Source organism: Podarcis filfolensis (genome assembly GCF_964270895.1).
Source record: "Podarcis filfolensis genome assembly, chromosome: 11".
Classification (NCBI taxonomy): Eukaryota; Metazoa; Chordata; class Lepidosauria; order Squamata; family Lacertidae; genus Podarcis; species Podarcis filfolensis.
In genome coordinates, this window is record NC_139613.1 from 36,231,150 (window position 1) to 36,375,328 (window position 144,179).

At 41.5% G+C, this 144,179-nt stretch overlaps 3 protein-coding genes and 2 long non-coding RNA genes across 10 annotated transcripts in view; 3 read left to right on the plus strand and 2 right to left on the minus strand.

Annotated features, from left to right (window-relative positions):
* RHOBTB3 (Rho related BTB domain containing 3) overlaps positions 1-9,639 on the plus strand; it is a 35,391-nt gene extending 25,752 nt beyond the window's left edge. For 5 of the 6 annotated variants that reach the window (XM_083576889.1, XM_083576887.1, XM_083576886.1 and 2 more), the window contains 3 exons: positions 2,750-2,916; positions 4,274-4,370; positions 6,323-9,639. In XM_083576889.1, coding sequence (XP_083433015.1) covers positions 2,750-2,916; positions 4,274-4,370; positions 6,323-6,438 — 380 coding nt within the window. In that variant the 3' untranslated portion in view covers positions 6,439-9,639. Of the gene's footprint in view, positions 1-2,749; positions 2,917-4,273; positions 4,371-6,322 lie in introns of those variants that run through there. The other variant, XR_014539792.1, reaches the window with a different exon arrangement.
* Positions 9,640-12,887: 3,248 nt separating this feature from the next.
* GLRX (glutaredoxin) lies at positions 12,888-20,534 on the minus strand. Its single transcript, XM_083577194.1, has 3 exons — positions 20,251-20,534; positions 15,541-15,653; positions 12,888-13,165 (listed from the first exon to the last, which is right to left on the minus strand). The coding sequence occupies exons 1-2, from the start codon at positions 20,455-20,457 to the stop codon at positions 15,543-15,545; spliced, it is 318 nt and encodes a 105-aa protein (XP_083433320.1). The 5' UTR covers positions 20,458-20,534; the 3' UTR covers positions 12,888-13,165; positions 15,541-15,542.
* Positions 20,535-46,070: 25,536 nt separating this feature from the next.
* Positions 46,071-81,736, minus strand: ELL2 (elongation factor for RNA polymerase II 2). Its single transcript, XM_083576854.1, has 12 exons — positions 81,205-81,736; positions 73,314-73,361; positions 69,359-69,480; positions 67,690-67,853; positions 63,930-64,189; positions 61,149-61,273; positions 60,925-61,018; positions 58,589-59,162; positions 56,111-56,177; positions 52,132-52,303; positions 49,688-49,732; positions 46,071-47,534 (listed from the first exon to the last, which is right to left on the minus strand). The coding sequence occupies exons 1-12, from the start codon at positions 81,334-81,336 to the stop codon at positions 47,418-47,420; spliced, it is 1,920 nt and encodes a 639-aa protein (XP_083432980.1). The 5' UTR covers positions 81,337-81,736; the 3' UTR covers positions 46,071-47,417.
* A 28-nt stretch (positions 81,737-81,764) lies between these two features.
* Positions 81,765-96,212, plus strand: LOC310745091. Its single transcript, XR_014539924.1, has 3 exons — positions 81,765-81,997; positions 85,243-85,330; positions 94,763-96,212. It is a non-coding gene; the product is annotated as an uncharacterized lncRNA (long non-coding RNA).
* On the plus strand, positions 82,011-84,389 carry LOC310745169. Its single transcript, XR_014540008.1, has 2 exons — positions 82,011-82,425; positions 84,197-84,389. It is a non-coding gene; the product is annotated as an uncharacterized lncRNA (long non-coding RNA).
* Positions 96,213-144,179: the final 47,967 nt, after the last annotated feature.

Genomic DNA, 144,179 nt, shown 5'->3' on the forward strand with positions numbered 1-144,179 from the left:
TTAAGCTTTTTTTGTATATTCATATACTTCTGGTGCTCTGGTTGCTCCATTGGTGAAGGAAGAGGGAACAGAAGTAGATACCATCATATCATTTTTCTTCTACAGCTGAGCAAGGCTGCAATCCTGTGCAGACTTCACTGGAAGTACCGTATTTTTCCGTGTATAAGACGCCCCCATGTATGAGATGCCCCCTATTTTGGGGGGCTCCAGATTAAGAAAACATTCCTCAGCACTATCTGTATAAGACGAACCCCAATTGTAAACCTGATTTTTTGGTTAGAAGAACCTAGTCTTATACACAGAAAAATACAGTAAATTCCATTTAACACAATGGAACTTACTTCCAAGTATACTTGCATATACTCTGCACAGCTGTAATCCTAAGTATAGTTGTTACGAACTAAGTGGACTTGCTGCTGAGTACATTTTGCATAGCGTTGTAGCTTTTGAATTTTCTGGTTCTTAACCTTGGATTTTTTTATATTGGGTGAAAATATTTCTGGGCATTCCTGGATTACATTTTAAAGGCTCAGTTCAGGCCAGCTTCAATATGAGTGACTCCTAGTGTTACTCGGTCACTGCTCTTTTGTTGGAAGCTACAGGCAAAATCGTAATTGACTTTTCACACTCCCAGGAGTATGATGGTTTTTCTATTATCACTCCATGTTTTGTCCACAACAGTGTGGCATAGTTGTTGTATATGGGGGACAGTTGAACCTTAGCATACATTTACTTTGTGGTGGGCACCTTTTTATGATCTTTCCTTTTTTTATCAGTATTTCAATTATTGGTAAAGTGTTTTTCTAGCCCAAGAGAGAGAAGGGTTTAACATCATTATCACCAAAATGTTATAATGTTAATCTATTATGGTGCTGTAATACTATAATACAATAATGTTAAATATGTTTTTAAGCTTTCTCCTCGTTTTAGCGACATGGTTAATGGTGGTGTGACCAGAAAGGGGTAGGGATTGTTTAAATCGTAAAAAAACACCATAGACTTATAGTACCGTGCCTCCCTTTCATTTTAAAAAACAGTCAGAAAAGTGTTCTAGTGATAATTAAGAGGTTGATTTTTTAAAAAGAAATGGGCCGTAAAATGGCACTCATTGCAAATTTTATAATAAATGCCTGCTGAGCTGTGATAGGTCCTCTTTCTTAGTATGTCACTGTCCACATTAAAAAAAAAAAAAACTTTAAAGAAGGCGGAATGGTAATGCAAAAGGCGTTTATTTTCACCTGGAGAGATTGTGCTGCTCTTCTGTTCCTCTGGAAAAAAAAAGACTTTCTGCGGTCTGAGAAAAGACAAAAGAACCACAGAGAAATATAAGATAGCAATAATTGAATGATGTCATCATGTTGGATGACTTGTAAAAAGTGAATGAGTGTAAAATCTGTACCCCCAATACAAATAGACAACCAAGTACACCGTTCAGAATTTTTTTGGCTCAGAGCTAATGAAAACAAATAAGAATAAAAGGCTGAAAATAAAAAACCTACAACATAGAATATAGATAGCTACACTTCAAAATCTCCACATTTCTCAAACCACTAATATCCATGCGTCTCACTGTGAGAGGAATACCCAACCCGCAAATTTCTATCCAGCATTGTGCAAGTAGAAATTTGTGGGTTGATAATTTATATCCAATCAATATGTGACATGCCAGGGAATTTCCTCTACCCACACTGCCCCATTCCCAGCTGACTCATTCCTCGCTTCAGATCTCATTAAATAGTTGTTTACCAGACACACCCAGCTGTGTACTCGGTCTCCCTGACCCCATTGTAAACAGACTGCAGACTAACAAAATACTTCCCTTTTTGTGTCAGAATCAACACTGAAATTGAGTTTCTACTAACTTCTATAAATTAACTTTTATTAATAATAATAATGGTTAACATACGTTCTCATAAAAAAACAACCACCCTCAAAAGAAATGTTTCAGGTTGGTTTCCTGTTAAATAGGGCATGTTAATGTGAATATTTTATGGTATGACCTTGAAAACTACTGGGTGTTGATTTGATAACTATATTGTAGATTGCAGTGGCAATCCCTAAAATTATATTCCCCCAAAGGGAAAAGAAACAGCACTTTAAAAGAAAGAAATCACATCTCTCTCTTTTTATTCATTTCACCCTCTTTTCTTTAGTTTCTTTCTGCCATTTGAGGAAGCAGGCACTAAAATATTCTGAAACTACAGCTATGCTGCTGTCTCTGTGTGTCATGGGGTTTCCCAGTTGGCAGCTACAGGAAAAGAAAGGACCTTGTTGTACTCTTTGGGGTGGCCCTTTCTACAGCCAGCAACAGGAACTCCTTGATTATGCAGGACTCTGCAGCATGGGTCATACCTTGCACTTAGTAAAATGTGTCTCCCAAGAGACATATTCACTATCCAGTTAAATACAAATAGTAGGATTTAAGTTTATTTAGTTCTATAGACGCCAGTGAGATTAAATCATACTTCATCTAAAGTAGATTGTGGACAAATCTCCCTTAGAACCACCCTTTATCTCAAGAAGGATGCTTTGTGATTGGTAAATGGAAGGGGACTCTTCTGATAGCTCTTGGCATAGCCATTTTGGACTCATAGCTAGTAAACTAGTTGATTATATGTAGAGGAAGAGCGGCTTAAAAATGACCACTGACCTATTTGAATTAGGGAGCATAGAAGAGCACCAGTAACAGACATGTAAGGGTTGCGTTCAAGTGGTCAGTAATCTAACTCGGGTTTGATATTCTTACCAGCCAGCATTCTGCAAGCTATGTCGCTCTTGATTTGTGCTGAGATGTACCAGGTATCAAGGCTCCAGCACATCTGTGAGCTGTATATCATCACACAGCTCCAGAGTATGCCTAGTAGGGAATTGGCATCAACAAGCCTGAGTGTTGTCAGCTTGCTTCGGAAAGCAAAGGTAAGTGCTAAGCATCAAATACATGCACATTTCCTTCAATCAATGCTTGAGTAAGGAAAAGGTTTCTCTCTGGCATTTTTTTTCTCTTGCCAGCGAAAGCTGCGGTGTTCCAAAGTATCATTTTTTATTTCATGGTTGCCATCTGGCAGTAAACAACAATAACAGCAACAAATTGCCAGGGCTGCTCCTGTCCCTTTAGCAATGGCTTGAAGAAATTAGCAGATTAGTCTTTTTCCAGAATTGAGCTAAGCATAGCATCTGTTAAATGGTCAGCTACAACAGTGAAGGAGGGACGCGGGTGGCACTGTGGGTTAAACCACAGAGCCTAGGACTTGCCGATCAGAAGGTCGGCGGTTCGAATCCCTGCGACGGGGTGAGCTCCCGTTGCTCGGTCCCTGCTCCTGCCAACCTAGCAGTTCGAAAGCACGTCAAAGTGCAAGTAGATAAATAGGTACCGCTCCGGCGGGAAGGTAAATGGTGTTTCCGTGTGCTGCTCTGGTTCGCCAGAAGCGGCTTAGTCATGCTGGCCACATGATTCGGAAGCTGTACGCCGGCTCCCTTGGCCAATAAAGCGAGATGAGCGCCGCAACCCCAGAGTTGGCCACGACTTGACCTAATGGTCAGGGGTCCCTTTACCTTTACCTTACAACAGTGAAAGAGCTATCAGGAAATGATACCCGCCTCAAATATGTGACCGGACGATCACTCCCGTTATGCTGGACCATTGGCCATGCTGACTGGGGCCAGTGGAAGTTAGAATGCACAACATCAGGAGCACCACAGGTCCACCATTCTTGTCATAAAGTGACCTATCGAAAGCCTCCACCCACTTCTAACCTGGCCTATGATGTTCTCTTCACAAGTCTATGAGAATTGTTACCGTTTCTTCTACCTCAGAATTATCGAATGACTTGGTTTATTCTAAATCCTCTTGGTTTATTTGTTTTTCTTCTTGTTGTTAGGATAGGTTGTAATTTCTGTAAAGTGCAGGAAGAATGTATATATAGGTTGTGGCCAGTGTTAGTTGTACTCATAGTAGACCCATTATTACAATTAGTAGAGACAACTAACTTGGGTCCATTAACGGCAAAGTGTTTACTTTGAGTAGGACATAGTTGGATACAGCGCATTGTAACAGGCACAATGAAGCATATGCATGTGTGCGTATAAAAGGCGGACACTGGAGTACTAAGCAGTTTCTATTAGCGTCACATAGACGGGGTAACTGAGTGTTCCAGTCACAGCAGAGAGATGACATTTCTAGATAAACGTCTACCCATTTTAGTTAATGCTTTTGCCAAAATGTGTTTTTCTATAATATTCGAGTACCTCTGTATTTTATTTCGATTTCTTGCAGTTTCACAACTCTGATTGCCTTTCAAACTGGCTGCTTCATTTTATTGCTTCTAACTACTTAATCTTCAGTCAAAAACCTGAATTTGAAGACCTTTCGGGTAATTTACCAGTTTGCTTCCTAACCACCAAGAAGTTGATGTTTGGACTAATGCTAGGGTGGATTGGAGCAACTCAGTCATGCTTAGAGTAGTCACATTGATCTCAGTAGGTGTACTCTAAGCATGATGAGGTCTGGATCCAGCTCATTATCAACATGAGTGCACACTGTCACTGATGTTATTTTAGCAGTGATAGGATGATATCTTGCCCACCAACCTTTAAATCACCTAGAATCTGCCCTTCCAACTTTACTATGGAATTGATGGAGCTTTGTTAGACAAACAGGTAGTTTCATGAATGCATCAGGGGGACAACATATCTGTAATTGTTGATATGCCACACTGTGGACATTCATGACATAAAATTATGAAGAGGAATTATGACGACTTAATTCAAGAAATTTACAGATGTAAAGAAAAATAGAGCTTGGTGCATAACTTGTTCATACAAACCTACCCCCCACTCACTTGTTACTTTATCAAGGGTACTACTGTAAACATTTGTGGTTCCAGCTTCATTTTACTCAAATAAGCATCCCAAGATGAGGGAAATAGAATGCTGAAAGTAGCATTTGTGAGAGGAGAAAGCTGAGAGTCGTGAAAATTTCCCTTCCAGCAAGGATCCAATGAAGGGGGAAAAAACCTTCAAGGAATTAGTACAGCAGGGAAAGCCTGGAACAGCCTCCAAGAACTTTGAGTCTGGAGGAAAATCAATCTATGCACTTTATTATCAGGTGCCAAGTTTTGCATCCAGAGGAGAAGGAAGGAAGCCCAGGTCTAGATGGAAGATAGAAACCAAATTTGGAAGAGGCCTGTGTTGTCCACTATCTGCTTCCACACCCAAGCAAAGCAAATTACAATAGCTAGCTTTCTAAATGCTTTAAAATCCAGTTCCTTATATTACTTTATTTTTCATGAGAAACAAAATTATCTGGAACACCTATGACATTCTTATGTGAAACCCAAAAGTTCTGTAAGTCAGTATCTCATACCAGGAATAGCTGTATATGTAAAGACTTCCACAGCATATGGAACCCAGATTACACAGGGTTCCAGTTTGTGTGCAAGCCTTTGCGCTTATAGTAGTACCTGTGAAGACTGCATCCCTGCAGATGCTTTAGCATGGTATGTGCAGTCATCAATGGGCAGGATTAGTGCACATGATATTGAGAGCAGGGCTAGTTGGCGCAACCCCATTCATGTGCTTGGAGATCACATAAGTAAAACTTCTGAGTAGGGATTTGGTGGTCCAGGCACTGTAAAATATGATCCTTTGGGTTCTAAAAGTTGTACAGAGTAGCACCGTTTGAATGTACATCCATTTTCTCTGCAGCCTTAAAAAGAGCCAGATTATATTGGTATGTCATAACTAGTATTGTATCTAGAGAAATTAAGAAGGGCACTTTGAAGAATAACATGTAGTCATGGCTAAAACATTTTACCAATGGGTAAAAGAAAGCTTCCCTCCATAAGAGAGCTTTGGAAGCAAAAGCTAGGACAGCTTTATGGATTCCCTTGTCCTCTTTTTCTGCCGTGCCCTCAGAAGATCCTGGGCAGGATCTATCAACTTTTAGCAAGGATCTGTGACCCCACTGATTGGCAGTGCCCCCTTCCCCTCAAAATTTATCATTTCCCTGTATTTCAGTTTATCTTCTATAGCAACAAAATATATTGATAATTCATTTCTACGAAGTCCATTAAACATGGTGTTAGATTAAAATATGTCACATATCGTTTTCAAATCCGTAGTATGTTAGAATCTTTTTACCCTGTCTGTTTCCAACCCAAGTTGAGTGCAGAATGTATGAAACTGCAATTCAGATCTGGTACAAGGTAGAACTTTACAGATTTCTAGCTTAGAGAGAAAAAGCTTATGAAGTTGTTTAGAAATACCAAGCTGGACAGAGCAATCTTTTAACCTGATAAATACATTTCCCTTTTTCTCATTTTAGTGGAAGAACGCAATTTTGTCGAGATGCATAGATGGCCTTCTAGTATGTACCTGAAACAGCTTGCAGAGTACAGGAACTACATTCATTCTCGAAAATGCCATTGCGTAGTAATGTAAACTGAAAGCTGATCCATCTTTAGTTATGAAGAGAAGAAAGTCAATTGCTTCAGGAATCGTACAATTTCACAAGTTTGAAAGCAAATGCTGAGCTTACATGCTGTGAAACGATGATCTAATATTGCACTTGCTAATGAATAACTACTGTATTTTTTTAAAAGCATGTGAAACAAAATTTAGAAAAGCATAAGCATTTAACCAGGATGTTTCCCAATTCTGCTGCTGGGTCTAATTTCCTTGTATAGAGACATCAATTCATGTCATATTATTTCAGGTTTTTAGTGGAGTTTAGACTTATTTAGAGCCTGGAAATCTTGTCAGCCCATGATTGGGATTTTAAGAGTCTGAAGGAGATTCCAAATTCATTAAATGTTTGTAGGTTCTCTTTGTCTGGAAACTGTAGAACCTATTTTGTTTGCTAGTTACTCTGTTAAGGATTTCTGTAATTTATTTTTGGGCCTTTTAAGAATTTTGTAAAAACATAGAGTTTTATGTTTCTGCACTGGTAATTAGAAAAATGTACTTCCTGTTAGCATCATTAAATTCCTATGTTATGGTATAAAATACATCACTATCTTTCTAGAAAATAATCATTTATGTTTTCCCCTCACTGAATGGTCTAATATATCTAAAATAGTGCCATTTATTTGCTGGTCGTTATCCTGCAATGCAAAAGAAATGATCAAATAATAAGCATTATTCCACATTGTTTCTGGTGTGTGGAGAAAAACCAAAACATTGTCACAACCATGTAACGCTACTGCGTTTTTGCCAGCTCTTCCTGAGTAGATGACAAATTAAGTCCACATGAATTTCTCCAGGAAAATTCTCCCTAAAGGGGGCATGTGACAGAAACACTTTTCAAAAGTACATTGCATTCGTAGCTTAGCCAAGGGCATGAAAATGCAAGGGTTGGAAATCTGCAAGGCAAAGCTTGTGGAGCAAGGTGACACTCAGCAGCCAGGTGTTAGTCTTTGAAAACCATGACCAGGGCTTGTTGCTTATACTTTGATGTCCCAGAGGCTGCAAGGGAGAAGAAAAGAGCCAGCTGGACAGATCGGCTTTGGCCACTTTGGAGCTAGACATTGCAGATTCCAGGGGATCCAGGCATGCTGTTGCGCTCAGACTGCCACCCCAGTCTCCCAGTCACCAAAGTTTAATTCGCAAGCCTTGGCTTTTCTTTTTTACACATCTCCAGGCGTTTGATGCCCCAGCAAGATTCTCCTGTCCTTTGTCAGAGAGGCCCTGCATGTAGCCACCCTGCATCCAGTCTGCATGCCTGGACTGGCCAGGATCCAGAGGGCTGCATGCCCTATTGGAAAGCAGGAGCTGCCTCCCACTGGTTTTCAGTGGCATGTCCCTGCTGAGACTATTGTCTGCTTTTGTGTGCATATGAGGCTATATATATTTATATGTGCCTGTATTTCCTCACCTATCCTCAACACCTGTGTGCACATCTAGAGACTACCACATTGTACCTTCCACATCCGCAAACATGTTGTAGGTGTAGGATCCTGTTGATGTCACCAGAGATGAGATTTACACCAAGCATTCCTCCCTTACAGCCCACATGCATTTCAGTGGCCCTTGTAAATAGTGTTTTCTATTAGGTTTTTAACCTTTTTTAAAAAATTGAAGCATTTGTGGATCTCTTACTAGAAACTAATCTCCAGCAGTGTGGTTTTTATGGAGACCAATTAAAATACACACACACACACACTTGCTGCATTTTGCAATACATTTTCCACAGGGCAAGCATGACAGTTTCCCTTCTAAATGAAATGTCTAATGATTTGCTAAGTATGCAAGCACACGAAATAGGCTGTAATTCCTTACTTGCACTCTGTACTTGCATGCATTAGATACAACATTGCATCCTAAAAACAAGCACAGCAGCTCAAATGGATTCATTGTTGTGCTAAGGCGATAGTTTTGTCATTTTGGCTTGCCAGACAGAATGGTACCCCCTTCCTTTCCCTGTGTGCTGCTCCAGGGTTCTCACAAGTAAATTTTGAGGGCATGGAGTGGGAGGGAGGAGAAGAGGAAAAGCTCCATTGTGCAAGGCTTTTGTGTAGGATTTCCGCTAATGTGACTCAGTCATTGAATTCAGCCCGGGCTTGAACATGTTTAAAATTAAGATTTATTGTAAACAATTTCTTCAATTGAAAGAGGATAGCCACACATAGGAGTTTGCTATAGATGTGCATTCTGCAATCCAAAAATTTATATATGTAAGTCCCTATTATGGCCTGCTATGGTGCAGCACTGTATACAGCAGTAATTGGATAGAACTGTGTGAGGAAAAAAGCAGAGCACTAGTATTACTGCAATATGGCAAGTATAGCAATTTAAGAAGCTTCCTGGAACTGAGGGGAACTATTTAGGGTTTTTTGGGCTTTTTAGGATTAGAAACCACATACGGTGCACCTGTTTGTGTTCCCCGATGCTCATGCAGATGGTGTATGGCCCTAGCTGGATTAGGAAGAATTCATAGTTGAATCAGTTTAGAATTAGTATGAACATGTATGAATTAGTTTAGCTTGAAAATTAGCAAGCCATGCTTTGGTTTTAATATATAAATAAATCGAGAAACTCCTGGGTAGCTTGATCTGCTGAATGAACCACAAAAAGGCAGAAAAGCTTCCAGATTCCCTTACAGGCACATGCATTGTACCATAATCCCTGCTCAGATAGTCAAATCCTGCCCTCCCATCTGCAAACACATGATAGCAACTTGTAACTTTCCTAAAGTTTCCTACAGTGGTTTCATGGGGCAATTGATGTAAGTCTATTTTAGAAGACAACTAGTAGATTTCACATTTCTAATTATACAATTATTAATTAATAAGCAGGTATTGTAAGTAGCACTCAAGAGAGTTCACACTGAAGGGATTACTTCGATGTCTATTTTTATTTAAATAATAATAATTTCTGATAACAGACTGTTATAATTTCTTAAAGTGAAATTATGAACATGGGCTAATGTCAAGCCAGCATGGAGATGTATAGAGAGCCAACCTTAAGATACAAGAATCTTTGTTGTAGTCTTGTCACATGGATGAGAGTGTTTGTAGCTCAAAGAAACACTTATTTTATTATGGCATGTGTTGGATATGTAATAATAATTTCACAGGTTAGCTGGTGCTTAAAATTTACAAGATTTTAAATTTAATATTTAACTCAATAAAATGTTTCTACTAAGTGTTCATCTCATGTGCTTATTTATCCATTAAATAGCTATAGTTCAAACTATACTCAGTGTGTATTTGATCATCTTTAGAAATGAAAAAAAAATCAGTTTCATGCTAGATGAAGTCTAACATATTCCACAGTAAATTTGTATTATATCGATACTTCATTGTACCGCATACTAGGAGTGTGCACTGGATTAAAACAAAACTTCCAAGACAATCCACTCACCTCAGAAGGATAAAGGTCTTAACCAAAGCAAAATGGATAGCCTCACCTGACCCAGATGTGTCATATAAATTACTTGCCAGCCGTACTTGCTCTGGTAACTTCCAGATTGGATTACTGCAATGTGCTTTACATGGGGCTGCCCTTGAAGGCAATTCAGAAACTTCCAGGGTCCAAAATGCAGCAGCCTGATGACTATCTGGGATTCCATTTAGAATTCATATAATCCTTATTTTAAAATGACCGCACTGGTCGCCAGTTTGTTTCTGGGCCTAATTCAACACACTCACATTGGTGTTTAAAGTCATAAATGACCCAAATATCTGAAAGACCGCCTCCATTCCTACAGATCCTCTTGAGTGTTAAGATTGGCAGTTTCACCAACCTCAGAAGTAGAGACAATGCCAATGCAGGAAAGGGCCTTCTCAGTGGCAGCCCCTAAATTGCAGAACTTGCTCCCTGCAGAGGTGCACTGAACACCATAATTATTCAGTTTTCACTGTGCTAAAGACATACCTATACCTTTGACAGTTTAAAGTATTTTTGTGGGACCAATCATGTATACTTGCTGCATCGAGAATTGTTTTACTTCCCATTTTTTTATAATTTACAAACTGTTTCATGGTTTTCAACTGTTTCAAATGTTGTAACCTGCCTTGGGACCTTATGGTTTGTAGGTAGGTTTTTTCTGTGATTTTCATCACAAGAATGACTTGCAACATAACACAGCAATCAGCCTTCAAAGTCCTGCTTTAGTTCTCCAGATGGAAATGGCCCGAGATGAAACGAAACAGCCTTATTCATACTAAAGGTATACAACCATTATGTTATGTGCCAACATATAAGAGCTTCAATTATGTTAAAACACATATAATTGTACCTGAAGACAGCAACTTAAAAAAAAAAAAACTGCAATTGCACAACTTAGCAGCGTTCGCAGAATAATGGCCTCTCCCTTTGACAACAAAGCACAAACTTCAATGGCATTCATGGGTGGAAAAATTAAGTCACTTTGCATTTTGTACGGCTGACAAGAAAACAGATTGCCACCAAGGTGTGTCAGACTTTCATCAGAGGCACCTGATATTTGCTAGTGCTTTCCAATAACTTAATAATGCATGACTCAAAGGTATACGTGCGTAAGAGGCCAGTGCTTCTGTGAGCTCCCAGTGTAGGCTTATATTTGGGAAAGCATGTGTAGAGTAGTCCAGAGCTAGACTTTGGTGGCAGTGTATGCTCCTCAGGATCCATGCACATGCCCCAAGGGATGGATCCTGTGTCTTCCCACTCAGTTTGTCAGTTACAGCAATAGCATCAAGAAGGCATCTCGGGTGAAGGGCTGTGGAATGTTCTAGGCTCAATCTGTGGCATCTCTGGGTAGGTTGATGAACGGTTGGCTAAGACACAGTGACTGGCCCAAGCTCAGTCTGTGAGCTCAGTGGGGACTGGAATCCAAGTCTCCCCTGTACCGATTTGTACTCTCAAATTACCATAGCAGAAATAAAGGTAAGATAAATGCCCCCTGGACGGTTAAGTACAGTCAAAGGTGACTATGGGGTGTGGCTTCATCTCGCTTCAGGCCGAGGGAACCAGCGTTTGTCCACAGACAGCTTTCCGGGACATGTGGCCAGCATGACCAAACTGCTTCTGGCAGAATGGGACACTGTCAGAAACCAGAGCACACAGAAACACTGTTTACCTTCCCGCCACAGCTGTACCTATTTATCTACTTGTGCTGGCTTGCTTTCAAACTGCTAGGTTGGAAGAAGCTGGGACAGAGCAGCAGGAGCTCACCCCATCACATGGATTTGAACCACCAACCTTCTGATCGGCAATCCCAAGAGGTTCAGTGATTTAGACCACAGTGCCACCTGTTCTGTAGGAAAATTAGCTGTGTAGGGAATTAGTGGCATATCAGTTTGTTGTTTTCAAATACAGGGAAATATTCTGACATCGAACTCATCACCTTGCTAGACAGTGCTACCCCTGTACAACGCATAGGAGGCAACAAGTTGACTGATCACAGCCCTTAAAAGCACAGGATTTAAGTTCCTTCTCTGCTGTTGCATTCCTGGGTGGCATGGAGTTAAGTGACTGCATCCTCTAAATTCCACCAGCGTATTGTATACAGAGACGAAACTTTCCCCCCAGAAAGTAATTGTGAAGGTCAAGAGAACAGCTGCTAAGTGCTTTGCCATTAAGTACTACTAAATCTAAACATTAACTTTTGTGGGCAGGCATTGTACAGATCCCCTGCCCAGAGGCCTAACAATCTAGGGCTCACTAGAAGGAAGAATGGAGAGTCGTAAAAATTGAAGTATGCTGACTGATGCCCCACAATGCCCAAATGCACAGGAGACGAGTCCCAAAAGGGTGCTTTAGGATGCAGCTGTAGCAAATAAGAATGGTCCTAATTTTGAGGCAGGGATTGATGACTGAGAGGGAGATACCCTGCCTTGTACCCTTTTATGATGGACGACCCAATAATGTATGAGGATGGGCAGATACAAAGGGCTCTTTTATTCTCAGCCTGAAGAAGGACCAGCTAACTTTGAGAAGTGATTGAAGGAGGGCAGGATGCAGATAAATGGAACCAAATTTCTACAAGGTGAAAAAAGCCAGGTGTCAGTGTATGGACTCACCCATGTTGGAAGGAAGTGAACAAAGCCAATGATATTGGTTGTATGAGAAGGAGAAGTACGGCCTACAACAAAATGCTGCAGTATATTCTCAGAATATACTCAGAACCCCAGACATTGCATTCCCTTTCCTGCTGGTTTTTCATTCCTACTCTCCACAAATTAACTTGAATTCTGTGCCTCATGCAGCATGCTCAAACCTCCCTGGAGTCTTTTCTGTGGCTCCCTTTAAGAGTCCCCCCCCCCATCTGCATACTTTGCAGTTATCTCAAGACCACTGATGCCTCCCCTATGTGCATGGATAGTGCTATCTGGGCTAGGCAAGGACCAGCTCTTGGATAATGAAGATTGCTACCAGTGTATATATGCATATAAATTATATCATAAAACTCCTTCTTAGTACAAGCATTTTATTCCACTGCATCAGGTTCTGACCGTCCCCATGTAAACTAGCAGAGATGGTGCATACTAAAACGTGCCAGAAGTTACAGCCACGTGCTCAGCAAAACCAGACAGTGACCAAAGCCTTCGGCCATCATTACTCTACATTGAAACACATCATAAGCAACATAGTAGATGCACGATAAAGCAAGAGGCAGGCAGCTGCGATTTCATTTCCAGAAGATAGTGCAGTAGCATGAGGTAGTGCTGTCCTCCAGTCCATTGCTGCTCTGAAAATTAAAAAAAAGGGACACATTATGAACACTGGAAGGTTTCCATGAAATGACATTTGGCAGCTATGAAGATCTTGAGCAGTACTTTGGGCGAAAGCTTGGTTTCAAAAAAGAAACCCATCACCACTGAGACGATTATACTGGAAATGCAATACAGTGGTACCTCGGTTTTTGAACGTCTCCATTGATGAACATTTCGGTTTTTGAACGCTGTAAACCCAGAAGTAAATGCCTGAGTTTTCGAACACACCTCAGAAGTCGAACATGCCATGCAGCTTCCGCTGAGTGCAAGATCCTGGGGCCAAGCTATTGGCTATTTAGTTTTTGGTTTTTGAATGTTTCGGAACTCGAACGGTCTTCTGGAACGGATTACGTTCAAAAACCGAGGTACCACTATAGTTGAAAAAAGAATATTAAGTGACCAATAACTGCCCTGGACTGTGCAAACCTATCCAAACTATGTTTTCTGCACTCTCTCTGTTGGTGCAAAAGTGTACCGAGATGGTTGCACACCATTATAAGGCTCTCACTTCTTTGCACAGTAGGAACAGTTAGCAATTTTAGTAGTTGCACTTCCTATTGCCTCCTCCAGTGAGTGATGCCCCTCTGTTAAAAGCAGAGGCTTAAAGGTTACAACCACACCATGCACTTAAAGCACATTGCTTCCAGCAAAGTATCCTGGGAAATGTAGTTTGTTAACGGTACTGGGGAACTGTATCTCTGTGAAGGGTAAACTACAAGGCCCAGGAATCTTTGGGAAAAGCTGTTGCTTTAATTATATGGCGTGGATGTAAGTGCAACTTGAACTGAAGCAATGACTACAGTTGGCAAGGACTGGCACTTATTCTGCGGCACAGGGTTAGCATAAACTACCTCTAGCTGACTTGGAGGGTGAAGTCACTGCTCTGTGGGAATGAGAAAGGTTAACAGGCTCTGCAGAACATATTGAAAAGCTCCTTTCTCCAGCTGTTGCTTCCAGCGTTCCAAGCCAGGCTCCCAGACAGAAGGACATAGAGAATGCTTCCAAGGGTAACTGACCTGTGAAGCAGCTGTTCATTTCCAGAGATCAGGCATTTGCAAACCCCTGCATGTTTCCAACCCTATTATTTCAAGTGTCTAGGCCTTCGGAAGAGCTGTGTGCTTGGCCTAGAAAAAGTATCTCCCCCCCCCCCGCCTCTGGTATGCTCTTTTCAACTAATACAATTCAGGAAATCAACCGCCCTACAATATCTAGCTGCAAGCAAGATGCTGGCAAGCCTCGTTTCTCTTCATCTGATGCAGCATGAGATGCCAACATACGTTCTTGCCATTTTAAAGTTGCCTCCTCATTCCTGCAGCAAGATTCCTCTGTACATTTTAAAAATACTTTTGGAGCAAGCTTTTCTCAAAATAAACCTCTGTGCAGATCAGGAATCCTTTATGCTGTTTGTGGGAGCAGCCAGTCACATGTTTCTGCTTTGTATGCAAGGAATTGCACTGGCAACTACTTGAGCTATGCTCATCTTCCCCAACCTGGTGCCCTCCTGATGTTTTTTTGTTTGTGGGTTGTTGTTTTTTTTACTACAACTCCAGCCAGCATGGCCAACAACAACATTACTTTTATTGGAGTCAAACAACATGCTATGCAAAGCATGCAGCTACGAATTTTTATTAACATGAAGCATGAGGGAATCGTAATGGGTACCACAATGCATGGGGAAATGAAGTTTAAACCTTCCTTCCACCACCAGGATCATGACCAGAGTCCCTTCCTGTCACAGCCACTTGCTTTATTAAAAAGCACCCAGCTACGGCTAATGGTTATATGCGGATGCAATTGCAGCAAGGGAGGGAAGGTTGAAACCTCCTCTCCCTATGTGCTACCTGATACAATTCCACCCACCCCACTGTTAGAAACTCAGATATATATATAAGCTAGGCACCAAATGGCTCCTTAAACCAGGGTTACAGTCGCCAAAACAGAATGTCTAGTCGCCATTTGGGGGCCAGACAGCTCAGAAGGCTGTCTTTTTCAATAGAACGTTTTGGTTCCTTAAATTCGTTCTGATGGTACAGATAAAATACCATGGATAGAATTATAAAGGATATGTTGTTGTTAGTGTGTGAAAACAGGCAAGATCCAAGGACCTCCAGGCAGGCTCCTCCAGATCTTGGAGATGTCAGGTGTTATCCTGGTTGTCTTCGTTTGGTCACAAGTGGCCAATAGCTGGTGAATTTTGAACTCTGCCACAGACCACTTAGTATTAAGCAAAACGAAACACTAGATGTACTGCTCTTACGTATTGAATGTAACACATAGTTTGGCTCACAGGGCTGCATCTGCATTTCTTCCTCATTCTCAAGTTGGCTGGATAGCATATCCAAACACTTACCTTCACAAGGCTCCAATCTTCTGCAAAATGGATTTAAGTTCTCCACTCCTATATAGAGTGTCCAGGTCTGTAAAACCACCTATACACTTTTCTCCAATAAAGACACGAGGGACCTAGAAGAAGTGGTTAAAGTTGTTAGTTAGGATTACTCGGCAAAGAAAAACGGATTTTAGGAGCATAGTCTCCTAGGGAGGCAGGAGCTTAAAACAGAGCTATAAGAATGACAGCAAAAGATAAACGGTAAGAGAGAGAGAGGTGGCAGCTTGACTGCTAAGTTAGAGGAATAAGGGTAGTGCAGGGCTGGAGAACTGGATCTGGCCAGCAGACCTGATCCTTATCTCCCCTACATTTATGGGTGAAATTTGACAGTTGGGTGTGGCCAGACACCTGCCAATCACCCGATGTCACAATGACATTTGGTGATGGGGTGCTTTGAAGTACCGACAATAGTACCGGCTTACATAGAATCCTGTGTGGGGCTTTGAAGTGCCAGGTAGCTGATAGTCAGAGTTCAAGGTCCAGAAAAAGGCTCTTTGAAAGTCCTGGCTGGCTACAGAGTTCCTCATGGAGCTCTGATCCCAGAGACCTTGAAGTGCAAGGTCTGAGAGGCTGACAGGCACTTACTTGAAGTTCTGCTTTTCTCCTGCGTTCCCTATGGAGAACTCCGTAAGGCAGTCGTTGTCAGCTGGTTTGCTCTCACTCTCAGTCAGCTGACTCACAGTGACAACATGCCTCCCTTGCCAATGCATAATCAGGAGTGCGTTTTAAGGTTCCCAACTGGGCATTGGCAGCCACACCCCCACCTGCCCCTCACCTGACACTGTATGTGATGTCAGGTGCATGCAGCTAGCGGTGAAGCAACCTGATCCAGTACCCGGAGCGGCGCTTGTTCCAGGGGGTGCGGTGCGCATCCTGGGGGGTGCATTTTGTCATCCTTCCTTTGGAATGGTACCCGGTGCGCGCCCCCGCCCCCCTCTCAGAACGCCCCTGCATGCAGCAAGTTGGTGTGGGGAGAAGAAAAAATATACAGCCTCCCAGGGTTAATTGAGACCCATGCCAGGCCTAATTAAGCCTGTGGATCAGAGCTTCCTCACTCCTGGAGTGAACAGGATTTCCAGGTACAAATCTGAAGACTCTTTCCCCTCACTTAAGGTGCCGGAAGTTCCCAAGACGGTATACAGTGATGGCACCTCTTCCAATAATTCCTTCCATCTGCTTCTCTTCCGTGTTGTGAACCATGGGATAGAGTGGCAAGCAAATGGAACAGAACAGCAGGGCCAAAATCCCACAAGGTCACATCTGTATCTTGCAGGCCATAAAGACACGTTCTTGCCGTGTGTGATGCTGTAAATTTCAGGGCAAGCAATACTAGAGGCAGCTCATCTCTTCAGGATGCAGAAAAGACTGTTGTAACAAGAACTATTGCAGCTGAATCTCAGGTAACAGGAAATTTGCACATGACAAATTTCCATCAGGAGCAGGTGTGATTTACCTTCCCATGCACTATGGCAAAGGTCACTGTGCCATAGGCCTTGGACTTCATTGCCTAGATTTGCATAACTTGCTTTTGCCAAGGAGGAAGTGCCTTCTTAGCACTAAGGATTCTTGTTGCAGCTTGCAGTAACTCTCAGAAGGCCCCTATCCAGAACTCCAGAACATTTGAAGACCAGTGACATGTGCCTGCCGTCATTTTTGGCCTGAAGCTAATGTATCAGGAGGTTTTACTCAACATCTCTTATCTGTTGCTCACCAGCACAGTACAAAGCTCCTCACATGAAGCCCTGTTTTGCGGCATTAAGCTGTGGATTTTAATCGGAGGTGCTGTTCTCAGTGCAATAATATTAAGTTTAATTAGATATAGGTCCCCACAATACAACAGGCACAGTCCCTCGTTCCTTCTGAAGTTCTGTGGTGCAAATCCCATTGAGGTGAATGGGATGGGCAACCACCCAACCATACTTCTATACAGGTTCTGTTCATTTCAGTGGGACTTGCAAACAGGGAATTCCCAGGGGATTTGGCTTCTACTGGCTCTCCAAGAAGAAACCTCTGAAATCAGAAGAAAGGTCCTTCAGGATTATTCTGCCATAGTGGCCCACCTATGGGAAGTCCCATAGAGGTAATATATACCCCATCCTGAATGATAGCCACCAAAAGCTCTATCGATAAATTTATCTAATCCCCTTTTAAAGCAATTCAAGTTGGTAGCCAATTCCAGTTACGTATGCACTATGTGAAGCAGTGCACCCAGTTGTCTGTCCTGAATCTTCCAACATTCATCTCCACTGGATGACCCCAGAGAGAAGGAGATAAACTTTTTTTCTAAGCTAAAAGCCCCCCAAAGCTTGTAACCTTTCCTCATGGTGATGTTGCTCTACATTTGGGTTCCTCTTTCTTTGAACCTTTCTCCATTTCTACAGCATCTCCCCCCTTTTTTTGACGAGGCAACCAAGACTGTATACAGTATACCCTGTTGCCCCACAGATTTGTATAGAGTTATTATGACATGCAGTTAAGTGCAGCTGTTCCTTTGTTTTACATCCAGCTCGGAAAGGGGAAACAGAAGTGCTGCCCATTAACTTTATGCATTATAGGCAGCCATTCAAGAGACAAGGGCAGGGCCAGCAGAAATGTTGGCAACCCACCAATGGACTGTGCCAATTATCATCATGGTTGAGACACCATGCGCCTCATTTACAACTGGGGTGGCTCCAAGAAGCTGTTGGGAGTCTAAATTCCCATCAGGTCTAGCCAGCCCAGCTGATGGTCAGGGATGATGGGAGATGGACTCCAGTAACAAAAGGAGAGCCGCTGAGGTAGAAATTCTGAAAACCTGTGGTCAGAGAAGTCAGCTTCATATACGCAAGGGTATGGCCTGTGCACAAAACTCACAGACTCTTCGCCCTGCAGTGCATAACTAAATGGAAATCTGACTAATTGAGAATTCCAAAAGGGATTTACCTCCCTTGCCAAACACCCTGCCCTGTTAAGAAATCTGAATTCCCTAAAGCGTCCCTGCTCCAGGCATGTTGCTCATCTTGAAAAGTTTGAAGGAAGCCGCTGCGTTAAGTTTCACAAAGGGAAGAAGTGGCACAGGAAGGCAGACCTTATGGCTTCTCTATTACAACATGAGAATGAGCTTGTTACGTCTTAACTTACATTATAGTTGCCGCATGTTCTTTTGGAAACAGTAAAAGGTTTTACAGGAGTGATCTATCAGGCTGCTAGTCCGGTCCACCCCTGGAGGGACTGGTTTTAAGTACAGTACTTAAAATACTGAAATATTTCCATTTCTGTGTACACTAGTTACAATATATTTCAAAAGAGTCACACCTTACTAGCTATGTTTCAAAAGACTTGCATCTTTCTAGGTACAACGTTTCAAAAGACCCGCTTCTTAGTAGTTATGTTTCAAAAGACTTACATTGTGTCTTACAAAAATCTTTCTCACCTATAGAAGAATTCTGGAAACTGTTCCAGAAGATGTGCATTGGTGCTATGAGTGTCAAGAATGATTTATCTTACCCATCACATCTCATGTGACACTTGCTCTCATCACCACCACCATCATTTATATATACTGCTTGATTGTAAGAAAACAAAGCAGTTTACATGTGCCTACATGTCTTCTTCTTTTTTTTTAAGGGCTGCTTGGACTCTGTTAAATCCCACAATGGAAAAAAGTAGAGCAGGATGGTGTGTTAGCTTGCTAACCCCACCATAGCCTAAATGAGCATGACTTTGAACCCTTCTGCACTACACATTTAAAGTGGTTTGAAACCTCTATTGAACAGCGATGGCTTCTCCCCAAGAATCCTGGAAACCATAGTTTTTTAAGGCTGTTGATAATTTTTGGGAGACACCTGTTCTCATAGAGTTAGCAGTTTCTAGAGTACCCGGGGAAGAGGGATTGGTTGTTAAATTACAGAGTTGCAGCTCTGTGAGGGGAACAGGGGTTTCCCTAACAACTCTCAGCACCTCCCTCTGTAGCTCACCCCCTAACTTCAGGTGAGCTACAAGCAAAAAAATACCTCACAAGGACATATGAAGGGCAACGGGGTCCTGAGCTGCCCTGGAAGAACGGAGATCTTTGCAAAGCTGGGTAGCAGAAGTGGCCCTTAAGTTATCAGGGCCACCTCAGCTACACAGCTTTGTTTCTATCCTATCCTCACCCCCAGATGGAGCTTAAGGCAGAGCACACAATTCCCCCCCCCCCACCCCACTGTATTCACACAACAACCCTGTGAGGTAGGTAGCAAACACAAAACGCCCTATGGACCAGACCAAAAGTCTCTACAGTCCAGTATCCTGCTTCTCACAGAAAGTGACTCAGGTGGGGATGGATGGGCGTTAACGCAAGATTCCAGCAATCCTCTCGTCATTACATCGCAGCAGCGCTGAGCGCAAAGGTATCCAAAGACAGACGCTCGTTTCCGCACAAAGTAGCCCCAGAGATCCATTGAGAGCTCAGAACCTTTGCTCAGAACTTTGCTGTAGGCGCTCAAGGCGGGGTCATTTCCTGAGCCATGCGTAAAAAGACTTCCAGTTGGAGAGCTTTTTCCAGTTGATGTCATGGGGGGTGGGAGAGCCACTTCCTACGGTAGGGTGGAGGAATCTAAAGAGAAATGCACGGCTAGAAAGCAGGAAAAAAAACCATTGCTTTCCTTCTCCCTCGCGCGCAAGAATTAGGATCATTGAAAGGAAACTCACTGTTCTGGCCCCCGTTATCTCCAAAAGATAGTCCTGGATAGCAGACATGTCGCTTCGGGTGGTGAGATCCACATACTCGAAGTGCCCAGGCTTGAGATGAAGTCCTTCCAGGAGCTTGACAGCGTCGTGGCAGTAAGGACAGCTCGACTTGCCGAACACAACCACCTTATCAGCTTTCAGCTTGCTGTTGACGAATTGCTGAGCCATTCTGGGACCTTCGCCACAAGCAGCCTCGCGCAACTGGAAGATTGCAGCAGCTCCCGCCGCGCTGTGCGCTCTTTTATGAGTTGCAGCCGTCGCTCCTCCTTTAAGGGACAACACCCTGTAGGAGGAGCCCTCGCCCTCGCTTATCGGCGGCTTTCTTCTTTCTTTTTTTTTAAAAAAAATGTCAGAAAGGACTATGAACAGTTGCCCAGTGGAAGCGTTATAGTCTGTATTCCCTACACAAGCCGTGTGGTAAATAATTTGCTGGCGCGCCCTTAGTCCATTTTGGACGGAAGTTGCTTGCTTCATAGCATTTGCATGGCCTTTATTTGTTTTGGATAGAAGAGTCTTCCTTGCAGCAGTCAAACTTGCTTCCTGAGGTGCAACTCCTACAGAACTGCGTGAGACCAACTTCCAAGTAAATATGCACAGTTTTCTGTGGGATTGAAAGGCAGGCTAGAAAGCCCTCTAATGGACTCGGAAGGGAGACTAAGGGTCATCTAGTCCAACCCCCTGCAATGCAGGGGGAATCGAACCTGCAACCTTGGCATTATCAGCACTGTGGTCTAACCAACCAAATTAAAAGTTTGGTCTGCAACAGAAAGTCATGCCTCTTCTTCCCTGGTGACGTTGGCATTGTATTTACTGGCTCTGCTGGGCTTGTTCATGTGACAAAATAGCCACAGAGCTAGAAGCAACAGGTGCCTTGATACAATGCACTTTCCAAGACTGAAATCCTAAACTAGAGTGGCCAGATGCAAAAGAAGACTGGGCTCCTGTGTAGAAAATAAGAAGAAGAATAATTCATCACACAGTGTGTTTATATACTTATCTTTGGCCCAAAGGTTCCCATAGTGAACATGTTATTACAACAAAATATACAGTAAAGTAAATGCCATAAGCCAAGCTAAGCAGGAAGCCTCATTGAACACAGTGGAATTTACTTTGGAGTAAACATATACGGGACTGCACTCCTCAGATCCTGGAAATGGAAGGGGAGGCACCCACATTGGCCGCCAGATTTATGTATTTATCACATTTTCATGTGTGTGTTTTTCTCATCAGGTATAACTGGATGCACACAACCTCTTATACTATGCATGGAGGAACAAAAGAATAGATCAGAAGTCTCATTGAGAGCTAGCAGCTTCAGATTTTCACCTGCTTTAGGATTTCCCTCATCAGATTGAGCTGGGTGCACACATCTGGTTTTGCCCAGATTGCAAGGGCTTCTCCTGTTATATCCTCCCATGATCATAGGAAGTAGGTTATTCTGAGAATACTTACAGATCAAAAAGGGTGCAACTTCTAACACAGAGATTGGATTTTCTCTCTCTAAAAACATGGCAGGAAGGAAGGAAGGAGTCTGAAGAAACAGAGGAAATAACTTCTCTTAATATTATAATAAAAATACATAAAAAATTGAGTTAACCTGCAACAGATTTTAAATGAAAAGGATTGCATCCATTTTTAGTTTTCCTCAGAGCAGACCCACTGAAATTAAAAGATCTAAGTTGATTATCTTCATTAATTTCAGTGGGTTTACTCTGAGTAAACACACCATTGGAGACAACCCAAAGACAATGACATTTTCACAGTGCATTTCACACAGGTGACCTGAGGAACTCCTTGCCTCCGGAAGGAGTAGCATGCTTGAACTGAAAACTATTATAGAAATCTATCAACATGATTATAAGATTATCAGTTAGGTAAGCTGCCCATTACGTTAACGTACCAAACTGGATAGCAGGAAAAGGATTGTCCCATTTAGGACACAACCTCTGATCTCTGTATTGCAGTACAGGATATTGGGATGAATGAATGATGCATTGTTCTGACTCCCTGATTGACTAAGACTCCTCACATATGACAACTGCAGCTCTTGTGAGACTATTGCAAAACCCTTTTTGAAATGCAGTGTCATGAAACTTGGCATATTGTCAACATATAGCAACAGTGTCATCTCCACAGCCATGCTAGGAAAGCTGTGTCGCATCTGTATGTTGCTGCTAAACAAGCCACAAAGTCAGCGAATAACTCTGGACTGTCATTGCCTGTCATACTTGCAGTCCCATGTTTGTCATGTACTACTTCTTTCTTCTTTGGCGATCACTCATAGCCGAGTAAGATTGTCTTCCATAAACACGGTTTTAATAATGAATCCGTAAGTGACTGTGGAGGTCAATTCTGGATCCACATGTCCTTCCACAGTGGGGACATAGGTTTTCCGGGCTGTGGAGATGGCACATCGCTATCAGCTGGGGCCACGTGGCTTCCCTGAGCCAGTCAATGCTCTCAGTTTAACCTAACTCACTTGTCGTGAGGATAATAATAATAATAATAATAATAATAATAATAATAATAATAATTTATTTATTATTTATCCCTCAGTTATCTGGCTGGGCCTCCCCAGCCACTCTGGGCGGCTTCCAACAGAACACTAAAATACAATAACCTATTAAACATTAAAAGCTTCCCTAAACAGGGCTGCCTTCAGATGTCTAATAAAAGTTTGGTAGTTATTTTTCTCTTTGACATCTGGCGGGAGGGCGTTCCACAGGGCGGGTGCCACTACCGAGAAGGCCCTCTGCCTGGTTCCCTGTAACCTGGCTTCTCGCAGCGAGGGAACTGCCAGAAGGCCCTCGGCGCTGGACCTCAGTGTCCGGGCAGAACGATGGAGGTGGAGACGCTCCTTCAGGTATACTGGACCAAAGCCGTTTAGGGCTTCAAAGGTCAGCACCAACACTTTGAATTGTGCTCAGAAACGTACTGGGAGTCAGTGTAGGATAAATTAGGGATCACAGAAGCCTAGAACTGTGGAACTGGAAGGGACCACGAGGGTCATCTAGTCCAACCCCCTGCGATGCAGGAATTCTTTGCCCAATGTGGGGCTCAAACCCACAACCCTGAGATTAGGAATCTCATGCCCTACCAACTGAGCTACCTTCCTCCCCACAATCAGCTTGATCAAAATGGGATACAAGCATGTGTACTGACAAAGTGATATCAGGGTGCATACTTTAACCCAAATTTATAGGCTTTGGCCACCATCTGAAGGCCACTCTGAGTCTCTCCACATGTTGCAGGCATTATGTTTGAAGCTGTTCCACGTGTGGATTAGGCACTTCTCATCAGCAGAAATCTTTTAAGAAGAGGACACTGGAACGCCTCTCATATCTACGTGCAAAATCTAGAGGATGAGTGGTGAAGCTTCTTGGGTCAGTGAGGGAGCACACGGGGAATTCTGAGGAGTTGCAGACTGTGCCAGTCAGAAAATGCTGCCTTGAGGGCCTGTAGGAGGTGACAAGCCCGGGCAAACAGGAACTGAGCAGGAAAAGCAAATAATCTCTCACCCATTGTGGATTTTTGAGCTGATATTGACTTGGACCTTTCACAGGAGGTACTAGCAAGCACACTTGCACATTGGCAACCCATTATCTAGTCTTTTGGGAGCACTGCAGTGCTGAGTTTTCTTACTGCCCTGAAACTAAATGCCAAGAATATTCATCTATGACGTTTTCAGTTCTTCCAAAGCAAAGTGCCTTACAGTGGTACCTCGGTTGACATATGCTTCAGGTTACATACGCTTCAGGTTACAGGCTCTGCTAACCCAGAAATAGTACCTCGGGTTAAGAACTTTGCTTCAGGATGAGAACAGAAATCGTGCTCTGGCGGCGTGGCGGCAGCAGGAGGCCCCATTAGCTAAAGTGGTGCTTCAGGTTAAGAACAGTTTCAGGTTAAGAACGGACCTCTGGAACGAATTAGGTGCTTAACCCGAGGTACCACTGTACTCTGAATCAAGAAAAAGACTTACTTTCTTACTGATATTGATTTACCCTGTGACTTTAAATTGATGCGTAGTTTGACCAGCCTATTTGGAAAACCCTGAAATTTCTTACCATATGGAGATTGTTTTTGTTTTGTTTTTGTTATTGAATTTTTAAAAATATCATTGCCTGGAGTGAGTTTTTATTAAAGCACTCAGGAATCCTGAGCTATCATTTTGGATTGACTTGTCTAACTTTGCATTAATTTAAAAAAAATGTTATTAAGAAGGATAACAAATACAATAATATGCTCTGGCATAGAAATCACAAGGATTACATTGGCTGTGTTATTGCCTATTCAGCCTTTCAAGCCTGCAGACTCAACCCTCAGGAGGGATTAAGCTGATTGCAACCAATTTTTTAAATTGTGTCATGGCACAAACCTATGGATGCCAAGTTGCATTTTGACTGTGATCTATTCATCATCTGCAATATTTAGCACCCATGTGCCTTATATAGAAAACACATCTAGGAGACTAGAGATGTGCTCTTGATTTAGGTCCTCTTAAACCCCATGGGTCTCCTTGAATAGGTACTGTTCCTGCTGCTGAAATGAACAGAGAAGTCTACAAAAAGCACACACAAACAAACAAACAGAAAACAGATTCCAGGGTGCTGTGCAGTGTCCCGGAATCACACAAGGGTTTGTTTATTTTAATCAATTACAATTTTATGCCGCCCTTCTTCCAAGGAGCTCAGGGTGGCATTAATTGTTCTCCTCCTTCCTCATCACACCTCTGTTATATGCTGAATGGAGAGATTGTTACTAGCCAAACATCATCTGGTCAGATTGAGAGCTCAGCAGGTATTCAAACCATCTCAATCCTACTCTGACCCTCTAACTGCTACTCCATACTGCCTCTCAGTTTGCTAAGGAAGTAGTATTAATATTTGTGGTGGGTGGCGTTACTGTTCTGTACCCGCCAACATTTAGCCAATGAAAATAGGTAAAATAATAATAATAATAATAATAATAATAATAATAATAATAATATACCCCGCCCATCTGACTGGGTTGCCCCAGCCACTCTGGGCGGCTTCCAACATATGTTTGGAATAGAATATTGAACATTTAAAACACTTCCCTATACAGGCTTACTTCAGAAGTCTTCCAAAAGTTGAGTAGTTACGTAATTATTTCCTTGGCTTGGTGGTAGCATAACTCCATACCCTCCGACATTTTTCTGATGAAAATAGGGACTCCCTAAGGAAAAGCAGTGACATTCTGAGATCATTTCAAAAACCAGGATGGCTTCTGTAAATCCTGGATTGTCCTTGGAAAATAAGGGACACTTGGAGAGTCTTCTGTTTCAAATGCTGAATATTATTTCTATTTGGCTATAGTTATATATCTGCACACTAATTCATTCAAAACTTTATCGATCTTGCTGCTTTGCTCTTTCAGATTCTGCCGTCATTTTGTCTGTTTCGCCATTTTAATGTGCTTTCGTAGTTTCTCTCTTTCCAGCGTTTTAATTATTTCTTTCTGTCTTGCAAGCAGCATTTGAAGTGTTTGTAACCGTAAGGCAGGATGCGAGCAATTTAAAGGAAGTAAAGGAATGAACCCAGCTTGCACTTCCTTTCTGAGAGTAGAAATGCACATTTCTAGCTGTTACGGGAAGTTCCTCCAAGGCAGCTTAAAGTGTGTGAAGAGGAAATGGAACTCCCACAGCCCAGCATTCTGCCCCGTACAGGAACTCAGAGTCCTTTGCTGGGCTGAGGGCCATTTCAGAATAAGCGGTAAATGTCACGTTCTCAGTTTGGATTGCTACATCTTTGAAAGTCCTGTTTTCAGACTTGTAACCAGAGTCCCTTTCTCTAGATGGGTGCCAGCTTCATAAGTGACGTGAGAGTATTGTTATAGGTTGTTTTTGGTTGTTTTTTTGGGGGGGACCTCTAAACACTAGAAATTAAGAAATGGTAGGATTTTGATTATTTGGGATTTGAAGGGAATATACAATCTGCAGAGGAATTCCTGGGCTAGCCTATGCACAGACCCTGGAATCCCGTGCATGGCTTGGCAGGGATTCGGGTGACCTGTAATAGTATATTCTACTTGGGGACAAGGCATGCAAATGTTCAAACATGCTTCAAACTATGTGCATGCCAAGTTACTGCTTTCTATCTACTGTGGAAGTAGCTTACCGTACTTATTTTGGGTATAACATGACGTTTTTGTGTGACAGAGATCAGGATGTGACCATGGGTACCCAGACCTGTGCACACCATGCAGCATGCATGGCTGTGGCACCAAAATCTGTGTCACCTGAAATAACTTGAACTCTAAATAATTTGGGTGTGCACTTTGGGTCCTGCATTTTTTTGGGGGGGGGGAGGCATACAAATGTTCAATTTTCAGATTTTTTTCATGTTGTGGCATCTTAAACTATATGTATCCCACGTTTCAGATTCTAGCACATCAGAAAATAACTTCATTATTTTGATATCTCTGGGAGTAAGGGAAATGAAAAAGAAAACACGAGCATACTGGTGCACCCAGAGTGCCATAATGTACCTAATTTCAACAGAGCTGACCTTTTAAAAAGTGGTTTTTTGATTGCTTGTTTTATTATAAGATTATCATAGATAAACTATTTCATCCCTAGGTTTATTCATTGTGGTTGAGGAGACGGTGAAGGCATTTCAAGTTCATGTAACAACCATAATAAAACATATTCCTGAGGTGTTGCTATTAAAGATGACTTGGGCAGGCATGAATATCAACAGTCTGCTCCTTCCTACATCCTGCCATGTCGCCTTGCTTCATTTTGGAGGGATGAATATGGAACTGGAGCATGAGGTGTGGATAATTTCAGCAAGCACGGAGACTAGATTAAGATGCCGGTCTATCAATTGTGCAATTTTAGCTCGCTGTGGTTTCCATTACTAAAGAACCATGGGGAATTACAGCAGCTATAAATAACTCTGGGCTGTGAGTCAAAAGTAGGTGTATACAGCTGTCTTGTTGCTATAACAACTGCTTGTGACTGGGGAAGGGGAAAAAATGTAAGATATACATCCTGAGAACAGAAATAGGGTTGGTTTGTTTTTCAGGGAAATGAAGATAATGAAATACATGTTTAAGCTGTGGTACTAAGTTGGTGATGGTGACATTCTGAGACATTTCTCCTGAAAGACCTACATTGGCTCCTACATTGGAAATTGTAGACGCTATCCCATTTAACTTTGGTCACTGACTGTCTCATCTCAGAAGCCAATTCAAGGAGGCATTCCCAAAACTTACTTCTGCACTTGCTGGTTTGGGTCATTTAAGTTTAAGAGTCTTCTTCTTCTTCTTCTTCTTCTTCTTCTTCTTCTTCTTCTTCTTCTTCTTCTTCTTCTTCTTCTGTGATCACTCGTAGCCTAGTAAGATTGTCTTCCATAAACACAGTTTTAAAAGTGAGTTTGTAAGTGACTGTGGAGGCCAATTCTGGATCCACACGTCCTTCCACAGTGGGGACATTGGTTTCCGGGCGGGAGTTCATCATGGTGAGGGTTTGCCAAGCCTGCCTTCCTCTTAGCACATTTCTCCTTTGCGTCCTGAGTTTGAGTGTCTTCAAAGCCCATGACACCTTTGGTAAAGGCTGTTCTCCAATTGGAGCACTTGCAGGCCAGTGTTCCCAGTTGTCAATGTTTATACTACATTTTTAAAGTGGGGCCTTGCATTTTTCACTTGCTGGAATGGGGGCATTCAAGTTTAAGAGCAGTTTAGTGTTGACATAAGGTGTCAAGAGGAGAGGAGCAGGTGGCAGCAGGGGCGGAGGAAGGGGGCGGTGGGGGCGGCCCCCTGGTGTCTTCTCTGAGGGGGGTGACATTTGGCGCGCAGCTCACCCGCGACTCCAAAGACTACCCCGAGCTGCGCTGCTTTGTCCCCTTTCCCTCTTTGTTTTTACAGCTGGGGGAGGCTTGGGAGTTGCAGGTGGGCGGTGCACCAAACAGGGCTTTGCAGAGCCAGGCAGAGGCCCGGGCCAGGTAGATAATGTGGCCCCCCCTTTTTTTACCCTGGGGATAACTGAAGTCTTATAAATAAGTAAGTATATAAATAATTTTCACAAAAGTTATGCTGACAAATAATTTTATTTCAAGGCTTGAACCGTATCTGCATATAAGGACAAAATGAAGAATATAGATATACAATAGTGCTTTCAAAAAATAAACACCTGGCATCCATTCTGTGCTTCTCTGAGGAGCCAATCCAAGGTAGCAGCAGAGGGACCCTCTCCCCTCAGGGCCTGACTGGGATGGTGGCAGCAGCCACCATGGTGGCAGCAGCTGTTACTTGCAGCCGAAGAAGGATGTCAGGAGCAGGGCAGCAATAAATCACACAGCGTCAATGAAGTTAACTCTTTATTCAAGGAAACTGGGTCGGCTCAGGAAGTCAGGCCTAATGAGCACAGCAACTCGTCTGGGTAAATCTTGCCCCTATGGGGCAGTTGTGTGGACTGAAGGTCCCCGACTTCCCACAGTTGTCTAAGTCTCCTCCTCCCGCTGGCTTTACGAGTTTGTTCGAAGAAGTATTTTCTCATGGTGTTATATATTCAAAGGTGCCTACAGTATGCAGATTATCCACTAGGTGGCAGCATTGTATTGTTGCACCACATTTCCATTTTATTAAACAGCAGAAAGAATCGCTGCTTGCAATCAGCTTTGAGAATTGCTTTGTTCCCGAAGGACTATTGATATCTCACTTGTGATATGCATAAATTCTACCTCCCTGAGATTTGCAGTCCCGGAGAGTAGAACTGTTGGCCATCATGGGTCAGTGAATCATTGATCAATGGTCAGTGACTCTGGTCCAACTCTAATTGAACTTTGTATGAGCAACGAATGGCTCACCCATATCCTTCAAATTCAGCACATGCAGAAGCTGCCTTCTTCATCTATTGGCCTCATCTGCTCAATCTGTCTATGCAGGCAGGAGAAGTCTCTAACTCCCCAAGGGTTTGAGGCGCATTGGCTACCCTCACCTGATTTAGCTGGTCAGCCAAAGCTATTCCAGGGTTTAACTGCTGTTGCATATTGACAGCTTCTAGGAGCCATAGGTGAGAGTTGTGTTGATCCAAAAGGCAAGCTGGTCTGGAAGCCCTGCTTGCAGCATATTGATGATCAAGATGATCCCTGCCTAATTGATAGCAGCTGTAGTGCTGAGCTCGTATGTGTTTCACAAGCTTTCCCTCCCCCCCCCATTTCGTTTCATTTCATTTCACTTTTAATTCGTATACCACCTTTCTATATTACTATACACAAGGTGCTTTGCAAGCTGAAGAAACAACAAATATCATACACTTTATAGCAATCTGATGCAACACAGAAATGTCACAATGAAAACATAGCTTTAAAATAAACAACTTATATTGAATAAAGTAATATCCATTAGCATATAATAGTACGCAATAAAATTAATAATAATTAAACAGAAATTTATTCTTAAAGATCGCAACAAATAATTTCTAAACTATAACCAATAAAAAATAACAGCAAGTCATAGTGCATAAAATAACACAATATAAAACTGAGAAGCAAAGACACACAATTAAGAAAACTTTTTATTTTTATTTTTAATATCCCTGAACTCCTCTTCTCTCTCCCCAGCTGCTTCTGCTGTTCTGGGAAAGGCTCCCAGGGCTGGAGAGGGTGGGGCAAAGCAGGTGGGAAAAGCCATTGCCTGATGGCCAGCAGAAAGTCTCTCTCACCTCACAGTTTGATGTATCCACAGGCCCCAGGCCAAGCTAGAGGAGGAGGTAATGGTTAAGACCAGCTCCCGGTGTTCCCATGTGATGTGACCTGCCTGGGCCTATAAAGATTGTGTGTCTCTTTACTTGGGTATGGACAAGGCATCTCCTCGATGTGGAGTCCGTCCCACGTGAATGCTGTGAGGAGGGGCAAGGAGGAAGGCATTGGACCTTTGCTGTAAGTTTGTACCCTCCTTTGATAAATTGTTCTACCTGATCACTCTGGAAGTTTGGGCATCTTTCTTTGAAATTCCTGCGTATCTGAACTCCTAAGTGTCTTATTCTGGCTCTGCAGGGCGTTTCAAGGGTGGGGGACTAAAGGTGGACAAGCTACCCCAGAAGGAGCATGACGTTCCCCCCTCCAGCCAGAGGTGCTACCTCTCCCCTGACACCCCATATGAACTCATAAAGGAAGGGAACTACCGTAAATCCTTCTTCCCTAGATGAGAATATGTTCACATACACATTCAGTGTTTATGTTCCCTTTGTGTGCAAGGGATAAGGGCCATGAGGCAGGAAGGGGCAACATGTGAAGATGGGCGCTCTTAGTGGCACACATCTGACCGCAGCGTGCACATGGTTTCTCCCTTTGTACATGTATTGCCCTGTGTGAATCTCTGGTGCCAATTTTAGTGGAACAACTCGCACCATTACTTTGACTGGCACATCCTCCCTGACGTCCATTACGTATGCTTTGCTTTTTTTTTTTTTTTTTTACTTTTGCCCTGTGCTTGTGGAAGTGTGGAGGTTTCTTTTGGCTGAAAGTCCCCACCGAACCAGTCATCAATAGTGGGGTGCTGATGACTGGTGGAGAGGTTGTCAGACAGCGCCACCTTCTGGACTGGAGGGTAGAGAAGGTTAGTGAGGCAGGGCCCATATTGACCAACCTCTACAGTGGTACCTCTGGTTATGTACTTAATTTGTTCTGGAGGTCTGTTCTTAACCTGAAACTGTTCTTAACCTTAAGCACCACTTTAGCTAATGGGGCCTCCCGCTGCTGCCGTGCCGCCACTGTATGATTTCTGTTCTCATCCTGAAGCAAAGTTCTTAACCTGAGGTACTATTTCTGGGCTAGCGGAGTCTGTAACCTGAAGCGTATGTAACCCGAGGTACCACTGTACTAGCATTTATTTTTTTTGGTCACTAAGTCTTTTGTTACCAAAACTTTTAACAATGTGACATCACCTGAGCATGGAAGCCATCTCTCCTAAATTAAATAAGCAACTCACAAACACATTCAAAGTCAGGAGGGGATGTCGATAGATATAACCCCATTTCCATTAAACCCCACTGAGGATTTGATACCAACAAGGGCTTGTGCAGATGTGTGTGTAACAGCTTTTCTCTCTCAAAACTTAGGAATACAATTAATGCAGCATGTAATGTGCTAAACAAGTGTTGCTAATTTGCACGACGGTTCCTGGCAATGTGGGTATTGAATCTGAATAGTCTGGAAAACACATATAACCCTATTCCCGTGAGCAGGCACAGCTGTGTAGATGCGCATTAAATTGGCATTTTTACATTGCATCTGGGTTCTCCTCCTGGGAACACGGTCTCTCCTATAGAAGAAAGCGTTAGGTGTGGTATTTCTAAATATGCAAATAAGATGGAAGTCTGAACAAGCATAACCTGGAGATGAGAAATCATCCCATAAATGGAGGAATCTTGTGACAAATTGTTTCTGCATCTGTTTGGAAGTGGCTTAAGCAGATACGAAGAGGCAAAGAGGAAAAGCAGTGCAAACACTGATCTAAATGTAGAATGTATGCTCCTAAGGCTGGGAACCTTTGTGTATTTCTATAAAGCACAGGGTGTAAAGTGACTTTTTCCAACCAGGTGCCTTCCAGCTGTTTGGGACTACAATTCTTATTAGCCCAGCCAGCATGACCAGTAGTCAGGGATGATGGGAGTTTTAGTTTGGGGAAGGCTGGTGTAAATCAGAAGCACTATGTATAATTCCCACTTCTAGCACATTATAAAACCAATAACAGACCCTCCAAGTGTCCCTATTTTCCAGAGACAGCTCTGGATTTACAGAAGCCACCCCGGTTTCTGATTTGATCCTGGAATGTCCCACTTTTCCTTAGGCAGAGCCATAGCTGCAGCAGGGCTAGCTGGGTTTTTTGCCCCAGGTGAAGCCTCCAGAGGGGTACCATTGAGGTTCCCAGCCTGTGTGTGTGTGTGGGGGGGGGCAAACTGGGTCTTAGGCCTGTGAGAAATAAAGCTTAGTTTCACCCATGCCTTAGGATGCCCCTATTTTCACCAGAGTTTTGCACCAAAGCTACAAGAGTTTTGCACCAAAGCTCTGTCATGTCAGTGACGTGTAAGTGGATGTGTCAAAAGACCGGTATTTTTATCTGTGTAATGGCTAGCAGGCTTTAAGATTAGGATATGAAAGTGATGGAGCCACAATATTTAACCTGCATTATGTGGGCAGTTTTTTGTTTTTTTAATAGCAGCCCAAAAAAGATCCTTCTCTGCTCCTCAAATATATAAGTGTAGTTTATTATCAGCCCATTACTGCAGAATAGGACCTATGCCATGGGTAGGCAAACTAAGGCCCGGGGGCTGGATCTGGCCCAATTGCCTTCTCAATCCAGCCCACGGATGGTCCGGGAATCACCGTGTTTTTACATGAGTGGAATGTGTCCTTTTATTTAAAATGCATCTCTGGGTTATTTGTGGGGCATAGAAATTAATTCATTATTTTTTTTCCAAGGTCTGAGGGACAGTGGACCGGCCCCCTGCTGAAAAAGTTTGCTGACCCCTGACTTATGCATTTGAGTGCATTACTGCTCACAACAACACCTTCCATTCCTGGCTCTGTTGTGCAATTTTGGCTGGTTTCTGAGACTTCTGGTTCAGCAGCTGAGTCAGAATGCTCTCGCTTGGCTACAATGACCAACTGCATAGTTTACTCCAACAGCAGGTGTGGTGCTGGCTAGAAATGAATCAGGGAAATGTAAATGACAATTTATTTGATTTTTCTCTTCACCAAAGTAGGAGCTAATTAGGGCCAGGCAGACAGAAATAATAAAGAATTATTATTTTAAAATATTAGCCTTGTTGCTGCTGTGCATCCAATTTAGATAGCAGACTGTTGGCAGCAGACCAAAGACTTTTCAAAGAAGGCTTGCCACACACCTTTGGCACGGTATAAATCCTTACAATTTGCTTTGCTGAACAGATCGAGCTCAGAACTTGCTTCTTAATTGCTCCAGTGCTTAGTTAAATAGCTAGTGCTGCATTGGCCATCTTCCAGAAAAGACAGGAGATACTTCCTGAGTCTGGGAGCTGGAGAGATGGCCTGTGCTTGATGGGGCTGCATACCTGTTGAAAGACCAGGGGCATTGTTTGGAGGTACTTGTTCATCCAGACCTGTCCATGGGGCCTCCATAGCTAGGAGCAAGTGCTTGGTAGTTCCAGCTATGGCTGCTTCACTATCTGTGGGCATTCCTGCACGAAGCTAGCCATAGTAATCCATGTTCTGGCAACCTCCAGTTTGGAATAGTGTACAGTGGTACCTCGGGTTACATGCGCTTCAGGTTACAGACTACGCCAACCCAGAAATATTACCTCGGGTTAAGAACTTTGCTTCAGGATGAGAACAGAAATCGTGCTCCGGCGGCGCAACAGCAACAGGAGGCCCCATTAGCTAAAGTGGTGCTTCAGGTTAAGAACAGTTTCAGGTTAAGAATGGACCTCCAGAACAAATTAAGTACTTAACCTGAGGTACCACTGTAATGCACTCTCAGTGGGGCTGCTCTTGAAGACAGGTTGGGGGAAGGAGGACTGCTAGAGGAAGCTACAGTTGTATCTTGGATTCCAAACGCCTTGGTACTCAGACGTTTTGACTCCCAAACAATGCAAACCCGGAATGAGTGTTCCGGTTTGCGAATGTTCTTTGGAACCCGAACGTCCGACGGGGCTTCCGCAGGTACCGATTGGCTGCAGGAGCTTTGGTTTCTGAACATTTTGGAAGTTGAATGGACTTCCGGAACGGATTCCGTTTGACTTCCGAGGTACGACTGTATTTGGATTCCAGAACTGGATCTCTTAATTTAGGGTTACCATATTTCTAGAAGTGAAATTCAGGACACAAAAGTTTAGGCAATCAGCCTCTAAATCCCAAACATTTCACCCAGATGCTCTCTCTAGCAAATTTCTAGTATCCACAAGGCAGGACAGGCTTCAAACAACTATCACTGCATCACACAACTTCCTGTCCCAGTTTGATAGATAGTTTTCTGTCCCTCCTAATTCCTTGTTCACAATCTGTGTCTTGCTTCCTGTCTCTTTATCATCTGCTGAGTCATCTTACCTGCCCTCAAATTCTCAAGGAATAAGAATTTGGATAATGATGTAAAGTGGTTATTTTGGTTGGTGTGTGAGTGGGGAGATTCGGGTTCAAACTTCCACTCTATCGCACAGGCTCTTGAGGAGATTTGGGGCCCAGTCCCTGTCTCAGTCTCAGCCTAACTTACCTGAAATGGGGTGGGGGGGGTAAGGGGAGAACCATACTGTCCTTCTTCAGAGAAAAGGTGGGACAAAAGCAATAATGTTACAATAATTTTATTAGTTTTATGCTGCCCATCTGACTGGGCTGCCCCAGCTACTCTGGGCAGCTTCCAGCAAAATATAAAAACACAATAAAACATCAAACATTAAAAACTTCACTATACAGGGCTGTCATCAGATATCTTCCAAAAGTCAGATAGTTGTTTATCTGTTTGACATCTGACGGGAGGGCATTCCACAGAGAGAGCGCCAAGCGCCACTACTGGGAAGGCCTTCTGCCTGGTTCCCTGTAACTTCTCACACTGAGGGAACCACCAGAAGTTCCTCGGAGCTGGACCTTTAAAACACATTTAATAAAAGTTATGATATCCAGCTGAATACCAAAGCATATAATGAGTTATTAATTCTGAGAGGAGAATCTCAATTTCTTTGGCACACAATTCACCTAATAAAGTCTGTCACTTGTGCAATGAGGCTCTCCTCACTCTCTGCCCCCCTGCTCCCCTACACACCCTCCAAAATTGGCTTGAGTGGTTGAGGAAACCCCCCAGAACTGCACACAGAGAAAGGAAAGAGCAGATAATTCCATCTAGCAAGCTGAAATGCTTACACTGATGGAACAATTAACTAAGTGCGATGTTAATTGCCCTGCTGGGCACCCTCCCAGCTTGTTTATATTTAAAAACACTGGCCATATAGGTTTGACACAGCCATTCCAGGTTATCATCTCTTCCAATTGCCAGGGATTGATTACAGCAGCATATAATAGCAAGCACTGAAAGATAAACTTTCGTCTACTCCTGGATTTTTAAGAAGCAACACCTCCCCACTCGAACGATAATAATAAACAGAGTTATGTTCCATTTTCGTCGGCTGAACTTTTGCTTTTCACTGTGCTTGCTTTCGAAAGTTGGCATTTTTGTCAAAGGAATTATTCAGGCTGACGCAATAGGATGCCCTCAGGGTCCGAGCCATTTCAAGAGGACAGAGGCACTTGCGAAACCATGGGGAACCCCTGACGCAGATCCACAGGGTGACGAGAATTTCATTCCAAGTTACTTTGGGGGGCAGTTTCTCATTAACTCCTTTGGAAATGGAGATCCTTCAACAGGTCCTTCAAATTCATATTTAAATGTTCCGATGCTGGTGAGGGGTGGGGGACAATAGAGTTTTGTTCACAACCTACATATTCATTTTCTGCCTCTCCTGAGACCAATTTATGGGAAAACTTTGTCAGTTTCCTTGATTGACTTATTGTTAAAAATCCCTTCAAATCTTCCTTCCTGTGAAATTTGGTAGCCACTCTTGATCACAGTAGCCTGGGCTGGAGGCAGAGGTAGAGAAAGAATGAAAGCTGATGATGTTTCACTGCTTGAAGTAGAAATTAAACCTTCCTGTCTCCTTCAGATCCATCCAACATTTTGTTCCATCGATACACCTTGGTTCATAGGAAGTTGACGCTATAAAAAGGAATTATAATTGCCTGGCCCAGGAAGATTCAGAGTTTCGGCTGAATGCAATCTGGCTTGCTAATTACAAACAGGCTATATACCTTCACCCACCCATTCAGTGAAATTTCCTGACCTACTACTATAGTGCTAAATAGCTAGATGAGGCTGGGTTTTTAATAAGCCCTTTTGCTCAAGGGTTTGTCATCAGCTTCCTTTGCATCGGTTGTGATTCTTTGTTTTTAATGAGCTGGCGGCTCAACCTCGAGTGACTCCTCCCTAGGAGGTGACGGGCAGCAAAGACAGTCAGACATGAAGTAGTGCTTACTGAGGAAGGAACCACCGCCCACAGTCCATTTAGTCATATGGCCTATGAGTGCTGTTCTCCTGGATTTCAAAGAATTTCAGGTTTCCTCTACGCATTTACAACTGCACATAACAGCTCAGAATGCACACTCAACTTGCGAATGGGTATCTTTTCTGTGGAGAGTTGCTCACAAGAACCTCACCTGTGATCTGTACTACAAGCAGCATTTAGATGTGACAGGGAGACACGCAGTGTCATCTGCAAGCATATCTTTGGTATATGGAAGACCAGACCGTCAACGTTGGGCATCTTTAACCTGGAAAAAGGCAACTGAAAGGAGATATGATTGCCATCTTCCAATATCTCATGGAAGAGGGAACAAGCTTGTTTTCTCCTGCTCTGGAGGTTAGGACTTGAACCAATGGTTTCAAGTTACATGAAGGGGGATCCTGTCAGAAAAAACTGACAGTATTTTACTAGCCTCTACACTGAAGAAACTCCATTGACCATATTAATGTGTAAGCTATATAAGAAATGCCTTGTTTTCTTGGGCTCAGAATCACTTTAGGAGACCTTCCTCTCAAATTCTTATAAATGCTCACCTGCTAATAATGATATTTAAATGTCTCTTGAGATAAACACCTGCATCTTCTGGTACTTCCTATCAGTTGCATCACGGCCAAGCTTGCTTGACAACTGGGCTTCAAAGTGAGTGCAGGAAGCGATGATGGCTATGAGCCATGCTTCCTCCTACTTGAAGAGAAACAGGGCTGGATAATAAGACCTAAGATCAAGGCCCTGACTAATTGCGGTAATTGAAAGGCCTTGTGATTCTGTCCTGCCCCACTTCTCCTTGGGGGAAGCTACCATTCTGTCCTTTATTCCTATACTATGATTTGTTCAGAGGCGCAGGAAAACAGGAGAAATTACAGGCGGCACCCGCAACAAAATCTTGCAGTGCAGAGTACACCTAACAGCCAGCCATGCCCTCTTTCAGGAAACTCCATTCCATTTCTCCTTCCTCTAGTTTTCTGTCTTTCTGCCCCCAACAGTCAGTATAACATGCCCATGGCATGTGCTTAGTCCTCAATAGATTGTTTTTCATTTACAGCCCTTATATTCCACCCCCTAAATATTTTTCTTTTTTGTACTTCTTCAAATGTCAGGGATCCTCCTAGCCTGCTAATAACTCCCCGTTCTATGTGGATGGTGGGTTGTTGTTTTTTTCCTACTTACAGGATCCACAGGTTCACTATAAATTAGTTATTGCTTAATTAAAAGTCTAAAATACTGAACATCAAGCTTGTTGAATATCCCCTGTCCCCAATGTATCTCATCTTCATTGGGCATAGAGCAAACGAAAACAAGCTTGCAATTATAAAAGAAAAAGGGGACGAATGCCAAGTATTGGAATAAGGTTGAGTAAACTACCTGCTACAATTTACCAAAGGATTATTAGGGCTGATTCAAAGAGAAGCTCAGAAGCAGGAACTAATATCAGTAGATCTGTACTTTGCCAGTTGGCTGGTGTTGATAAGAAGCCAGAAACCAGCAGAATAACCCACAACTGGTTGACCTGCTAATCCCGTGGCCATCACAGGCTTGGGTGTTATGGTCAGGCTACAACAAAGTCAGCATAACATACACACCCGGCAGAAACAGAAGCTGTCAGCTTTTTCCTGGGCGCTCAGGTGGCTACAGTTGCTTGGTGGGGCTTTTATCAGCTTCAGCTGATATGCCAGATGTGACCATTATTACCTGGAGAAAGCAAATTTGGCTTCAGTCATCCATGCTTCAATTACTTCCAGGACTGGATTACTGTAATTTAAGGGTGGGGAACCTTAGGCCTAGGAACTAAATGAGGCACTTCAGGCCCCTCTGTTTGGCCTTTGGGGTTGTCCCCTGCCATACATGCCTCACTAGCCTTGCATTGTACCCTTACTCCAATGTTTGGAACGTGTCCTTTATTGTAATATACAGTCACTGACTCTCACTTGTGTACAAGTTCCCAGTATTAGTTTCTGGCTGCAGCAGAAGCCCAGCTGAGACAGCAGGACCCACTCCATTAGCTCAGCGAAGAATCTAGCTGCCTTTTGGGTCCTCTTCTCCCTGCACTGTATTCACTCAAGATGATCATACTAACCACTATGTTGTTCCCGAGTTTGCTTGTTTTCCTTTCCCCTCCTCCACCCCTTTTCCTTTTGTGTTATCTCTTTTAGGTTACAGATGGGCAGGCCCCAGACTTGCAGGATTTAATTTGTTACTTACCAGAACTGTGAGGTCCACCAGCCTGAGCCAGGTCCAAATAGTAGCTTAGCAAGGGCAGGCATACACCAAGAGGGTACAACAGAGTGCTTCTGAGCATATGCTCAGCTCACAGATTTGTGATTCATACTAGAAGTAAGGTCACGTATTGTTTCAGATGAAATGCACTCTAACCTACAGTAATTTGGGGCAGGGGAAAATGCTTTTTAGTTGTTGCAGTTGTTGGGTAATTAGGAATCACATGACCTTAGCTAATTTACTGCCAGTCACCCAGAGATCTACCGGTATATTCTGATCTTGCCACCTGTGTTTTAGAGATTGCACATTTGCAATAATATATTGTTCTTCTTTTTTTAAACAGTGTGTTGCTTAGTAAATTTAGATGCCTTATAAATAATGGCGATGATTGCAGGAAGCCACTTGCCATCATGAAGGCACAAGATTTATAAAGTGGGATTGCTGTGTTTACCTTTCTTTCGGCCTAACCTGCCCGCACAAAAGGTCATTTTTACATTAAGAGTTTCTGCCTCTCAAATCTATTACGGGCAATCACTGGAGCTTTGAAATGCAAATAGGTGAAGTTCAGAAAGCTGTCTAAGTTTGCTTTTGACCTCTAGTCAACAAACCACACTCTACCTCTTGGAAGAGCCGCTGACCTATTTTATACTGTCGCACCTTTGTGAAAGGTTTTGGCAGCTGTTCCAGGAAAACACTGAGTAATGGAATAAAACCTTGGTTTCAGAGAAAACTTTCCATGAAAATAAGTTTTCTGTAGCAGAGAACGCCTCTGATCACAGGGGGGACAGTCAGCGCTCGGCCTTAATGTAAAAAGTGGCGAATGATTATTTGAAAAGTAGGGCAGGAATCTACACATTGCATGTGTGGTGTGCATGTAATTCTGGCAGTGTTGCACCTCAAGCATAATGCATTATGTCCCCCACTCCTCTGATATAGGACACTGAATGTCATGCTCTAGGAAAAGAGAACAGATATATTAAAAAAAATTAATGGACATGCTAGTTCCAATCAGGCATAAATAAAGAACTTCTGAGTTGCATGGCTAAAAGCAAATGTAAGACCTGAGTACATTCTGTTGTAAATAAAAACACGCAGGAGAGAGGAAGAGGACCCAGGACAAAGGTGTGCAAACCCTTATATAGACTTTTGAACTGCCCACCCTGTAGCTCAGGACCACCCCTCCATACATCATACATACATCATAGAAGGGGTGTAGCCCAAGAGCACCCCCCAAATACACCATACGTACATCAGAGAAGGGGCAGATTACAACAGAAATTTGAGTTGTTTTTATCCTGTCTGCCAGGTTACCTGCCTGGATTACCCGGGCTTCCTGGCCACTCTTTTGTTATGATTAACTACTCAATTCCTGAATCCAGGTCACAGGCTTGCCCTATTCAAATATTAAATGTGCCCTTGAGGATTTGTGAGCAAAGAGACAATGCGGAGGCTCCCCATTTCCTTTGACCTTGCAGAGAAATATTTGAGGTCAATTTGGAAGAGACAAATGGTTTCAGGACTTTTTCTGTGGGGTTTTAGACATGTGGTTTATACATTTATGAATATTTATTATATATTATATATAAAAGATCTTAAAATTCTTATAACAATACAGTTTGAAAGCCCTAAAAAAAAAATCTCTTCCCAAAACAATGAGATACAGTGGTACCTCGGGTTAAGTACTTAATTTGTTCTGGAGGTCCGTTCTTAACCTGAAACTGTTCTTAATCTGAAGCACCACATTAGCTAATGGGGCCTCCTGCTGCTGCTGCGCTGCCGGAGCACAATTTCTGTTCTCATCCTGAAGCAAAGTTCTTAACCTGAAGCACTATTTCTGGGTTAGTGGAGTCTGTAACCTGAAGCATATGTAACCTGAAGCGTATGTAACCCGAGGTACCACTGTACTTTAGCTGAGATTCCTGCATTCTACAATTCTGTGTAAGGCTGAACAATGGGCCTGATCCAGGTGAAACTCTTTCCTCCATTAGCACTACCAAATAACTTATTCCCAGGGCTGCCGGATGTGCTTACACAGCCCCCATTCACTTCAATTGCGCCCACCCACAATATTAGCCATGCTCTAGCTGGCGCGATGTGGGATAGCAGTCAAAGGAAAGGAAAGGGGACCTTTTACAGAGGAAGGAAACATTTAAGTATCAGTAGGCATAATAAACCACCCGATTTTGCAACTGACAGTTTAAAGCCTTTCCACTCGCGGTATTTGTTTGTAGCTGAGCATTGCCCAAGTCTAACTGGAATAGTAACTAATTTTGCAATGTTCATTGCTCAAATACCTATCGAAATGCTCTAGAAATGGTTTTTTTTTGTGGGGAGTGGGTGGGGCCGGAGGAGAAGAGACTCTGGCAGTGCCAGTAAGCTTTGGAGAGGGATGCCAACAGGATTTCCTAGGCATAGCACCTCCCTGGCCCTCAATCTGTTGGCAAGAACTGCTGCTAATGTACATATATTAACCTACCTCACAGGGCTATTGTGATTATTATTATTTGATTTCTTGCCCACCCTTCACCTTAAGGTTTCAGAGCATGTTACAGCCGTATAAAACCTGATATTAAAGCAGTTTTTTTAAAAAAGCACATTAGTTAGAGGAATAGGTTGGATCCTATTGTAAAGTTGAAAGCGGAAGAAGGGGGTGGGTAATTTACACAACCTTGAGCTCCTTCGTGGAAAAGCAAAATGCAAATATATGTCATTCACACTGGCCCCCTTGCTTTACCGCAACATTTCGAAGTCCTTCAAGGAAAAAAAGAAAAAGAAAAGGGCCGACTCTGATAAGGAAAAATAAGTGCACGTGCGCACACACACACACACACACACACAAATTTAAGTGTGTGCGGTTTCACTGCTTGGGTGTCTGAACTGCCGACTCCCAGCCTAGCTTCCCTCTCAGGGCTGTTGTGAAGGGGGAAGAGGAAGACAATGTATGCAGCCTGGAGCTCCTGGGAGTAAAATCAAGATACAAATCTGCAACCACGAGCACAAGTCACAGCTCTCAGCAAAACACGTACACAAAACTTTTATGAGAAATTAAAAAGGATCATTGAGTAAAGGCATTGCCTATAGGAATTTTAGCTTGGTGCAGCCCTAACGTGTTTGCTGATTCCTTTTGCATTTTCTATTTTGTTTATGGTTGCTGCATATTCATAAATAACAGCCCAGTGATGACAAACCAATCAACACCAGGGGTGTTGCAATAGCATCTTTTTTTTCTAAGTAGGAAGGAAGCTTTATTTATTTCAAGTGAGTTACTTCTGAGTAACATATACCCAAGTCAGCCAAGTTGCCTTTTATTCTGTAAAGGCAGTGCTCTTGGGGAGTGAATTAAATTATTTGAACGTAGAGGAAAGTGCTTTAACATTTCCCAGGACCCACCTCTGTCTAGCTTCCGGCTAGTGGCAGCCACCACTCTCGCTGGGATGGGGGGAGGCATCCCAAGACCCTGGTGGGAGTGGTCAGCGTTTTTTGCTTTGATTGTTTCGCAACAATGATTAAGTGTCCTTAGCAATGGTGCTGCAGTCTTAGAGCTGCCTCCACATTTGGTGTGCTAACTTTTTTCAGAAATGTCTGATTGACTCAAAAAAAATTAGGAGTCTGAGGTCTCTGCTGCCTAAGTACATGTGAAACCCCTGTACTCCTGTCACTGGTCCTGTTCAGGGATGAAGTAGAATCATAGAATCGTAAAGTTGGATGGGACCCCAAGGGTCATCTAGTCCAACCCCCTGCAATGCAGGAATCTCAGCTAAAGCAGATGAAAGTGTTCCAATATTCACCTCTCAGTGCTTGCGCCATGGTTATTAGCAGCCTAAGAAACAAATGATGCCAAGTTCACTGCAGACAAGAACACTACAGGCACTCTTGTGAAACCACCGCAGCCTGGATAAATTGCAGAAAAACAAACATTAAGACTTGCATTTGCTCAAGGTTATTAGGGGGAAAGCTAGAGTTTGGAAACATGCATGCTCTTGGTGGGCCAGAGTTGTTTTATCTGGCCCTGACACAAGCAAGCCGTTTCATTATACTCTTCCAGTTGCTGCTGGAGGAAATGTTTTTTTGTTTCATTTTCAAAGCAACACATTTAAACATAAAGGAAATGTGCAGGTTGTATTCATGTGTTGTTTTTTTACCTAGGCAATTGCAGCCTTTCTTAAATAATAGGCAGTCCTGTTTAGGGAAGTTTTTAATATTTAATGCTGTATTGTTTTTAACACTTGATTGGAAGCTGCCCAGAGTGGCTGAGGAAACTCAGCCAGCTGGGTGGAGTATAAATAATAAATTATTATTATTATTATTATTATTTATTTTATTATTATTTTATTTATACTCCCCCTTCCCGGTTCAGAAAACCGGGCTTAGGGCAGCTAACAACAAATTTAAAACACTTAATTGATGCAACAATAAAAAAGCATAAAATACAGTATAAATGTTCCAGTAGTCTTTCACATTTACAGTGCAAGACGAAGATGTTTAGGTCTATTGAAAGCACATTGCTCCCCACCCCACTGAATATTGGGAAGTGTAGTTTGCCAAGACTGCTGGGAATTGTGGCTCTGGGAGGGGTAAATTAGAACTCCCAGGATTCTTTGCTGGGAATGCCCTGTGCCTTTAATGTATGTTTCCCACAAACATCTGGTTGGAAACAGGATGCTGGACTAGATGGTCTGCTTAGCCAAGAGGGTGGAGAAAGGATGAGAACAATGCTTGTTTGTATGGACTATTAGCCATGAGGACTCGTTAAAATTCGTTCAGGCCTCGTTCTAAAGGAAGGATCTCCAGATGTACAAGGCCCTGCCATGCTGACATTTGGCCAAGATGCTAGCTCAGCACATATTAAGTTAAAAGGTGCCACATTCTGGATAATCATCTTCCCAGCAGGACCGATGGGAGACCTTAAATGCTGCAGGAAGCAGTCTTAAGCCAGCCAGTACATACTGTGTCTATTTGCAGCATGTTCTGTTCTGTTCTGTGCAGAGATCTTCGGAGGTCATGTCCAAAGGTTTTTTGTTTTGGTCTGTCTCTCGATTTAATTCAACTGGACATAGATCTATGATACAAATCTGCCTTTTGTTCTTACCTTGGTTTATTATATTAAACCCTTCCACAGAACCCATAGTCTCTGAAGTCCCTGTTTTCAACGTTAACAGATCTGATTGAAAAATGTTTGTAATGTTTCCATTACAAAATAAAAAGACGCCTGGTTGGTTTTTTGTAAACTTAAGAGTAAAGCAGTTTCATAGGCAAGACACTTGAAAATATCCAGTTATTGCCCTATAACTCATATTTCTAATGTTTGATTAGTAGTGTTAGTGAGAGAAACTGCACAAACCATCTAGTTCAGGCATAGGCAAACTTGGCCCTCCAGATGTTTTGGGACTACAACTCCCATCATCCCTGACCACTGGTCCTGTTAGCTAGGGATGAAGGGAGTTGTAGTCCCAAAACATCTGGAGGGCTGAGTTTGCCTATGCCTGATTTAGTTAAAGGAACTGACGAGTTCACCATAGATTGTCAGGAAGAAAGTTTTAATTGTCGACAGACATACTTGTATGCTAAATACTATTTTGGACATGCCTTTTTTATTTTTTACTGTAACTCATTTAGTAATAGAAACAGCCCTCACCTACAGTTCCTGTTGCTCCTGTCTTAGGTCATATGCATACCATACCTTGAAAGCACACTGCTTCCCCAAAATAATCCTGGGAACTATAGTTTACCCTACACAGAACTAAAATTCCCAACACCCTTAACAAATCAAGAGAGCACAGGATTCTTTGGGGGAAACCATGTGCTTTCAGTGTATACAGTGTGGATGTGACCCTGTTGAATGTGATTCTTACCTGCATCCCTGATCTACTGGGAGGTCATAAGGACATTATGTGCTGTTTCAGAGGAGTATGTATTTAAAATTTTAGCAACAGAATAACACTATTGATGTTATCTCATTGGCTGCCATTTTGGTTCCTGGCCACAGCTTTGTAACACTATTATTAATTTGGCACTGTCAATATATGTGATCCCTAACATAACAATTTATAATACTCTGTTTCCAGAGCAGTCACCATGTTAATCTTCTGAAGCAAAAACAGCACTTAAATGATAACAAAATCATATGCATTTGAAGTCTAAAGTTCACTTTGTCCAGCTGCGGGAAATGAATTTTGTTTGCAGAAATACTATGTTAAGGAGAATATGGATTGAGAGGTTAGTGTGTGGAACAACTGGACATTTCCCAGGCCTCATGGAGAATGTGCACATAATCCGCCCACAAAGAAGGAATTGTGCACATTTCCCAGACAATGTATGTAGTCTCCAACTGGCCTTGGTAAATACACATATATTGACTGAATTTTGTCCATTCTCAGGTCATTATGCATTATGTCCAACAGGCTTTGAGAAATCCTGTCAACGTATACACAAGGAGGATGGAAAGAGGGGAAATATAAGGTTCAACGGCAATGAAATGTGAAAAGTACATTCAATTAACACTTAAATGTATATTAAATATAATGCACTGGGCCAGATGGTGTATCTTGTCTAAGGCCATGCTGTGGGTTCATGGGTGCACTGAAATTTGAACTTAGAACTTTTTGTTCATAAATCACTTAGCTATACTGCTACAGCAATTCTCAAATTACAGTTCATTTAAAGTAGTTGTCAGCTTTCAAGGCATGTAATGATGGAACCTTAGAGAAAAAATAGAGAGAAATAATCACTCTTCAGCTACTTGTAAACAAACTTGTAAAATCATGAAGTGCATGCAACTTCACGGGTGGATTTATTTTGCATTATGATGTATTACAAATGCAGCATTAGTGCTTTACAATCTCTCTGCCGATTAGCTGTATCACCACTTTGAGCTAAGTAACCATCATTCTGGTTTTACAACAGGGAGGAAATGAGATGGAGGAAGTGATTTGCCCAAGGCCATGGCTGAGTTAGGTTACAAACCAAAGCTTCTCTGCCACTCAGGCTGATGTCCATGCACTTGCAGCAGATTGAGATTTCCCACTCAAGTCTCGTGAGTAACAAAACTACATATGACAACTGGTCAAAAAGAAAAAAAGTTAACACCAGTATGTAGCAGAGAAAAATGCCAAGTTTGATATTACTGTTGGGTCCTCTATGCAAATAACATTTAACATAAAAAAGAATGTTGCCAAATGCAATTCAGAAATTTCTGCATCAGTCTACTAAGCCTTGAAAGCCAATACACCAAAAAAGTACTTCTGAGGAAGAGGTTTGACTGTAGTAAGTCATAATATGTTAAAATGACTACACTAAAAAGCTGTGAAAATTTATGCTTTGAGGCTAAAATAATGGGCTGTGAAGAGGTACATGGTTTCTTGTGAAAAATGTTCCAGATATTATATTTTTTTGTCTTTAAAATCTGAGTCCAGAATTTCAGAGTTATATGTGTATAACGCTTACAGTATTTGTATGAAATGTACCATGTTCTGCTGTACAGCAACACACAACAACTGAGTTGATGCTGGAGACAAGTTTATTAAAGATACTACCAAAATTTTGGCAAACATTCCAAAAAATAAAATAAAATCAGACTTGTAAACATAATGCTTCCCTTTTCAATTGGCAGCACTTTTGAAAGAAATATATTAAGACAAAAGAAAAGACAAGTATAAGTCAATTTTGTGACCAAATAACTTATGTTCCCACATGATAAAGTGACGGTTTAACTTAAATTAAACCAATTAACTGCATGAAATGAAAGTTTGTGCTGTTTGATGATCACAGTATTTTATAGTTAAATACATCTTTGTTATATTCCTGACACACAGGAAGAAAAATCTTTAAATATACATTTCATGTAGGCAATAGCTTCATTGCATATTCTCTTCAAAAATACTTTTTATAGCAGTATATAAATAGGTCACCTACATGTTAATTTTATAATTTTGTCCCAAAACTATAGAATTTTTTTTTTGTAAAGTATCAATTTTTCCTGGATAAGAAAGCTGACAAATTGTTGAAATTGTTGAAATGGAAATATTTGTCTTCCAGAACAGATGCAGCAGTTTTATTGGAAAAAAACCCCTGCATTAACACTTGTCAGTTGTCAACCTGAACATTTGGCCTATATAGCAGATTTACCCCCCAACTGTGTATGCACACAACCCCCCTCCTCTCTCTCTCTCTCCCATGCACACACGCAGACACACACACACACTATTTCAGACACAGTAGTGCTTCCCATTTTAATGTACTGGGAAGCAGTGTTTATGGAGAAATGGATTAAGTACAATTCAGATACATAAGCAAACAATGTAAGGCAATCATTGCAGTGGGGGTTGAAATCACAGAAATAAGTTACTCTTGTTGATAGGTGTGTGCATGTGGGCATTCACACATACACACCTCTGAACCCTCCAGAAACAATGTTTATTTTATTGTGCAAATTTTTAAACTTTCTACCATTTAAGGCAAATCGTTTTTGCATTAACAAGAAAAAGTCAGGAAGAAAACAGGCTTGTAATTCATCCAAAAGCATCTGCTTCTGCTACAATTTATATATATATATTTTAAAAATGTGCACAACCTCAGAACTACAGAGACTGGATCCCCAGTACCCAATGGTAAAATGATTTCCATGGATAAACGAGTAAATGTTAAGGATAAAAAGGGACTGGGGGAAAAAGCAGCTTCAACTATGCAGGGAAGCAACATCCTCACCATCAAGAAAAACAGCAACTCGGCCTGCTAATGCTGAAACTCCCGCATTAGAGATTTCACTTTGTTTTTAAACCTTAGAGCAAGTCATATGGAATTTTAAATAAATAATCTTTAGTTTATTCACATCTTCTGGTCCAGAGCCCTAGTGCCATGACTCTGCGTGCCGTTGGTCATATTCACCTATAAGTCTCTTAATGTGAGCCAGCTTGTTGTGGAGATATTCACATCTGTACTTTTCTTCATGGTAGTTAGGACTAGACTGCAACAGAAACAAAAGTAAAATTCTAACTATATACAGAGTATATATTTAGCATATTTATATCTCATCGTCCTGACACTGACAGTATATAAGACACAAAACATTGTTTATATGTTTGCATTTCACTACTTTTTAAATCACAGATAAAACAAAACCTAATCTGTCCCACCCCCCACAAACATCTCCTGAAACCCTACCAATTCAGAAAGAATAGGAACCACCGCAAAGTTGGGCTCTTAAACCCATCTCAGATACACAGTTCACGAGGACACCATGGTCGTTGGCACTGATGCCAAGAGGTCCTGCACAATAATCAGGGACATGCTTCCCTGTCTAGGATCAGTCAGGGATGTTTCAGTCACAAAATTGGAATAGAAAACAGGCTGAAGATTCAGACAATCAAATTCCATAGAGGAAACTTTTGATTTCAGGGGTTTTTTTTGTTAGCCTTTTTTTGTCCTTTGTATGTTATACAACCCATGCCCAGGCATTTTCCATAATTAATCAGATAGTTAACAAAACTTACGCAATTATACAGTGTAATTCACTGTATTCTGTTCTCTGCCTATCAAGGAACTTGTGTGTTTTGCTTAAGACTGGTGACAGATCTGGCAGCGACCACATGTTTTAAAAAATGAGGGTACTTCCTTCTCAGAGAATCCATGGTGTAACCTGAGACAACTCTTGACATACACAGTATTCAAAAGGCATACCTAACTAATGCTACATTGGAACAAGCAATGTTCAAATACTACGTGGCCTTGCGGTTACAGTGGAGGTTGGCTGCATATCGTACTGCAGTAGAAAGGACAGGTGCCATTTTGTTTCAAAACGGGACCAGCTGAGATATTTGTGATGCGCTGTATGTGGCCCCAGGATGTGATTCAGGAGACACAGTGCATATAAAGTGTCTGACATGTCCACAAATACAGCCATGGGTTCCCAGAACTAATTTGATCACTGTGGTAACTGAAAAAAATGGTTACCGCACAAAAGAGAATTGGGCACAGCTATTGCTTTTGGACCCATGGCTGAACCAGATCATGTACTACTTCCTCCACATTGCTGGGTCCTTGAGTCACTCTCACAGTTTTAACATGGGTTTAACACACATGAATTGACCCAGAATTTTTAGGAACTCTGTAAAATTCTGGAAGCAGGAGGTACAATGCAGGGAATACTAGGTACTTCTAAATCCTACTGTGCAGGGGAAGCCCAATGTACACAGTTACATGAGATAAGATGAAGCCTCTTGCACTTTAGTGGGATTCAGACATTAATGTATCTGGATTGCTCATGTGAAAAACACTTGTTGGGGGGTTTATACCACCCTCATCTGCCTCTCTCCACCTCCGGCAATGGGACCAGCTGATGTCCTTCTCAGTTCAAGTCTCTCTGGCAGAAGGCTCCTCCCCAATCCTCAACAGATGGTTCTTCCAAGGCCCGAGTGACTGTCACTTCCCTTTCCAGCTCTGCTCTGCTTCCTAGGTTATGTGCCCAGGCTCAGAAAGTGATGCAGCCACATAAGGCATACAGATGCTCAGTACCATATTTGCAATTACTCCTTCAGTTTTAAGCAGCAAATGAGGGAGAGCACATAAGAAGAGGCATATGGTCAATTAGAGCCTCGTTTCTAAGTCACATTTCTAAAATTCTCATTGTTTTAAGAGCACTATTTATAATTCTGAATATCTGGGATCAATACCAAGCCTTGGCTGTCACTATGGCTAGAGGATTCAGTTGGAGAGTGGAATGCTATAGAAGGCAGGACTAAAATGTGTATCACTCATATGAAGATTCACAATTCACATTGATCATAGAAGCCAAAACAAAACACTTGCCACAAAATTATTAAAAACAGACAAATAGAAGCATTTGTCCAGACTGAAAAGCAAGCCCAATGCAATGAGAATCCAAGAGGCAATGATCCAATATGGTTTCAGTATTTAAATACACGTCACCTAAATATGTGTTTTGATCCATTTCAGTGTAAAATTAGAAGTGCTAGAATTCTATACAGTGAAGCCAATATGAGTACAGGAATTAGGTCTTTTTGATGTTAACTCTGAGCTCTAATTAATCCTATTCAACTGGCATGGCATACAGTTTTATACATACACCATACACAACAATTAAATAAAGGTTATACAAACCTGTTTGATCTTTCGATATTCTTGTAAAACTTCATCATGAAGGATCTACAAGTTTAAGGATAAATTTATGGTTACTAAGTACAGCTAGCAATTAACAATTACCTTAAGATTAACTGAAGACACTGTACCGTAAGAACATCCATCTTACACATTCCTGGATCACACATTCATTTTACCAAAAACTCCCACTCTCCCCTCAAGAATTGGGATGGTGTGAATTTGGTATTACAGTTTGAAAACCCATTTGGTAGAGCCCCTCATTTCTGCCTTCTCTGAGGAAAAATAATTGCTCACTTAATAGAGAAGAACAGTCAGTAACAAAGAGTCAATGAGCCAGTTCAGAGAATTATATCTCAGCTTACTAGGCTGAAATATGAATAAGAATTTAAACCAACTTCAAACTGTTGCTTAATGTCTTGGCTTGTTCTGGAGCTGGTATCCCTGGAATACTGAAGCTACAGTATCCCAGTTTGGATGAAACAGGAAACTATGATTTGTGGGAGAGCCTTGTTGTTTTGATGGATGTCATTGGAGGCTAGAGCTTAAACACGCCACCCCCCCCCAAGGGGACTATGAACTTAAAGCAATGTTGAGATACAACTTATGTTTAAGAGGAAGAACATGGGCCAAAAGTCACTGTGGAGGTGAGAGAAATTTTGCAACGTATGTGTGAAGCGGTGCAGGGTCTCTGGAGATGCTTCTGATGGGAGCGGGAGGTGGTCACCACTTGTCAGCTATACTTGGAGAAAAATACCCTGCCTTCAGACTGAGAAAGAAAGTGGCAATTTCCTGGAACTTGTTGATCTAGCTGACCAACTGAAAGGAGAAGACTATATAGAACTTCCTACTATGGGATGGAAGGGACAGGAACTGAGCAGAGGAAGACTGGAGTTATCCTTGAGATTTCAGCTGTCCACCCCAATCACAATGGAACAACAATACAGTGGTACCTCGGTTTACGAACTTAATCCGTTCTGGAAGTCCGTTCTTAAACCTAAACCATTTTTAAACCGAGGCGCGCTTTCCCTAATGAGGCCTCCCGCCACCGGTGCCCTTCCACTGTTTGGATTCCGTTTTTAGACCAAGGTAGAATTTGCAAACCGGGACACTACTTCTGGTTTTGCGGAGTTCGTAAACTGAATCGTTCGTAAACAGGACTGTTCTTAAACCGAGGTACCACTGTATTGTGACCAGCCAGCAACAAATGCAGTTTAATACATCAATGGCAGACACACAAGACCAATGAATGTCAACAACTGGATTTATCAGATCACATCTGGACTGAAGAGAAAAGAAATATTGCTCCTCACTTGATGTTATATGAAAAGTTAAATAATATAATACAATGAATAGAAATCATTAAGAGTGCAGCTGTTGACTAAGTGATAATTTTGTAAAATGGAATGTAACCAGTGGTAAATAGGAGTATGAAACAAAGTATTAGTAGATGATAAAGACGCATCAAGAATGGCATGTGGGAAGCCACTTAAAACAAAATTGTATTAATTTGGAAATAATTAGTAGAATTTTCATAATCAAGCTAAAATTTGGAAAACCAATAAAATTGACAAAAAAAGAAACAGGAAGCTATGGCTAATTAGGGGCTTTCTGGTTGGTTGGTTTACACTGCATGCATACAGCTCCTTTGCTCTTCCATTTGCAGTGTGAGCAAATGTTCATCTCAGTTTATTAAACCAAGATATGCTGAATGTGAATGCTGAATGTGGGCATTGCCTTTTAGCATCAGAGAGCTTTCCGACTAGACACTTTAGGAAGTCTCCTCTCCTGCTGTTCTCTTTGTGCTAAGCAACACTCCAGGGGTTAGAGGCTAGGACAAAAGAACCAAGTTTATACAAATATATTGTTGATCCTACCACAACATGAGCGTCATCCTGCTCTTGCACAACCCTTTGCCATCACTAATCATTGGTTTTAAGACTCAGCAGCAAATACTGCTTCTCATTTATCTTAAAGTAACCTGAAGGCACAAGACTGATGAACCTATATCCCTAATCACTATATTGGTTTGAACCAGAGAATGGGAGTAAACACTGAGGATCAGTTCATGATGGATATGTAAATAATTCTCCTAAAATAATTCAATACTAGTTTAAGCCTTGCCAAGGAAAGTAAAGATCCATCACTTCCCAAAATAAAAAATGTGACGGGGTTTACAAAATAGAACCAGCCCCTGCCAAGTCTCCAGGACAGGAATGATCACAATTGTGGAACATTTCCCAAAAGTTCTTCTCTATAAGGCCTCCATGGAGGGATTTGGCACATGCAAGGTACAGTCAAAAGTTCTTATAGAACTTAACATTATGGCCATACCATGGGGAACAGATGTAACGTACGTCCAACAATACTAATCCAAATCATGAGGCATACTTGGATGAAGGTTAAAGCTACATTAACATCAGAGGAAGGTGGAAAGCAAGTTTTACCTGATATTCTTTTGATCCTGGAGAAACCAGCTTACGCTGTGCATCTAGTTTCATAAACCTTCTAGTAACACTCTCCATCCTTGCATGCAAGGTTCTATATTCATCATATTCTGCGTTGAAGTCATCCTTGTAACTTTGTCGTTGTTCATAAGAGATAATAGCTATGTATTTTCTTTTTTTAAAAAAAAGAAGAAATAAAATAAACAAGATTTAAAATTCATGGTATTGTAATTTTTTAAAAGGGTACCATAATTCACTTCCCCTTAAAAACTTATTAAGAGGTATAAATTACTTAATTCCCCTTTCACTGTCATGGTGATCTAACCACCTTTTAACTAGTCAGAATTTAGTTTCTGCAATCTCCAGGTTACCGGTTATTTTGTTCAAAAAAATGTTCACAATGACATGCATTTTTTACATAGGAACCAAGAACATTAAAATCAAACACTGCTGGTTTTTAAAATTCTTCTGTGAATCTGATTATAGTTTATATTTCCTACAATTAATACAACTGAAGGACCTTTTAAATATCAGGCAAAATCTCATGACTTGGGTGGACTAAAGAAGTTAATAAAAAGCCCAGGTGGCTAAGACTTAAGAAATAGTTACAGTATTGTATCAATTACGATTGTGTAGGAGGAAAGATAAACAGCTTCCACCTCACTGAAGATGTTTTAGTGGAATTACATTTTATGCAATCAACCTAATTGCTGCTTATTGCTACATATCTCCAAGCCTCCCTCTCTGCTGGGTTAGGGGAATTAGAAGGAACAATATTATAGATTGTCTCCTTTCTGTTCTTGCATTGTCCTACGTTATACCCTTCACTTTATCATTATTCACCTTTTCATTGCTCTTACCATGCAACAGCCCTCTTTGATTCCCTAAACTGGCTTCCTGTTTGCTCCTAGATCATGCACAAGATTCTTATCCGTACCTTCGCAACCCTCCATGGCCTTTGCCTTTCCATATTCAGTTCTTGTATCTTGACACAACCCTAACTGTAGCTATTACTCATCCAGCTCCACCCTCCTCAACTATCTGAAGGTCTTCTCCTACCTGAAATAACTTGACTCTTTGCTGCCCCTTCTACCCAAAACTGTCTCCCTGAACACCTCCATGTTGTTTACTCTCTTCAAGTACTTCCTCAAAACCCGCTTTTGCCATGTTATGAAGCCTCTGGGACAACCCCCAGTCCCGATAGCCGATTGTAACTAAACCCAAGTACATCTATGAGAAATAATGGTACATTCTACTTCCATTTACTGCTGCCTCCATCACTCTCCACTTCCTCTATTTCCCTTGTGCCTATTTTTAGACTGCAGGTGCTTAAAGACCCGTTTTCTCTCTTTTTGTAAAACACCATGTACATAGGCAGCACTGTAGATTAAAAAAAACATTATTCCACTGGCCTTGGAACCCTTTATCTGTTTTCTGCATGACTGCTAACAAACAGTGCCTTTGGGAGAGAAATTGCTAGCCACACTGTCAAGTGAGTTTCTACAGGAATACAAGACACCATCGTCTCAGATTTTTCTGCACAAAAGGAATGTGTGCTGCCCAAGTAGAACAAAACGGGGCTCTGTGCCAGTTACAGCTGATACGCGATAGACATGTGCAGGCAGTGTGATTCCAGGGACAAGGGTCATGTGAACATGATTGGTGTCATTGCACTCTCACCGCCCTGTTGTACAGTAGCACTACTGGGCAAGGTTGTGTCAGCATTTCGATTCACAACATTCAAAAGCACACACTGCTCTTTCTCTCTCTTTTTTTTACACCAAGGGTTATTAGGTTTACTGCATGTATTTAAATCCCCAGTATGGATGGCTTTAAAAAAAAAAAATCTTGTTAGAGAACGAGAAGTAAATCTCTTTCCAACACAGAGGGGTGTTGGAAAAGCATTTCAAGTAACTCATAAAAATGTGCATTTCATTTTCTTTGTCTCAATAAACAATTACAAACAGGACATACTGAAAATCAGCAACCAGATGTTTGAAAATAGTTACTTTTCAGCAGGATTTCTACAATAGCATTAACTAGTTAATTATTAGTGAATAGCTAAATCTGTGCCTGCTGCAAACTGGACATCTACCAAGAGGAGATGTTATGTCTGAACGGTGCAAAGTTCTAGTTGTAGAAATGTTTACACCCCAAGCAGGCTGCAGTCCCACACCACTGGCACTGCTGAGAGGCCAGCTCCACCAGATGTTTCAGCTTCCTCAACTATCACCTGACAGCAGCTTTCCATCAGGTTGCAGGAAAGATTAAGACTTAAGCAGAAGAGCAACTTTTGGCTCCTCCTCTCCTCGAACCATTTCTGTCTCAGCTGGTCATTAGAAAAACTTAACTGAGAACTAATGCCCGACTTTCCCCCCCTTTCCTTCATCCTAATCTCTTTTTCTTTTGTGTCTCTTTTTAAGCCTGAGGGCAGAGACTGTCTTATCACTGGTCTTTGTGAGGCACTCTGGGAGCCTTTTCAGATGAACAGCTGGGTGGGAATGCTTTAAAATAAATAAGTGGGCTTAGCTGATTGGACAATATTTTTGTTTTTACATCCCCCACCACTATCTCATCTAAGAAGCACACACACTCCACATGATCTATTTCAAATTTTAGAAAAATGATTTTGAAGCACAGACATATTCTGGGGAAGAGGAGCAGAGAAAAATCAAAACAATAGTATTTTTTACATGAAGTTTTGCTGTTTTTATTATAAACAGTCATAACCCAGTCTGCATTGCAATGGCTTTTTCAAAACAGGTGTAGCCTGCTAGGCCACAGGAATATTCATGCAGCCATACATTCATGTTGTTTTGATGCCCATTTGTTTCCTTGACTGCAATGGCTTTTGTGTGCCATTATTCTTTTTCACTCCCTTTTGCTTTCGATGCCATTTATCAAGGGTGACCCACGCGATTTTGTTTGCATCTGCGCCACAAAATTGCAAGGCATACCAGTGAGCAGTTGTCAACAAAATCACATGGATTGCCACGGCCAAATTAAACGGCAAAAAAGGAAAGGAGAAAAAATTGTGTTTATAATCAGCCGCTGCCAAGGGAACAAAATGGATGCAGAACATAACAAAAAACAAAAAACAAAAACCCAAAACAAATAAATTCAGGTTGCTGAGAATCATTTGACTCCAAACGTCTGGGAACAATTTGAATTCAGCCAGCTATCTCATCTAAGAGAGTTACTCTTTTAACAGATTACACTTTCTGGAAGGATGAATGGGCAGATCTCAGTACCAAGAATCAAGATGGCAGACAAGCTAGCCAAAGAACACAGGTACTTTTGACTATTTTATTCTTATGAAAAGGCCAGAGGTGAGGTAAACATGAACTTTATTCACACGCACTCCTCGAGATGGCATATCAACTAAGAGACTTTTCTCTTCAGCGTGGGAATCGGAGGGAAAGTCAAGGCAGAGCTGCAATAACGCAAGTCTACTTGAAATAGACTTGAAATGGGTGGTGCTGTGGTCTAAACTACAGAGCCTAGGGCTTGCCGATCAGAAGGTTGGCGGTTCGAACCCCCGTGACGGGGTGAGCTCTCTTTGCTCGGTCCCTGCTCCTGCCAACCTAGCATTTTGAAAGCATGTCAAAGTGCAAGTAGATAAATAGGTACCGCTCCAGCGGGAAGGTAAACAGCATTTCCGTGCGCTGCTCTGGTTCGCCAGAAGCAGCTTAGTCATGCTGGCCACAAGACCCAGAAGCTGTCTGCGGACAAGACGCCTGTTCCCTTGGCCAGTAAAGTGAGATGAGCGCCACAACCCTAGAGTCATCTGCGACTGGACTTAACGGTCAGGGGTCCCTTTACCTTACTTGAAATCTTACACAGAGCAACATTTCCAGGCAGCTTTCCCCTCTTTACTTAGTAGCTTTCTTAGTTACTAAGTGCTTTTTCACTTTGAGGGAGCACTGCATAAATTGCTTCCTGCCACTCTATCCCCTTTCGCCAGTATTATCCTACTTACACAAAGTAGTCCGGTAGTTCACTTGTTGACAAAGGATCTGTGGTGGAAGCGCAAGTCTCTTCAACACCTATAAAGAAATACAAGTTTACACACTTTGATAAGAGATTGTTCCCAAACCAAACTGGATTTGACTTTCAAGTGCCTACACAGAGGGTTCCTTTCTAGGCATTAGCTTTAAGAGACAATTAAGAGAAAGCCACCCTATTGAATATTTATAATAGTAGTTGCATGACAAATTCTCAATCAGCCAATGGCAGGAACTTAAAATGCAAAAGGAACTTTGGTCTGCGTACAATAAAAGCAGTCCAGTCTTAACCTAAGGTCAGCCTTCTATTATTTCAAGACAAGTTGTGGCATCTGCACAGCAATTCAAGAATTTCTGTGGCAGATGTCGGTGGACAAAAGGAGATGGGAGTTTTACATCAACATCCAGCTTTCACTAGGGCACAATAAACAACAATGGAGTGGAATGCCAAAGTGCTTTTCTTTCTGCTAATTCTTCCCCTTCACACAAAGTTATGAATATGCAAAGATAATCAAATAATTTACTATAAAAGAAGATGACAAGCAATTACTGGGTTGAATCTATCTGTCATCAGAATGGCAGGGTTAAAAATAATTGCTTGGATGTAAAGAATTTATTGTATGAACAGAAGGCACTTGCACTTACATGTGAGGCAATATATATATAGATTTCTTACAATGATGCCAAACACAATCAAATATAGTGGTAGATTAATGTATTTCATATCAATATATAATCCAAGTTAACACATTAGAAAAGGAAAAACTTATTTTGTATTCCTAAAAATATAATTTTAAAATGTGTGTTTCTTAAGCTGGACTTAGTCTGATAAAGAAGACCAAGAATCTGTGATAGTACCCTGTGCGACCAAGCAACTAAACAAAGACAATTCAAATTGTCCCAGGCCCTGACTAGGACAACCAAGTCATGAGCCTCAGTGAATTGGAAATCTATTGTATCTAGTCAGCAATAATATTTAAACAGGAATTTGTTCAAATATGTAGTCAACTTTTTATTTAACTTCACAAAATAGTTTTAATAGTTCACAACTAAATTTGGCTCTACAAAGTGTGTCATAGGTCCTTTAGAAAAAGTTACAAATCACAGTGCCATTGCTGATATTCAATAACTTTTTAAAAAAATAGCAGCTACATTTCCTCCCTGTCTGGATTTTTCTAACCACAGCATCTTCGTATCCTTTCTAAAATAGGGAAGGCAACAGATGGGTTAGGTGGTCAACTTTCAGGATAACAACTCAAGTTCCCTGAGCGGCTGTCAATACAACTATTAGGGGAAGCCTGGAACTCTGTATCTAAATACTGTGTCTTGAGACCATGTCAAATCTAACAGTTGAGAAATTAAAAGAATGGTATGAATAATTATTTCTAGCTATTTACTAATGGAATGCCTATGCACTTTAATAATGTGCACCAATGACTTAATCATGCTACAGCCATCAATCATGTTTGTATTTTTCGCTATCTGAAAAGTTATGAGGTGTGGTTCTTGAATTGGGCCACAAGTGTGGTAACAGTAGTCAATATAACAAACTTGTGCCTTTTGGCTGTTTATGCATAGCTCCAGCCTATATCATATGGGGAGTGGGGGCTTGTCACCTTGACTCTCTGCTCTTGAGACACTTAGAAGTACAAAGCAAACCCTAGCCCTACTCTTCAGTTGCAAGCATGCTGGGGCTTACCTCTAAGTATTGTGATTTCAATAACACCCCACTAGACCTTCTCAAAGTTCAACTCCGAGGTGAGACAGTGTCCTGGTGACTGTAAGTTTGCGACTGGTAATCAAGGCCAGCCCAAATTTGTAGACTGCTGCATACTGGGTTCATTACTGTCAATGATTTAAATATTATTCCTTTCCCACCCACTAGACTCTCAAATAAATCAATACAAAGGAAATCTGTGGGGCAGGTTAGAATAAATGATGGTCAGAGTACATTCCCACAGCTTTTTGCAGCTGTTACTTCTCTCCAACACTGAAACTGTGTATGCAAGCTAATAAAGAGAAAAACAACCTTACAAGAACAGGCGTACGAATATATACTTCAGCTGATTAGAGAAATTGTTCGGAGGCAAGATATATACACCGTATAAGGCTTTCATTCATGTGGCTCTGAATATGCATTGGTCGTTGGCAACAGATTTCAAGTTCAGACAAAAGGAAAGAGACAGGGAATTTCCATGTACTACATTTGCATGGGTTTAACTGCTTGTGGGCTGGCCCCATCCTGCACTAATTACAGGAATGCCTGCATCCTGGAGACAAGGGAGGGGTTGGCATGGGAGGTAACCACTTCATTCAACTATCCCTTGTCTACCTGTATGCAGGTATTTTGTATGCAGGTATTACCATGGGCAAATAACTCCCATGCTTCAGTGCTAATGTAATTATAGGGCATAGGTGCCTTGGTCGTCCAAAGTGAAAAGCAATGACAATACCTTCAATCAATTTCAGGCTGGAGTTCTTCAGTTTGACAATTTCCTTCTTTTCACAGTCTCTCTCCTTCTCTGCAGCATTCCCAGTGTTGTGGTCTTTGATTTGGTCCTTCTCCTTATGCTTCTTTGACTTCTTCTTGGATTTTTTGTGCAACGCTGAGTGTTTCTCATCCGTAGACTTTGGGCACACTGACAGATCTTCAGCAGGTGCTGGGATTTCCAGCGGAGTCCTAGAAGTATATTTCTGATGCTGGTCCCCATAAATGCTGCCATTCTGACTCAAAGTGTCAACAGGCAGGTCTTGAGTCCCCCGGCCTTCAGGAGTGCTGGGGGAATTGGAGTTAGAATTCACAGTCCGAGGAGGATTTGAAACAGGAAGGCAAGTTGGAGGAAGTGGCAGAGCAGCTGGTGTTGCAGCAACTGCAGGGGGAGGGGGCGGCTGAGAAGCTTCAGCATTCTTTTCACCAGAAGCAGTCAAGTGACCATTTAGTGTTGGTTGAACTCTATTGGTAAGATGAGATATCCTTGGTTTTTTGCTCATTAAAGGATCAATAAAATCAGAATCCAAAAGCCGTTTCTGCAATAAATTGAGGCGCACAAACAGCACTGTTATTTTTGCAGTTATTAAGAAATGACAATTAGAAATAGTTATATAGCAAATATAGAAGATAAAGGAACACTATTTCAAGCTTTAGAAGTAGAGCAGAAGAGAGCTCCTGCAATGGATTTTATTTATGGTGCCATGGGAATTCTCTATTGGACATGGATAAGCTCTTAAGAAAACCAAATAATTCACACTGTGATAATTTAGATATTAAAGGAACAGTGTTTGTACTTAACATGTCGATTGGTGCTAAATTAGTTTTCTGAAACCACTAAACACACTTTCCTTGTCCTAATTTCTTGTGTCCACATGAAGCCATGGCCCAAAATATTTTGTTGCCTGAAGCAAAGCATCAAATCGTGACTCCCCACCATGACAGAACCAACACTTCAAAAAAGTTTTGCTACACTCTTCAGACATTAATTTCTGCATTCATCAATCCCTTTCACCCATGCTATCTGAAATGGTCAGCTTCAGCTTGCTGCAGGATAGGACCAGACTTTTTCACATGGGAGAAAAAAATAATTCCAATATTGTCTGAAGTCACTCTCACCCAATAGTGGAGATTTTTTTTAAAAAAAACACTCCACAGAGTGAATCGCATGCACACACCCAAGCTAGATGCTACTTTACCAAATCAGCACTTTCCCGGGGAAACAACAAGCCACATTTTGAAACTGAAAAGCTTAAAATGCGCTTTGGTGGCATGGGGCTGCCAAACTGGAAAGACAACTAATGCCAGGTGTATGTGTGCTCAAGTAGTCAAGTGGGTTGTGTCATATCTGTAAGGACACGGACTGTTTCAGTACAGTGCAGGAAATCTTACCAGAAGTGATCAGCACCGATCTACACAACAGATTTAAATTAGATGTGAGTCAGAGAGACTGCACAGAAGAGACAGAAACCAGCAGACCCAAAAGCAAGCACAAAAAGTCATTCTTCCTCCTTAAGGCAGATTAGAACTGCTCCTGATTCTTTTTCTCTTATTAGGAATTTTAAGCCACTCTATAAGTGCAATATTTTCAACTTGGGAATACTGTTGTAATTCCCTCTCCAAAACAGGTGTTACCATAATATAGATATCTATAGAAATACTCAGAGAAAGAGAAGCTGCCTTATATCAAACTGGAACACTCAACCTTCTAGTTCAGTGTCGTCTATAGTGGCTAGTAGCAGCCAGAGGCGTAGTGTGGTGGGTGCCATGGCCCCGGGTGCAATTTTGAAAGGGCACAAACAGGCGACCCATAGCAGGCTCCTTCGTCAGACCCTGGCTCCGCGCTACACGAAGCTATGCCTTGGCTGCAACACTTGTGCCTGTTGCAGTTCCACCCCCTGGTTCAGGCCTGACCCGGGGGGAAGGAGAGCAGGCAAGTGGGTGGAAGAGCTGCTGCCCACCCTCCACGGCACACCTTGCGCCTAGCAGCAGTAGCTCCACTGCCGAGTCACGTCTGACCCGGAGGCGGAGAGCAGTAGAAGAGTGGGCAGGAGCTTCCCCGCCCCTCTCCAATCCTGAACTCTGTGCCCGCCCCAGGCAGCACGGGCATACGCTCCAACACTGGTAGCAGCTCTTTCGAACTTCAGGCAAGAATATGCCAGGACCTTTTTGCATGCCAAGTGAGTGTGCTCTACATGGCTCTTTCCCACTAGAGAACTGAAGCTTCCAAACATACACTAGCATTTGTCATGTGTTGCCTTATTGGATGAATCAGGGTATAAAGAGTGACAAATAAAATACCTGAGAAGGAGAAGCAGATGCAGCATCTTTTTGAGAACCCAGAGGAGATTCCAAGTGACTGGTGCTGGTGACATTCTGAGATGAATTGAGTTTTCTGTAAAGATCACCCACATTCCAGGTTACAAGGAATATCAAGTTAACGATGCTCTAGCAGTTATTATTTGCAGGAAGCAAATAGCTTTTGTTTTCAAGTCAACATATTACAAAGAAGGGATTGAACTTACCGGGAGAGTATTAATTCCAGCGACTGTTTATCTATTTCATTGTACCCAGGCCAGTCTTTCTGAACTTCCTTATAAACATAGTCTTTCAGTGTATAAGAGTTGTCCTTTGGATTCAAATTGGCTACCTACAGATAAAGAGATAAAAATACAAACAGTATCAGCAAGTTGACAGAACCTGGTGTTCAACACAGCAAACCATGAAGGCAGGTCTTCTCCACAGTGGTGCCTACTCTATAGAATGCCTTCCCCCAACTCCAATGTTTGGGAGGCACAGACTGTTGGGTTTGTCCACTGCTTCCTAAAATCCCACTTAATCAGACTTTCCCTGACTGGTAGCACTACACCATTCCTAGTTTTATTCCTGTGATTGGGCTTCTCAATATTATTTACTTTTGTAAATCACTTTGCAAGTGTAAATCACCATGCCAGTGGTATAGAAATATTATTAAAGAAATAAGCTATAGATAAAATTTGGGTAAGACCCTGCAAGACTGATGTAAAAGCCACAACAGCTACATATAGATTTATTCCAAGGCTTTAAAGAGAATATAAATACCATGTTAAAAATAGTTTTGCTTACTCAGTATATGTGTTTGCACACAGACTCATAGAAATGTTTTAAATACAAAACATATAACACATACATACACATGATTAAATATGGTTAAACAGACATATGATCTGATATGATGACTGAATACATCCAGACTCCATCCTAAGCACAAATTTGGTTCAAATTATCACATACCTAGGTCACACAGTATGTGTGAATGTATATATTCTGAAAAAGAGGTGGCCAACATTGCATTTTCCCTTCATATGTATTAACCTGAACAATTCAACATATTAGTCTAATCCTGCATTTCTCTACACCTGAACATTACCTAATTATCCTCCAAAATTGCTTTGGTTACTGGAAAATAGCTGGTGTTCTTTCTTATATTTATCCCACTTGTTTTTTAAGATATATATTTATTTCCCTCCTTATTCTTCCTAGATAACGAAAAGCCAAATTTTTAGCTAACCCTAACTCATCTCTCAATGGCCTAAGATATCTCCTTTCTTCCCTAAATCACTGCACCATCCATCAGAACATTCCAGATTTGTAAAAACCTATGTAAACCATGGAATCTTTTCACTTTCTAGAGTCAGTGGTGGAGCATATGCCCGTGCTGTGGGCGCGTTCCCAAGGGGCACGGGTGTGTGTTCCCAAGGGGTGTGGAGGGTGCCCTTCCAGGCGCAGGATAGTCGCGCACCCACCCACCGATCCCACTTCCTTCATTTCCCCTTCCCGCTCGCCTGCCTCCTTCCTGTCCTCTCCCCTGCCTGCCTGCCTCCTCCAGCCGGGAGCATGGGGCAACAGCGCACTGCCCGCCCATGACTCCTGCGCCTACCGTCAGCCATCAGGGGAAGGGGGGAGCTGCTGCGCCATGCTCCTGGCTGGAGAAGGCAAGCAGGCAGGGGATAGGATGGGAAGGAGACAGGTGTGTGGGAAGAGAAGAGGCGCAGCAGCTTCCCCGCTTCCCCGATGTCTTGCGGTAGGTGTGGGAGTCCAAGTTGTGGGTGGGTGGAGCACCGAATGTCACCCCTGCTCAGGGATGACACCCAGAGCAGTGCACCCCCCCACCTCCGCCAGTGTCTAGAGTGATTTGAGTAAGTACTTAAAAGATAACCAAATATGAAATTATTCAACTATTTTATGCGATCACTTTTAAACACCAATCAAGTATAGCTGTCTATCCCAGATACCTAAATGATGGCTATATTCCAAAGAAAAGATCTGCATGTGCAGGAATGAATTGCACATGAAGCTGGAACTTTGCTTATTGTTCTTGGCGCAGCAGTTTCTGAAGAAGCAAACTGCTGTTTAGCTTAAAAACCAGGTTGCCTCTCTGGCAGTGAGAGTAGGAATACAGCAGTGCTGCATCAGTAGGAGTTAACTTCAGATATTCTACTCAGTTAAGACTTATATACTTCTCAGCTACCTTGTAGTTTCTGAAGAGAAGAGTCTACATTTTTACACACATGGAATTACTTCATCATCCCACTTTGAAGGCTTGCATTTAGCAAAAGAGTTCTCTTCTGCCCACTCTTTTTCTAAATTCTTTTGGAAGTAGCTTAGTCTTATTTTCTATTTCTTTATTCTTGTCAATTTAAAGACCCCGTTATAATCACTTCCTAGTAAGATTTCTCCTTCAGCTAATAAAATTAATTTAGCTGGGGGGGGGAGCATTATAGAAGTTCTCATTGATTCAAGTTTAAAGAGTAACAATTCTTCCTCTTTAAAATATCAGGAGAAAAATTTCTTGAGGAGTTGTTTTCTCAATTCTTAAAATGAGAATTTTAGAAAAAATTGCTCTTTTTAACTGGGTTGTTTAAATCCATTGGCTTGGAAGCAAAGATGCCTTCCTTCACTTTTTCATTCAAGTGCTGTTTCTGACCAAGCATAAATGTGCTTGGTCATGAAAAATGTGACTCCAGATTCAAAGTAGTCCTCCCATTTGAGCAAGCTAATGCACAAGCTTTATCTCAAGAGTTTTTACACAAACCACACTGTGGAACATGTTACAAGAGTCTTTAGGTTTAGACCCAAACTTGCAGTTTTTTATATAGATGGATGTTGGCAAAAATGGAGGCATTTTCAAGATATGCAAAAGAAAAACAAAAAAACAAAAACTAATTTGGCATAACACCACTAGTTTAAGCATGGCAATATATGTACCGTAACCACTGAAAACAAAAACATGAGAAAGGATAGGAGAGTAAAACAAATAATCTCACCTGTTGAAGAATAATTGCAAGGGAATTCCTGTCTTTTTGACTAACACCATCTTTGAGTAAGCGAGCAAGAAGCTCTGGTTTTTTATAGGTTTTCAGTGCCAATAAGTGAATCACTCTATCCCTATATGGCCGCTGAGAAATACTGTTGTTTGTATGCGTCTTGCGTATTGTACTTGCTGGGTTGATGGGAGTGGACCTTTTCCTCTCAGGCACTGCATCTGGAATACTTTGTGGCGCTTTCCGAATTTGTACTCTTTTACCTATATGCAAGATAAACAACCGTTTTCATTTCTCTCCACCTTAGACACAAACGAGTTACCCAAAATTTACTTCCAAACTGACTGCTGGAGAAAACAGGTTCATTGACTCAAGTTTTTATGACATGCTAGGGATTTATTTATTTTTTTAAAAGGATTTTCAACCGTTTTAGAGATTTGTTCCTTCTTTGTGCCTACAGCCTATATTAATATCAGTAACAATGGATATAATTTCATTACCTTGTAATTTAAGACTCAAGTAAATCCCTGCAGTATATTTCCAACGGGCAAGTTTGGTCAATGTTAAGGCTATGTAATTTGTGTGAAGGGGTGATAATCAACCCATCTCTTTTTATTCTGTAAAATTTAACTGTGGCATCCTGCTAGTGCAACAGACTAGGTGAGTCCAACTATGTGCTAGTTGATGAAATGGAACCATTCTCTTTTTTGTGATGGTATTATTTTCTTCTAGTATTAAATTTTCTGCTGGTGTGTGTCTGTATCCTCTGCTCTCAACTGTTCTTTAAAATGAAACTAAGTCCAAGGATCACTGACTGGTACCCCTGCTATTGTGCTTTACAAATTCTATATAGGGCAAAATGGATTCAAAATTTAGTAGAAGAGACAATCTAATTTTACTAGCAGTTTCTTGGCAGCTATAAATAAAATAATTGATCTTTTGACACCTGATAGATACTACTTAAAGACTTTCTACTGCTTCATTTTACACTAGGAGATGCTAATAAGCTATTTCTAGGAAATCAGAGTTTCCCAAGTCAGTGAAACACCCAAATTCAAAGCTATGCATGGCTGAACTCACCAGGTTGCTTTGAACAGGTTTATTGTGGGATATGGTTTATTTATATACAGTTTTTAGTCCAAAGGCCCCCAAAGTGGTGAACTATATTTATATTACTACAAAAGACGGCTATGATATTGCTCACTCTAACCTATGCCACACAGTTACGACAGAGCACTAAAGATGATAAGCAAATATGTTTCTCGTTAATATTGCAGAATCCAATATGCCTAGTTTTTTCCACAGCCAGTCAAAATAGTTGCTATGAAGTTTCTCTGAAGAACCCACAACTAGCATGTTTTGGTTCTGGAGCTTTGCTGTATCTTTCCAGGAAAAGAGCTTTGCATCACCACAAGCATTCAAAATTATTTGGCAAGAGCTGTGTCTTTTAAAAAAGTTCTGCAGTGCTTCATCTCTTCTGTAAATCTTGCTAACTGTGTGGAAGGAGGAGTTCTAATGAAAACCACCTGAACTCATTCCACATACACACAGATCCCAGATTTGAACAAGGGATGACGTGGTTTCAACAACAGCTACTAATGCTTCGGAACATGGCTATTTAAGAGTTCTTTGGTGTCATGAGTTAGATGACTGGCTGAGAAAGCGGATGAAAATGTTTTGTAGAGCTGGATTATACTAGGAAACTCACTGCTTTGGAGGCCAACTAAAGGTAAAAGACAGAAAACTAGATGGTTTTATTACTGCTATACTAAAACCTTTGTTAGTTTTTTAAAAAAATCTAACACACTTTAACCAAACACAGGTAAAACCTATGTTATTTAAAGAAACTATTATCTTATTTCAGCCATCCTTTGATAACACTTCAGTAAGTGTTCTCTCATAAATCAGGTTGTTATTTTCTTGTTTTAGAAATAGCTTCCTCCCAGTTAACATAATAGCTTCCCAGTTATTATAAAATATATTGGCAACGTGACTAGCATTTTACTATTGCAAAAAAGACCCAAATGCTTCTCTAATTCTAATCTACTGCAAACAACAAATACACCAGAACCAAAACATTCTTTGGAAGTTAAATGTTTACTGCTAATAGTGAATACAGATTAAATGATCTGTTTACATCATGACACAGCTTGCTTGAGAATTACTATTCCTCTAGGTTTCACTTGGCAAAAATATGTTTGCATGAACAAGTCTGGAGTTTTGGCATCCTTTGCCGATCTGTGAAGTGAGAATCATAGCCATCTACCTTACAGATTGCCAAAGAAAAAAATAAAAGAAGAATAATGTGACTAGAAATTAAGAGAGCTGCAAAAAAATTATTTGGCTAATTTTATAAAATTTAGCTTTTCTTCCAAAAGACGTTTAATGATTTGCCAAGTGGACAGCGCATTACAAAGAATGCCATTCCGAGCATGTACAACCCAAGTTTCTAAAGTCAATAAAGTAAAAGATAACTTGAAGCTCATATACAACATGCAGCAACTTGAATTCCTGCTTCAGAACATTAAAATAGACACATAAATAGAAACAAAATTAAAAGCACTAATCCAAATGAATTAACTGCAGTTGATTCCTATTAGCCTATGCAGCTTAATCCTCACTACTGTGTTTCTTCAAACTCCTGAAGAGCCATAGAGATAAGGTAGGATAGAAAAGGACTCTTCCTTCTCTGTCCTACCTTATCTCTATGGCTCTTCAGGAAGCTGAGCCTTCCCTGGCACATTACCCAACAAACAAAGAGTATCAAATAGTATAGATTACATATGGAGTCTCTCCATTTTCCTTTACTCAGGCTACAAATCCTATACTCCCTTGCTTGAGAACAAGCCCCACTGAATTCAGTAAGTCTTACTCCTGAATAGACCTGTATAGGATTGTGAAGGAAGCCATACCACAACAACTGAATGCCAATCCACCTATTATTACAATTACCGTCATTAGCAATCCTGTAGCTACCACTGGTATAAGAACTAGCAGACAGCAGCATAAATATTCTAGCTTTAATACCTACGCACTTGGTATGTCAGCTGCAGCTGTCAAAAACTTCAGCTGGCACAACTTCTGCAGACACTGGACATACTTTTTTTTTTAATGCACACAGAAATGTCTGGATCAAAGTATCTCTGCATATTATGGTTTAACTTATTTAACACATCTGACAGAATATAAATTGGCAAAACTGGTGTCTCAATTAAACTCTCTTCTTCATATCTCTCTTCCATCACTGTACACTGTAGCTGCTAGTGCCATCTAAAATCCTGTTAAAATACTGCCTCCAACATAAATTTGGACACTGAACTAAATAACCTCTGAGATCCCTTCTAAATCCAGTTCTATGATTTTAAGATACTAATGTTCTACTCCTTAAAATCAGAAAGATATTAAAACAGCAACTTATATCTACTGCAGAGTCCTGAAATGCATTAAAAATATTGTTCAAACGGTAACTATGGTATCCAGCAGCAGAATTCAGATGAACCGGACATAATGCCATCAGGATCAAGAGATACATCACTAACAGATAGTCATTCCTATAGCACAAATGTCAACCATCGTTTCCTCTCAAACAATGTATTCTGGTGCCATATGGATGCTTTCAAAAAAAGGCAATGTATGAACGTTGCAGTCCTATATATGTTTACATAGCAGTAAGGTTCACTGAAACCAACAGGTTATACTTCAACCATTACAACAGTTAGCATCAGGCTGTTACAGAGGGGGAGAAAAAAGAAGACAGTCATACCTACATATGGTCCACCAGGTTTTATGACCTTTGTACTTCGATTGCGAGACTCCTCTTCTGCTTGGGTCATACGTTCTCTAGTCATTTGGTAAGAATCATTTGTTGCACATACTGTGATTTTGTCCTGTATAAACCCCAAGCAACTGAGCTGGGAAGATCCGGTACTAAGCAATAATGAGGGGGAAAAATCCTTATTTAAAACATTTGGTTGTAGATACAAAGATATAGCAAAACTAAGTATGAAAAGATACTATTTTAATTCCTTCTGGTCATTTAAAGCCAAGTTATGGACTGTAACATATTCATCTGTTTGCCAGCTTTGTATATAAATCTGTAATAGATGTTTTTGTAACAGAGAACTCAGGCAACGACATAAAACAGCATTTATACAAATATACTGCAGCAGGGAAGTGAAATGAATTGATTTCTTAAAGCAAAAGCAATGAATATGGTGAAAAAATTAAGAGCAGCCTCGATGGATCAGATCAAAAATTGAATCAGTCTAACATCCAGTTTTGGCCAATCAGATGCCTCAGGACACCCCATAATCAGGGCTAGAAAACAAAAGTCCTCTCCTGTTGTTGATCCTAGACAATTCTTAGTGGTCTAGTTCGTACATAATGCTACACCATGGTTAAGTGCTCTGTGTATAAAGAGGATAGATTCACCATGAGTCTTGGTCTCACACGATGCTCATTCCTCCCTGGTGACTGAAAGTCAGGGTTGAGGAACTCTTCTTCCACTTGACTTTATAGAATGAAGAGAGAAGAGTGGGAGAGCCAGAGCCCAAGACTCATAGCAGCTTCTCCCTGATCTGCACATAGCTAACCTTTAGTTAGCTGCCCATTATGAAGAGGCATTTGAGCCAGACTTAAGAACTAGATTTGACACTTAAAATTTACAAAAATGATCCTAAACATTTTTACTCAGAAATTAGTAAACTTAGAAGTGCAGACTTCTCCATATTCCACCAAATCACAGTAATATTTACAGGTGCTTCAAGATCAAGAATTTACAAAAAGGCAAAACGTGCGTAAATAGACACTTATCTGCTCAACCCCCACTGATCGTTAGATTAAATATTCTGGTGCCTACAGAAGACACCACAATAAGTAGTTTCTAAGAGGCTGTAGCCTTAAAGAAATTTGTACTGAATTTCTATAATACACACAAAGCAATTGTGCCAAGAATACATATTAGCATTCCTTTCTTTCCATTCTATAGCAAAGGCATGATTCATCAGTAGTATCCTGGGTGCATCTGCCATATTTAGCAGGCTGAGTAACAAAAGTAAACAGCTCTTTCTGTATGCTCTTTATTAAATGTGTGAGCACCGTGGATCATCTCTAAGCATCACACGTGTATGCCTGGTAGAAAGAAACTCGATAATGTAAATTGGACAGGATACTTTGGCACATTTATAGGATAAAGAGTGGAGGGCACTTCATATTAAATAGCAGAAGGGGAAGAAGTGGCATTTTTTTGTCAAACACTCAACAAGATTATTTCCCACAGACAGGTAATTGCATTCTGCAGCAGATTGTGGCACATTTTAAAGTAATGTTTAAATTAGGAGAGGGATTCCTCATCAATAGTTCATTGCAATTACTCTTCATATCATAGCAGCAATTAAAAACAAACAATTTCATTTCCCTTTCATAAACATTACCTTGAAACGGTTTGCTGGACGCAGTCAAAGCTTCCCTGAGGATTATCTTTGCCAACATTTGACAAATAGAAATTAAAGGTATGCACTTCATTTGGGAGATCAGTTTTGGGAATCTTGACAAGCTGAAAAAGCAATTAAAAAAAGACTCAGACATGCTTACTTTATGGAAAAGTACCATATCTGATCATTAATACTGTAATGAACAATACAGCAAACCTGCAATGTCAGCCGCTTATAATCATGTAACAGATGCAACTGAAAGATGACAACTTGCCAAAGGGACACCCACTGGGTGATATCCAACCAAGCCACAGAGTAGATCTTCCGAAATCAATGGAGTGAAGTTCACTGATTTCAATAGATTTATTCTGCGTATGAATAACACTATATCCCACACACTGAGTCTAAGAAAGAACTGCATTCTAATCACAAAAGCACAAGCAAAAATATTGCTACACATAGAAATATTTTAGAGTTCACAATATATTTTCCTTTCACTGGTTTATTAATCCATAATAAGGCATACAACAAACTAGACATTTCTTGCAAGGTATAGTAGCCCTAAATGCCCCTTTACATAATTCATTTACATTTAAAGTCTCAATAATCTCATGTGTACACACAAGGGGGGTGTAATTGTTTTGTTCTTGCTTTTATTATGTATTTTGATCATGTAGGTTTATGCTGTGAACTGCCTGAGATCTTCAGATGAAGGGTGGTATACAAATTTAATAAATATAAATAAATGAATAAACGCAGGCACAACAGACTTCTTCCAAATTTATTGGCTATAGGACACAGCAGTAGTGATGCCAGGCAGCTTGGCCACTCAGCATTATCTACAAACCCAGAGTATTTCATTTGGGTCCAGAGAGCCATTTTGGACTTGACATATTATATGTCCACTCAGGTGCCAAGCTAAAGTTGCTAGGATTTTCTTCTTTATAAAAACTGAAGATATAGTTAGGATAAAATAGGGATAACTATGGTCCAAATCTTGACTAGCATAAATGTCAACAGTATTACTTTATTTTTAAAATGTTTTTCATTAATGCAGTACATTTCATAGAATTACAGGCCAGTATTTCATGGAATTATAAGCCTAATTAGATAGGTATTTCCAACAGATGCTCAATGGGGTGAGGACTTTATTGCATCTTCTTTCTTGCTCTGTAGCTGTTGCTATTGTCAAAAGGTAAATGGCAATAGATCCAAGAAATAAAAAATGAGGCCGATACAAACACTGATACCTGCCCACTACAGCAAACATTCCAGTGGGTTCACAAGTAACCCTGCTACTAAAATTGGCTTCAAAATCACTCTGAGGACCCAGCAACTTCTATCAACAGCTTTTGTACAAAAGCATAATGGGGCCAGCATAATGCAGCTATGCTGTTCCACTGACTGCAACTGATACTGTATTCTAGTAGAGATTATAAAGTACTGTACTGTGCAAGCACAGATAATGTATACAAAAAAGGGGGGGGAGACACTTTGTCATGTGGTCCACTATACAAAGGCATATCTTATGGAGCAAGTATTTTTGAATAGGTAAGCAACACTAGAAAATATCTAAATAAATTAAGCAAAGGGGATCTAGTTCAAAGATGATGTCTACGTCCAACAAGAGTGATCTATCCAGGGTTTCTTCCATACCTGGCATATCACACCCAACAGTTTCCTGAAGTAAACCAACCATTTTAGAAGTGGCATTGCCAAAGATAATATTTGGTATGACTCACAAATAGTATGTGAAATTATTCAGATGTATCTTATCTGCTACTGAGAGGAATCCATGCCATTCGAACCAGAACCAACACTGGAACTGTATCTAGTTACTACAGTGGTACCTCGGGTTAAGTACTTAATTCGTTCCGAAGGTCCGTTCTTAACCTGAAACTGTTTTTAACCTGAAACACCACTTTAGCTAATGAGGCCTCCTGCTGCCGCCGTGCCGCCGGAGCACGATGTCTGTTCTCATCCTGAAGCAAAGTTCTTAACCCAAGGTACTATTTCTGGGTTAGCGGAGTCTGTAACCTGAAGCATACGTAACCCGAGGTACCACTGTATTCTTAAATACAGTTATACCTCAGGTTAAATGTGCTTCAGGTTGAGTGTTTTCAGGTTATGCTCTGCGGCGACCCAGAAGTAGCGGAGTGTGTTACTTCTGGGTTTCACCGCTCGTGCATGCGCAGATGCTCAAAATGACGTCACGCGCATGCATGGAAGCGGTGAATCGCGACCCGCGCACACACAGATGCGGATTGCGTTCACTTCAGGATGCGAATGGGGCTCCGGAACGGATCCTGTTCGCATGCAGAGGTACCACTGTACTTAACTTCTTCAGTTGTTCTTAGACTTCCAATATTTGGGCATATACAGGGCAATCCAGTCCTCAAAATCTGGCTTTAAACCTAATGAAACTCTGACGGCTGTAAAATAGCAGATGGCATCATCTTTGTAAATAGATCATCAGTAAGTCTGCCGATTCTGAGGAAGGCATTTAGGTACTGCGGCCTGCTTAGTTCAGCTAACCAACCAATGTGGTTAAACAGTAACCAGATGTGCAAGCAGAGAGACGGACAGAAAAGTCAACTTCAGACTCAATCCAAAATTTAAGATAAGACGAACCAAAGAAAGAAAATACTTGCCAACAGTCTAGTGGCTTATGGAGAAGCAGAGCAGTGGTGGCTTTGCATGCTAAAATTTAAGATGCAAATTCACAAAATCTACAGATTTTCATACAGAGTTTAACTCCGCTAATCCGGAAGTAGTACCTCGGGTTACAAACTTTGCCCCAGTATGAGAACGGCAATTGTGCGGCGGCAGTGTGAGGCCCCATTAGCGAAAGCACGCCTCAGGTTAAGAATGGTTTTGGGTTAAGAACGGACCTCCAGAAGTTCGTAACCCGAGGTACCACAATATAAGAATGCCCTCTAGTCTGTTTAAAATTATGGCCTGTATTGTTGTAGCAGTTGTTAACAACCAGTCCCAGAGATCAGAGAAAGCCACCTGACCACCTTATCCATGGGTAGCCATCATAGTGCTCTCTAGATGTTGTTAGACTAAAATTCCCATCATTCCTTACCGCTAGCAGTGTTCATGGGAGCTATTGTCCAACAATGTTTAAAGGGCCCCATGTTCCCTACCCCGAAGCACTGAATAACCAACAACTGAGTTGTCACTTCTCAGCCTAGAATTTATATTGAAACTGGAGTGTCATGAATTCTAGCAAGCACACCTATTAAATCTTCCCCATGTCTTGCCTTCATATTTAATTTAGTTTTTTCCCCTTTTATCACTTGACTAGGAGAGTCCAAAGCACGCTGGCATTTAGAGCAATGTTGGTGGTTTTGAATAGTAAGTACACTGACCGTAAGACCAGTTTACTTCAGGAAACACCTTTATTTATTGCATGTATATGTACTCCACCTTTTGTCCAGAAAGACATACTTAAGGCTCCCAAGTTCCAATCCAAGCACTGACCTGACCCAGATTTGCTTTTAGTAATGTATACTAAATATGCATTTTTAGAAGTCTAACACTCAATATCATTAAGAGCAAGATTATTTATAAAAGCTTTCCTCCCTGTCCCTTCTGTTTGCTTTAGACTTAAAAACTTCTCTGTCATACTAAGGAAAAGCCTCTATACATCTTCCCTCCCAAGTCTATCCTTCCACATTTCCAAAAAGGTTGAATGAAAAACATTATAACAAAAATATTAGGTAACTATGAAAAATGCACTGTCACATATTTCAGTTTTCCATATATTAATGTCTCCCCCTCCCTGTTTCTTCCATTCATGTTCACATGTTAAGTTTTATGTCACTCTGTTCTGAGAGTGCTAGTCTCACATATCCCAGAAAGTCAGTTTATGGAGGCACTACACACGCCAGAAGAGAGAAGCTTTTGTTAACATGATAATAGTTATTTTTTTAAAAAAGTAAATACTCACCCCTTGGAGTCCTTGAAATTGGATGGAAGGTCGAGAAGGAACCAGATTCTAAAGAAGAACAAGGAACAATGAGCTCTCAAAGAAAAGAAAAAAATCAAAGCTACTTCAACAATCATCTTAAGTATTTTGTTCATGCTTGTAATTATTGTACAAAGAATCAAACGTTAATACACATTAAGTCTGATCTCTGAAATGGCATTGGCAATTTCAGATGCAATGTCAAACCATGGCTTAGTGTTACAGGAATGAGTTGCAGCAAGGCTTGGGTTTCCGTATTCTGCCCATCCCTGCCTCCCATGCTGTCAAGAGGACTTCTGCAGTACTCACTTTTAGTTTTCTTGAACCCTGACTTCCACCACACTCAAACCCAGTATTATGGTTTATCCCCACCTATGGTCAGTTTGAAATAAAGGCAACTTCAAAACATGGGTCCGCCTTCTAGTTTCATGGAAAGAAGAAGAGGGAGCAAGCCTGAAGCCCACCATGGCTCATTCATGTAGTACTAAACCATGGCTTAGCATTACATCCATAGTATGCGCTCTGAATGAAACAATGTTGTTGTTCCACTTGCAGCAACAAGTGGAACTAATGTAAGTGAAGGGAAAACAGTTCTCAATCATTCCTTCTGGCCTCTGAAGCCCCCTGCACGACCATCTCCACTGCTCTGAATAGGCTTTCAGGGGTCTGCAGCAGAAAAGCACTTCCTCACCTTCTCTCTCCTCAGCAGAATAGCCACACTGAACATCACCCATTATCTTTATCTCAGCTGGTCTAACACAAATGTAATTTGATTCAGCTAACTTAGCTGGGAGAGCATTAGATCCCACAAAAATGAAAACAGAATGAATCAGGTAAAGTTCTTCACAAAAAACTAAAACAAAACACAACTGTGGGACACATATCCCTTTCCACTAATTCAGGGGGGGAAACCAGACTATGAATAGCATTTAAAGCATTTAATAGTGAATGGTTTGTTACCTTTCAGCAGGCTTATTTAATATATACAAACAAAAAGTCGTCTGCTATTCCCAATTTGTTTTGGTACAAGAAAAACCTACGACTGCGAATGGAACCTTTGGAAATTATCCAAATACAATAAAATCGAATGAATGGCTTTATTGTAAGGATACTGAACATGCTTTGCAGAAAGCGACAAAAACAGTGATACTTTACTAATTGTTAAAGGTCTAATTTGATGGTGCCTCATATAAGATGAATTACAGCTTTACTGTTGCAATACTCAGCTTTAGGCCCATAAAAAGGCAGAGGAACTGAAGAAAAGAATTTCTACAGCCCAATCCCAAATTGCTCAAAATGGTTCATATAGCTGGATCTTTCTATTTGATGTTTTGTAACAACAACCAGAACCTAACTAGATTTGGTTTTGACAACGTTGCATCAAACTAATTTAACAGCTTAGGCAATTGTTTTTGCAACACCAATGGGGAAACTCAGGCCCAGGATTGAATGTGGCCCTCTAGACCTTTTTATCTGGTCTTTGCAACTCTCCCCAAGCTACACCCTCTTTTCCTGGGCTACACCCTTTGCCTGCTCTGCTTTAAGCCCTACCTCATTTCAGCCCTTTTGTCTGCTTGATGATAATACCTCCTGGTTGCATGGATGGAGGGATATGCCTGGGGGGTTTGTGTAGAAATATTTGGGGTTGACTAGGAGGAAATGTGGCCTTCAAACTGAAAAGAGCTCTTTAGCTTTAATCTAAAAGCACCTCAGTGGACAAGTTCAAGACACCTCAACAAACACTGCCAACAACTGAAATTAGGTTATATATGACAAAACAGTTTAGCTTCTAGTTCTGCAGTTCTGTTGGTTATGCCATGGAATAGTCATTTTAAAAAGAGCAACTCTTCTGTACATATTTGCATTCCTCAACAAGCACCTCACTATTCATTGCTCTAGTGTAGATGCATAAACTATGGTTTATGTGAGATTCAAAATCCTCAGGCGTGTGCACTGCCCTATTATATATGCTGTGGCCATAAGGAGACTGGAAGCTTTCAGGGAAGTTTTCAATTAACTGCATTTTATAATTATGTTTGAGCCTCAAGCTGTCGTTCAATCTTTTAACTATATTTTATTGAAACAAGTCAACTTAATAAACCATGGATTGAAGTTGGCTTATTTACATAAACCATAGCTTGGCTAACCAGAGTTTGTCCAGATTCAACCAAACACTAAAATGTATTTATCTAAAAATCAAAATGAAAGCTTTGGCTCCCCTCTCCCTGCTGTACAAGAGACTTGATGAAACAAGATTCTTTTGCATAACACTAATGCGGAGTTTACTGTCACAGTCAAACAAGACCAATATCTGCATCAGTTTCATAGTGACTTGAAGCATTGCAGATTTGTTTCCAGAAATGTATGTCCTTGCTAAGACAGCTGATGCTAAATGCCTTGTGCGTCAAGCAGATACCTGCTTCCACCTTCATTTTCTTAATCTTCTTCTACGCATGTTTAATTTCAACACAAGCAGTACTATAGCTTACTCAGAAATAAGGCTCACTGTGTTCAGTGGAAAGCACAACAGTACAAAATATACTTTTGTTATAATTCTTAAATTCATGAAGCATATTCAAATATTTGTTAAATATGAAATGACAACTCAAATATGCTTGTTTAGAGTTTTCAGACTCTATTCCATTCAGATTCACAATATAAACTGTAATTATATTTGATGCTTCAAGGGGTGTGTTACATCATTTGAGTTGATTAGGAACTCAAATAACTTTTTGATTAAGCTAAATGAAGACATCAGCCTAGGAGTTGAAATGGGAAAACATTTTGCAAACCTTGACCTGCATGAAATGTCAAACTACCTACATATTAGCAACATATTAAATATTGAAAAACTATACAATAAAAATCAGCCATAGCTTGATTGCTTAATTCTGTTGCCTTTAAAGTACTGTATTCTTACAGTGTTACATAGGTAGGCAGTAAATGAAAAACAGCTCTTCATAGTAAAGAGATAGTAAAACCAAGCACCTTTTAAACCAAATGTTCCCTTAATCTCCATACTATTGTTCTCAATTCCCTTCATTTTCCTGTACTCTGTTGCCTATTTATTTTTAGATTGTAAGCTGCTTTGGGCAGAGGTCTCTCTGTATTACCTTTTGTAAAGCTCTCAGTATATTTTTAGGTGCTCCATAATCAACCTAGAAGAAGGATATATATTACAAAGTGCAACACCACCCCCAAACTTGTATTAAAAGGGTCACCTTAAGACTTTTGCATGTAGAGTTTATATACTAATAAGCCAGTTGCCTGAACCCAAAGGATCTACTTGACACAATGGTACAATCATTTTGGCGCCAGGTTAAAACTCATTTATTTGCCTGGGCAATTTAAAGTCCAAAGTTTTAAAGTTGATCAGTATCCAGCCTGTTGCTTGCTTTTAAAACTGTCTCCATTGTTTTTATGTTGTTGTTTTATCTTTCATAGTATTATATTGTTTTTATTTTTTTAATTAACCTTTGTATGCCATCCAGGTATCTCTGTAGATAAAGGGGACCCTAGGAGCATTTATAATAAATAAATAATCAGCAACAAGCGCAAAAGCTTGACATCAACATTATTAAAGTATTACAATTCTAAAAATGTTATGTGAAGAGAAAAAGGGACTAGCACAGTGATCAGACTTTTAGTAGATTAGAAGAACTATTAACACCTGCCCTGACCCCAAAGTTCCCACTGGTTATTTATGGGCACATAAAAAGCTGGCCTTGACACAAATCAGATTCCTGCAGTATTAGTTGTGAGGCCATCCTTCAAGAGAGTGATCACATTCAGAATAGTGCCAGCTTGTAAGCAGTTATACAAAGCCTGATCACCGATCTGCAGCAGGAGCCAATCTGGTCCTCTGAGGAACTCACTTCATGAACTACTCTGAATTTCCTATTCAAACTAGAGAAATAAAATAAAAAGACAGGCTGCTGGAATGATCTGATTAAAAAGGTACAAGATGTGTTTGTACCATAACAAGATTTTATTGCATATATGACGTTTCAGCTTAGCTAAATGTTTTGACAGTACCTATAAATGATACATACATTACACAGCAAATGCTTTGCACCCACATCATGTTTATGACTATAAGCATTTGAAGATAATATTTCTTAAATCCCTTACACAGTGCCTATGGCTTCTTACAGTATTTTAATTAATTTATTTTTCAGGAGGCTATTCATGCATGTTAGATATTTTTAAATGCCAGGCAAAAACATTCCTCTTCTCCCAGGCCTTTAGCTAATTAAACAACCTATGGTTTTTTAAACTGTATGTGTGTGCGCTTATTGTTGTTTTTGTTATTATGGCAAGTATTGTTTTGTTTTCATATTGTAAAACTGCCCTGTGCTTTTTGGATGAATTCAATGACAATAATATCTAACTACTGTGATATAGCAAGAATAAAAAGAAATTAACTACAAATTTCCCTGTGTTTTGGACGGCTGGAAGAACTGTTCAAGTTAGAGATGTTTTGCTGTTTAATTAATTAGGGAAATGGGCATAGGGAAAGCTGGTGAAGATTACCAATGCAGGCAGCTAAAAGCCAAACTGACTTTTGTTCATCAAACTGTCACTTTTATAGCTACTTTATGACTCTGCAGGCAGCTGATCAAATGGTGGGCAAGTACTGTTCCCTTCCGTTACAAATTCCCGGTATGTTGCATATTGCAGAACTTACTTTGAACATATTTGCACAGTAATATTTTGCCAGACAAGGAAACAGCAACTAGCTTTGTTACTTCAAATTTTATTTATCTCAATTATAGGTAAATAACGTCTGTATACACACGATAATTCTGTACGTAACATAAACTCCAGGAAATTAAATGATGTTTATTCTCATGTAACTGATATTTCACATTCTAAATCACTAAAAAAGTTGCAGCTAAGCTCCTGTTTTTAAGTTAATCACATTTGATTTTACAACGCTAGGGCAATTATCTTTCTCGATGATGCATTTACCTGCAAAATGCAGAGTAGCTGAACTCAGCACAAAATTTTAAATAGTCATGTGTTGTAACATGCAAGAGTGTCACTACGTTCAGGTTAAATTAGGTATTACGTACATGAGACCCTATTCATAAGAGACTCCAGAAGAATGCTTAAAATTAAACTCAAATCTACAGTTTTATATATATTTTACATTTTATAGGAAATTAAGTTGATGTGAAAATTATGTATTTTACAATTACAACTTCAGAAACAGTTTATTCTGTGCCACAAAGTAATATGTCTTACATTATGGAAACCTAAAGCATTATGGAATTTTAAAAGCTAGCAATTTCAGCCTCAACAAAGCCTTTGGTTTCTTTAAACTCTACAAAACAGGCAAAAATTATTCAATATGACTACTTTTTATGTTCAAAATACTGACCGAAGTTAGTTTCAAGACAGGAGAAGAATGATATTTAAAACTGAACATAAAATTGGTATACTATGCAACTCAATTTTTTATATTAAAAAACTGCTATAACTCAATCTCACTTTAATTAGGTTAAGTCTGAACAACAAAAAATCCTCTGAAGATATTTACTCTAAAACTTTCTTTATAAGCAGTTTTGTTCAAAAGTTAATGAGTTTATTTTTTTAAAAACACAGAGTATGAAAAATAATTATACCTCCAACCACACGCTGCTTACTCCAAAGTTCTAACTTTTCTTAATTATTAAAAGATGGGGGAGGGGAACACAAGCAACTCTCTACATTTAAAGAAGAAATCAATAGTGTTTAAAACTATCACATTCCAGAATATGAGCCTTAGAGCAGCCTTGACGCTAGCAATAACAGTTTGCAGTTCTTCAAGAAACATATGCAGTGGAAAGCTGCAATTTGAAGTTGATTTCGAAGGATCATTTGGCAGAAGTAATGATTTCCACTCAGGTTTAACAAGGGAAACAGCTGATGTACTGCATAATTGTGCAGTACAAAACCCAGAGTGGCTATAATACACTGTTCAATGGCTAAGGGGCAGAGAGAATGATGGCCCAGACATGCTAGAATAGAAGGGGCAAACTCGGTGAAGGAAGCTTACTCGCTTACTCTATTTTAGATTCACCTACTTATTATGAAAAACAACCATTAGTCATAAGAAAAGGCACAATTTGGAGGTCAATTCTGGGAAAACCATGTCTGAGTCATCTTTTTACATGAAGAACTACATAAGGAAAGCAGCACTGAGACTCTGAGAAGAGAGACTGTTGTCTGTCAAGAACCTGTTATTTAAATTCTGTCTGGTTTTAGTATGTTCCTGGCTTATCTTTTAAGAATTGCTCCTAGAACTGTTTCAAAGGAAATCTTTTGGAAGAAAGCCTGCTGGCACTACAAAAGACATAGAATTATTTTTTTAAAAGAAAAGAAAAAAGAAGAGTCGATCAGCACCTTTTCTTGGGATTCATTGTACTCAAAGTAACAATCCTCCAAGATTTCTCAGAACAGTGAGGGAGAGAGGAGAGAGTAACAAATGGGCCTTAGGAAAAAAAATGAGACAAGCAACATTTAATTTGAAATTCCATGTTAAAACACCAGCTAATTAGAGCTTAATCCTCCTTGCTGGGACATATAGCCACTTTTAATGTGCCCTGAACAAACACAAGCGGAGGCTCAAATTTCCAATGGAAAGCTACAGTAAGGAAAAACTAAAGAAGACTATCAATTCTCCTGTCCCCTCCTTTTGCAAGAGAAGCCTGACAGAGAGAGATCTATCATATGTTCTTTTTAACTGACCCATTCCCCTAAGTCTAAAATGCCCATCCCCTATGCTGTTTTATTTTTTGGGGGGTGTAGGGCGTTAATCCCCCAAACAAACACAACATTGCATGAATCCAACCTATCTACAGAATATAAATGAAAAGGCGAATACAATCCAGATATAAACCGATTTAAAATATTTCTATATTATCTCCGATGTGCTGAACAATTTATACAGCTGCTGTTACCACTGGAATGTGCTGTGGAACTTGTCCCCATCAGGATTTCTCACAAGGCAGCTGTTACGGATGGGGGTGGGAGAGGGACAAGGTATTGGTGGTGGGGGACACAGGAAGACAGTGAGAAACAGTTTTCCTGACAGCATGATAAAGATGTACAATAAAACTGTCATAGTTGCCATTGTCCCTTAAAAAAAACAACCAGGGGCACTTCACATTTTCGGGGTGGGCAGGCTGAGAAGCTGGGCCTAGGGAAAAGCTCAGCCCATCCCTCTCTCCCTGCCCCGGGGAGGGAGAGCGAGCGAGCGAGCGAGATCAGCAGGCAGAAGAACTAAGCCCATAAATAAATGACAGCTCAGCAGAATCGGCCTCATCTGGGAACGGCTGGCTCCGGTCACGGCCAGCTCCAGAGGCACTAGCTGGCACCGACACCGAGAAAAATGACTTTCTTGTGTAAATGCCATTTTCAAAGGATCGCCCTCTGCCACGGCCAACCTCCTCCTCCTCCTCCTCCCTTCTGCGTGAGGTACATACAGGGCAGCTGGGGGCATTTGTTGCCCCGCAAAACTTTTTTTTCCGTCCCTTACGCGGAAGGAAAAGAAAAAAGAGAGGGGGATCAAAAGTTGGTGAGAAGGAAGAATGTGGAATTAGTATTCTTATTCCCACCCCCCATGCCTATAAATAGGCACGAACCATATGGAGAGACGGTCCCATGGAAGGGGGGGGGGAGAAGAGGAGACTTTTCTAAGGGATCCTCAGCCGGACCCAGAGCTCAGTGTGGGGCGAGATTTCACGCCCTGGGATGAGTGGGGTGCGCGGAATTCCTCGAGGAAGCAGCCCCTCCACGCCCCTTGTGCCGGCTGCGTGTCCCTCTTCCCTTCCCGGGCGTCCCAGCCCGGGCGAGTGAGGACAACCGGCGACCCCGGGGCGCCGCTCACCTTGCTCCCCTGGTAGCTCTCCAGCGCTCGGAAGGCGGTCTCGGTCAGCTTGACATGTAGCACCGTGATGTTGTCCTGGGTGACTCTGCCGCAGGACACGCCATACCTGCCCCCTTCCTGCAGCGCCGCCATCTTACCAAGCCGCCGCCGCCAACGCCGCCGCCGCCACCTCCCGCCCCACAGCCACCACTGCCACCGCTGGGGCCGCCAAGCCGCCACCGGAGCCTGCTACTGTTGCTGCTGCTGGGTCAACAGCTACAGCCATCCTGCCGCTGACGTACCAGCCAAGCCCGCCAGCGCGCAGACGCCGCCAGCGCCGCCGCCGCCGCCGCGGCACCCCGCCCACTCAGCGCAACGGCTGCCCTTCCCCTCTCCTCCTCCTCCCTCTCCGCACACCTTAGCCACGCCCCCTTTCTTCCCCCCACGCGACAGGCCCGCTGCCAGGCCGCGACACGCACGCCACGCCCCCCTCTCCGCGCGAAGACGCCTCGCGCCGCCGGCCTCGCTGATTGGCCGAAGTTTCCCCAGCCGGGATCCGCGCGAAAGAGGCTTACCCGAGGTCAGCCGGAGAGGAGGGGGCGGGGCTGCACGCTGACGTCAGCGCAGGCGGCGTTCAAGCGCGTTTATATCATTATTGACGCTTAGGGTTGAGTCACCTGTAGGACCATTATGTACCTTGGGCTGTCAGCGGCCGTGCTCTGTGCCGCCTGTTTACCCACATCAGTGTTTGCTCTCCTCCAGGATGCTATTTCTCCCCACATCTGGATCCACGAGGCTGCATATATTTCTCTGTGTGTGGCTTGTGCTCTTATATTGCAGGGTTAGGGAGCCTGGGGTTCTCCAGATGTTGAGGCTTTCAACCTCCCTTGTCCCAGACCATTGGCCATGCGTGCTGGCTGGGGTTGATAGGATTTGGAGTCCAACGACCTGCCTCACAGGGTTGTTGTTAGGATAAAGTGGGGGGGTACCACATTGAGCTCCTTTCAGGAAAGATGGGATAAAAATCAAATAAGCCTCTGGAGGCGAGCCTTCTCCAAGCTGGTGACCTCCAGCTGTTTTGAACTACTAAATCTAAGCTATGCTGGTTGGGATTGATGGGCGCTGGAGTTTGAAACAACTGGAGAGCACTGGGTGAGGGAAGGCTGGTTTGGAGGATCACAGGATTCCCATCCTCACTGCTTAGCCAAGTGACTCGCTAGGTGGCACAGAATTTAGTTATAGGTGGGTGAAATCAGGAGTTTCCTTATGCCTGATTTGTTCTTTGTAGAAAGTCTAAATATCAGTGAAGGAAATGTGTGGTGGGGGTAGCTAGAATGAATGTACTACCTTTGCCCATTACCAGTCAGTCTCGACAAGATGCTGGGCAAATGTCTGAAGCATAGAGTCTCTTATACTTGGTTGTATATATTTAAAGTACATTAAATGACTTCATGGCCTTCATGACAACCATGGGGCTATCTCAGATGGGCATTGGTGCAACACATCGGGCAGGGCATACCCTTGATGCTTGATGCCATCCCTCCAAACTCAAAGTAATCTGGGATAATAAATATATTATTGAGTGATTTATATAGTTCATTTTTTAATTGTGCAAAACCCTTCATAATTCTTATTTTACGTATCATTTACTGTTTCCATGCTGTTCCATATACTGTACAGATAAAAATCTCCACTGTATCTGTAAGCAGGCATTGAAAGAGGCTTAGAGTTAATCATTTAGTGACTTTTAACTATTCAGTTTAGCTCCCTTCATGCGCTCATCTCAGGGAGTTTGGAAGACATCCCTCCCTTCCATCAGTTCAAGGGATATGTGAGAGGTGCCCATGCTTGGCTAGTTCCTTGCTTTCCTAGCATTGCACTTGGTGCATTGGGGATGTGGCAATCACACCTAAAGCCCTTTCTCTCGTATCAGACCTGTGACTGAGGGCTTAATCCCCCTTGTGTGAAAGGGGCAGTGTGGCTGGCTGTGAAAGTGTGCAGTTCCCTGGCTGCTCTCCTTGACATCCATGCATTGAGTGCAAACCTCTACAGGTCCAGGAGCACAGTTTCACCACTCATGGTCTATGCTTGTAGCTTTCCTCTTCTCAAGGGGACAGTCATGGTTCTCTCCTCCCCCATTTTTTAATCCTCTCAACAATTCTGTGAGGTAGGTTATAGACTGAGAGATGATTGGCCCAAGGTCACCCAGCAAACTTTATGGCCGAGTGGGGATTAAAACCCTGGTCTCTCAGGTCCTCCTCTGAAGCTGAAGCCATACACTACTGTGATTCTATTCAGATCCAGGATAAAGGCAGAAAGGGTGTTATGAATGTAATCCCAATGGGGGTTACAAATTTAATCCCAAATGTTTATTATGTCATGCAATCTTCTTACATTTGCCATATAAGGGCATAGATGATAGCTAAGAAAAAAAGCGGGTGGAACGTATTTTTGGAGACATCAGTGTGCTTATCCCCAAACTGGAAATATCTCGAGAAATCAGGACTGTGTGTAATGTTAGAATCCTAGAATTGTAGAGTTGGAAGGGACCCTGAGAATCATCTAGTCCAACACTTGGCAATGCAGGATTATGCAGTTGTCCCATGTGGGGATTGAACCTGCAACATTGGCATCATCAGCACCATGTTTTGTTGTCCTTGTTTTGAAATTCTGCATGTTTTTGTTTGTTTGTTTGACAACTAACGTGCTAGCTAATATTTACGTTCTGGTGTTAAAGGAAGACGGCAGATTACTACTAGCAATAGCTGGGCTTGGGGAATCAGCTACTGTTTTAATACAAATTCAGGACATTCCAGCATTTGATACACATACTGAGAAAGGGAGGATGTGTGATTTGGTGGCGGGTTGCAACAGATGGTTGCATAATCCTGTTTGTCTCCATTCTTCCAGGGTCAGGTACTATTTCTCCTTGCCAGGGTTTTTGTTTTATTTTTAATATGAAGTCTTAAAACGGTTGGATGAACTATTTTGCACTACCGTAATTTCTTCCCAGGATAAAAGGCTGCCTCTTTCTGTGTGACGATAATGGCATATGGCACAGACAATGGTTAAAACAAAGGAAGAATCACAGAGAATTGTTCGTGCTGAAGTTGGTAGCCTTCAGAGCTGCATGTACTCAGTTTCCAAAAGCCTGCGCCAGGTTATTCACATTCCACTACAGGAAAAATAAACACATTTGAATGGTTTCTGTGATGCTAGTGTTTTAATGTAAGATTATTCTGCTTGTGAGGGAATAGTCCAGGAGCACTGGAGGACACTGGAGCCTTGTTCTCTGGCTTCCAAAGGCTAAACTACAGGTAACGCTGCTGTTTGCTATTGGCATCCAATCAGGATTGGGACATCTGTGAAACACAGAGAAGGTGGCTGCTCCTGTTTTTAAACCCTCTCCTCCTGTCTGAGACACCCCTGAAACTGCTATTTAACAAAGAATGCTGCGACACAATTGCTGACAGGAGAGGTCTTGTCACCATATAACACCTGTGTTCAGAGATCAAGAAGAATCCTGAGAACTAGTTTGTTAAGGCCAGTGCTTTTTTCTGGGGGTACACAGGGGTACACATACCCCTAAACATTTTGTGAATCTAACGGGAGAATAAACTTTTTAAAAAAACATTTTCTTCTCTACCATGGTGAATTGTCAGTTCTGTTGCCACCCCAATGGTGGCCTCATTTCCTGTCACGGTGTTTCCTGAGTCTTGGACAGAAGTGAGCGTTTAATGTGTGAAGTAGGAGTTGGAATCTAGCACGGTGATTGGTCAGTTTCGTTGTTACCACCTCCAATAGTGGCTTCCTTTCCTTTCCCCGCATAATGCATGTTCTTTGTACTTTTGTCCGTTTACTGTATTTATTTCCCCCGATTTGAACTATAAAATGGTGATTTTCTTGAGTCAAAATGAGAGTACTTTTTTTAAAAAAAGGAAAAAAAGGCATTGGTTAAGGGTGCTTGGAATGGTGGCTCTGTGAGGGCTAAACTACAGTTCCCAGGATTCTTTGAGTGGTGCTGGGAATGTGTTTTAATTGTATGGTCTCTGTCCGCAGCCTCCGAGATAACTGAAAGAAAAATGGATCCAGTTCACAGCCTGACCAGCATGCCGATTTTCCAGGAAGGAAGTTCCGCTGTGTTCAAGTAAATGTGCATAAGGCTGCAGTCTTAGGTGTACACAGTGATACTAGCACCACCACCACAACACTTCCTAGAATTGAAATAGGATGAAAGCAGCCTTGCATCCAATTATGCTCACTTAAGTCCCATTCAGATTGATAGAACAACTTCAATCAGTGGGACTGAATCATGCATAGTTGCATGCTGGATTACAGCCATTGTGATTTATTCCTCCTGACAACTTCTCCTTAATTCTCCTAAGTACTGAAGTGAGCACCGTTTTTTAAAACTTGCACTGACTTTGAAAGAGTAAAAGCTTAATGAACAGGCAGAAGTGTCCATTGTGCTTGCATCCCTGTTTATATCATGTGTGTTTCTTGCTAGACCGCTTGATTTTATTTATTTATTTATTACTGAAAATAGGCTGCAGTTGCTGTGGTCCATTTGTCCCATGGCTGCAAATCAGGATGACTTTGTTCAGAACAGGACAAAAGGCTTAGAATCCTGCTTTGGAAACATGTTTTGTCTGTAGAAAGGGATTTCCTAAAGTACTTTAGCATCTGATTTGGAGAGTTCCCATCTGGAGGGGAGCATTGTTGAAGTCACACTGGTGCCAGAAAGTGCAATGATAAGGGCTACAAAAGAGATCAATTGAACCTTCAAAAGTCAGACAATGAATACAAAGAACTTTTACAATGGAGACCATTTGATAGGAGTCTTCTCTCACCAAGGTCACTGGCAAAGTGTCCATACACACAGGTTTTAGGCTTAGATTTGAGAGGTTAATCGTATTTTAAACATGTGAAACACCTGCTACACAAAATACAATGCAGTGTTGCTGTTGTTTTGTTTATTTTCGTTGTGCAACGTTCTTGTGGAGGGTTCACACCAAAGGTGAAAAGGGTTTCCATGGAGCAGCCCTCACAAGCTATTCCAGGGAATAAAATGATAAATGCATGTTAGACTACTGCTGGAACCCATTTGCATCTCACTCTGTTGACCCTCTAGATTGTAAGGTAGACTGCCACCACCCTGGGGAAGCTTATGCCCTAAGGTTGGGGAAAAGCTTGGTCTGTTTCCTGTACAGTGGTACCTCGGGTTACATACGCTTCAGGTTACATATGCTTCAGGTTACAGACCCAGAAATATTACCTTGGGTTAAGAACTTTGCTTCAGGATGAGAACAGAAATCGTGCTCCGGCAGCGCGGCAGCAGCGGGAGGCCCCATTAGCTAAAGTGGTGCTTCAGGTTAAGAACAGTTTCAGGTTAAGACCGGACCTCCGGAACGAATTAAGTACTTAACCCGAGGTACCACTGTACTACATACTGGTCTTCATGGAAATATGAATAATAATAATAATGATTTATTATTTATACCCCGCCCATCTGGCTGAGTTTCCTCAGCCACTCTGGGCGGCTCCCAATCAAGTGTTAAAAACAGTAAGGTGGGCCAACTTGGACAGTCGGGTGTAACAATTCACCTATCAATCACCTGCCATCATTAGGATGTCTAATGGTTGGGCAGACAATCCAGCTGTCTCTCTCCCTGTTCACATATGATGTAAAGTGTAGGGCAGTTGGGTGTGGTTTGGGAAAATTGCCTCCCAGGCCAAATTTGGATCAGTGGTTCCTGTCCTTCGGTACACCAAAAACCAACAGACGTTTAAGCTAGATCTTCACTTTGTCTTCCTTTGCTAGATCCTTATAACTGACCTTATGATACAAAATGTCACTTTTTGAGGTGCAACCTAGAACAAACTTTGGCTTGTAGTTGGTGAGGACAAAACTTATCCACAAGCCCAGGTTTGGATGATGTGCTCAGCCATAGCTTAGCTGGGGCGGACTTGGGTCTTTCAAGTTAAAGCGGCACCCTGTTCATGGCCAAAATTTGGCGCCCCGTCCTGCCTCTGGCCTTCCATTCTGTTCAGTTCACTGTGCCATAGTTGCAGTGCTCTGCAGTGCCTCTTAGACTCAGTGCCCAGTGTGGGGAAGACAGTCATGCTGCTCTTAAATCTGCCTCTGAGCTTGACTTAGCTGTCAGGGCTTGAGGAAGGCATAGGTCAGCAATCAAAAACAATAAATCACCCAGGGCCAGTGAAGTTAAATCTTTATCCACGGAAACAAACCACAGATCAGGCCCTGTAGTCTCAGCAACTCTTTCTTGGAAGTCTTGCCCCAGTGACATAGTTGCGAGGACTGAAGGGCCCCGCCTTCCTACTGTGATAGGAATTTTGAGGTCTTAGATATATGGTAATGTTCATAAGCGTACCAACCAAGCACGTACATAGATCACCACAGGAAGACTGACCTGGAACCATTTTGACTTCTAAACTGAGCAAATGTTTTCTCTGCAAGGTCAAAGTGGGAAACCTCCCCATTGTCTCTTTCCTCACAAATCCTGTCTTAAGGGCACATTTAAGATATGAATAGGGTGTGAGCCTGTGACCTGGCCAGGAACTAAGTATTTATCACTACAAAAGAATGGCCAGGCTCCCCAGGCAATCCAATCAAGTAACCTGCCAGACAGGAGATAAACAACGACAGGAGAAAAACAACATTCAAATTTCTGTTTAGACCGCCTTTTCTGTGATGTAGGTATGATGTATCTGAGGGGTGGTCTTAGGTTACACCCCTTCTGTGATGTATGTATGATGTTTCCGGGGGTGGTCTTGATCTAAAGGTAAAGGTACCCCTGCCCGTACGGGCCAGTCGTGTCCGACTCTAGGGTTGCGTGCTCATCTCGCTCTAGAGGCCGTGAGCCGGCGCTGTCCGAAGACACTTCTGGGTCACGTGGCCAGCGTGACGAAGCTGCAGCTGGCGAGCCAGCACCAGCGCAGCACACGGAAACGCCGTTTACCTTCCCGCTATAAAGCGGTACCTATTTATCTACTTGCACTTAAGAGTGCTTTCGAACTGCTAGGTGGGCAGGAGCTGGGACCGAATGACGGGAGCTCACCCCGCCGCAGGGATTCGAACCGCCGACCATACGATCAGCAAGTCCTAGGCACTGAGGTTTTACCTGCAGTGCCACCCACGTCCCTGGTCTTGATCTACAGGGTGGCAATTTCAAAAGTCTTTATAAGGCCTTGTGCACCATTTTTCGGAGTTCCTCCTCTCCTGCGGGTGAGGGGAGCACTCTATTGCAACAGATCAATAAATATCAAGCTTACTAGCTGCTTTGCTTCTCAATATTCTGTGGTTGGCCTCTGTTATCTTCTCCTACCAATAGGGAACCTATGTAAGGACTCTATATGGGCTCTTGGATACCCCATAAGGGAAAAGGGCAATTTTTGTTTACAACACTACCTCTCTCTAAGGCTCCTCCTCTCCAGGGTTTTCCCCACACAGTCTCAAACTGTGTCTGCAGAGGTGTCTGTACACCTCTGACCTCTGTTCTGCTCTCCTCATTATTCTGTGCCTTCTTGGGGAGCTTGTCACTGCAGGAGGCGGAGAATCCCTGGATTCTTCAGGAGCCTCTTGACCCCCTCCTCTCCAGCCTCTGCTTCCGCTTCAGAGTCTGCACTGCATTCAGCCACAGACTCTTCCTGCTCACTAAACCCTGTTGCCCCTCCATCTTCCAACACCTCTCCCCACCCCCGTCTTCTCCTTCTGACCACTCATCATCGTCCCTCCACCAATCCCCTGGCTCTGAGTCTTCTTCCCCTGGGGGTTCCTCTGCTGGTGCCTCCCACCACTCTTCTGTATCCAGCCAGTTCATGACATTAGCTCATCATGGTGTGGTGGCAAAAAGGGCTTGGGAGCAGCAAAGCAGCTGCAAGCTCCTTTCTAAGGGCCCACAGGTATGTTGTCAAGCCAAGTCTTGGTTTAGCATGCCATGAGCACCAGGCTAGGGTTGTAGCCTTTAAAAAAAAAAGCCCTCTGGATCAAAAATGTGAATTTGTTTTTTTCGGTACAATGTGTCCCCACCAGAAAATCATTAAACAAATTAGAGGGGAAGGAATTTGTTTAAAACTATAATTGCTTAAGTCTGGTGGACTGCATGTAGGTAATTTAGCATGTAGCAACAGGTTCAGTTTACTATTCCATTTTAAAATATATAATTGTGCCCAGTGTTTAGATATTGTTCCTTAAATAGGAGCCCTGCTGTTCTGGTTTTGTATTTGAAAGTCTCTGTTGTTGTGGAAGCAATAGAATTTTTGTTTCTTTTGCTGGAAGAAGTTGTAGCCACCACTTAAGCCTTCATTAGTTCTGTCAAAACACTATAACTGCTGTGTTTTCTAGGAAGACGAAGTTTTGCCATTATTTATAGAACCGAAGCTTGTAAATGGGGCATTTCTTATCTTTCATAAACACTATGAACACAGTAGCCAGCAAAATGGAGTACTTGAAAATAAAATGTAGACCTTTTATGTGAATATTTTATTACTCCGGAGTGAAGTTTAGGCTGCAATCTTGTACACACTTACTTGGGAGTGAGCCATACTAAAATATCTGTAGGATTGTGGTGTTAGGCCACAGTCTTTAAATGCAGTTTCTAAGACCACTGAATGCAGTGGGACTAACTTCTAAATCCCACCTTTCCATGCCTCACAAATTGGCCTTTTAACCATCAATCCCTCTTCACAGAGAACGCTGAGAATTATAGCTCTGTGAAGGGAATAGGAGTTGCCAAACAAGTCTCACCACACTTAACAAACTACAGTTCCCAGGATTCTTTGGGGGAAGCCATGACAGTGGTACAATACCTGTTATAATGTAACTTGCAAGTGTGGCATTAATTTTTTTAATGTTGCTTATAGTTTAGCTGTGTGCACTGCAAACTATTGTGTTGATAAAACACAAACCATCTAACACCCGGAATCTAGCATTTCACTATCCCATAGGCAATCTATACATATACTGTACATTGTGTATACATCTAAATGTGCAAATGTAGACTTTATGCACCTTTATGTCATGCCTCTGCACCCAAGTTCTGCTCTCATCTGGGCTATATGCCTACATAAAGTGATTCCAAGGTGATTTTGTAATTAATTAACTATTTGTGGGGTTGCTATATTTCAAAAAGGAAAAACCAGGACACTGCAAAAGTTGTTGAGCTTTATTTTACAAAAACGCCCCAAAACCCACAATTTTTCAATTGACTTGCCTAAGATCCTGGACGAAGCACTTCCTTTCAGAAATTCCCCCCGGCATAGCTGTCAACGTTTCCCTTTTTAAAGGGAAATTCCCTTATTCTGAATAGGATTCCTCACAAGAAAAGGGAAAAGTTGACAGTTATGCCCCCCGGACATCAATTCCACCTTTGAAATCTTGGAAGTGTCCGGGAAAATTCGGATGTATGGCAGCCCTACTATTTGCACAATGTTTGTGTACTCAAAATGTTTGAAGTATGTTATCCAAAAGTCCCCCTTTTGGCTTGAGGAATACCACTTTTCAAGATTTACCGGTAATGCTGGATCTAATCGTTGTATATGCCAAGTTTACAAATATAGAGATTTGTGATATTTTAATATCATTTCTTTCTTGACTTGTGTGGCAATATGTATTTCAAAATAAGGCTTTCTAAAATTTTCAGCTGTTGGAACCCTTAGCTAAGGCTTACTCACTAGCCAGCTATGTCTCACTTAATGTAAAACAAATATATCAAAGTTCATCTAGCAAATGTTAAGAGTTTTGCACAGCCCAAGTGTACAGAAGTTTGAGAAACAATTTTGAAATTAGGTTAAGAGGCTCCAAACATATTAAAACTCTGGATGCATCCAAGGCAGCGCTTTCACTTTTTGTTCTTATGAATATAAACATGCTTTCACCACTTGACAATGTTGGCTCAGGGTTTTTGTTTTGTTTTGTTTTGTTTTTAAAACAACAACACTGAGTTTGTGCAATTGCATTTGCATCCTCAGGAGATGTGTGCCAGATGAGTCTGATGCACTGCACACTGTTGAAAAAATGGAGGATGGGGAGACTTCAGATGGGCCGGGTGAAATTTCTGCATGGGACAATAGTGCAAACTCATAATAGGAATGGGTCTGATGATTAAAGAAGAGGGATGAGACGATGGCTAGGAAGACAGACAACAAAACACAGAAAGGTTTGTACTTCTTCAGGCTGCAAGTGGAGCACTTAGTAACATCATATAAATCATTGCAGACTGCACCACTGGCACACAAATATCAGTGGAATATCGTTCAAAAAGCCTGCTATCTATGTGCAACAGCTGACTTGTCAGCTGAGGAATCTAGAGTCAGACTATTGTCTTTCAGGAGGCTAGAGAAGGTTATGTGAATGAAATATTGTATATTAGAGCTGATTCACTGACAGATATGCTGAATATTAAGTCTCTTAATGGTGCACTATATGGGGAAAGCCTCCATGCACCTGTAACGGCCATTAGTTTCAATACTACAGAAGCCTCCCTCTAGCTATCTCTTGCTCCGTGCTCCCAGGAAGGACAGAGTTTAGCATTTGCTCACTTTGGCATTAGCTTTGCATTTTCTTGTTCTTGAGGACCCAAACAGTGCCAAAGCTGGTTCTCTTTGTTAGTCTCTCCTTGAAGCTACAGACACTTGTACTCACTCTTGAAACTTGGTAGCCACTACAAGTGTATGGAGTGTTCTATATATTAGGCTCCCCTAATGCCTATTAAGTGTGTGTGGGGGGGCTTAATATCTGAACAAATCCCAGCCTTCCCCAACCTGATGCCTTCCAGACATTTTGGACTTCAACTCCCTTCAGCCCCAGTCAGCATTGCTAATGACCAGGATGATGGGATTTGTAGTACAAAACTTCTAGAGGGCAACAGGTTGGGATAGGCTGCCCTTCCACCATTATCCTATGTGCTTCTTCATGAAAGTAAGTCCCACTGAGTTGAAGCTCCATGGAATGACTCCCAGGCTTAAGCAATTGCAACCTTGCACTACAATTTAACCACTTGCTACAATATTGAATGTTGCTATATAATGGTGGTTTTTCCCTACACTATGCTTGCAGACTTTCACCTACATCAATATTGCACATTTTCATCGTGTAGGACAGTGGTTCCCAGATAGCTAAGTACTGCAGACCCCCTGCTTTTCAAAAGCCAAGCCGTGGACCCCCTACTTTCGAAAAATTTGATATCTCGCTGGTAGGTTTTTTAAAATGTGAATGGTGTCACAAACCCCCTGGGTGGGTTATGCTGAGGCCCTGGGATCCATGGATCACTAAATTGAAACTGATGATGTAGGGTATTTATGCAATGAATTGCATAGCCTGCCTTGGACAATGTAAAATCCCTAAGGTATCTCACCTGATTCTTGCAAAGTAATTGACTGCAAGCAAATCCAATAGCTAAGTAACCCTTGTTCAGAATTTTAGCAACTGAGGAGTGATTCTAATTAACTTTGTGGTGTTAACTTGGAGGGATTGTCAGAAGTGCTCCGACCAGAAAGTTTACTTAAGATAAGAACCTTGCCCATGCAAGGACACCAGATATTAAAGCAAAACCTGCATGCTGCAGATGTGTGTCTCTGCTTCCACAGCTAAATCTGATCTTTTAGCTTTCCTTTCAGTGTAACTTTGCTTTTTCTTCTAGATCTTATAGATGTTTTGCTGTTATTAGCAACCAGTATTTAATTCATAATGGATATCTCAGAATCTTGGAATATGTTTAGCCAACCAATTGCTGAAGATAAGATTTGTGTGAAGTTTTCAATACAATTTTCGGTCTGCCTCTTTACAGTAAGCAAAAACTGCTTACACTGCAAGTGTTCACCTTATACATGTCTGCTCTGGTAAACCCAGTTAAGATCAATAGGACTTAATCTCTAGCAAGGATGCAGACTGAAGCAGGCTAGCCTAGCCTCTTTGAGGCCATATTCACACTATATACTTTAAACAAAGAATACTGGGAGCTGCAGTTTCGGAAGGGTGCTGAGAGTTGGTCTGAGGCCCCCATGCAGAAGTACAATCTCAAGAGGGGGATTGTTAAGAGGGACTGATTGTTAAAACCACTTAGCTTTAGCTCACATTCCTAAACCACCTAGGTTGAAATCAGAGAGTTTAACCACTGGTCCCAGAATTTTTATCCATGTCATTCTTTACAGATGATATAACAAATCCACCTGGTATAGGGTGGTGTATATATTCTAATAATAATAATAATAATAATAATAATAATAATAATAATAATAATAATGGCAACTTTGACAATAAACCAATTTCCAATGCTTCTTTTGTTTTATATTTGTATGTGTGTGTAAAATCCTAGTTGATTTGCCAGGATTTGTAATTATTTAATAACTGTACATATTAAATGAATTAAATGTAATAAGAATATGCAAAAATGGATTGATAATGGATGAAAACATATAGCTATAATATGTTAAGATATAGAGTTAAGATAAATGAAAGAGGGTAAGGATTTGCTGAATTGATTTTGTAAATGGGAATACAAAAAGGGGAGGTGTGAGGAGGTCAAGGAAACAAGCAAATGAGCTTAAAGATATCAAAAAATGGATTTGTTTTTAAGTTTTTCCTATCTATTTGTTTTTTGTACTTCGTATTTTCTTTTTTTCTATGTATTTTTTGTATTTTTTCTTATTTCTTCTTTTTCTGTTTTCCTTTTATTCTGTAAATCTCTGTTTTTTGTAAAACCTTAATAAATATTTTATAAAAAAATAAAATAAATGTGCATACATTCAGTTTGCCTTTTTGCTAGTTTCAAGGGTAAATTGTAAATAAAATAAAATATCTAGGTTGCAGAAAGATCTGCTCTGTTAAAGGGGCTTTAACAGTGCAATTTGTATCAGGTAAAGCATATAGGAGTGTACTTAGTCTGAATGCCCCTTCAAAGGAATGTAACAGGGAGGATTTACTTAACAGGTGTGTCTTGCTTGCTTAATAAATTGGCTTGTTATTATATAAATATGGGCTGTGAGATAGTTAACAGCGTTATCATATAAGAGGCAATAACAGGACTTCAAAGTTAACTTTCATGAATGGGAGGAACATGCACATTCTACAGCTGCTGTTTTTATCTGAACTAGAACTAGATCAGAAGACAACATTGTTTCAGTTTACATTGTAATCAGGACCAGATTAAGGGATTACAAGGACACATGGCTATAAAATTTGGGGAGGGGTGTTCTTTCTTGCTTAAACTGTGTCTTTTAAATGGGTAATCACGTGAGAATGATCTGAAAAGCTTCACTGCTTTTTGTCGGGCTCTGTCCATGACCCATCCATTCATCACAGAACGTTAGCCTTATGGTAGTCTCTAATATATAGTTACATATATACGGTAGTTATTTCATTTATGAATTGCTTCCCATAAAATATCCAGAAGCAATTTCACAATTAAAAACATCTGCAATAAAAACAATCACAGTTTTGTATATTAAAAAAATTACAACATTTAGAAACACTTTCATACTTAAAAATAGTTTCAAATCATGTTAAGTAATATTGTTATATATAGAGTCTTGAAATGTAGTTTTTTGTATTTTCTTCTAGGGGACAGAAATGCGAAACATCTACAACAATGCAAAAATCTATGCAACTAGCAGCCAAGAACGTCACAAGTGGGAAACTTTTTATGACATAGGGAATTCTGAAGAAACATCTGTTCTGCTCTTCCTGAAAGAGTTCTGTGAATATTTCTTGCCTAATAGACTTACTCACTTAGTGGCATGACCTCTTTGGCAGTACTCAGAACTGCCCATCTAATATTGAGAAATACACAAGACTAATCAAGACTCAAGTCTAAGTGCACGTCTCAAACAGGAGAATCACAGGATTCTCTGCAGTTTAATTTAAGAAATTTGCAAGTTCTCGCACAGTTCTGACAATTTCCCATTTACCCATTGTTATAACCAAGTTCCACCCGCATGTGTGCTTGAAGCATACAAATTGATTCCTAATATATATTTTGGTTATGAAATACGGAAGGAACAGACAATGAGTTCTGGGTTAGATGTCATTTCTTCATGATGTTCTGCAACACTTATCAGCAACAAGCACTTCATAAAGATACGACACTTATTCATCCTGGCCCTGCACTGGTCATAAACTGGAGAAACATCTGTGCAAGGATTGGGTGGGAAGGGATTTCACCCCCCCAGGTCCGTTTTAGGCAAGATGTGAGAGACTTCATGACTTTGAGCAGGGACTTCCCAGGAGCACCTCTACCATTAAGAATACTTTCTCCCCAAGAAGGCCCACCAGGCCACTTCCTTAGGGATGCAGGAGATAACATGCAGGATGTCCCTTGGGTTTTTGTTTGTTTTAAAGTTAGTAGCAGCTATAAGACCATGATGCTAGAGAAGGATTATTTTGAAGACTTTCTGTTTTGCACCATTTTCCCAATTAAAAATGTCCCTCCCTCTTGCATTGTTAATTTTCCTCCTATTGAAACCAATGGGAGGGTGTTTTTTGTTGAAAGAAAGGATTAAATAAGTTTTTAAAAAATAGGAATGAGGAGGAAAGCTGCTTCCTCTACCTTCTAATCTGGTGGCACAATTTCACCAGGGCCATAGGAGCCAACTCCTAGAGGCTGAGGGGTCTTTGGACCCCCCAATAAAATATTTGAGGGGGTCCAGCCCCCCCCAAGTTGATGGGCATTACCATCATGTGATTGATTATGCAGGGTGGGGCTTACCTGCCCCCCCAATATTTTATTCAAGCTGGCACCCCTGGGCTAAGGAAACAATGGTTTCTCTGTTATAGCATTGTTCTACTAGTGTTTTGGTTCTCTTGAGAAGAGTGAAATATTTTATCCATTTCTTTTTAAAAAACTTGTCTGTGTGTTTCTAATATACTGATTTTATAATGTTTCTCATTTTTATTGTTAATGTGTTTAGCCTTGGGAACATCTTTAGATATTCAGTTTATATATTTTAAAATAAAAATGAGTGTGAGTATATCATTGGCTCCATTCTTTAGTCCTGATTGTCTCCCTGGCTATCTAGTTTACTCTGGAATACTTTGTATATAGCTTGCATTTTAATGCTATTAATATTGAATTATACACTAAGCACAGGTTGAAATGATTAAACAAACATTCATTATTCACACTCTTAATTGTTTCTTGCTATTATATCATTGGATTTAATTAAAAAAACTGTATTTACATAAGTGCTTGGCAGCCACACTGCTACATGAGGAAGCTCCTCCTGACGTCGGTGGAGACATTTGGATTAATGTGTTAAAGGCTGCTTATGTATTTATTTTGATCCCTCAACCCCTGCTCTACTGTAGTTGACTGGACGAATCTTCTTGAACGAGAGATGCAAGTTGGCACATGCATGTTCAGAATTAAACAGATGGTGCTGATTTTCACCCACATTAAATAGCTGATAGCTCCTGACAGGAAAAGTAGCCTGTTAAAAACTTGTATATGAGAAATGAAATAAGTTGTCTTGCATACAAAATGTAAACCAAAACACTCAACACATTAGACTTAGCTCCAGGACCAGCTCCAGAGGGTGACAATTGCTGGACTGGACTTGTCACAATAATATCAGAAGTCCCACTACCTTAACAGTGCTGCCATTTCCACTTTGCACAGAACATTCTAGAAGATCAGATACAACTTAAGAGAATTCTCAGGGTTCATGTCCTATCTCTACCAGGTTCAGGGGTTTCTTGCCAGTGAACCCCTCAAAATCCTGAAGCTACTTAGACCAGGGTCCCCACACAGAAGGAAGATAGCTCTTCTCAGCATCTCCAGCTCAAGAAGAATAAAAGAAAAATGCATTATTCCCTCATTCTTCCTGTGTTGGTGGACAGTAGTTACAGACTGCTGCTTAAACTAGGCCATCTGATGTCCACACATTATCTATGTGATACAAGGGTACATGCATCAGAAAGGCAATGTGACCACTTGGTAACACTGACTTTTATACATAAAAAAATGAGAGGAAAACCCCCATAGCAACTGTTTTTCATTTTAAATAGGTGGCAAAGTCTACAGCTCTGTGCTCAGGAATGCCAAAGGGGCATTAAACAGCAATGAGCCAAGTGACCTCTTTTCAAGATCTATGGTTTAATAATTTGCTTTTAGCTTTCTTCATTGTCTGAAAAGAACAACAACAGGAAACGTTCCAGGTAATAAGCTACCTGTTAAAAGTCTTGAGAGCTATTATCCTGACACAGCCGATTGCTTTCTCCTCACATCTGTGTTTCTCAGTTTCAAAGTCACACGGTGACAATGGCAAAGTATTCAACGACTGTTTTGTCAATTGCTAAATCTTCCTCCAATTTATTGATACTTCTGGAGTTTTATTTACAATGTTTTGTAGTTACTGTGTATTTAAAAGGAAACATTCACTGTGTTTTTAAAAAACGCCTACCCTCATGGCTCAGTAAAATGGGATAACATTTCAGTAAGATTTTACTGACTTTGCTGGTTACTGTGAATTGGCCGTTCACTTCCTGGATTAAAAAAAATGTTAATGTTTCTTAATGGATGTTTGCTAAAAGGGGCAATTTACCTGCAGAGGTGAGGCCTGAGACAAAGGCATAGCAGATTGTATTCAAGCGTAGCAGTTTAGGGCAGAAACAGAGAAGAAAGCCTGATAGCTGGCTGAATATAAAGCACTTTGAATCTAATATGCAGTTCTGGGTAAGTGCCAAGACTTCCAGAATTTTACACTGCTCAGAGAGTGGGGTGGCGTGTTACAGTATGTTTGTTATGAAGTCACACCTGATGTGTCTCCAGTGCTCCCTCACCTGAAGGAAACAAAACTAGGTGATGCTGTCCCTAGAAGTTCTTTCACCAACCATGGAAGCTGGCAGCATGTAAAAGTATTAATTGGCAGCATGGGTGTGCCTATTACCTCAAGGACACACCTCAGCTTAACTCTGTATTGAACAGAAGTTGCAATACATGCTTAGGCCCTGTAATTATTCCCTTCCTATTGTTCGACTTCAGCTTTCTGTCATGAGAGAAGGAAAGCATTCGTTGTGTCTGTGCAAACATAATCTTCGTGATATAATCAATTTGTAGCAGAGCGTCTTTGGAAATCTATATTGCTCAAGATGCCTCTACTGTATATCACTTTAGCAACCTGTAGCCCAAGTTTAATGTTTTGATAGACTCTTCCCAGGGAGGCTCACCTGCAGGACTGTCTTAAGCATATCCAGTGCTGTGGTGCAAAGCTCCCTCCGACGCCCAACCCCCCATTTCCCCCAGTTGTTCACCTTTTTTTAGGGAGGATGGCGCTGCCGGCGGGGCTGGAGGAGGTGGGCAGCGGCTGGAGGGTGGCTCCTCCGGCGGGGAAGAGGCAGAGGCTGGCCACGGTGCCTCCCTGCTCAGCTGGCCGCTTTGTGCCACGGTGGCCACGGCAGATGGAGGCTCCAGGCGAGGGCGGCGAGGTGATATCGGGAGGCACTGCGTCCAGCCTCTTCCTCTTCCCTGGCACCCTCCAGAACTTGGCACCTTGGCGCCCCACGCCCCTAGCCCCTATGGGTATGACGCCCCCCGCTCACTTGGTGCCTTCATTCTGTATCTTTAGGCATCAGGAGAAAATGTTTCTCTTCAACCATGAGTTTGGCTCATTAACATTTTGTGGCTTTTAAAATGTGTTTGTGGGAGAGAGTTTATTGGTTTGTTTTTGTTTTATTATGTATTTTGTATTCTCATTTTGTATTTTTCTGTTGTGAACCACCCTGGGATCTTCAGGTGAAGGGCACTATAATAATAATAATAATAATAATAATAATAATAATAATAATAGTAAATGCAAGTCAGGTTTTGTGTTTTGTTTTTATAGTACGTTGGTTGTTTACACAGTTTCTTGCTTGTTATAAGGTGGAGTAATCTGGGGTAGAGACAAATGGGATAGAATCCAAAATAAGTCCTTACATGCACTGCCCGGGCTCCTGAGTTGTCCTTTTATTTTGCTCATCTCTTAATTCAAGAGTGACAGATCCAGTCCTGAATGAGGAAAACAAAACTTTCAGTACCTTGTTTTTCTCCTTGGCAGTGCTCTCTGTGTCACTGCTTGCTGTTCCACCATATTAGCATTTTAATAATAGCCACCTTTGAAGTTCTGTTGTTCCAAGCAGGTTTTTGGAGAAGGCTTATTTACACACCTCTAGTTGACAAGCATCATTGTGTGTGGGGTGGGGGTGGGGGTGGGGGTGGGGGTGGCGGAACCCTTTTTATTAGAACAGCAAAGAGCAACTCTGGTGATAGGGATAGGACCAGTCATGTCCAATGTTGTTTCAAGTTGGTTTTAAGGTAAAACCCTTTTGCCACGACTGCGTGATTATGGTCAGCCTTGTGTTCCTTAACATGACTCACTGTGGTTTTATGTTGATGCAATTTTCAAGGGAAGTCAGTCCCTAAGGGGAAAAAAATAGTTTTAATTTTTTTGTTCTCCAGACAGCTTTATTCCCTTTATGTTTGCCTATTTATGTTGTAATTGACGCCTCACCTGAGGGAATTTGTTCCTCCCCACTTTTACACAATGTCTTTAAATTCTGAATAAAACAACTACTTTGCACAATGCTTCAGTGGTTGCTGCCAACAGCCCCCTGTGGACTGTTTCTCTGTTCTAAGGTACATTTTGAGGGAAGACCAAGGGAGTAGACAGTAATGAGACTTATGCCCTCCCACCCCCACATTGTCTCGGTGCTGGTCTTCCCAACCCCCCTAGCATCCTTTCTTATTTTATCTAAATGTTATGTCATGTTGCAGACCATCTAGGCATGATTGTTAGGCTCCAGTTTAACATACGTCACAGAAGTGAAAACAAAAAGGGATTCTTATTTATTTATTTATAAGTGAAGCACATAGGTAAAGGTAAAGGTAAAGGGCCATTAGGTCCAGTTGTGGCCGACTCTGGGGTTGCGGCGCTCACCTCGCTTTATTGGCCGAGGGAGCCGGCGTACAGCTTCGGGGTCATGTGGCCAGCATGACTAAGCCGCTTCTGGCAAACCAGAGCAGTGCACAGAAACGCCATTTACCTTCCCGCTGGAGCGGTACCTATTTATCTACTTGCACTTTGTGCTTTTGAACTGCTAGGTTGGCAGGAGCAGAGACCGAGCAACGGGAGCTCACCCCATTGCGGGGATTCAAACCGCTGACCTTCTGATTGGCAAGTCCTAGGCTCTGTGGTTTAACCCACAGCGCCACCCGCGTCCCCCGAAGCACATAGGTACAAAGGGGCAATTCAGAAAGGGAAGGAAAACAATTTTCGGGGGTGGGAATCAACTTTTGTAGTGTAGTTTTACATCGATGTTCATTCCAGCCGGCTCCAAGACCGTTGCAATGAGCTCTGTGCAAGGCTGCACTTAAAGACCATTTGGAAGCTGCAACTGCTTGCAGAATGTAACAGCCAGGTTGTTGGCGGCGGTCAGCTGCAAAAATGCACCAACACCTGATTTAAAGCAGTTGCACTGGTTGTCTATTAGATTCCAAGCCCACTTCAAGGCTCTCATATCAGTTTTAAGTCGAACTAGCTGAAAGAGTGCCTCCTTCTATACAAACCAGCCCAGTGAAGGAGGCCCTCCTGGTGATTCTGCCACTCTCAGTGGGCAATGGTAGCAGCGGCAGCTTGTGAGAGTGACCCAATAAATATGGAACTCCCTTTCTATAGAGGTGTGTCTGACACCATCTCTTTATAGCTTTCATCAGTTGTTGAAGAGGCACCTCTTTACCCTGAAAATTGAAGAAATTGATTTTGGTGTCCTCCCTGTAATGTGCTTTATAGAATTATTGTTCTGTGGTTACCAGTTTGTTTGTTTTTAAATAATCAAATCTAGGGTTTACCCCAAATCTCTAACAATATGCTGTAACACACCCTACCATCTTCTAGCAAAGGGCTGGTAAAAAAAAATACAACAACACATGTGTCTATAGTAACTCTCATACTCACATCCTTTTATGTGAGACATCTTGGAAAACCAATGTTTGAGGCCTCTCCATAGGCCAAACATTGCTTTTTCAAGTGAATATTTACAGAAGATGAAGTCATTTTTTCCCCTGTCAAGCCCCAATTAGGCTTGACAACACTTGCAAATTTGAACCAGTTCCTGGGCTTTTTAAGTGGGCATTTAAAGTCTGGGTAATCACTGAAGACAGATGAGATCAGGAAAGGATATTAGAGCTATCAGGGCAGTGACCTTCCTAAACTATCAACAGTTCCTGCCCATTATATCAATCAGGGCTTGGGGAAGACCTATACTAGCAGTCAGAAATCCTAAGATTGCACAAGAAACAGAACCCATGATTACGTCAAGTAATCTCAGTGAAATCTTGGGCTCAGTTTTACTATCTGTTTAGCTGGTGTATAAAAATGGCAACCCAAAGGGCTTTTCCATCGCGATATTATTTTCCACCTCCCTCCCCACACCCTGAATTAAGCAATACAGCTAAACTATCAAATACTGCAAATAAAAATAAGAATAATGTGAGCCAACAACTCAGAATGGAAAATTCTGTTTACAAAAAGGTAATGAAATTAGTAACACACTTTCAGCTCCTGTTGTAGAATTCAGGGCACAATGTACTGTACTTTAACAAAGTATACGTTCTGTGTTTTTTTTCTCTATATCTATCACCCCTGAGGCTTCCATTTAATCATTTACTTCTTGATGACTAACTGCTGTTGCTCAGCCCATGGCGTCAGTGTTGCAAGTGGATCCTCTTGCCTCCAGGAGGGAAATGACGTAAGCATTCCCTGTTAGTGCTGCTTGCTTTGGGCTTTGTAGCATTTCCCCTGTGGGATTAGCAGATCTAAAGGAACAGAGGTTAAGCCATTTCAGTTTTAAATAGGTTAAAAGGAGGACGTGCTTGCCTGACATTCCGACAAGTCAAATGAAATGACAGTTCTGAACATTGGGAAAGAGTGGAACTGCAATCTTGATTTTCCTGTTTAATCATCCCTGTATACAAATACTATTATCTAGCTTCTGCTTCTGTTAAATGTCAGCAGCAGCAACAGCAGCAAATTAACTTTTCTATGACCCATCAGCATGCACCCAGCATGTTCTGCAAGGGAGGTGGATTAAGGCTAGTTCAGATCTGAAAATTAATTCACATGACTTTTATAAATATTCTGAGTCCTCACTCAGGATAGTGAGCTGGGCATTTGTGAGTCATAGGTCTTTCAGTCCATTCTCTCTTCTCTTTGCCCCTCAGATAACACAGTAGTATGACCTAGTGGTCAAAGTGTAGATCACACATACTGTGTGTGTGTGTGTGTGTGTGAGAGAGAGAGAGAGAGAGAGAGAGAGAGAGAGAGAGAGAGAGATCAGGTTACAGATTCTGCTAACCCAGAAATAGTACCTCGGGTTAAGAATTTTGCTTCAGGATGAGAACAGAAATTGTGCGGTGGCGCGGTGGCAGCAGGAGGTCCCATTAGCCCAGGTTACCTCAGGATAAGAACGGATTCAGGTTAAGAATGGACCTCCAGAACGAATTAAGTTCGTAACCAGAGGTACCACTGTATTATGTTCCTGCTGCACTGTAGCAATGTTGTATTAGCAGCATCTTCAGTGAAAGGTCTGTGAATTCTTTGCTTCTAAAGCTTGAAATCTATACTCAGTCCTGTGCTGCAGTTTGCTGTGCAGCCAACACAAGAAAGAAAAAAAGATCATGGGAAGTGGTAACAAATCAGAACGGCTGTGGATCTCCACATGCTTCCCAATTTTTGTTATGAAATTGCATAAAAGGCAGTAAGATCTTGCCTTGGACCTTCTCGGTAGTGGCACCCGCCCTGTGGAACGCCCTCCAACCAGATGTCAAAGAGAACAACAACTAATGTTTAATGCATTACTGTATTTTAATATTTTGTTGGAAGCCACCCGGCGTGGCTGGGGAAACCCAGCCAGATGGCCGGGGTATAAATAATAAATTATTATTATTACTATTACTATTATTATTATTATTATTATTGGAGAAAGAAAATATTTGCAATACTTTGGGTTCTTAGAAGGTAAAAGCAAGTCTTTTCACTTATGTCCATCTCTGTAGGGAGAGCCTCTGAGATGAATTTTATCGGGGCATGGCAATGCATTGGGCTAGATGACACTTGGGGTCTCTTCTAGCTCTACAGTTCTATGGTTCTACGAATAAATATAAAAATAAATATAAAAGAAGATAAGAGATAAGAGAGCATGTTTGATTTGAACATTTTTGTTCATGCTATAATACAAATAAGGTGAAACGATTCACAACGAAACACCCTTTCATATTGCAGTGTAGATCAGATCATCATAAGATGTTAGAATTAGTAAAAAAAAAACATAGGTAGTGTCAGGGCTGCCCAAGGTCCCAGCTCACAAAGGACCAACGCTGCTTCTTTGTTAAGTACAAAAGTCTTTATTGAAGTTCAGTTTCACTTCCAGAGCCGCAGCGCGCAGCTCTACGTCTCAACTGTTAGACCGCTGATGCTCCGTCTGAGTCTCCTCCCCCCTGACACCAATTTAAGATTCTAGCCTTACTCCACCTCTTCCTCAGTTCCTTCCGCCTCTGGTTCCGCCTGGCCGTTGGGGTCTCGCCCTTTCTAGCCTCTTCTGACGCTGAGTCCCCTGAGCCTTCCCCCTCCCTCCGGCGGGCTTTAGGAGCTGGTTCCCCATCCGGGTCTCCTGCTGTTCCCCGCGCCTGTACATTTGAACTTGGCGCGCGCGCCCAGCCGGTAACTTTCCTCCTGACCGTTTCACTGCTGCTGCTGTCACTGCTTCCCCCTCTGGGGGGGCTAGCTGCAACTGACCTCCCCTCCGTTGGAGGCGTGGTCAGCCCTGACTCACTCTTTCTCCCCGCTGGAGGAGACGCTGGCCCTGACACATGTGACTCTTCCCCCCCCCACTACGCTCTGGTGGGGAAACTGGTCCCAATCCCCCACTGCTGCTTTGGGGTTCCCCTCTGTCTCCTTGTTTCTGGTGCGTCCCCCCTGGGACCCCCCTTGCCCTGACCATAGGCGCCCCCTTCTGGGAATCTTCTGATTCGCTGGAGAAGCTCATGGAATCTCTCGGGCCACTGTCATACTCCCCTACGCTGCCCTCGGATTCTTCCCCTTCGCTCTCCATTTCCTCTCTCCCCAGAGCTCCTGCTCCCGAGTCCCTGACAGGTAGATAAACCTATTATTAAAAAATGAGCATTTCCAGGGGCTTGTGAAAAATTTCACATCTTAGCATGAACATTAATTGTTCTTTGTTTTTCTGCTGCATGAGCCTCAGGGCTTTTTGGGCTCATAGTAGTTGGCTTGGCTGGTTTATATTTGGAAATGATTTATTTCATTCAATGTATGCATGTATACCTTATGGCGTTCATATAGAAGACAATTAATAAATCAGTGATGATGGTGATAATATATATTAAAAACTGTATGCAATACTACTGCTGATAATAACTAGAATCATCTTGTAGGGTGCAGACTTTGGTTTAAAAAAGGATGCAATTGTCTCTCATTCTGATAGGTCAAACGGAAATGACAGTTTGAAATATTGGGAATGAATCAGCGAACTTAATTTCCCTGTTCAATCATCTTGGTATACAAATAGTATTATTTGGATTTTGTCTATGCTACATGCCCTACCAATTAAAGCACTTCCGTTATTTCTTTTCTTTTCTTTTTAAAAAAGATTTTTATTAAAGTTTCAAAAATTATATAAAAACAGAACAATACAAGAAAAAAAAGAAATAAAAAAAATACACACAAACAAAAATAAGAACAAGTATACTTTCAATCCCTTGTTTTCTTATAACTTACTTCACCGACTTCCTCATACCTCCCCTTTCTGTATTCCAATTTCTAATTTATTTGATTCAACAAATCCTTTCCCTTCATTCTCATTCAAATTTTGACCTTTCTTTTTCTTTTACTTATCCATTACAGCTGAAAACCACATAAATTCTAAACCAGCGTCCTTCTAACATTCAATAATTTTACAATATTTCTTAAGATAGTCCTTAAATTTCTTCCAGTCTTCTTCCGCTATCTCTCTCCCCTGGTCCCAGATTCTGCCAGTCATTTCTGCCAGTCCCATATAGTCTATCACCTTGATCTGCCATTCTTCCAGAGTGGGTAGGTCTTGTGTCTTCCAATACTTTGCGATGAGTATTCTTGCTGCTGTTGTAGCGTACATAAAGAAAGTTCTGTCCTTCTTTGGCACCAATTGGCAATTAAAGCACTTCCGTTATTTCAATGGGCAATTTCTCATTGTTTGGTCTGAGAATTAAGGGATCACTTGTTTTTACTGCAACAGATTAATAAAGCTACCCCGTAGGAGCAGGGGTGGGGGTGGGGAAATCCAACAGAGTCATATGGCACCTTTAAATATGATCACATTTCATTGTGGCATAAGTTTTTGTGGAGAACAGTCCCAGTCATCGATACATGAAGTGTTATTATAGGAATACACTGCACCCTATTTTTATTGTAGCTGTTATGGTTCTGGGGATGCAATTACAATTACAATATGAAATAATAATAGCAATAATAGTAATGATAGTAATAGTAATAGTAATAGTAATAGTAATAGTAATAATAAACATTAAATATGGCTTTTCCTTCTGACAAAGTGCCCAATCCAACAACAGAAAAATACTTTGATTTCAACTTGAGATTGAGTGTTTGTGTGTGGGGGAGGAAGGCTTGGTTAATTTCATTGTACACAGGTTGTACATTGACGATAAAGGTATTATTATTATTGTTGTTGTTGTTGTTGTTGTTGTTGTTGTTGTTGTTAACATGAGATAGTTAAGTGCTTGTCACAAAATCACAAGGAGATGTTGTGGAGGAAATGGGGAAGAATGGGAAGAGCTCAGAAAGTTGGAGTTTGATGATGCTGTGAAGGGACTCAGTAGGTTGGGGTGGCAAAAACTGGCCCCCAAGAAATGTCAGAACCTGAGAAGGGGGCCAGTGATCCAGAGAGTAAGGAGATGGATGCAGGAGTGGGACCAAGTGGCTTGACAGAGAAATGTTCTACCTCTATGATTTTGACTCCTTCTGGTTAGATACTTGTTGTGGAGCCTCTTCTCTGGGGAGCCTAGTGGAGTGAGACTAAATCCACGCCGATTCCACTCCTGTGTTCATGGACACAGAGACGCCAGTGTGAACCAACTCCACAGGCCCAACCCACTTGAAGGAATGCCCATTCCCTGGGCTCCAGCTGCTTGCTGCACTGAGACCTGTGCCTGCCCCACTCTGAAAAGAAGATGCAGGAGACATGTTGGATCAATGTATTAATAATTCTGAGCCAAGCAACTATGCTTTTCTTGCACCTGCTAAACCTTGTAATCACTGCCTTGCCTATGTACTGATCTGTTGCGTGCATTAAAGTCTTCAACGGGAAACAGAATGGAGAGTTTGAGTTCTTCATCTGGAAGTAAATCAGACAGGCCTTCTCCATTGCTTGAATTTAGAGAGAAACAAATAAAGAGCTCCACATGCTTCAAAATGAATCAGGAAGTCCCTTCCCCATTGTATGCCTCCTTGCCCCCCGGACAGGCCTGGGCCCTGAACCCCCTCTAGCCTTTCTTGACAGCCTTGCTGTCCTTCATAGCAGCCATACAAGTCTGCAAATATATCTCATAAGATGCTTTCACCATGACTGTTGAAAGTGTGCCTTTGTCACACTGTCTTTCAGTTTCTTGTCTTGACTTTTCAAGAATACATTCATAATAATACATTTAACTTTTCAAGATTAGTAATACATTCCTAAGGGATGGAAGTGGTTCTCTCTCTGAGGTAGTTTCCTAGTTACTCTCTTGCATTTTTGAAGTTTCTGAATTCCTGGCCCGGTAGTACAGTGAGTCTATTCTCACTTGTGGGAATTCATGTAATGACGTCTCAATATAGCATCTCTCTCCATCTGTATTGGGGTTTTCTGTTGCACACTAATGAATAAATATGTTGTGTATGCAAATGAAGTGTGATATATTGTGTGGGGTTCACTTTTTTTTAAAAAAAGGCAATTGTGGGGTGCACAAATGAGATCAGAACTGCAACTTTCTTTATGTGGGGGTGTTAACCGCTTTCTTCCTTGCTATCATTCTGATTTCACCTCACCAAAACCCCCACAGAACTGCTATTTGTCCCACAGATGAAAACAGATGTATCTCTGTGTCAAGGGACTGACATAGATTGGGGGAAAGCTAGGAAGGGAAAGGGTTAAACTCCTTTGTCCAGTTCTATAGACTCAGTCTTAGACCCACCCCCAGCTGCTTTTATCTTGTAAAAATGCAGATCTCCCACAGCCTGCCTTGTGGTGCCCACAGTCTCTTATCTACTGCACTACAGCAGCTTGGCTCTTGTCCAATGTTTCCTTATCGCTTACTTGTTCTAGAGGCACACTCATTTTGGAGACATGGATACAGAACTAGATAAGAATCGTATCTCCAGCTATGAACTCTGCAAGCAGATGATTTGATCATAATGCCACAGATTAGTCCCATAATTTGAACACCAAGTTTATACATTAGCCCCACCTCTAACCTAAACATTAAGTGCTGGGCTGCCCTCTTTTAGGACACATCTAAGGTTGCTAGGTTTCATGGCAAGATATCTGTGGCTTTCAGAGTTCCCTGTCGGGTAGCCTCTTCCCACATGTAGGTGTATTGATGGGCAAGCCAAACCTATTGAATTTCTGCCTGTTGTGCAGCTTTTAAAGTCACAGCAGTGTTACAGGGGGTGGGGGGAAGTGAAAACCCTGAACCGATTGCATTAATTTCATTGCTTAAAGCTTATAAAAGACAGAAGAAACACTATGGTAAATCACTAGAGCTATATGAAAACTATAGCTAAGACAAATGGCCCTTTTTATAATACACGTTGTGCATTTTTGCTTCAAAGCGATGAGTTGGTACCTGGAGTTGTGATCCTGAGAAAAAGCTCTTATGGCTAAGAATGGATGGATGAGCCCTTTTCCATTCTGTGACAGTTTTGCATCCTCTCAGTCAAAGAGCTGCTGGGAAAGACAAACCCCTCTTGAGATGTAAATGCTGTTAACTCTTTCGCCATAAAAACTCAGGTGTAAATAAGTGTGAATAAACTATATTTCATAAAGACATTAGTCTCCCCTGGGCCTCATTGCAGAGGAACAGAAACCCTGGACAAGGGCCAAGACCCATGGAATCTCACATCGGTCAGCAACGATTGATGTGGCTTGTAACAGTGTTTTAATCTTCCCATTTAAACCCTGTTCATCATGGAAGTTAAAAGCATCAAAAAATCTAAAACTTAAGTAGTGCTTTGGAGCTGAACAGTGGAGTCCCAGGCTTTGCTAGGTGCTAAAGAAATGAAGTTGAAAATGTGTTAATTTAGAAACTTTTCTAACCCCTAGTGGTTTAGAACTAAAGACTTGCATGGTGGCAGTTGCAAGATCTGAGTTCTGAATTGTTTTGCTGCTCAGATCTAGCTTAGTTATGCTAATTTAAAATACAAATGAGCTGTTGTAAAGGACCTGAGTTGTTGTGCTGTGTTGTGAGCCAGGAAGTTCAGTCCTGGTGCAACGTACCGTAGCCAACAAGAGCATTACAGGAGCCACAACAAAAGTGATACTGACCTGAACAAGGCAGTCCAAAGATCAGTTTTCAAGGAGGAGAGAAAAGAGATCACTTTCTCAGCCAAAGCTGAACCGTGGACACTTCTGAATAAAACTCACCTTCCTCTCTTTCTCTATCCAAGGGGCCAGTGACAGGAAAAGAGGGAAAGGGCTTCACAGCCTCATCTTAACCCTGCGTCACTCTGCTCGCTTGTTGAAGTGGCTTTCCATTCTCCCTGACAGGCTGGCATACAGCTTCTCAACTCTGAGGCAATGGGTGACCTGCAGAAGTTGTAAACTCTGAACACCAGATACTTTGCAACCTGCATTCCCTGATTCAGACCAAGCCAGACTTTAAGATATTATGAGCATCTGGTCATCCACAATTACTGGATTGTCACTTGATGACAGCATGGCATCACGCCTTCTTGGCAATAGCATTCCCACTCTGAGATGCCCTTCTTCATTTGTGAAGTGGAGACAGTTTAAATGACTTCAAAAAAAACCCCAAAGTTTACCCAAACTTTCCTAGACTCGGATTTTTAAAATGTTTACTTTTTTGTTTTGTATACTCAGTTTTCTTTTTACTTGTGATGTAGAGTTGATTTATTATTATTATTATCCTGGCTTAAGGTTTTCTTTTAATGTTTGCATTTTTATTGTAATTGCATTCTTTTGAGAAGTTTATTACATTAAGTTGTACATTGGAATAAATAAATATAAGCTACATCACAGCAGTCAGGCAGGGAGGTTGCTAAATTTTGCATTGGGAATGTTGCAGCTTTCTTCCGATATATACAGATGGCAAAAAGTACTCATACTGAAGACAGAGACACAGCAGTGGATCCAGGAATACCTCAAGGCTGCTAATCTGAGTGACTAGGTGAATCCCGCCTTAGTCAGGATCCATCTTTAATTGGTTCATCCATAAATACCCCTGACTGGAGCCAAACATCCAGACCTGCATAATCATGAACAGACAGAGGTGCCAAAAGTTTCTGTTTTGAAAATAATTTTCAGAGAATTAATTTGATACAGTGTTGGCTGTCTGCTCCATTTCATTATTTTATATTTTAAAGATGTTTTAGGGGTTTTTTCCCCTTTTACACTGCCATGGTATATATGTGTGTATATGAGAGTTGGTGGTTTAGAAATACGCTTATAAATAGAATAAAATATAAAATAAAAGCTGGCTTATTGAGCAAGAGGATACACAACCAAGACATCAGGAAGTCCTGGTGGCCCAGGTAACTGCCCTGCCTTTTCCCTTGTGCGTCATCTCACACACTGTTCCCAGTTCTTCTGTCATGCATCAATTATATGATATACTGATATCAATGAAATGTGGGTTAGAAATCTCTTTAATAACAGCAGCAGCAGCAATAATAATTTTGTGAAAATGCACTTTTTAAACTGATTTTTTTCACTCGAGTCAGTCAGCAGAGTCAGCTTGAATTATTTCTGACTTAACGGCCAATGTAACTGAGAAGTTTCCAAGCTCTATTTTTTGGCAGAGATATGAGTCAGCTAAACTGTGAAAGCTGACTACACACAACAGCTGTTTAAATTATCTTGTCAATTCAGAGATGGCCTCTTCTGTTTCCGTCTTGCTTGTATGTCACTGTGAGAATTTGTCATGAAAGGCTGTGGCCTATCGGACTCGCTATATTTAGCCGTTTGAAGCTTCTCTTGCTGCCTACCTTTGGGACTTTGGCCTCCGGCCATCATGATTGCCTGGAGAGGCAGTGCCAAGGTTTCCCCTCAGCTATACATGGATGGGTACGTCAGCCTTCCTCCAAAAGGAGCTAGTGCCACTGAAAAAAAGTGCCACTCAGCTATGTGGCCGTTCCAGATATTTGACATGCATATTTGTTGTGTGCCATCACCCTGCAGTATGACATCATCACAAATACTTTGTCTTTGAAAAATGATCTGCATGAGCTGAAATCAAAAATCCATTTGCTGTTCTCTGTTTTCATTGAACACAGACAGTCATCTCTGCTAGCATTCATAGAGAGAGAAGTTTCGTACCTGATCTCCACCAATAACTCTTAGCTCATCATCTGCATAGTTTATGGATGCCTTGCAGGAAATCTAATAGTGTCTGCCTGCCAGAAGAATGGTGGAATGAATTCCCCATCCCTCCTGCAGCCCCCTGTGTGCGCCTAAAATCTGCTCTAAAGCAAATTTTGTGGTGTGTGTGTGTATGTGTATGTCTGAAAGGCGACAGAGGGGATGAGAGGAAGGAGAACTCCATCACATGAGTGGAAGTCAAGTTCAATCTGAAAGTTGCCAATGCATGTATGAGAGCTGAAAGCTAAAGGTAGCAGCAATTGCTCAAGGATCCATCTCTATGTCTAGCCATGAGCATCTTTAGAATTCTCGTAATTCTCCTGCGCTGGCCTGCTCCTTCCTACTTTGGCTTCCTCCTCCTTTGTTGAATCCATCTGACAACCATGACATCCTGTCCTCCTAAGCCGTAGGTTTTGCTGAACCTCCTGCTTGATGGTCCAGCCTTGCTTGTTAGTGCCATTGGATTATATGCTTTGATATGATAATATCAGACCTGTCTTACAACCCCAACAAGTGAGCCAGCTGCCTGGTGTCAGCATTGTGAAGAAGAAGAAGAAGAAGAGAAGAGTTTGGATTTGATATCCTGCCTTTCACTCCCTTTTAAGGAGTCTCAAAGCGGCTAACATTCTCCTTTCCCTTCCTCCCCCACAACAAACACTCTGTGAGGTGAGTGGGGCTGAGAGACTTCACAGAAGTGTGACTGGCCCAAGGTCACCCAGCAGCTGCATGTGGAGGAGCGGAGACGCGGACCCGGTTCCCCAGATTACGAGACTACTGCTCTTAACCACTACACCACACTGGCTCTCTTTGTGACTCTCTTTGACACCAGTGAACTTGATGGTGGCTCCTGAGATGTCACTGGCTGCCACTGTTTCCATTGCTTTGATATTCCAGAGAGTTTTGCAAGGACAGCTGGACAGCTGGGCTGGACAGCTCACTGCTTTGGGGCAGTGGGGGAATCCTTTGATTCTGAATGCTAAGGTTTAAGGAAAACCTCTCATTAAAGAACACCTTGTTGATGACACCTTGTTTGTGCAGATTGGCCTCAAAGCCTTTTATCAGAAATAGACTTCTCTTGCTGCTTACCTATTATGTACACCTAATAGTAATGTTTTGCCTTGCTGGGATGAATAATCTAAATGGTACACTGAATGTCACCATTCTTATACTGGACCACATGGTTTACAAAAATGTTGCAAACTGCTTCTCCTCTCTAGAATTAACTGAGTAAAGGAACTTGAAGACTTTACAATGTAGAGGATAATTTCAGGCAGATATTAGTAGAGAGTGCCGGGTGCAAGAGCTACTGATCCATCTTAGTATTAAACAACTTGAAACATAAGAATTCACAAAAGTTGGTGTCAAAACCCACTGTCAAATCAAACTTACTGCAGATAATTGTCCCAAAAGAGCATGCACTTGTAGATTTATATGCATTAATAGCAGCAACTGTAATATTTTTTTTGCCTCTCGGTGGGTCACAAGCTGCCTATTCCTATTGTTCACAAGTCATCAACTTTGTCACTTGAGTAGTTACATAATATTGAACCAATTTCTAAAGTGGTTGCTGAAATCAACACAATGCAACATGGGCTTGATAGTTCTAAGCACACTCACTTTGTGTTGGATTGTGAATGCTATGTATTGTCACAGAAAGAATTGTCCAGGATGCATCATATATCCTGACTCTGCAGACTTCTCTACCCTCCCCTTTCAATTCCTACTTGTACTATCGACACTGCCTAATCTGTTGCATATTGAAGGTAACACTGAATATGTGTCAAAAATTGATTCTTTTTTTATACCTGTATTCCTTGTTCATGTATGAGCATGGTCACCGAAATTTCTATTTAAATAACAAACCACAATTTTATAGGTTTTAGGAGAAGACAACTCCTATTCCTGGAAAGTTTTCCTCATTATGGTTGACTGAGTTCAAATGTGGTTTTTGAAAAGATGCCACACTAGTTTCCAATCATAGTTTTATCCCTTAAAATTCAAAAATCATTGTAATTTTTTTACAATGAGTGAGGCACATAGGAAACTTTGTTATAAATATTATTATTAATTTATTTTTTTCCAGATCACTCAAGACATCCATTTCTCCCTTGTATTTTTTTCAGTTAGTTTTTCACCCAAGAGTGCCTTCTGTTTGGCTTATCACAAGCTTGTTTATTTGTGTTTTCTGCAAACACACACACACACACACACACACACACACACAGCGAGCAAGAGAGAGAGAGAGAGAGAGAGAGAGAGAGAGAGGTTTATCTTGTTTTATGTCCTGTTTTTCTGTCCCAGCAACATTCATAGCTGTGCTGCAAATATTTACATCAAAGGTTGGCAAATAAATCCTTAAAACAAATAGGGCAGGCCCAAGACATTTCATTGCCCGAGGCAACGCAGCACAGTTCCCTCCTCCCACCACTGGTCCCAGTCCAACTACAATGTACTCAAGGCTGACAATGTTAGTTGGGGGCCTGAAGCAAAAATCCCACATGTGTCTCTCTCCCTGGGAACAAAAGCACAATAACAACAAACATAACCATTTGCCACCTTTTCATGACACTCAAAATCTGATGCCTGAGGATATTTCACCGATATGAAAAATCAGTCTCCTATACACATATGCCTTTTTACCCAAATTGTTAACTTTCTACATATCTTTGACTATACTGCTTATTAACAGTAAACAGTATATTTCAGGAAGAGGATCTGGCCCTGAATCTGAATTTATAAAGAATCTCTGCACACTTCAGAAGATCATCACAGAAGAACTGACCAACTTAACCTAACCTTGTTATACCTGGTCTTGTGTCAGGAATTTAATGCATATCTAAGCATGCGATATGATGTAGGGGTAGGAATAGATCCAGCATCGTATAGTAAAAGATATTATATCAGTACATATATCTGCTGGGGCATTTTCCTCCTCCCTTCCTTCTGGTGGCACAGATGCAAAGAACAATATACCAGTCAGAGCAACACACACAAATTTATGTATAACAGTCTTGTGGCAACCTGTAGACAAAAAAAATAGCTTGGGGGTACTTCTGCATCCACCTGCTATCACTTGAGGCCAGAGGCGTAGGAAGTGGGGTACAGGTGGGGGTGGAGCACCCTAGGTGTCATCATTGAGGGGGTGACATTTGGCGCGCTGCCCGCCCGAGACTCCCAAGCCTACTCCAAGTCATCGACGTGGGGGGTGGGAGTGACAAAAAATTCTTCACCGGGTACCACCTGACCTTGCTATGCCTCTGCTTGAGGCTCAAGTGGCTTTGGTGGCATAGAGCACCAGCTTGGGCTGGTAGCACAGCTGCACTCCTGTCTGGATAGGTGTAGCCTGACTTCTGTTGTCTAGGCTCTGGTAACCTCTAGGTTAGATTACTGCAATGCATTATATGTGGGGCTGCCTTTGAAAATGGTTCGGAAACCGCAGCTGGTGCAAAATTCAGTGGCCAGGTTGCTCATTGGGACAGGACAGGGTGAGCCCTAATCCTGGCCCAACTGCACTGGCTACAGATTAGTTTCTGATTTCAATTTAAAATGCTGGCTGTGACCTATAAAGCGTTATGCAGCACTGAATCCCAATTTCTCAAGAATCGCCTCTCCCCATATGAACTGACCTGGACCATATGATCATCATCTGAGGCCTTTCATTGTCTGCACCTCAGGAGATGAAGAGGGTGACAACACGAGAATGGGCCTTTTCAGTGGCGGCTCCCTGCTTGTGGAATGCTTTCCCCATGAAGGCTCACCTGGCGCCATCATCACATATCTTTTGGCCCCAGGAAAAAGCATTCCTTTTTCATCAGGCCTTTGGGTTTTAATTATATATGGCCTTTTCCATAGGTGTGATATTTTAATCTATTTTTTAAAAATAGATTTGTATTTTAGGTTGTTTAAAATTCAGGTTTTAATATATGTAGGTGTTTGGTTTTTGCTTAAGATATTCTAAGTTGACATCACTGATAATATATATCAACTACATATATTCACTCTGATCTAGCACTGTTTTGCAGGTGTTTCAGTGTAGATGAAGAGTTGTCTTTCTTTTAAGGACTGAACTACTGAATCTATGCCAAAGTACTCCCTCTACAAAATCAGAAAAATGTCTGGGTTTTTGCCACCTGGAAATGTGCATTTGAGTATCACTCTTTGCCTTTTTTGGGTGAATTCCCAAGAAACCCCAACAACTCTGAGGAAGCTCAACAACTTTTCTGTCCGGATTTTTACTTCTTGTAATATGGCAACCCATCTTTATTGAAATTAATGGGACTTTAGGCACAGGAGCTCCATGCCTGCTTTGGAGTGGATACACAGCTCTGGATTAATGCAATCAAGTTGTTTACATCATATGATTTTTCTTCCTGTGCTATATTACTCTAAAAATGTAACGTGGGGAAAGTTAAAATATGCATGTAGCTCTAAGGACAGCTGAGCCAGGACCCCAGTATATCTGTGGGGTTATTTTAAATGATTAATCTGAAACAATGAGTCAATCCTTCTTTCGGTGTTCTGTTTGAAGGTCACTGAAGATATGGGAGCATCGTGTAGGAACACTTCTGTGTTTAAGCTAGATAATGAGGGAAGCATTCCTGAGTTCAGCACTTTGAACTAAAGCTTGGGTGTAAAATGTTGCGTGGATCCACCCAAATGTGTTGGTTCTCATGAGCCAGAGGAGTTTTTCTGGTATAACGTGCATCAGAAGCATAAAAAGGATGTGTAATCACCACTAGTGGGGTTGTTTCTGCTGACCTGTCAGGTGTAGAAAACACCTAGTGACTTGGGCTGATCAGTGCAATTCTCCTACAAGGAATATGCCTCACCTTCAAATTTATGTTTTTAAGACATATAAATTTGTGTGTTAAGATTCGGCAACTTGTGCGAATGTGTTTTCCCTGCCCACCAGTCTGATGAAGACCTTAGTGGTACACTTTGATGAAGACCTTAGTGGTACACTCAGTTGGCAGAGCATGAGACTCTTAACCTCAGGGTCGTGGGTTTGAGCCCCACGTTGGGGAAATGATTCCTGTATTGCAAGGGGGTTGGACTAGAGGACCCTCGTGGTCCCTTCCAACTCTACAATTTCTGCTTGTGCAACATGACTTCCCCCTCCTTTCCTTCCCCCATGCCCTTCCCTAAACCAGCTCCAGAGGGCTGGAGGAACCCCTGAAACAGATTTTGGGGGCATGCAGGGGTGGGGGCAGCAGTCCATTGTGCAAAGAGAACAGTTGCCTTAGTGAACTCTACCCATTATCTGGGTTGGGTCCAGCGCTAGTAATTGGACCAGCTTACAAGCCATCAGATTCTTGGCAGGCCTAGTTCAACCTCCAAAATGTCTCCTTTGGGGGGCTCACACTGGTTACCAGTGGCAAGCAAATTGCCAGTATTACCATAGTTTTCTCCACCCAAGCTTTTGTGGGGTGCAGCAGGGCCCTTTATGCCAGCAGAATTGAGCTAAGCTAGGCTGAAGGAGATCTCCACCATATCCAATTTGGCTTAAGTGTGGTGGATCAGGGGTCTGTATTGCTCTCCCTGGCTGTTTACATCAGTGGTAACTAAATTGTGGTCCTCCAGATGTTGGTGAAGAACAACTCCCATCGTCCTGTCCATTGACCTTGCTGACTGAGTCTCATGAGGTATGGCATCCAGCCACACTGGAGGGCACCACATTGGCTATTCTTGACTTGGCCTGTTTACACGTAGCTGTCACCCATAATCTCTTCTTGAGTTTCAGCCTTTTGATTCCCAGACATGAGTCATACATTTTTCTCATACAAAAATGCCTCTTCCCTCCTCCTAATAGGGAAAAAGGAGAACATTTTTTTTACCTGGAATTTCTGACAGTAAACATATAATGAATTAATCACCAACCTGATACTGACAAGATAAATTGAGATTAGGTACGTCAGGGGCGTACAAAGTGGGGGGCGCAGGGGGCGGGCCGTCCTGGGTGCCACTCTGGGGTGTGCATGACAAAATGATCCCTGCCTCCCCTTAGCTGTAGAGTAGCCAAGGGTGCGTGCAGTCACATGGCATCCATACAGGCTGCTGCTCTCACGCACCGTCCATATGGGCATCCGTATGGGCTGCCTCTCGCACGTCAACCGTATGTGCTGCCGCTCTTGCGCGCCGTCCATACAGTGTATGGACATCACATGTGCGCCACTGGGTGTTTCGTCCTGCCCCTTGGTATCCCGCCCCGGGTGCTGAAGAGGGTTCTTCTGCCACTGAGGTGCATCCATGATGCGACAAGCATACATGTTATCTGAAAAGTCTGATCAATTTAAATAAAGATTTCCCCTTCCTCCCACAGACAATCTGAAGCAAGTTATGTGGGAGCAACATCTATACAGATGAGAACAATGTGAATCTCATTATCTTCAGTATATATCATTATTTCATATTATCATTATATATTATTTTTAATTCTTTAAAATATGTTTAAAGCTGTAAAAAGATTTATACTGTCTAATTTCTAATGTCTACAACATATCCTTTCTTTTTCAAAAGGAGGTTGCAGCACCTTCCAATTCTACATTTCCCCCCTCCTGCTAGAAATCACCCCACTTAACATGCAAGAAGCAGCCTGTTAAGCAAAGAGCACTTGAAGTAAATGAAATATAATTGTTCCCTAAAGCTGCATGAATTTTATAAATCACAGGCAGGCATAGAGTCTATTTTAGGACTTTGACATCTCTGATGATGAGTGATCTGTCAGGAATACACCTGGCTTGGTGCATAGAATAATTGAAGGTTCACACTGGAAGGAAAAAGCAGGCTGTTAGTCTTCCAGGGGCATTACTGTTACAGGCTTATATTGCATTGAAGTCTCATAAAAACTGGTGAAATTCTTATACAGAAGTTGAATTCCATGGAGAAATTTGTACACCCCTTTATACAGATCACTGTGCCACATGTTTATTGTAAGACATACATCCTTAACCTTATCTTCATTTCTTAGATGCTTGCCACAAAAAAGTAGATATGGAAGTTACAATACAAAAACACTCCGCAAAATATAAATTATGCAAGAGAATTAAAAACTACACCACCAAGCCACAGACAGAATCTCTCCTTCCCTCCAAGCACATACCCATCATCTTGGTCACCAAAAATTAGCCAGCTAAAGCACCACAAAGATTCACCGGAAAGAACGATGGAAAGGGAGAGGCAAAGATAGCAGCAGATACACTGAAATCACCATGCAGTTAATCATGTGAGAATCATGGCAATGTTGCTACAGATGTAAATGAACTGCAGTAATGGCAAGCAAAATCCCGGGTTTCTTAATTGCTCTGCCAGGTTTAGTAGTGCTTGTGTAACAGAATTAAACTGTGTGGTGGTCATCTCAAGGACACAAATATATTTAAATGGGGCTTGGATATGTATTGGGAGCCAGCGTAGCTATACTGAAAAATTGCAATAAGCAGAAATTTGTCACTGAATGCACACCATGTGTGCAGAGAATTATTATGGTACCATCTAGTCGACATTCCATGCATATGTCTATGTGAACTTGGCTTCCAGGTAGGAATTCACATTGGCTGTCATATTGGATGAGACTGTGGAAGAGGAACTGCTGATGACGGAGGCAACAAGGAACTGATCTCAAGGAATCCTCTATAAAAAGGAATATGTGTTTATTTGACTACTCCCTGTACGACCTGAGCCATTTTTGAAAGTAATATTTGAGAGGCAATGGGAATAACATGGGAGGGTGAAGGAAGCTAAGGTCAGTCTGTGAACAAAATGCAGTGTGCAATGTTCTGATAAAGGCTTGCATGCGTCTGATAGTCACACACACACTCATGACTTCAAATGATTATGCAAGGAAGGGGGGCCACTAGGTGGTGCATCGGAAGATGGCTGACAATAACATCTCTCCGACCCACACGAGGTAATTTGGAGGCTATGATGGGGGTAATTAGCCTCCTTAACCCCCCCAGGATTGTGGGGGGGACGGCCCTTGCCTGCTGTGCCCTATACCACCCCCGAATTTGTGGGGATGGGGGCACTAGCAACAAAGCCCTCCTGTGGGATTCCGGCACTCCTGGACGCCGTCCCTGATTTGCGCCGCTAGTTGCAAGCATCTTCAAAAGAAACAATTTGGACGAGATAAATTGCACATGCTTCAAGGAAAAAGGGGAGTAAAGACTGCTGACAGAAGAGATCTCTGATAACAAGACAAGAATAAAATATGAAGATTGGAAGAAATTTAAGGACTATCTTAGGAAACATTGTAAAATTATTGAAGGCTAGAACGATGTTGATTCAGAAATTAAGTGGTTAAAAGCTGTAATGATTATGTGATTAAGAAAAGAAAGGTTAAAAATTATACAGAAATTAGGGGAAGGATTTGCTGAATTGACTTAATTAGAGAATGGAATACAGAAAGGGGAGGTATGAGGAGGGCAGGAAAGTAAGTTTTATGAATATAAGGGATTGAAATTATACTTGTTGTTGTATGTGTTCTGTTTGGTTTGTATGTATTTTTATTGTTCTTGTTTTTTGTTCTGTTTTTTCTATTTTATATAAATTCCTAAAACCTTAATAAATATATTATAATAAATAAATAAATAAATAAAATATGAGAAGATACGTCAAGATACGGTATGACTGAGGGGGGAGGGGGAAAAAAACCTGCCTTCCTTTTTCTTATGTGATTTAACAAGAATCCCCTCCCCTAATGAGTCAGAAACTAAGGACTTAAGCTGTGGATTTAAGGCTGTGTGGAGATAAACTTTCGAACCAAAGCAATGTTTCAAGATGAAGCTGGAAAGCTAAGAGTTTTGGAATGACGCAGTTAAAAATGCCGTCGCCATTTTGGGAGGCATTGTTGGAGCTCTTGGGTCTGGGAGGAGAAAGAGAGAAATAGAGTTGTTTACATATCGTGGATCAACTTCTCGGTGGGACTTAAGAGCGACAAATGCCAAATTTATGATGGAAAGAGCGATGTTATCTACGAAGGAGATATATGGAAACCATCTGGACTTAGTGGAGGAATGGGAAATCCACACAGGATTATTATTTTGCTTATCGGCTTAAGGAGACTAACAGAAGAGATCGTAAAGGAAAAATAGAAATTATATGAACAAGATATGATGTGGAAACACCAAGATAAGACTGGATAGAATTATGAATTTTGTTTGGACTGATTGGGACTGATTTGGACATTAACGCAGTAATAAGAAGATGATCTGAATCCCCCTTTGGATCTTGAAGTATGGGTTCCCCCAACAAAATTTTAAAATTTGGCTTTGTAATTTGGAATTTATGTGATGTGATTTAATTTGATGTGATTGGCCAGTTAATAAAAATTATTTAAAACAAAACAAAACAAATGATTATGCAAGGAAGTTTGAGAAGGATTTTAAAGGTTAGAGTAGTTTGGTAAACATGGACTGAAAGGCCCTTTGCATGGGCTGAAATTGGACACCCCATATTGAAATCCTTCCTGATTTCAGAAGAATCAGCCCTGTCAATAAATGCCTGCTGTTTCACTAGTTTGAATTAATACTCGATGATGGTAAAACTGAGTATTAATCTCAGTTCATCGTTTGATCGATAGCCAAATTAAGCACAACAGTGGTTTCAGTGAATAAGTTGTTGAGCCTGTATCGTAGTATATGGTGATGATTAAGTTCTAACTCACCTGGCCTTTGTTTTTGGGACCACACCCACACTCTTACACGTTGAGACAGAAAAGGATGAAAGTGAATTGCTGTGGCCCTTACTTCAGTTTTACATTTGTTCTTGAAAACTTGTGTTCAGGTTCTGAGCCACAACTTATAACATGAGAAAATGTTGTAGCACAAGAAGAAGTTGGGCGTATTTTGCCATTTTATTTGTCCTTTCACATTCAGGTGATGCAACTCTTTAAGCTAGCAAGGATGGAATATAATGAACTTTTTATTTTTTTTTAATTAGGACACATTTGCATGGTACACTTTATTATTATTATTATTAAGGGGATAGATTTGCATCCACACCCTTGTGAAGAAACACATCTTGCAACCACTTCTTGATCATTTTGCTGCAAGCTCTGGAGGTTCTTGCCAGGGACCAGGAGAGAAAGAGAGAAAGAAAGAGAAAGACAGAGGGAGAGGGAGAGGGAGAGGGAGAGGGAGAGACATGGAGCCTTCTTTTTCATTCACCTCTGCTCCCTGGAAAGCATTGCCTAGTCTCAGGAAAATATTGGCCATATGTACCCAACATCTTCCGGTCTTTAAGTGTGTAGTTTATTTCACTGAAATGAGTGTATGTGTATTATTTTAATATTCTACAACTCCATACCGTCCAACTTTTTTGGATCCAAAACTGGGGCGCACGTCTTTTGGGATGAGTTCCTGGGTGTGTCACATGATGTGCTGTGTGCTCTAGACCCCCAAGTGTTTTTGGGGGGCTAGAGAACAGCCTGAGAGTGTGCAAGATCATGGCACCTAAAATGGAGGCTGAGATCTCATGTGAAAAAAAAGAGATGTCCTTTTTCCCCAAGTCACTTGGCAGGTATGCAACTGTTTCCCTGCATTTATTAGGTTGTTAAAGAGGGTACAACCACCTTGTGATGGCCCTGTTGTGTGTGGACACTGTTGATCTTTTGGATCACAAATAAGATATTAGGTACTAGATATGGGGATTAGCTGAAAGCACCTTTTCTATGGATTGAATATCCAGGGAATAAGGGGGACCTTGCCTTGAATACTTCTGTGACAATCCTGTTCATATTCATAAGTTCATGAGGAGATGGTCATTTTTTGAAAACTTACTGTTATATTTTAAGCCTTTGTGTAGAGACAAATGGATTTCTTCACAATGGATGCGACATTGCAGAAAAAGTGGAGACAGTAAGGAAGGACACACTGAGATGGAATGATTTATCCAGGCTTTTTTATTATTATTTTAAGAGAGAGTGAAAACAGGGAACAAAAATGCCTTCACTCTCAGTCCTGCACTTTCTTCAGACAATCTTCCTACAATCTCTGTTGAAAACCCAGTGCCATCTCTCCAAGGTATCAGGACGATCAGCCATCTATTTCATCCGCCTTTGTTGGCGTCAGGAATCTCAGCCTATCTTTAAAAAGCTCTCGGTGGCTTTGTACTGATGTCTCACTTGGTTTGCCTGAAGCATCATCCTGTGCGATAGTGTTGAGAGCCTCCACACCCAGAGCATTAAATTCGTAGAACAGCAACCAGCCATACTAGTCCTCATTAAAATGTCAATGTACATTTTGCTCATGGATACAAGTGGTGCTAAAGTGGCAATTTATCTCTATTATAGGAAGCTTACTAGAGCTAGCATGCCCACCATATGTTTTTCATTATGTTCCTTTATGATGGAAAAAAATGGCATTGGATGTTGGAGGGGAAAGGCAATTCTTTTCACATTGGTTCATGATTGCCCTTCCTCAGCTTGATTTAAGACTGCTCAATTCACGACCATTTCCCCATTAGTGAAGATGTACTACATTGCTAACTTTTCTTTGTGTATCTACATTCAACGAGTGGCATTTATTATAATTGGCACCATCGTGCGGAGATAAATAAAGATGCCCAAAGTTAGAACACAACGTAACAGCTGAATAGTTTAAGCCTTTAAATTGCTCTTTCTACTTCCTTTAAAATAAAAAATGCTCCCATCATACACCCCCCCCCAAAAAAAACCCACCAGAAAGAAAGAAAAAGAAAGGTCAAATAAGACTGGGGGTGGGGGGGGGAAGCAATAATACAATGTAATTTGCATGCAGCCTAGTTGTCCCATCAACCTGTCTTGGGGAGATTTATGAGTCATAGCAGAAAAGAGAGGATAACAAACAACTCAGTCATTGGCTTCAACTGATTGGTAAGCATTTGTAACAAAGGGATCCCAGAGCAAGTTACACTGCATTTTACTCACTTACAATGTACAGTTTGTATCTGTCAGCAGAAAGCATTGTTGCTTGATCCACGCTAAGGAAGAACCTTGCTTAACCAGTTTTTAATCACTGTGGTTCTGCTAGTCAGAAACATGGTCAATAAGCACATTTTATGTGGTAGTTGAATGAGATAGGTTTCTCTAGTTCCCTGGTACAACATGTGGCGCGTGTGTAGGTTTTAGGTTTGTTGTAGTTTTGTTCCAACTATGTCGCAGATAAAGCTTTGCAAGGCTGGTGTATGTGAAATACGAATAGCTAAAGTACTACAGAAATGTGAATGACCATTAAGCATTTTCTCTCTACCTTACAGGTGCCCACCTCCTGCCCCCAGATCGGTTGTTTTGTTGGAAAACAGGTTCCATTGTCCCACCATGGGTGTAGCCAGGATTTATGCTGGGGTGGGGGGTGGGGAAAGACTTTTGTAAGGGGGTGCAGAACTGAGCTATCTGTAACTCAATTGGACAGTTAGTTACGGAAGTATTTTCATTTATTTACTTGATTTAGGGGGGCAGCTGCCCCCCTGGCTACACCCATGTGCCCCACAAGGAATGGCTAATTACCCACTTAGATACATTCCTATTTTATATTGCCACATAAAATTATCTGCTTAAGCGTGTTCCCATTTGCATGCTTGAACTCTAGTAAAGTAATGATATGGCACCGCTGACATGTTTTGACAGATAGGGTGATCCATTAAATATGTTTGTGCTGCCCCAGGCTCCCTACCCCACCAAATCATTATTCTCAGGAAGGCAAGGAATCCCACTGAAAACATGACTGGACTAATTTTTGTTAAAAAATAAAAATTATGTTCCTGAAGATGTGTACAGATACAGCCTCTAAGTCTACAAAGGCACATCCATACTTAGTGAAACCCTGATTTTTTTCTAGCACAAGTTATAGAGATGGCTGTCAGCTTGGATAGCTTTGAAAGTGGGGTTAGACAAATTTTGGGTAAATAAGTTATCAATGGCTTTTAGTCATGATGGCTATCTCTGGTCTCAGAGGCAGTTATTTATATCCCTTGCCTGCAATATAATTTTATGTTGTAAGAATAGAGCAGTAAAAAGCTAACAGAGTAGTAAGGAGCACAAGTACAATTTGTTCCATTTGTAGTTAAATAATAATTACTATTAAATTTGCACCTATATATATTAATTAGTATGTGTGCATTTTATACAAACCTGTGCTATCTTTCCCCCCTCTTTTTTTGCGCTGTGTCAGTGGCCACACTAAGCAGGACTTACTAAATCAGACTTTGTTCAGATAATATTCAGCGTGCTCTCTCTCTCTTTCTCTCTCCCCCCCGCTGCCCCCATTTTCAACATAGAATCTCTTTTGAGTGAGGCAAAGCTTTTTTTTCAGCCGGAACTTGCCGGAACTCAGTTCCAGCACCTCTCAGGTGGGCACCATGGCCATTCTAAGAGGGAGGTGAGTTCTAGCACCTTTTTTTCTAGAAAAATAGCACTGGGTACAGGTTTCAGGCTTGCATGCCTAGAAGTCAGTGCCCAATCCAAACCAGAACTAAGGACAAAAAAGGCATCAGAAAGCTGGAATTATCTGAGGAAATTGTTAGGTGGAATTAAACACCGCCACTAAGAAACACATAAGCAGAAATCAGATTTGCTTTAGTTGGAGACCTTAATTTAAAGGGTGACAATGTGTTGCTAAGAATTGTATATATATATATATATATATATATAAAGAGAGAGAGAGAGAGAGAGAGAGTTCCCCCCCAAACAAATGTTTAAAGTTACTCTCATTTTGACTCAAGAAAACCACCATTTTATAGTTCAAATCTGGAAAAAAAATACAGTAAATGGACAAAAGTACATACATATATATGGAGATATTTATTTTCAGTCCCTGGTTTGATTTGAAATCCAACCCCCCAAATGAAGCATCTTACAGTTGTTATAAGAAAAACTGCTCCCTTTTCCTTATGTAGGGTATTCCAGAGCCTGTATAGAGTCCTTAATTGGGTTCCCTATCGGCAGGAGAAAACAGGGGCCAGCCAGGGTATATTGAGAAGCAAAGCGACTAGTAAGCCAGATCTTTATTGAAGGAATTGTTGCAACAGGGTCCCAACTCACCACATGCAGGAGGGAGGAGAACCCTGAACAATGGTGTGCAAGCCCTTACATAGACTTTTGAAATTGCCCACACTGTAGCCCAAGACACCCCCCCCCAACATAATACATACATCAAAGAAGGAGGCAGTCTACAGCAGAAATCCTGTCTTCCAGGATACCTGATAATGGTCACTGATTGCATTACCTGGGCAGCCTGGCCATTCTTCTGTGATGGTTAATCCTTTAGTTTCTGAGTCCAGGTCACAGGCTCACCCTATTCATACACAAATACGCCCTTAAGACAGGATTTGCAAGCGAAAAAATGGGAAGGCTTTCCCCATTTGCCTCTCTTACCGCAGAGGAATATTTGAGGTCATTTGGAGAGTCAAAATGGCTTCAGGATTGCTCTCCCCTACTATTTCAGACGCATGGTTCATATATTTAGATATGTATGCATTTATGAATATTTATTCTATGTTTGAGACCTTAAAATTCTTATAACACAGTGTTAAAAAAATAAGAGATATCAGGCCGCATGAAATTCTTTCAGAACGCCCTCAGGAGGTAGCGATGGCCAACTTGGATGGCTTTAAAAGATGATTTGACAAATTCATGGAGGAGAGGACTATCAGTGGCTACTAGCTTGTGGATATGAAACTTAACTTGTGGATATGAAAGTTTACTATGTTCCCTAATGCCTTTTAAGCTGTTTGGCTTTTCAGATCCAATCAGGGCTAACTGGGAAGAAAACAAAGCTTGTTGTTGCCTCTCCCATCTATAGGCTTATCTCTTTAACGGTACTTGGTAATTCATCCCTTGTTCTGTTTGGGATTTTGTGTGAGGAATCAAATAACACAAAGCAAATGCAAGACAGGTCCTGCTTTACCAGTGACGGGGATTGATTCTCACAGATTGCTGCATGATGCGTCATGGATAGCGATGGGTGGTGTGCTTGACTGTGTTGGCACATCAAACGTCAAGCAAGCGAATGAAGCTGGAAAGCTCAAGCAAATGCCAGTGTAAACTTGTAACAGAACATGCTCTGAGATGCTCTTTCTTTCTTCCCTGCTCTTTTTTCCTGGGGAAAACTATCCAGTTTGCCGCCATTCTGCAGTTCATAGCACCACCTATCTGGGGCCTAGCAAACTGCAGCATCATGGTACTCTTCGATTTTTATTATATAGACAGATAAATAAATATTGCTGTGCTATATTGAAAGTGCAGCCAATAAATATTTAAATAAATAAAACATTTAACTATATGAAAACTGGATCCACAGTTGTGCACATGGCTGGCAAAAACAGGAGAGCCGTTTTTCTTTGCCTAACATTCAATTGCTGAATATACAGTAGTACCTCGGTTTAAGTACTTAATTCGTTCCGGAGGTCCGTACTTAACCTGAAACTGTTCTTAACCTGAAGCACCACTTTAGCTAATGGGGCCTCCTGCTGCTGCCGCGCTGCCAGAGCACAATTTCTGTTCTCATCCTGAAGCAAAGTTCTTAACCTGAGGTAATATTTCTGGGTTAGCGTAGTCTGTAACCTGAAGCGTATGTAACCTGAAGCGTATGTAACCCGAGGTACCACTGTACTCCAGGGGAGCGATGAAATTCTTCAGCAGTTCAGGAGGAGCTCAAAAATTTTAAAAACCTAGCCCAAAACTGTTTTCTGAGACACTTCAGGTAGTCCCTAACCTTAACCACCATACATTACTAGTTATTTAGCAAAAATACCGTGGCAACTTCAGAAAACCTTTGTTGGGAAGAACTTTGAAAACAGAAAAAGGCTGAATTGGAACCAAAAGAATGGATCAGTAAATATTGGGTAAATATTAGCTATGACTAGATCTTAACTTTATGATCCTATTTTTCCTTCCAAGGGCTGCCCTGTACCAAGTCAAATCAATAGTTTGGTTTGCCTTCTCTCCAATGTGAGCTTTTTAAAAAGCTGCTGTTACCCACTGAACTGAAAACCTTTCCATATACAAGGTTCCTGCTTTTTTTAAAAGCCGCACCTTTCTTCATGATAGCCTCACTAGACTATTTGCAGCTTTTCTGTTCAGGTAACTTAAAAAGATTGATGCCAATTGCAGTCTAATTTGAAAATGGCCAAATGAATATAATATAATAATATAAACAGAACTGGGGGGGGGGTGAAGGTTAACAATGCATGCCTACTCAGCATTAAGCCATACTGAGCTCAATAAAATTTACTCCCAGAGAAGTGTGTATAGGATTGCAGTGTTTGCCTTAAGTGAGTATAGGATTGCTGCCTAAATTCCACTTCATTAACCAAATTAAATTATACGCACAAAGGTAAAGTTTGTAAGGATAAAATAGGGGAAACTGAGATACTTTCCCCTCAGCTCCTGAAGAAGGGAAGGTTAATACAGTTGGTTATACCGTAGTGGTGATAACGCCAAGGTTGCAGGTTCGATCCCCGTATGGGGACAGCTACATATTCCTGCATTGCAGGGGGATGGACTGGATGATCCTCAGGGTCCCTTCCAACTCTACCATTCTATGAAATAATGTGATCAATATATGATTACACACTGTACCAGCATATTAATAAAACTGTGAATTTAATGTATATTATCTAGGGAGCTGATCCTGCAAATGCTAATTCTAGTGTACTATAACTGAACTCACAGCATTACACACATTCTGCCCTGGAAGTACCGAATATTAATCTTGTTAAAAGGGAAAGGGACCCCTGACCGTTAGGTCCAGTTGTGGCGACTCTGGGGTAGCGGCACTCATCTCACTTTACTGGCCGAGGGAGCCGGCGTACAGCTTCCGGGTCATGTGGCCAGCATGACTAAGCTGCTTCTGGTGAACCAGAGCAGTGCACGGAAAAGCCGTTTACCTTCCCGCCAGAGCGGTACCTATTTATCTACTTGCACTTTGATGGGTTGGCAGGAGCAGGGACCAAGCAACGGGAGCTTACCATGTCGCGGGGATTCGAACCGCCAACCTTCTGATTGGCAAGCCCTAGGCTCTGTGGTTTAACCCACAGCGCCACGCGCATCCCATTAATCTTGTTATGAACATCCTAATTGAAAAGTTGAAAGGAAATAACACTAGCCAGCTTTCTTAAGGCACTCTATTCTTAGTGTAATGTGATTGAAATCTTTTGCCAGTGTGCCAATTTGTTGTTTATCACAAAAAACTAAAATAAAAAAAAATGGCCATAGTTCTACTAGGATTATTTTTTTTATTCGCTTTTTCTTCTCTGCCTGCCACATATCAGTATGAAAAGAAAGTGATAATTTTTTTAAAAATTATACATTTGGAGGACAGAAATGGCATGAATGTGACAATGGAAGCTTGGTTTGTGTTAACAGGAACATAATATCTTATCTGTTTATTGGGTTTTCAAGGTAAATTATAACTGTTCCAAAAGAAAAAGAGACAACATAAATCAATTTTCCAGTAATGCTGCTACTATATAATTAGAAAAAGAAAAAGAAAAAGAAAAAGGATTGTCACATTTACATTTTTCTTGCCTTGCTCCTGTTCTGTTAACATCAGAATGACAGTAAGAATTCTAATAAGTGATGCTCCCAATTAAATTCACCCAAGACAGGAAAAGCAGCACCAACTGAATTTCTGCCTGCCATTAAAGAAACTGGAACCCTGCAAGAAGAAAAGTGGCTCAGCTGTGCTTCTTCCACTTCCTGCCTGCTTACCTGTGGAGTCACAAAAGAGAAAAAGACAACTTATAGCTGCTTCTGGTATACTCACAGTGTTTTTATCAAAGAGAGGGGGAGGATCTGTGGGATAAACATATCCCATATATAAGCATCTCATATAAGCCACATGCTTATTGCGCAAAGGGGTTAATGCCATAGAGTAAGCTGTCATGCCAGGCTTAGGTATATCACTTCCCTTACCTTGGGAAGACCTAGGCAATCAAGCCTCTTGTTGCCCCTCATTCTACCTGAGAAGCTCAACATGTGAAGAGGTTTGAGCTGGTTGCTCCAGCGAAGCTGTATGGCTCTCACAAGCCTCTGTTGAGTTCTTATACCAATAATCTAAGAACTTTTACTACTTTATAACTAAGCTAAGTTTTACTGCCTGTGCAACTTTTCTGACCAATCTGTGGAAAAGCACATGAAGTGGACCTTTGGAGAGTTTGTAAGTAAACCATTTAAAAAAAAAAACTTAACAAATGTGTAGTCTTTTCCTGTGCTAGGGGAAGAGGAAAAGTTGGAACTCACCCGGAAGGGCATATTTTAAAGGTCTAGTAGCCCATCTTTCCACAAATTTTGTGATTTGATTTTAAATCTCTGCAGAGATTCTCTCACGAAAGAGTACTTATGCCAAACCTGGATCTTGGCATCAAGAAACTCTCTATTTTTTCGCACCAACAAGAACTGCACAGAAAACCAAATGACACAGAGTTTCCTATAGCTGCGTCCATTAGGCCCCAAGGTTATCTGTGCCTAATGTTGTGGGAGACTTAAGCAAATTAAACATACTTTAAAAAGGAAAAGATGGCAGCACTGATGCCCTTATGACCCACTTTATGTCAGGTGGTGACTCAGCTGTGGGTTGCCATCTACCTGTTGAAAACAAGTGGCACAGTGTGTCCAGGAAAAGGCATCTAACCCTTCACCTGAAATACTTTCCACAATTACAGTTTTAACACCCAAGTGTGGAAATGGACTTATAGGAATCTGCCTTGAAGGTATGAAGACAACTTCTTGCATGCATAAACTCCAGCTTCTCCCATCAGCAAATTTTATTGTTATTTTAGAGCGTTTGAAATGATAGATTTCCACTTTCCTTTTTCATACATACGGTAATTATTATGCGGACCAATAATGTTCCCTGAAGGAAAACCGCATATGAAAAGAACAGAGGTGGGGGTGGGGAAACTGGAACAACAGATGTCTTTCATCTATAGCTGACAATTATCTGAAGATTGGAGAACAGCAATTTTATAGCTGAAAGACTTTTCAGCTCACATTGCTGCAGGGCACACTGCTATAGCACCCCATACAGCATAAAATCCAGGCCCCATTTCACAGACTATTGTACCCCAAGGCTACCATATGAGTCTTGGATGTTTTCATGTATTGGATTAACATGACTATGCAATGTAAGCACAGCAAGGAATGAAACTTAGAAGAGGAGCTGCACCGAGTTTCTGGGATTCTGCAGACAAAATTCTGTGAAACACTCTTTAACATGTGCCAGTTATGGGAACAAGTCTTTTCTGAGGTGAAGTGGATCATCCAGATTGTTTATCATGAGCGCAAACCATAATTTTCTATTCTCATCCTTAACCTGCAATAAGAAAGCATGCAGTATAATGCAGGGTCACGTTGCAACAATTCAGACCAGATGTTCATGCTGTAATCTATACTAGCCCAACCATGGGCAGAGTGCTTGTGTGATGGACATTCATCTGAAAATTTCATTTTAAAAAAAGAAAAAAGTAATTATGTTCTATATGCAGCTGTTTAAATAGATGCTTTGACTACACAGCTTATTTTTTCATTAGCTATAGATACATGGATACCTTACAGAATCCCTCATTCACTTATTGTCAGGCTATGTTTCAGTTCACTCTGTTTCCCCCTGAACTAGATTTATCTCATATTTAGTACAGAAAAAGAAAATGAGCCAAAATATATGTCCAGTTAGTAGATATCCTTGGGTCCAGGACTGTTAACAGCAGAGTGAGAGTCACAAGAACAAGAGCAGGAATCTCCTCAACAAAAATAGAGAGTTCACATCCTTGGCAGGGCCAAAGCCACTGTCAGGTCAGTTGCTGAACTGGGTCAACACCAGTTGGACACAGCCCAGCAATTAATGGGGTTCTCTTTGGCTGCATAAGCTTTTCCTTCCTCTCTGTGAATTTGAACAATAAGACCCTATATTAAGGTTACCAGACATCCCCGTCTCCTGGGGACAGTCCCCGGATTTAGAAATCCGTCCTCATACAAAATCCATTGAAGTTGAAAAGTATCCCCGGATTCACTGAAAAAAAAATCTGGTAGCCTTACCCTATATAGACATGTAAATGAATCTGCTCAGAGTAGATAATGTGCTCATGTAACTGTGCACCTTCAAGTATCTGAGCCATGAGACCATTGTATATGCATGTTTATTTCTGATTTCATGATTCTTTGGATATTGGAAATGGAAAAAAAATGTTCAGAGGTCTGTGGTTTGTGGTTGCAGCAGTTACAGAAATTAGTGCCTTCAGGTTCTTAGAAACCCAAGGAAGGGTAACTGAAGTACTCCTAGAGAAGTTTATTTTGGTTTTCAATTGGTTAAAACCCACATTTTTGTTTGACAGGTCTAATTGGCACACATTTTTAGTTTTTATCACTAGGCTAGACATTGGATCACTCCTTTTCAATTAAGTATATGAAGTGCTTTGAAGATTAAAAGCACTGTGTATGTATTATTGTAATTATATGAAGAGACGAAGCCATTATATCAGTCATTATGGTCTGTAAAGCAATAAAGCTGCAGAAGCTTCTAAGAGTCTGTATGTAATTCTAGTAGTCTGGTTGTCCAAGTCTACCACTTTTAACCTTATGACTTACTGTGGAGCTCATTAGAATCATCCTGAATAAAATAAAATAGAACTCTCTTCACATTAGTCATCGTCATTTGAAACTGCATTATCTGATGTAGCTGTTTGCCTTCCATATCTATGTCTTTACACTAATATGTTTCAATGCAACTATAAATAGCTGCCTAGTTTATCTGAAGTTCTCATTATCCAAATGTTTGGGCCATCTTTGAGGGCACCAGGTTATAGCAGTATGCTCTGTTTATGAATTAAATATCCTGAAAAGTTGCCTTTAGAAAAGCTGGAGACATACTAAATTTGTGTGGGTATGTCTCCTTCCCATTTGGTATGCCTGCCTTTAATTATGTCTAGGAATTCATCTGCAGTGTAAACACTGGAGTGCAAAAAAAGAAAAAAAAGAAGACAATGAGCATATTTGAGGGGAAAAAAGGATTAAATCCTGTTACATTTTTAGACGACGATAGTATTCTGAACTTTTCCTTTTTGCTGGCTCATCAGTTAAGTTGTAGTCAAAGAAATTATTGTGAGTCCTTGTTCTGCCTTATTTCTAAGGCTTGGGTTTGGAAAAAAACTCCCAAGGAATAAAAATAAACCAAATATAGACCATACAAAATAACATTTTAAATTAAAATGCCACCTACTCTTCATCTTTTCCATCATCTGTGGCAGAATAACCATTTCCATCTCAAACAAAAAATGGCTCCATTTCCAGAAGATAATCAACCAGATGTGTCTCTTAAGAGAAAGAGCTCTATGATTCTGGGACTTAGGAGATTTTTGGAGGGCCAAAGAAGGTTTCTGGTGGGTGGTTGTATAATATTCCTGGGAAACCCCAATGTATCCCTTTTCATTGTTTGTGGCTGCTTCCTCTTGATCCTCTCCTGGATCTTGTTTTCTTTCTCCCCCACTGTGCGAACTTAATCTATTAGGGATCCTGTGGCAAATGAATTTATATCCCCAAGCTATGTAACCAATCAGATTTGGCTACTTAGCAGTGTCGCTGAGGGCAAATGAAGCAGTACTGACGTCACCCAGGAGGGAGGAGGGAAAACATGTCATGTCGAGGCAGCAGGCTGGTGCTCCTCCCGGACTCTGTCCTGTGGTGGTTTTATTGCCCGGCTGCACAATACGGAGTGACAAGAATGGTCATGTTGCTTAGTTGCCTCAGCGATGCCAGGAAACATTCTTTGCCTTGTGCCGAGCTGTGAGGATGGGCAATAAAACTGCAACAGTAGAGTTTGGGAACACAGGGTTGCCTTGACAACACAGGGTCCCATTCTCTGTGCTCCACACAGCAGCTGAACATTTTCACCCTGGTTTATGACCCGTTCCAAAACTTCTGGATGGGGATGACTTTTGCAGGGAGCAAAGGTGTTATCAAAACGCACTATTTGGGGGTCAGCTGTAGAGGCAGTCACCACGAATACTTACCTTATCCACGACAGCACTTGTTTTAGGGAACTTTACCACAATGCTGCTGGCCAATGATATTTTGCTGCTGGGCGTGAAGTCCAAATTCTTCTTCTGTTAGGGCCGACACTTTAAAAATACTTTTCACAGCATCTATTTTCTACTCGCACCTATTGCTCCCTCATGGTGCTGCTTGAACCAAGACGCTTTACCCTCCGGCATGGCAGGGCTGGTCCTGGGTTACTGGGTAGAGGGCAAGGCAGACACGAAATAACCTTAGCAATTTTTGTGATTGCTGTGGCTGAACAAAAAAAATGTAGAGTCAGATTAAGACCATTAGAAGCCCATAGCACTTAAAAGTTTTTGGTGCCCCCATACATATCTAATTCAAAATATAAACAACAATTCTTTATTGTGGTCCAAATAAAATAAGAATAAATTTTCATTCCCCCCCCCCAAAAATGAAACAAAACCTACAGTAAGATGGATGTATATTTCCATTTTATTTATTTTTGCAACTGTTGGCTAATCTGGTAGTGGGGATGGGAAGGATCAGTGCTCTGAGCAGCATAGGATGGTAGAAGGCTGCCATTTTAATTTCCAGTAATGCTCCCAAGCAATGCTATGACATCGGAGGAAGTTAAAATGGCAGCTAGACCCAGTCTCTCCATGCAGCTTACAACAATTTTAAAAAGAAGGTTCCGGTTAATGGTGAGCCCTGCCAGGTCACTGGGCTCTTGACAGCTGCCCAAGAATACCAAGAGTTGATGCCAACCCTGACAGTAGTCACAGCCTATTAAATCCACAGTTTGCAAATACAAGTACTTTTGCGTGTGAAAATACCAAGGGCTCATTTTCTCTCAGCTTCCCCTCTCCAAGTGGCTGAAGTAGCAGCTGTTGTGCAAATGGTGTTTATTCCTTATACCACAGTATTCCTCCAAGCTTTCCCATTTGTTTTACAGGCAACAGAAATCTCACTTTCCTGTTTTTCACTGTAATCCCATCCCCAGTATACAGCCATTAAATGTCAAGCAAACTTTGGACTATATGATAAAGGAAACTCCTTAGAACATTCCCGTTCTTCTTTGGAATGTGAAGTTGGCATTTATCTAGATTGCTGCTAATAGAACGGGGGATACAGTGCATTCTGCAGAGAACACTGCAGATGTGAAGAGAAGCTTAATGTCAGTGGAATGACAAGTGGCCCATACAGAATATGGGGGGGGGGGGGAATCAGTGCAAACTGGGTGGAAAATGAGAAATTTCCAGTACTGTTCAAAGAACAGTCTTTTGTCTGCTGCTGGATTATGAAAAAACCACTGCATACACTCTCTTTCTCTAATTTATGGTTTAGTTTCAATCGTTTTAATATGGCACAAGGCTATTTGGAGTAAATAAGGAAGGCGGGTAGTGCTGTGGGTTAAACCACAGAGCCTAGGACTTGCTGATCAGAAGGTCGGCGGTTCGAATCCCCGTGACGGGGTGAGCTCCCGTTGCTCGGTCCTTGCTCCTGCCAACCTAGCAGTTCAAAAGCACGTCAAAGTGCAAGTAGATAAATAGGTACCACTCCGGCAGGAAGGTAAACGGTGTTTCCGTGCGCTGCTCTGGTTCGCCAGAAGCAGCTTAGTCATGCTGGCCACATGACCTGGAAGCTGTACGCCGGCTCCCTTGGCCAATAAAGCGAGATGAGCGCCGCAACCCCAGAGTTGGCCACAACTGGACCTAATGGTCAGGGGTGCCTTTACCTTTACCTTTACCTTAAGGAAGGAATGTTAATTTGCCTTTAGACATTTGCAGCTCTGGAGGTGAGGAAGAGGAATCTCCAACAAAAAAAGTGGGTACCAGGAATGGTTGGTGAGCGAGCAGCAGTTGGTCTCTTAGCAGTGGAATCAATGCTGCCTACTGGGAAGCAGGAGGGGATGGGGAGGTTGTGTAATGGCAGGAGTGCTGAACTGGTTCTGCTGGTGCACCTGTACAACACAAACCTCCCTACCACCTCACTCCTTTCCAATGATTCTGCTGGTGTGAGGCCAGGTGCATGCCTCCACCTCTCCCACTGGCCATTCCTGGTGGGTCCAAAAAATCTCATTTTGCGTGCAAACTCTTCTTGAACCTAAGAGTTTAAGAACGCCCACGCTGTTCTTCAAACCAAGGGCCCACATGTTCCAGCAACCTCTTTCCCACTGTGGCGAACAAGATGGTTCAGGGAAGCCCCTAAATAGGACACAACATCAATAAATACTCTTACCTACTACCACAGCTTTCAGCGTCCTTGGGAAAAGCATTTTTGGGAGCCAGTAAGGGGAGGCACTTTGGCTTCTCCGCCCACTAGCCATGAAGCTCAGAATAACCAGGGCTGGATTTAGATGAAGAGAGGCCCCTCCCCATCCCCACCCCTCATGAGTAGAAGAAAATGGAAGAGTGTTATAACAAAATTGAGTGAAGCCAAGGATGATAAGGGGCATTTAAAATTCTGCAATTCGTAATTTCTCCTCTAAAGGACGTAATATGTTATTGTTAAATACCATGGTGATTTTAAAAAATGCATAAAATCAACTTTTGCAATAGCTGAACTTTGTGAACCTTAACCAAGTGTCTCCGCCATTCCCAAGAGCACTCAACAAGGTCACAGGAAGTATAAGAAAACTCTCTGTTTGCATGCCCCACTTTGGGGGGCTAAGGGGACCCACTGGAAATGCTCTGCTTGAGCACCTCCAAAGATGGAGCTACTAATGAGGAAGTACAATATATCTCCAACACTGCTGCGTGTGCAACAGAACCTTGCTTTCCTCTCCCATGCAGCCCTCTGGAGCAGATTTTGGGGCACATGGTAAGAGGAAAGGAAGTTCCATTGCATGAGTGGAACATTGCTCATGGCCATTGATACAACCCACTGTGTCTGAGTGTCTGGGGTGGGTTTTTTTGGGGCGGGAGAGGATCTTCTTGAATGAATCCTCAGTACTGCTTGCACCTCACTAAGCACATAGTGACACCATGGCTTAGTATTCTTCCGAGACTGAAAGTGTTCTGATGAATTCCTTTTTCGTGCAAAAAGTCTGATTCATCACTGAAATCCTCTTAGTCAGAAAAGATAATAAAGGGGCAGCAGATCCCAAACTATTTTCTCAGGGGATACATGCACCCGTGAAATGGTCTATGTTGAAAAACCATCAAAGAGTTTCATCCCCCATTTCCTCCTGTTTTAGCAGGGATATTGGCAACCCACCCATTGTGCTTTTGTAGCCCACTGATGAGACCTGACTCACAATTTGCTTTGAGATAAAGCTTCTATTCTTCATCTCCAGTGACTAGAGAAGGTTAAGTTCTCTTCGCATATTTTGCAAATAGTAAGATCCTGGATTAATAAGGTTAAACTGACATAATATTAAACTAGATAAATACTGGATAGGCATAATCCAGAACAGTGTGTTCAGTTTTGATTACCACCTTTTAAGAAGGACCTGGAAACACTGGAAGGAAATTTGAGGATAGATAAAAAAATCTTTTGGTTTAAGGGAACAGTTAAGCCCTTGACAAATTCACTCACGCATCAAAAATACAACTAAAAATGGAAATGTTAAGCTAAGTCTTAGCATCCTGCCTTAACTTTCACACTATGCAAGCAATAAAACACACTCTGCTATGCTGAGTCCCAACATAGCATCCATGAACTCAGACTTCTACTTGGAAACCTCATAACTTCAGGAATTCAGAACAGATTTCAGGGTGGATGGGACCCCTACAACATACCTGCATTTTTGGTGTTCTATCCAAACAGATGAAGTAGTTTAGTCTTAGAGATTTAAAACCACATTAAGCTAATATTTAAAAAGGTTGGGGAAAAACATCTGGTGCTGGAATAGCAGAAGAGCAGGCACCAGATAAACTTTTCCTGTGGAAAGCAGTTCATAGGTTGGTGTGCCAGCTACAGCTTGGTCACTGTGATTGATGTGTTGGTAACCTTACAAGTGGACTACTGTAATACACTCTACATAGGGATTCCCTTGGTTCTGGTTTGGAAAGTGCAGCTGATGTAGAACACTGCAGTCAGACTGTTGAGTGGAACACCTGAATGTTCACAACCTACATCTGTGCTGAAGGAACTGCAATGGCTGTCAGTCAGCTCCCGTGTCATGTCAAAGGTATTGTGGTTATCATATATAGCTCTGGCCAGCTTGGGACCACAATACCTGAAAGACCACTTGCTCCTATACAGACCTGCAAGATCACTTAGATCAGGCACATCCAACAGGTAGATTGTGATCTACCGGTAGATCACTGGACGTCTGAGGTAGATCACTGGTAGATCACTTCCTCAACAACTTTGGTCCCCCTAAACAAGCTCAACATTTCAGCCCTGCACTCCCCAAAAACGGTGCTTTCCTCCTCCCTAAAAAAAGCCGGTCAACTTTGACCTGAACCCCTAAAAAAACAGGGCTTTCTAAAAAAAAAGTTCAACAACTTTGACCTGAACCCCCCAAAAGGGGATAGATCACTGCCAGTTTGTAACTCTGTGAGTAGATCGCAGTCTCTTGGGAGTTGGCCACCCCTGACCTAGATCATCTGGGAAAATTCTGTTTATGGCACCACACCTTATTATAGAGTATCATTGGGTGGTACCTCGGGTTACATATGCTTCAGGTTACATACGCTTCAGTTTACAGACTCCGCTAACCCAGAAATATTACCTCAGGTTAAGAACTTTGCTTCAGGATGAGAACAGAAATCGTGCTCCGGCGGCACGGCGGCAGCGGGAGGCCCCATCAGCTAAAGTGGTGCTTCAGGTTAAGAACAGTTTCAGGTTAAGAACAGACCTCCGGAACGAATTAAGTACTTCACCCGAGGTACCACTGTACAGGTATTTTCTGCTATTGCCCCTGTATTATGGAACATCCTCCCCTCTGTCAGATGTGAAACAGTTGCTTCAGTCCACTTATATGGACATTTAATTTTGCCCAGGCTTCCCCCGACCTGTAAAACTGAAGTTTATAAATACTGACAAATAAATAAATAAATAAATAAATAAATAAGTGGGGTATCACTTTCATAACACCTGACGGTCACGGCAGGGACATTTGACGAAGAGCCTCCAGTGACTATCTTAATGCATGGTCAGGTATCAAAAGCTGCTAAGAGGTCCTGGGGACTTCAGTTAGGTCACTGGACTTCAACTGGTGGGTTGGGGCTCACTAGTGGGTTGCGCCCTGATCCAATGTGGGTCACAGTAACCACCATGCAAATATATGGTAAAAGATTTTTGGGTTAAAAAGTGAGTTCTTGGTGTGAAAAGGTTGACGATACCTGAGCTAGGTCACACTCCCTGTCTCTTTTATCTGGTGTATGCAACAGCAACCAAGACTTCCTGTGTCTAACCCAAGCTTCAAACCAGACTGAAATGAATTCAATTACCCAGAGTCATCCAAAACAGGACAGAATTTCACAGCTGCCACCTATTTAGTCACCTTACTCAGGAAGGATATACAGTGGTACTTTGGGTTACATACGCTTCAGGTTACAGACTCCGCTAACCCAGAAATATTACCTCAGGTTAAGAACTTTGCTTCAGGATGAGAACAGAAATCGTGCAGCGGCAGCGCAGTGGCAGTGGGAGGCCCCATTAGCTAAAGTGGTGCTTCAGGTTAAGAACAGACCTCCAGAACGAATTACCATATTTTTCGCTCTATAACATGCACCAGACCATAACACGCACGTAGTTTTTAGAGGAGGAAAACAAGAAAAAAATATTCTAAACGAAATAGTGATATATGATTTTTGTGGTTCATGCTGTGGCCACAGGCATGTGATCTGACAGTGAGTTTGGAGTAGCCCAATGCAAAAATCCTGAGGATCCATGTGGATCCATGCTTTGTAACCACGGAGGAGGGAAGGAAGGGGAACCATGGATCCTCTGCTCACGACTGCAGCAGATCCCCTCCGCCAACCGCAGGCATTCGCTCCATAACACGCACAGACATTTCCCCTTACTTTCTAGGAGGAAAAAAGTGAGTGTTATGGTGCACAAAATATGGTAAGTTCTTAACCCGAGGTACCACTGTAATTTCAACTGACTGATAGTTACAATCCTCGGGATCCAGAGGGTTGCTTTTTGTTTGTTTTTTTGGTTAGGAGTGATATTACAACCACATTTTTTTCAGCAGTGCAGGATCATAAACACATTTGTAGCCTCCTGAAGCCATGGTTAATACAGTTTCATTATATGTTACTAAAGAAAGGCAAGGCTTGAGCAGAAAAGTGGTAGGCTGACTAATTTTTGATTTGATAACTCCATATTTTGGAAGCACTGTCAAACAAGAATGTGGGTTTCCAATAAAAAAATGAGTTAGGTTAACTTGCATTGAAAAATAATTCAGTCTGCATCAGAAATTTTTCTGATGCCCTAGGGAGTGATTTAACGTGGCCTGTTTATTTTACTCATATTCAGTAATCAAAACTAAAAACTCTGAAGTTATAATATTCTATTTGCAGCTGTCATTCCTTCTTTGTTACTGATAAACTTATGAAATGAGAGCTTTCCACTGAAATTTTAATGGACTATAATAAAGTATTACTATCAGCCCATTTAAGCTGATTGTGTATAATGTCTGGTATATAATTCAGTGAACATGCAGTCTATTGAAAAAGTTCATTGACCAGCAAACCTAAGCTTCTTTTCTTAGAAGTAAATCCCATTGGGTTCAATGATTACTATTTCCAAGTAACCCATCTGAAGCTGAGACTCCAATACTTTGGCCACCTCATGAGAAGAGAAGACTCCCTGGAAAAGACCCTGATGTTGGGAAAGATGGAGGGCACAAGGAGAAGGGGACGACAGAGGACGAGATGGTTGGATAGTGTTCTCGAAGCTACCAGCATGACTTTGACCAAACTGTGGGAGGCAGTGGAAGACAGGAATGCCTGGCGTGCTCTGGTCCATGGGGTCACAAAGAGTCGGACACGACTAAACGACTAAACAACAACAACAACCCATCTGTGTTAAGGATCCATGAAAAGCATGGTTTCTGAAGTGGTGCATTTATTACTTGTACTTGTGCCCCCCTGGGTTTCAAAAATAATGTTATTTATCTGAAAGTGCTCATTTGTGAAAAGGCTTATACAAAAGAGAGGTGCCTAGGATTGACATAACATACTCAGCCAAGCAATCATTAGATTTTGAAATTATATTATTCCCATTACATGTTACTGTCTACACAGATTGAGCAGTGATCCTTTTAACGTTTGCAGGATAAGCAATCTCTGCTAAAATAGTTCAGGACAACTACAGTAACTACACCATTCATATGTATGACCTATATTACAGTTTTGTAAACCAAAATAACACAGTTGCCCAAAACTGTCTAAGAATTCCCATATGGCATCTATTCATGCAAAGTTTTATTTTTAGAAATTGTTGGGAAGCATCCAAATGAGCCATAGTTTGACTGTAAAGCTTTGGCTGATTATACCATTGCTAGTTGTTACTCTGTAATCACCACATCGTATAGAGGGCAGTAACTTCTGCCTTACAGACGTCTGTGGTATAGTCTTCCAATTACTTTTCATTTTCTCCCATAGCTTGTCTGCTTTTCTCATTTGATCCACAAGTTGAAACCCCATATTTCTGTCTGTGATACCATTTTGTGGATAGAGCCCTTGAGATCTGCTGATCTAGCCATTATCAATCATGTACGGCTATTATTTTTCAAACTCACGTTAACAATAGAATTCTAGTTCCTGATATATATTTTTTAAGTTCCCGTAAAGAGATGGCAATAGTCAATTGAAGGGTTTCTTTTAAGCACCGTATTCTTAATGTGCATTTAACAATAGCAAGAAACTTGTTAAGAGGGCATGGAAAGATGAGAACAGCATATAAACCACATTTTCAGCACTTTGCACCTTTGGCGACAAAATAATGGTTACTCCAGAGAAATATATTTCATGGTTGCATGCACTGTCATAAGCATTTATTTCGTCAGGTGCAAAAAGAATCTTTCATGGACACTAAAAATGTATCCTAAAATTGTACTGCATCACAGAAAACAAAGACAAGAGCGATCATTTTATGGCCCTCGTTCTCTAAGAAGAGTGGATCCCTTTGTTGCCAAAATTGCATTGTCCATGCACAGCTGAGGGAAACTCAAGGTTTTCAGAAGTAGAGAAGCAACACACATACACACAATCTTTAGGAAGCAACCCGGAAGGGGTGAAGACCCCAGATAAGTGCAGTAAGGACTGAGCATGCTCAGTAGCCATGGAATAATGGCTGGCTGTTGTGGGAGGCGAGGTGAGGAGAACAAAATGGAAGAGAGGACATTGCTGGCTGACAGGCACCATAAATGAGAGCATTCCATCATATTGCAAGTCCTATATGTGTTCTCAGGATGTGAGGATATTAGACACTTGGTTCGTTTTAGCAGGGAAGTACTATGACCTGCCTGAGTTCATAGAAAAAGGGGAGCGGTGTATACTGTAAATTGTTGTAAATATATTGTAAATATTCTGCATATTGTTGCACCCCATCCCAAACTCTGAGGTATGCGAGATTCCAGGGTTTCCAGGCGCTTACCCAGGGTTGTGTTTCTGTCACAATGAAGCACAGTAGAGACTGTAATGTCATACATATACGTATATGCATATATACAACCTGAGTCTAGGATATGGTTACCAGATTTTTTTCAATAAATCCGGGGACACTTTTTTTTTTAAAACTGAGTAGCAACAGGGAGTCAGTAGTGGGGATGGTGAGGCAAAAGACCCTGGGCCCAAGCACACATGCATATTGTATAAAGGTGCAAAGCCTTTCTTTCGCACACTGTGAAACATAAATGCACAGAGTTTTTAAAAAATGGGGCAATGGCCACCTGCCCACGACTCCCAAGCCTCCCCCAATCAGTCAAAACAAAGGGGGAAGGGGGCAGGAGATCGCACAAGACACGTCATAGGCGCACAAGACACATCATATGGGGACTTCCAGCAAGGAAAAAATGGTGGGCACCACGGCAGCCAGCAGCTCCTGAAGCCAGCCAGAGCCAACTGTGCTACCAGCTGCTGAGGCTGCCGCTGCCACGTTTCCCAGGGACACTGTGCTACCAGCTGCTGAGGCTGCTACTGCCACGTTTCCCACAGACAGATTTGCAAATCTGGGGATATTCCAGGGATGGAATTTGTCCGGGGACAGATTTGCAAATCCGGGAACTGTCCCTGGGAACTAGGACGTCTGGTAATCCTAGTCTAGGACCCCAAAAGGCTCTTGCTTCTCTCATTGCCTTAGCCTTGAATTCAAATAGAAATCAAACCCCCCTCTCTCTCTTACCAGTTTGTTGCTTTTCTTCTAGCTCACATCATGCTATCTTGGCTCTCAACCCTGGCTTTGTCTTTCTAACTACCTGTGAGTTGGGGAGCCCCCCCCCCCCATTTACCATCTCACACAGATCCACTTCCTTTGTTTCCCTTAGTGGCCCATCATCCAAGCCATCGCCTCATTAGGAAGCTAGCCTGGCTATTCCAGGAATTAGATGGGGTGGGGGTCCAGACATTAGACATCATTTTTGCCAGTATCGTTGTTACTGAGTATATGAACCACCTCTGCACTTCTTCCTCCACCCCCAAATTGTTGTTCCAGCCTACAGCCTACTCCCCCTCTCCCAAACTTATAACGCTATAAAAATATTAGTAAATCCATAGTTTGAGATTCTGCTGAGAAGCTTCAAATGCGAATGGAGACTTGTACTTGCACAAGAGTTTATGCTTCCAAAATCTGATCCCAGGCTGCTGATGTACTGCTTACAGGAGCTATTGATACTGCTAAACAAAGCCCCTTCTGCATGGCTCATGAGCTCAACTTGATGAGTTTGTGCTTTACGTTTCTCTATTCTGGCTTGCAAAACAGAATTGGCTGTAACCAAACACTGAGCTTGGATAAATGTGCTGGAAATGATGTCGACCTTTCCTAAATCCAGGAACAACAATTTGGAGGCAGAGGAAGAAGTGCAGTGTGGTTCATATACTCAGTAACAACGATACTGGCAAATATGTATTTTCAGGAATCTCATTCTCTCAGACTCCGTCTTGCTCTTGCTAATATAGTTTTAACAACTGTGTATTAGGCAAAACTGATCTCTGCTGACTTTAGCTGTCACATTACTAGCAATGGACAAATCAATTTTGGTTTGTCTCATTTTCTCAATATCGGTTCTCCACATTTCCACATTTGTATACAGTTTTGCTGAATATGCACACTTTTGCAAAGCAATTCCCTAATTCAATACATTTTGAATGTTTTCACTAATATACACATTTATGTTATGTACTGAAGTTCTCACCCTGGGCCAGCAGGGGGATACTGTAGATAGTTATGCAAATAAGGGATCGAAAGTGACGTTCAGTGATTGGATAGTTTTAGGAAATTGTTACAGTTACATTGTACTGCAGCTATATATAAGCAGGCTGACTGAACCCTTCAGTTCAGTTCTGTTCTGGCCTGTGAATAAACAAGAGCTGTTTGAAGAATCGCTGTATCGTATGATATGTTCACCCACACCTTAACAATTTATACACACATTTTATCCCACTATGTGCATTTGTGTACACATTACTTGTGATGGAGAACAACACTGCAAGATTTAGAAAAATGCAAATTTCGAAGAACAGCTGTTTTGGTTCATTTATTGTTTCAGAAAGGGTGAATTAGGTAGGTTCACCTTTAATTGTGAGCTGAATCAAGTTATGTGACCTTCCTGCACATCATAGGAACATAAAACTCCCAATGTCTTTTTCAAGTCAGTCCCGCCCCCTTGCATATTACTTAGGGATGAAATTTTCTGAAAATCTCGATACTGAGCTTATCTGTGTGGATTCCCCCCCCATAAATCCCATCTCACTCCTTAACTTTACTTAAAACAAGCCCAAGCTCTCCTAAAAGTAGGAGCAATTTTTGCATATAATTATGCACATACACTCCAGGTTTCCTAAAATAACCAGCGCATAAACAGACACATACAAAAATGCATATAGCTGTATAAAAATGTGCATGCATTTATATAAACTTAAGCTACAGAAGTGTAATACAGCAAGGGTCTTGACTTTTATTGCATTGTGCACATATTTCTGCAGTTAATTATTCAAGCTTTTGTTGTTGTTAAGTGCATTAGTGACTGAGACATAGTACAAGAGGCAGTCTAGTGTGAGCTAAGCCCAACGGATTCAGAACCACCAAATTCCATTTATGAAACTTATCCTCCTCCATTCCTAATGGTATTTATTCTTTTTCACAAAAATCTTCCCTACTTTGAGCCACACATAACAGGGAATTGCAGAAAGGCTCACTGTTATGTCTATACTCTGTTGCAAACTGAGTAAATTATGAGTGCTATTTCTGCTTTCCAAGATATTTTTCATGTATTAGCCTGTG

Excerpts from the sequence above, each read along its gene's own strand:
- GLRX (XM_083577194.1), bottom strand. The coding sequence starts at position 20,457 with ATGGCTCAGCAATTCGTCAACAGCAAGCTGAAAGCTGATAAGGTGGTT. Across the intron at positions 15,654-20,250 it reads AGATAACGGGGGCCAGAACA|GTCCCTCGTGTCTTTATTGG; the intron begins GTGAGTTTCCTT and ends CACTTCTTCTAG.
- ELL2 (XM_083576854.1), bottom strand. The coding sequence starts at position 81,336 with ATGGCGGCGCTGCAGGAAGGGGGCAGGTATGGCGTGTCCTGCGGCAGA. Across the intron at positions 69,481-73,313 it reads AATTTCAAGGACTCCAAGGG|CTTGTCAAGATTCCCAAAAC; the intron begins GTGAGTATTTAC and ends TTGCTTTTTCAG. Across the intron at positions 47,535-49,687 it reads AATATCGAAAGATCAAACAG|TCTAGTCCTAACTACCATGA; the intron begins GTTTGTATAACC and ends TTTCTGTTGCAG.